Consider the following 138,326-nt stretch of genomic DNA (forward strand, 5'->3'; position numbering starts at 1 on the left):
CCTAGACGTCACAATGGTAACGTCCACACAACGTCAGATTCTAACATCATTTGACGTTGTTTTTAGGTTGTGGCATTAACTAACCAAAATCCAACGTCGAGCCAACGTCTAAAGCCAACGCCATATTGACGTCAAATACTGATATACAGTGGTCAGGTATGGCAACCAAAACCCAACGTCGCCTAGACGTCATAATGGTAACGTCCACACAACGTCAGATTCTAACATCATTTGACGTTGTTTTTAGGTTGTGGCATTAACTAACCAAAATCCAATGTCGAGCCAACGTCTAAAGCCAACGTCATATTGACGTCAAATACTGATATACAGTCGTCGGTTATGGCAACCAAAACCCAACGTCGCCTAGACGTCACAATGGTAACGTCCACACAACGTCAGATTCTAACATCATTTGACGTTGTTTTTAGGTTGTGGCATTAACTAACCAAAATCCAACGTCGAGCCAACGTCTAAAGCCAACGTCATATTGACGTCAAATACTGATATACAGTGGTCAGGTATGGCAACCAAAACCCAACGTCGCCTAGACGTCATAATGGTAACGTCCACACAACGTCAGATTCTAACATCATTTGACGTTGTTTTTAGGTTGTGGCATTAACTAACCAAAATCCAACGTCGACCCAACGTCTAAAGCCAACGTCATATTGACGTCAAATACTGATATACAGTGGTCAGGTATGGCAACCAAAACCCAACGTCGGCTAGACGTCATAATGGTAACGTCTACACAACGTCAGATTCTAACATCATTTGACGTTGTTTTTAGGTTGTGGCATTAACTAACCAAAATCCAACGTCGAGCCAACGTCTAAAGCCAACGTCATATTGACGTCAAATACTGATGTACAGTGGTCAGGTATGGCAACCAAAACCCAACGTCGGCTAGACGTCATAATGGTAACGTCCACACAACGTCAGATTCTAACATCATTTGACGTTGTTTTTAGGTTGTGGCATTAACTAACCAAAATCCAACGTCGAACCAACGTCTAAAGCCAACGTCATATTGACGTCAAATACTGATATACAGTCGTCGGTTATGGCAACCAAAACCCAACGTCGCCTAGACGTCACAATGGTAACGTCCACACAACGTCAGATTCTAACATCATTTGACGTTGTTTTTAGGTTGTGGCATTAACTAACCAAAATCCAACGTCGAGCCAACGTCTAAAGCCAACGTCATATTGACGTCAAATACTGATATACAGTGGTCAGGTATGGCAACCAAAACCCAACGTCGCCTAGACGTCATAATGGTAACGTCCACACAACGTCAGATTCTAACATCATTTGACGTTGTTTTTAGGTTGTGGCATTAACTAACCAAAATCCAACGTCGAGCCAACGTCTAAAGCCAACGTCATATTGACGTCAAATACTGATATACAGTGGTCAGGTATGGCAACCAAAACCCAACGTCGGCTAGACGTCATAATGGTAACGTCCACACAACGTCAGATTCTAACATCATTTGACGTTGTTTTTAGGTTGTGGCATTAACTAACCAAAATCCAACGTCGAGCCAACGTCTAAAGCCAACGTCATATTGACGTCAAATACTGATATACAGTCGTCGGTTATGGCAACCAAAACCCAACGTCGCCTAGACGTCACAATGGTAACGTCCACACAACGTCAGATTCTAACATCATTTGACGTTGTTTTTAGGTTGTGGCATTAACTAACCAAAATCCAACGTCGAGCCAACGTCTTAAGCCAACGTCATATTGACGTCAAATACTGATATACAGTGGTCAGGTATGGCAACCAAAACCCAACGTCGGCTAGACGTCATAATGTAACGTCCACACAACGTCAGATTCTAACATCATTTGACGTTGTTTTTAGGTCGTGGCATTAACTAACCAAAATCCAACGTCGAGCCAACGTCTTGAGCCAACGTCATATTGACGTCAAATACTGATATACAGTCGTCAGGTATGGCAACCAAAACCCAACGTCGGCTAGACGTCATAATGGTAACGTCCACACAACGTCAGATTCTAACATCATTTGACGTTGTTTTTAGGTTGTGGCATTAACTAACCAAAATCCAACGTCGAGCCAACGTCTTAAGCCAACGTCATATTGACGTCAAATACTGATATACAGTCGTCAGGTATGGCAACCAAAACCCAACGTCGGCTAGACGTCATAATGGTAACGTCCACACAACGTCAGATTCTAACATCATTTGACGTTGTTTTTAGGTTGTGGCATTAACTAACCAAAATCCAACGTCGAGCCAACGTCTAAAGCCAACGTCATATTGACGTCAAATACTGATATACAGTGGTCAGGTATGGCAACCAAAACCCAACGTCGGCTAGACGTCATAATGGTAACGTCCACACAACGTCAGATTCTAACATCATTTGACGTTGTTTTTAGGTTGTGGCATTAACTAACCAAAATCCAACGTCGAGCCAACGTCTAAAGCCAACGTCATATTGACGTCAAATACTGATATACATTCGTTGGGTATGGCATCCAAAACTCAACGTCGCCTAGACGTCATAATGGTAACGTCCAGACAACGTCAGATTATAAAATCATTTGACGTTGATCTTCAGTTGTTTTTAGGTTGTGGCATTAACTAACCAAAATCCAACGTCGAGCCAACGTCTTAAGCCAACGTCATATTGACGTCAAATACTGATATACAGTCGTCAGGTATGGCATCCAAAACTCAACGTCGCCTAGACGTCATAATGGTAACGTCCACACAACGTCAGATTCTAACATCATTTGATGTTGATCTTCAGTTGTTTTTAGGTTGTGGCATTAACTAACCAAAATCCAACGTCGAGCCAACGTCTCAAGCCAACGTCATACGGACGTCAAATACTGATATACAGTCATCAGGTATGGCAACCAAAACCCAACGTCACCTAGACGTCATAATGGTAACGTCCACACAACGTCAGATTCTAACATCATTTGACGTTGTTTTTAGGTTGTGGCATTAACTAACCAAAATCCAACGTCGAGCCAACTTCTTAAGCCAACGTCATATTGACGTCAAATACTGATATAGAGTCGTCAGGTATGGCAACCAAAACCCAACGTCGCCTAGACGTCATAATGGTAACGTCCACACAACGTCAAATTATAACATAATTTGACGTTGATCTATAGTTAGTATTAGGTTGTGGCAAAAAATAACCAAAATCCAACGTCAAGCCAACATCTTAAGCCAGGTTCATATTGATGTCAAATACTCATATACAGTCGTCAGGTATGGCAACCAAAACCCAACGTCTCCTAGACATCATATTGGTAATGCTCACTCAGTGTCAAACTCTAACATCATTAGATGTTGACTTCACAATCACGTCATACAGCCATCGAAAAATATTGGTATGTTATCTGATCAGAGTATACATTTGTTATTTGTGTGAGAGAAACCCTATATCTACTGAGAAATTTGAAATGAGAAAAAAACAAGAGCATAGAGAAAAGGGTCTGAGAGGACTGGAATGCATACATTCCATGCAATTTGTAGAAAACATACATTTAAATATGGAAAATGTAGAATCCTCAATTTGTCAAATGTGCATGTCTGCGTTATGGAAACACCTTGCTGTGAGGTGACTGCATAACCACGGAGTCATTTGCTGTTGCAAGCAATACAGTGATGAAATGAATAAGAGTACATTCATTATCATAGGCCTCAATTATTGTTGAATTAGTCGCACATCAACATTTCGTTTACATTTTCCCATACCACGAATGCTGTAACAGCATTGCCACTGCAGTCAACAGTGTAATCTGTAGACAAATGTTGCAATTATGACAGTGTTTTTAGTAAGTGTTACTGTGGACAAAGGAATAAACCTAAACCAACAGGTGGTGTAACACTTACAGCAAAGGGTCAGATATAGAAAATGCCACAGTTGTAGGCACAGCTGCATTTAGGGATAAGAGTGGTTATACAGTTGAGGCAAGGGATTTGTTAAAGTTCAAAAGGGTCATCATTGGTCATGTGAATGAAACTGTAATTTACAAGTATAGCCAGACGTGTACACACCTTCTCTGTACTCCTAAACCTAACCCTATTTTAACTATAAATTCATATGGAAATTATAGGTGAATAGTGAATGGCACAGATGTGCCTGCCCCTGGTTGTGAGCATAAGTGAAAACACAATTTTACCAATTACTTACATGTAACAGCCTAAAAAAAAAAAATCAATACATATTTGCTATCTTTTGTTTAAAACATTTTTTTCTACAGTTACAAAGTTGTTTGACGTCTCTCTATGTTGCTTTGTTCGTGATTGGTTAATCTGAATGTCATCCAGGAATCTGACCAATGACAGCAGGGCACGCCTCCTCCCGCTCAGATTTGAAAGTTCACCTCAGTCGTTACTGCAGCTCTGTTTATCTGCAGTCCTGCTCCGTTCAGTGCTCTAGGAATGGCTTTCACATGATTGTCTCATATCTGACAGATGAGTTATTATTTTGACCGATTTTGAGTTATGCGGTGTCGATTGAGAACACAGACACAATGGCTATGGACACATAATGGAAACACAGAAGGTAAGTACCTCTTATAATTGTTTTTTTGTTACTGTTAAAGTGATATGATAATCGCAATGACATAATCTGTTTCTGTGTTTTGTTATTATGTTTTAATACTGTCCAGATAAGGCTGTGTGACAATGTCTTGGGAATGATTAAAAGTGATTGTTGTTGTTTTTATATTGCGAAATGTAAATATATCCGCGTAGCGTTAGTACTACAAGTTCTGGAGGTTTATGTAATAGATACATATACATGAATGACAGAATAAATAGCGGGAGCTGGACCTTAATATGAGTTAAGTACTGAAGGCCGCCTTTTGCTGATCTTATTTTTAATAACAGAATGAAATAGTAAAAATAACAATATTGTTATTTTATTGTCAAATAAAATGTCTCACTCTGGAACATGAACAACTGACATGTGTTCAACAGAGAGATCATGAAACCACCTTAAGAATACTATGTAAACCATGCTTTCGGATCCAACTTACTGCTAAGTGTTTGTATAAAGCTGGTGAGTAACGTTAGCCAAACTTTTTGTAAGCCTGTCTGTCTCTGTCAGTAAGTCAACAATTACTATTGTTTTATTAAACCTGTTAAATATTCGTGTGTGTGTGTGTGTGTGTTTCCCCTCTCATGGTCCAGAGGTTTTGGGATTGAAAATCTTCTGCCATATGATCTTCTGTAAAAGTGAGTATTCATAATACTTTAATGATCATGTGCCGTTATATGTGAACATGGGCAAAGCAGGCAAACTCTGCACCAAGGCACCACTCTGATTCAAACTTAATTCTTGAGTTTAGCTCACTCAAAATCAAAACTCCCTCATCATTTTCTAACCCTCATGTCTTTTTTAATCTTCTTTTGTGTTCCACAGAAAAAAAAAGTCAGTTATGCAGGTTGGAAAAGACATAAGTGAGTAAATGATGACATCATATTCACCTTATTCTTCACATAAAAATGGCCCATTTATAGATTTTATGGGTCTTGCTTCCAGATATTTTTACTTTTTTAGCTATACAGAACTGCTCGTTTTGCTGCTTGATATTGCAAATTGGTTTGTCATACCATATTATTTTAGTGTATTATCTTAATTATGAACACACTGGTTTGTAATACAAACAGTTTTACTATTTACTGCATGTTGTTATTGTTATTTAAGGCTAATGAACTTGAAGTCTCGCCCATAGGCTTACTTCTGCGTTTAGGAATAAGGTGGATGAAGTATGAAGATACTTGAGTAATTTAATGATCTCCTCAAGTACATTTGTTAGACATCACCGACGTGTGATAGAAAAGCAGTGTAAACAGATTAATAATTTTATTAGTTATAAATATACAGGTATTAGCATTTTAGCAATTGATAAAAATATTATATTTATTTTTTTTTAGTGTACTAATTGCCATTTTTTACATCTGGGAAAAGTTATTTGTTGTGAATACTCATTTCTTTATTTGTATTTCCTGTAGCTCAAATAGTAGAGCATGGCGCTAGCAACGCCAAGATCATGGGTTCGATTCCCAGGGAAAGCAAGAGCTGATAAAAATGTAGAAACTGTAACTTGAATGCAATGTAAGCCGCTTTGGATAAAAGCGTCTGCTAAATGTAAATGTGTTTATAATTACAAGTAGGTTTAACTTGTAACTTGCTCAAGGGTACCTCAAGCCCTGTTTACACTAGTGGGTTTCCTGCCAGGACTGAGACTCGAACCCATGACCTTCAGACTACAAGTCTGCCTCTCTAACCATTAGGTCACAGCTAAATAATTAAATTAGTCAGAATATCTCATAATGTCAAATGTTGTTTAAAGAAAAGGTACACAAATGGAATCCTCCTTTTTAAGGACTTTTCAATAAATCTGTTGTCTTTTTTTTTTGCATTTATTTAACCCCCAGATGCAGCAAGGATCCAGCTGATTACTTCAGATTTGGAGGACTGCTCTTTATCTACTGTGTCTGTCACTTCTGGTGCAGAATCATGGACCTTTATTTGTATGTTTTGATTTTACTTTTTATTACACTTGTGTAGCTAGTATTCAGGATTAAAATACAATGTAATTTTTTTCCACATATATTATCAGAGCTATATTGGAGCCCAAAAGGGTCAATAGAATATTGATAAAAACACTATAAACCTGATTGGGATAATACAAGCTAAAGTACAGTTCCCTGCACAATCTTTTTAAAATAAAAAAATTATGATACTAACCCTAATTTTTTCAATTGCTTCTCAAGAATTCCTCTTCAGGAAATTTGTTTACACAAATTTACATCTGAATAATGAAACAGTTTTAAAGAGATACTCCACCCCAAAATGAAAATTTTGTCATTAATCAATTACCACCATGTCGTTCCAAACCCATAAAAGCTTTGTTCGTCTTCTGAATACAATTTAAGATATTTTGGATGAAACAGCGCATCCCTGTGTCAAGGCTGATACAGAAGAGTGTATGTGTTTTGCGTCCAGGGCATAATCTCCAAAATGGCGCTGTGCTGATGCAGAGGAGACGTTACGGTGCCTAATTGTTGAATAAAGTCATTATTTTTGTTGTATTTCTATATAAAAAGTATTCTCATCGCTTCATAACATTACATAACATATTCTGACAATGTGTTTCATACTTTTCTGGACCTTGACAGTGTAATTTACTTGGCAGTCAATGGGACAGACACAAGCCTCCCGGGTTTCATCCAAAATATCTTAAATTGTGTTCCGAAGATGAATGAAGCTTTTACAGGCTTGGAACAACATGGGGGTAAGTGATTAATGACAATTTTCATTTTGGGGTGGAGTATCCCTTTAAGCCTGGAATACACTACACGACTTTTAAAAATCTGAACAGATTTTTAAATCACCAGGCATCATACACTTACCGATTTTGTAAATAATGACAAAGGAAAGCTGGGCATCATATATAATTAGGCCTGGAATACACTACACGTTTTTTGTCCTGATTTTCCGCCAATTTACAGTCTGGAGAAGTTGACACTAGTTGCCGAAAGTCAGAGCCAGTCTGTAGATTTGATAGTCACAGACTCCGGTTTTTTAGCTTCAGACTCAGATTCTATCCAGTTGGAGGATATCAAAAATGTTTGATATTTTCAGCCGATTTTAGAACGTATATTGTTTCCATTTGTCACGCGTCTCCAAGGCTCATGTTTCTGAGTGAGTTTGTTGTGCTCGGAACAACTTTAAAGTCTGGTAGTGTATGATCCTCGGTCATGTTGTGTATGATGCCCAGTTTTCCTTTGTCACGATTTACAAAGTCAGTATATAGCCAGGACCATAAATATTGGGACATCAACACAATTCTAACATTTTTGGCTCTATACACCACCACAATGGATTTCAAATGAAACGAACAAGATGTGCTTTAACTGCAGACTGTCAGCTTTAATTTGAGGGTATTTACATCCAAATCAGGTGAACGGTGTAGGAATTACAACAGTTTGTATATGTGCCTCCCACTTGTTAAGGGACCAAAAGTAATGGGACAGAATAATAATCAAATCAAACTTTCACTTTTTAATACTTGGTTGCAAATCCTTTGCAGTCAATTACAGCCTGAAGTCTGGAATGCATAGACATCACCAGACGCTGGGTTTCATCCCTGGTGATGCTCTGCCAGGCCTCTACTGCAACCGTCTTCAGTTCCTGCTTGTTCTTGGGGCATTTTCCCTTCAGTTTGGTCTTCAGCAAGTGAAATGGATGCTCAATCGGATTCAGGTCAGGTGATTGACTTGGCCATTGCATAACAGTCCACTTCTTTCCCTTCAAAAACTCTTTGGTTGCTTTTGCAGTATGCTTTGGGTCATTGTCCATCTGCACTGTGAAGCGCCGTCCAGTGAGTTCTGAAGCATTTGGCTGAATATGAGCAGATAATATTGCCCGAAACACTTCAGAATTCATCCTGCTGCTTTTGTCAGCAGTCACATCATCAATAAATACAAGAGAACCAGTTCCACTGGCAGCCATACATGCCCACGCCATGACACTAGCACCACCATGCTTCACTGATGAGGTGGTATGCTTCGGATCATGAGCAGTTCCTTTCCTTCTCCATACTCTTCTCTTCCCATCACTCTGGTACAAGTTGATCTTGGTCTCATCTGTCCATAGGATGTTGTTCCAGAACTGTGAAGGCTTTTTTCGATGCCGTTTGGCAAACTCTAATCTGGCCTTCCTGTTTTTGAGGCTCACCAATGGTTTACATCTTGTGGTGAACCCTCTGTATTCACTCTGGTGAAGTCTTCTCTTGATTGTTGACTTTGACACACATACACCTACCTCCTGGAGAGTGTTCTTGATCTGGCCAACTGTTGTGAAGGGTGTTTTCTTCACCAGGGAAAGAATTCTTTGGTCATCCACCACAGTTGTTTTCCGTGGTCTTCCGGGTCTTTTGGTGTTGCTGAACTCACCGGTGCGTTCCTTCTTTTTAAGAATGTTCCAAACAGTTGTTTTGGCCACGCCTAATGTTTTTGCCATCTCTCTGATGGGTTTGTTTTGTTTTTTCAGCCTAATGATGGCTTGCTTCACTGATAGTGACAGCTCTTTGGATCTCATCTTGACAGTTGACAGCAACAGATTCCAAATGCAAATAGCACACTTGAAATTAACTCTGGACATTTTATCTGCTCCTTGTAATTGGGATAGTGAGGGAGTAACACACACCTGGCCATGGAACAGCTGAGAAGCCAATTGTCCCATTACTTTTGGTCCCTTAACAAGTGGGAGGCACATATGCAAACTGTTGTAATTCCTACACCGTTCACCTGATTTGGATGTAAATACCCTCAAATTAAAGCTGACAGTGTGCAGTTAAAGCACATCTTGTTCGTTTAATTTGAAATCCATTGTGGTGGTGTATAGAGCCAAAAATGTTAGAATTGTGTCGATGTCCCAATATTTATGGACCTGACTGTATGTATGATGCCTAGTGTTTTAAAAATCTGTTCAGATTTGAAAAGTCATGTAGTGTAATCCAGCCTTTAGAATTAATAGTCGTTTGAAACTTGTAGATGTTTTGTATTTCTTGTGCTGAGAATATTTAATTCAACTCATTAACTTCTCATCAAACTGTTCTGTTAATTGGTGCAGTATTTTAAATGTTGAAATGTATTTGAAATGTATTTCCTTTCAAATTTGCACTGTTTTACTTCAAAAACTGAATGATTGCATTTTCAGTTTTGTACAGTATATGTAGAGACTTTGTATTTTGTCTTTCAAAATAAAACTTTTATTAATTTACAATTGTCAGCATCCTTTAACACTATAATTTTTTGTTTTTTAATAAGCTGTAAAATAAGAAGTGTTTCTCTGTAGAACGTTTAGGCTAGTATTTTACTTTTAGCACTTTATTGAATGCGTTTGATCATAATAATCTAGGAAAATCTGTGAAAGGACAGTGTTCCTCTGTACACGGTTTAGTGATATCACTTTATTTAATTGGTCAGTAAAAAATCCATAAAGTAAGTTTTACACTGTTAAAAAAATAAAGAAACGGTCAAATGACTGGCAGTAACGGTTGCCAAACAAAAAACATAAAACTGAAGTAAATAAAAAAATGGGACAAACCACGCTCATATCGATGTAATGTGGAATACCATTCATATGCCTTAAATACGGGATGATTCTATGTTAATGTCAAGCCTTGTTTGCAAATGTGTGCTAATATTGCCAACTTACAAAATAATGACAGACTGCTGATATTACTGAACTCATACTGTGAAATATCCCAAAACATTGCTTTTGGTACCATATAAGAGTCATAATTTGCTCAGTCAGTTGTTTGTTCTCTCACTTTTGTGTACATACAACAGACCCAAGTGAATGATTAGAGATTTTTCCTCACTGCCTTTTAGCATTAACACCAGGAAGGTTTTAGGTTTCGCAATATCAGTTTTGTCTTCAGAAGATAAAAGCATAGCAATTTGGGTGGGCCCATGATCTTCCATCTAGCACCACAGTACAACCAATGTGACATCTACATTAGATATGACAAACCTAACACAAACTATAACAAGCGGTTCATAATGTGTTATGTATAATTAATTATTTGGACATTTAACTCCTCTTCCTTTTGTATTCACAGGTTGATAACAAATGTGGTAATGGCCAGTTTCGATAGGGATGTAATGCAGTGTTTGTCCACTGTTGGAGGCTGACAAAAATCAGGTTGACATCAGAACTTAATGTAAGATTGACCTCAACCTCTAATGTTGGATAGATGTTGCATTTTTCATTTTCACCCAAAATACAACATCTGTCCAACGTTGGGTTCTGACGTTGGGTTCTGACATCAATTTGACGTTGGGTTCTGACGTCAACCTGATTTTCATTTTCAACCAAAATACAACGTCTGTCCAACGTTGGGTTCTGACGTCAATCTGACGTTGGGTTCTGACGTCAACCTGATTTTCATTTTCAACCAAAATACAACGTCTGTCCAACGTTGGGTTCTGACATCAATCTGACGTTGGGTTCTGACGTCAACCCGATTTTCATTTTCAACCAAAATACAACGTCTGTCCAACGTCGGAGATTGACGTCAATTTGACGTTGGGTTTTGACATCAGTCTGACGTTGGATTCTGACGTCAACCCAATTTTCATTTTCAACCAAAATACAACGTCTGTCCAACGTCGGAGATTGACGTCAATCTGACGTTGGGTTCTGACATCAGCCTGACGTTGGGTTCTGACGTCAACCCGATTTTCATTTTCAACCAAAATGCAACGTCTGTCCAACGTTGGAGATTGACGTCAATCTGACGTTGGATTCTGACGTCAACCCGATTTTCATTTTCAACCAAAATACAACGTCTGTCCAACGTTGGAGATTGACGTCAATCTGACGTTGGGTTCTGACATCATTCTGACGTTGGGTTCTGACGTCAACCTGATTTTCATTTTCAACCAAAATACAACGTCTGTCCAACGTTGGGTTCTGACATCAATCTGACGTTGGGTTCTGACGTCAACCCGATTTTCATTTTCAACCAAAATACAACGTCTGTCCAACGTCGGAGATTGACGTCAATTTGACGTTGGGTTTTGACATCAGTCTGACGTTGGATTCTGACGTCAACCCGATTTTCATTTTCAACCAAAATACAACGTCTGTCCAACGTCGGAGATTGACGTCAATCTGACGTTGGGTTCTGACATCAGCCTGACGTTGGGTTCTGACGTCAACCCGATTTTCATTTTCAACCAAAATGCAACGTCTGTCCAACGTTGGAGATTGACGTCAATCTGACGTTGGGTTCTGACGTCAACCCGATTTTCATTTTCAACCAAAATGCAACGTCTGTCCAACGTCGGAGATTGACGTCAATCTGACGTTGGGTTCTGACGTCAACCCGATTTTCATTTTCAACCAAAATGCAACGTCTGTCCAACGTCGGAGATTGACGTCAATCTGACGTTGGGTTCTGACGTCAACCCGATTTTCATTTTCAACCAAAATACAACGTCTGTCCAACGTTGGAGATTGACATCAATCTGACGTTGGGTTCCGACGTCAATCTGACGTTGGGTTCTGACGTCAATTTGACGTTGGGTTCTGACGTCAACCCGATTTTCACTTTCAACCAAAATACAACGTCTCTCCGACGTTGGGTTCTGACGTCAATCTGACGTTGGGTTCTGACGTCAACCCGATTTTCACTTTCAACCAAAATACAACGTCTCTCCGACGTTGGGTTCCGACGTCAATCTGACGTTGGGTTCCGACGTCAATCTGACGTTGGGTTCCGACGTCAATCTGACGTTGGGTTCTGACGTCAATCTGACGTTGGGTTCTGACGTCAACCCGATTTTCACTTTCAACCAAAATACAACGTCTCTCCGACGTTGGGGTCCAACGTCAATCTGACGTCATATTGACGTCCGGTGCCTGCTGGGAAGTAATATACACCTAAAGGACGGCTTGAGGGTGAGTAAATGATGGGGTAATTTTCATTTTTTGATGAACTATCCCTTTAATGCTGTTATCTGATCAGAGAATTCTGCTATTGTCCTGTCAGAATGAAGCATTCCATAAAGCAATGTTATTGTTAAACTATTTGCTAAATATGTCCCTGTAAATTGTAAAGCATCTATCAAAATAATTTTCAGATATTATTAATGTTCAGCCATTACAAGCATTTCAGTCATTTTTGGTCATTTTTTATATATAAAAATGGTTTCCTCAATCTGAGTGGTTCAAAAATTGTAAGCTGTAAAATACACATTTGAACAGTCGGGAGGATGTGGAGGCACAACTGACTGTGGCATCAAGACTGAAAACAGAAAAAGAGCCCCATATGAAGATTTAGGGTTTGTTTTGTGAAAATGAGACAGAAAACTGAAGTGTGGTCAAACAAAATCAACTCAAGTGTGGTCAACATCAGTGTGGTCAAATTCCTCTCACTCCCTTGTATTCAGAGACAAAAGATGGGTGTGATAATGATAGTCTGTTTTTTCTTGAAAACCTCACTCTCTCACAAGCCATATATAGACACAAGACTCCCTTTTGCTTCTTAGCGTGGGCAGAGAGATTGAGAAAGAGGGAGAAAGAGAGAGAGTGCTCTAAAAATAAAACATCTTTTCCAGGAGCAGGTCAGGTGGGAGGCAGATCTGAAGCGCCATGACGAGGAAGATGAGAAGAGAGAAAAGCAGAAGTATAAGCCGTGAGGAAAACGATACTGTAAACTGTTAGAGAGAGAGAGGACGAGGAACTGACTGATAGAAGAGAAGAGATGCCAAGCAGGGGGGTTTACTGGACAGCACACTAGCTAGCCCCCTGCATGAGTGTGTGCGTTTGTGTGCATGTGTGTTTGGTAAAGCCACAGGCAGACTTAAAGACAAACACCAGGGCCAGCTTGCAGAATGATGAATGCGTGAGAGAGTCAGCAGAGAGTAGAGCAGAGCAAACGAGAGGAAATGAAGGCAGAGAGAGAGAGCGAAGGGAGCGCAGGCACAGAGGGGCCCTGAAAAATATCATGTGTCATCTGCAAGAGAGAGTGTGTTTGGTGTGATTTTTGAAAGCGTGATTTATGAGTGTACATGAGTGAGTAAGTGAATGAGCTGGGTTCTGTGCGAGACTTCAGGAAAAGAAGGATTAGAGTGGAAAGACTGACAATGTGTGTGATGGAAAAATTAAGACAAAGACAAAACTGGTAAAAATTATGAACTCACACTGAGGAAATTATCAAAGTTGCATTTGCACTCAGCCCTGTATAAAAACTGGACTTTTAGGGGAGAATTTTGGAATTTATCGATGATTAAATACTTAAACAACTACATAAGCCATTTGTTTTATAAAGATCAAGAGTTTAAGGCCAGTATGTTTTTAAACACATTATTATCGATCAAAAGTCATGATATTTTGTCTTATATATTTTTATATATTTTTGTTTTTGTGTATATATATATATATATATATATATATATATATATATAAATATATGTAAATATATACCAGTTATTTCCAGGAAGATAGGTACAATAAAACTAAATGAAAATGAGTGATGTTTGTTTGGTGTCCACAAGGAGTCATTTGCTTTCTAAGCCATAAAAATAAATGACAGATTTTTTTTTTGAAAACAGACATTGCACAAGAGAATAAAGAGGAAGAGGGATCATCAGACCTTTTGGAAGTCACACAAAAAAGTCTTTCTGGTGCTCTACCCTCTCCCCTCATTCTCTGTCTGTCTCCCTCTCTTCAGAGCCTCTCGTGACAGGAGTTTCCTGGAATAAAGGAGTCCATCTGCTTTCCATTCAGGCACATAATGCGTTTCAGGAGACTACATTACTCCCCAACAAACACACACGACACACAGAGTGCTCATTCACCCCTTTGCCCAGAACTTCACACCAACTTGATAATACAACTGCAGTCTCCACGTCCCTGCGCTAGCCAAATAATAGAAGGCACATTTCACTTTGCCATTCAAAGTAGATAGCCTTTCTATGATGACATCATAGTTTGGACAAGGACAGATTTGTGTAAAACCTAGAAAATAGCTCTTATGTGTAGTAATTACTAATTAAACAGAGCAAAGAGTGCAGGCAGGTTCATAATAAAATTTTAACCTAAATTTAAAGTTTAAATGACAGGGTTTTGACATTTGGGACCATGGACGACAATATAAGTAGCACGGGTATATTTGTAGCAATAGCCAATAATACATTGTGGCTAATAATAATATGCATTGCTAAGGACTTAATTTGGACAACTTTCAATTTTCTCAATCTTTTGATTTTTTTTGCTCCCTCAGATTCCAGATTTTCAAATAGTTGTATCTCGGCCAAATGTTGTCCTATCCTAACAAACCATACATCAATGAAAGCTCATTTATTCAGCTTTCAGATGATGTATACATCTCAGTTTTAAGAAACTGACCCTTATGACTGGTTTTGTGGTCCAGGGTCACATATGTTGTTGCTTTACAACGAGACTCAAACATTTCTGATGCCATCACCGAATCGCTTCCATTTCCGGAAATGCCTGCTTCACATGTGCAGCGAGTCAGACAGTGGGCGGGGCATGTTCTGGGCGCGTGCGTGGTGATCCAATCATCTTGCGAATCCTAACGCATGAGGTGATTCGCCCCGCCCCTTCACTCACGCTTCCCAGAGTCTGCATGCTCATGTCCCGCAGAATCAGAGACGCGACAGAAAGCGTTTAGAAGCGTTGTTCTATCATCTCTCCTTTTGAAAGTAGCCGTGGAATAAAAAAAGCACTTTTATCATATCAGTTTTTCTCTGAAGTTGGACGCGTATTTGGATACATCCCGCGTGATAAAACGCGGTATTGTCAGGTGTCCCAACCTTAATCGATGAGTTTATTCTCTCGGATCAGCTCGTTTCTTGCGACTAGACAGTCTCCATCTGTCCCATCTGCACGACAGGACGGTGGACATCACTGGACTTTTACGGATAGAAACTGGACGACACGCCGTGATTTGAATGCCTTTGCAGGGACTTTGCTGGCTTGTGTGCTGCAGACAAGGCTTCAGTTTGCTGGCTCGGGATCATGGGGAGAAAGAGGAGGAAGAGTCTTTTGAGTTACGCAATCAGGACGAGCACACACACACAGGACGGGTATGTAGACAAAACTAAAGCTGTGTCGCAAAACCTAAGAAGCTAGCTGACTATCTAGACAGCACAGTATGATATCCAGTAAGTTACTGTTAATTTCTGATGAAACTAGCTGTTCTGATGCCACTTTTACTTTTTTGGAAAAAGTAAAAGTGTATATACTTTGTATATACTTGTTAGTATTTCACTAGTCATGATCCAATGCATAACAAGTAACTTTTATTGTTTTGAAGTAAAATCAAGTAACATATAGCCGTTTTCCCCCATTGAATTGTGTGGTTCAGATCTCTGCTGTTCTCTTCCAACTAGCATGTATTGCTAACGTTAGTTGTTGCAGATACCTATTCCAGTTTACCAGTACCTTTTCATTTGGTACAAGTACTTTTTGTTAGGTGTTTACTAGTAACTAGTCCTGCTTAGTACTTATACATATTTATCTAGACACTAGTATCTATCCTAAGTGTCACTAGCTACATTACTTGTCTCATTCAGTGGTTGTTTTGCTTGTCATATACGATTAAGTATTAGTGTCTATTTATTCAGAACTAATAAAACTAATTAGTAGTAGTAGTAAAGGAACCAGTTTTCATGTAAATAAGTGCTAGCGGTTTATTGAATAGCTATTAGTCACTATTTGTGTAAGTACTAGCATCTAATGCATAAATAGCAATATTTAGCAACACTATAGCAAGACTAGTAATAAAATAAATAGTTATTACTAGTGAAATTTGAAAGGATACTAGTTGTCACTACTGGATTATTTACTAGTAACTATATATATATATATATATATATATAATTTTTATTTTTATTTTTTCCAGGCAAGTTTATTTATATAGTTATATAGCACACTTCATACACAATGGTAATTCAAAGTGCTTTACTTAAAAGGAAGTAAAATAATCATAAAAAAATAATTACAACAATAAAACAGGGAAAAACTTTTAAAATGATTACCATATAATATATAATACCATAATCACAGTAATTCTCAAACACTGTTTACATGTGTATACTGCAATGCTCAAAAGTGAATTGATTTTTTAAATATTCATACATTATAGACACATACAGACATTTTTTGAAGCACTGACATGTGCAAATTGATTGCCAGTTTTAGGTGTTGGAAATACTGCGTGATAAGAACACCAGGGTTATTCTAGCAAAACTAGTTTTTCTGGTCATATTTTGAGAATCGAAGAGAAGCGCTCTGGATTTGCATGCTAAGATACCAATGCTCCCAAGGTATGATTTGTGAGCCATTAATACATATGCTCACATATGGTTTTGAGAGCTTTTTAATTCTAGCAACCCTGTTAGAGGGACACCATGAATGTCAAAATATGTAGTTATAAAATATGTAATTGTCCTTTGTCTGTAAGACAACTATGCATCCAAACGTATCCCACTGTTGTCACGCACAAGATTTTATTGTTGAGGTGTTTCATGATTAGCCTATGTGCGTTAAATAAGGATGGCACAAATCATAGTGAAGAACAGAGATGAAGGGTTCCTGTGAAATGTAATGAACAGTGAAGGACATTCAGCTGAGCCAGCACTCAGGGTCCCCATCTATTTTACGCCTCTGTGCAACTGAACACATCCGCATGATCAAATATTTAATAATGGCTCCTCTGTCAGTAAAACCTCTGGTACTGATCCCATTTTGTACACTAAATGAGTTTTTCAACAGCCAGCGAGCCTTTCTTCACACTCACAACAAAGGCAGTTTTGAGCATTTCTGAATTAAAACAGAAATATTTTCATCTCACGCTCAGTAGACCCTGTGTACTTCTTGGTATGGCTAAACCCCTACATCTGAATGTATTCCACACCCCATTATGACCCAACACCCACGTAATGCTGGTTTACCTCAAGTGTACTGTCTACAGTTCATATCGATTCTATGATAGGCGGGTATAAAGACATATTGACATGTCTGGACATATACACACACGCTTTACGAGACACCCACTGGTTTTCTAATCAGTCACATATTATGAAGCCGTGTTACACACAAATGCACTGGGCCAATCAATAAGAAACAGCCTAAGGGACCTTTTGCGCCAATCTCTCATGGACTGTCCTCTTATCTCTCACTACTTACTCCCTTTATCCCCACTCTATCCATCCTCTATGGACTAATCGCCCTGAGATTAATAATCTCCATATTTCCTTGCCGAAGTCTTATGCCATTAACCCATTTATGGCTCTGTGAAGAATTTCTGTGCGTGTCAGGGTAATGGGGGTAGAATATAGGAGGTTAATAGGTCAATGCATCCCCCTCTTCCCCAGGGTCATCATACACCTATTTTTTTTAAAAAGGGACCAGTGTGAGTCCTTGGAGCCAACTGGCAAGAAAAGACATGACCAGGAAGAAGAAAAAAAGAAAATTATTTTATAGTGGTTTTAGATGGGATAGTCTAATAGTACAGACAAATTTAGACATGTGAATGGGTGATTTCTGACACAGAGTTTCTGAGATAAACTCAGTTTGAATTTGATTGGATGATTAAATTTGATGAACTTGATCCACTGAACATTGCCAGTCTCCAGTATGCGATGTAACCATTAGATAACGTTACATAGTCAACCGAGTGCATGCCACATCTTTGGGTATCGCATATACAGGAATGAAGCAGCTTTAAAGACTTGATAATCAGCTCTAACTATATGAATGGCTATTGTAATACGAGTGCTCATTTGCTGAGTCATTGTTTTAAGGCATACAGAGCCTGAACTTTTATTATGATTTTTTCTCGCTGTTGCACCACCACAGTTGACGTGCTGTTTTCACTGTTGCCACGGTGCCTTTATTGATTATTGATAAAAGATATTGATATCTAGAGTGCATCTGCAAAGCCAGGCTTCCTCTTCATGCCAGGCAGGATCAATAGTCTGAGCAACAACCTTCAGTTGTCCTTCCTAAGACAAATTAAGTGGTTGCTGCTCAGGTCTTGGTGGGTGGCGCCTATTTTTCTGTTGTTTATAATTAGCACTCTCCCCTTTTGGTGGTTTGAACTATCAAAGCTTATTCTTTATGGACTTTGAAACTTGTTGGAGTATTAAGCTTAAACTGGTAACTGTGTTTTGCAACGTGGTAGCTGGTTTCTAACTGGACTCAACTGGGGATTAAATTTGTTCAGGGTAGACATTCGCTGGTTGACCAGTCACCATGTGCCACCAAAAACCAGCTTGACCATCGTGGTGTGAGTCCAAAATTGTCTACCAGTCTATGATCATTTTGGATTTACTAATGATTGGCTTAAGGTGCAGTCACATTTACCATTATTCAGCGAATTTCCATGTGCAAAATTCCAGGAATTTCATTAAGAATACACAAAAATGGGAATTTTATGTTAGGGCAAAAGATTTCCCCATTCAGTTTTCACATCTGGTTCAAGTTGGTCATGTGAATTCACCTCATTGACCAACAGAAAGCTACATGGTTTGAAAGTGACTTCCGTGTGAGCTGTGCTTGTGCTTTGCCCACAAAATTTCACTGAAGTTTTGCTAATGTGTCCATATCTACCATTTTCACATAGATAAGGATTTAAACTGGATTTTCAAGCTGCAAATTTTAATTTGCAAAGTTTCATTACTTTACACATTTTGTTTATTGATTTTTTTGCTCTGTTCTGATGAAGTATTAGCAATCCCCCCCCCCCCCCCCCCCCCCCCCCCCCCAAAATCAAACTAAAAACCAGATACTTATAGAAGTTGGGCTTTCGCTGTCAATTATTATTGCCAAAGAGGAAATGCATGCTTGGAAGACACGGAGGGTACAGAGAGGCCTGGTTTGGCTGAAGTCTAGGAAAGCCCGCTCCAGAAACATTCATTGACGTGTTTACACAAAGACCTTCTCCATTGCACCCAACCCTCTGTAGGCCACACACTCAAGCAGGTGGTCAGACCCCACAGACGTGTGTGTTTGGATACTTCCTCTCTGCAGTGACTGTTAACGGTCCTTTTTTGTGCCACAGGAGACTGCAGCTGAATGTATCATCTCTACAGATCCACTTTTAACTCGCATGTACATCTGTACTATATCTATGCTGAAACAAACCCTACATTTTATCGTACAGTATATGTAAAGCTGATATTCAGGCTTATAACTTTGTATTTTAATGCTAACTTTAATGCTTTTCTCAGCCTCATGTTGTTCCAAACCTGAATGACTTTTTATTCTTCTGTGGAACACAAGAGATATGTTTGAACAGTTTTTTTTTTTTTTTTGTCCAAGTCAAAGAGGTCCAATAACATTCTTCAACATATCTTCTTTTTTTTGTATTTCACAGAAGAAAGGTTTGAAATGACATGAAGGTGACAAGTTTTTCCTTTAAGGCGTTTATAATAGCAAGCATGCTACGGTGCAATGCTGGTTCAGGGATCTGCTCTTCTGACGTCAGCAGCGTTCCCCAATCAAGCTGGCCAAACAGACAGCGGGCGAGCTGAAAGAGCACTTCTGTTTGTCCTGCACACTCTTGCTCTTGCTCTTCCCCCTCTTTCCTATTTTAGCACGACGAACATCCCTTGCTTCACTCTTCCATGTTTCTTAGGAGACACAGAAGTTTCTTTCTTTTTGTTTTTGACATTCACGCTGTGCTTTGAAGATGTTATGACACCAGGACACCTGCCCACTGCAGCTGTTGGGGTGAGGAGCAGGGCATCCTGGGAAAGAAACACAAACTGGCAGGAGCTTCTGGCACAGACTCAGTGCTGTTAATGTATAATGGTAGAACCACAGAGCTCTGAGATGGTATTTCCCCCACACCCTCTACGGTGAGCCAAAATCTTGCGCTATGCAGGTTTAAATTGAGGTTTAATGTTTTGTTGTTGTTTTTGTTGGAGCGATATGGGCAAAATAAACGCTTTTCCATAACGCTACATTTTTTTTTTTCCCCCTTATGTTTTCACTTTTTAGACTTAGTTTCCCAGCAACACACAGTAACTTTGACAAACTGTTACATAAACATAAAAACGGATTGCACGATACCTTGAAATTCAATATAAATAGTTAAAGTGGTGGTCTTTCAGGCCATTCGGAAAATGTAAAAAAGTAAATGAAGTTTGTTTTGTTTGGCTAATCCTGCCTGTCCCTAAAAGTCCCCTCAGGTTAGAAGCATAGAAAAAAACAAAAAGCACACAGACGAACATCTGCTCCAGAGGCCCGTGGTTGGCAGAGCAGCAGCATTTCCGCCCGCTTACTCAACCCATCTCTTAGGACACAGGAACGGAAGTGAGCCATGGAACGAACCCATCACTGCATCTCCTGCTTCATCCTGCTCCTCATCCCGGAAAGCTCTTGCCAGAGGTCCCTCTCACACGCCATACCTTTCCCAGACTTCATAACCAACTCAATCCCCCGATTAAGCTTTATTAGATGTTATGTGAAACAGACAGACTCATTTTCAGTGCTGTGAACTCTTTATATGTCTTGGGAAGTGGTTCGTAGTGGAACGTATGATATTGAACAAGAATTCGGATGTGTGGTTGTTGTTGACTTCAGGAGAGTACACACTCAGCATGCCCCTCTGACCATCAACAGTGCGACTGTGGAGAGAGTGAGCAGCACCAAGTTCCTGGGTGTGCACATCACAGAGGACCTCTCCTGGACTAAAAACACTGTAGCACTGGCCAAGAAAGCACAGCAGCATCTCTACTTCCTCCGCAAACTGAGAAGAGCCAGAGCCCCGGCCCCCATCATGTGCACCTTCTACAGAGGCACCATCGAGAGTATCCTAACCAGCTGCATCACTGTGTGGTATGGCACTTGCAACGCATCCTGCTGCAAGTCACTTCAGCGCATAGTGAGAGCAGCTGAGAAGCTCGTTGGTGTCTCTCTCCCCTCCCTCCAGGACATTTACAGCACCCGTCTCACCCGCAAAGCCCTCCGCATTGCAGGTGATCCCACCCACCCGACACACAGCTTCTTCAGTCTGCTGCCATCAGGGAGGAGACTGCGGAGTCTCCAGGCAAGGACCAGCAGACTGAAGGACAGCTTCATACATCAGGCTGTCAGGAAGCTGAACTCCCTCCTGTCCTTGCCCCCCCCCCCCCCTCTTTTACCCCATGCAACACTGAACTCTGTCACTATGAGATCCCCCCCCCCCCCTCACCAACTTAAAAAACTGTGACCAGCACCTGTCACTTGTGCAGCATTGGACTGATCACTACCTCATCCAGCATTGACTGCAAACTACCTCTTCGGATAGTCTGATAGAAGGACTGTTCTCCCTACTGACAAGCTCTTCTTGCACTACACATATATCTGCACAGTTTTGTTTTATTTAACTGGTTTGCACTCTATCTATTCTGCCATGTGCCTTATGCCACTTTATCTCTTTTTTTTATTTTTCTACAATGTCCTCAGATTGATAAGCTCTTGTTGCACTACAAATATATCTGCACAGTTTTGTTTTTATTTAACTGGTTTGCACTCTATTTATTCTGCCATGCGCCTTATGCCACTTTATCTATTTCTTTATTTTTCTACAATGTACAATTTGTATAGCTGTATAGTTGTATGTACATATGTTTAAACTGTATTATCTGTATTTGAACGTGTTTAATGTTAACTGTATGCACCAAGGGTCTGAGAGTAACAATATTTCAATTCTCTGTATGTATGTGCTGTACATGTTGAAGAATTGACAATAAAGCAGACTTGACTTGACTTGTCTCTCCTGCTGAGCCTGTCCAACATTTATGGTGCCTCTCCACCCTGGTTAAACATTAAGCATTATACACTCTCCTTTTGGTCTGTAACACACTTTTACCTTCTTTCTCACCTCCATCCTGCTCTTTTAAATCCACTCTTCCTCTAACTCTAGGGACCTCAGCCAGTCCATCTCCCTACGCCAAGTGGACTTACAACTTTCCCTACTCCCTACACCATCATTGTTAATGTGTGTGCTTATGTACTAAACTTAGCAGCTCTAGTTGTAAACTGTGGCATGCTGGTTGTGAAGCGTCTTGCCGCTGACCTGGATAGCGTTTCATAGATTTAGCACCAAACCTGTCACATGCACCTTAGAATACAATAATATTTCAATATTTATCTAACAGCAATCATTCTTGTATTCAAATAGCATTTAGCGTTACATTTTGCTGTTCAAATGCTTGGACTTGATAAGATTTTGTAAATGTTTTTGAAAAAGAAATTGTGCTCAAAAAGTAATAACAGTAACTTTGAAATATTACAATTTAAAGTTTATATACATATTTAAGAAATATATGTAACATATTTTTATATTTTATGTATAATAAATAATGTACGTATGTTTATATTTGCATATAAATATAAACGGTACACACACATTATGTAAACAAACTTATTTTGAATGCATTTAATCGCAATTAATCAATTTGAAAGCACTGATACACTGAAACTTTGAGACAATTTTTTCAGGATCATTAATGAATATAAAGTTAAAAAGTAATCGTAAAATTATAAATGTCTTTACTGTCTCTTTTGATAAATTTCATGCATTCTTGGTGAATGGAAGTAATATTGTTCAAAAAAATCTTACTGTCCTAATGCGTGTATACTGTATATTATAACCATTAAAACATTGATCAATACCTGGAAACTACACACTTTTATGAGTAATATGGGGTCTCTTTTAAAACAAAGAAAAGATATGGCCTAAAATAAGAAGTAATTGTTAATGTAAACAAAATAAAAAATATATATATTTTCTTCACACTCAAATGAAATGTTTGTTGTTTCTTTGAAAGAGTTTGTGTAAGAAAAGAACTGCCTTCCTGACTCTTTAGCCTCATGACCCTCAGGAGCCTGCAGCCCTGCACAGAACATTCCTCTGAGGGCATGCCAGAGCCCAGAAACATGATACCACAGAGCGGCACAGACTTAGTCGCACACACATAGAGGTGCGTGTCTGTGAAAGAGGTCAAGGTGAGGGGGGGCTAGAGTTACAGCTGATGTGGGGGAGTCGGACTGAGTCAGTTTACAGCCGGGATCGATTCTGATAAACCTCACCAAGTCACTGGACCAAAGGGCAGAATCAGAGCCAATGCATACCAGTCATTAACGGGAACCCGCAGGCGAGCTGAGCGTGGCACCGCAGCCTGGGCCTGCCAGTGTGTGGGCGCTTGACAGGGGTCATATGGGCATCTCAGTGGGTAGAAAATACATGGTTGTGTAAATGAGCCTCTTTGTAATTTTCCGGGAAATCAACTTTAACTAGAATCCACTCATAAACAGTATTTATTGCAAATTGCGGTGTGCTCGCTGCCTGTATGGCGAAACACTGCTTTTATTGACTACAGGGCCATTCACAAGAAAATTGCTGGCAAAATGGTAGTAGCCAACTAATCTTTCAGGATACTTTTGTACATGTTTTTTTTTTTTTTTTTAGCCATCACCTCCCAGAAGGTATTCACACTTTGTGTGCGTTTTAGGTTAATAGTGTTGACAGAAGCAACACAGTTCAAAGCAGGAAATGTTTCCCTCCATGTCTGATGTTTGTTTCTCTTCATCCCTTCGTCATGTATGCCATTTAAGGGGATAGTTTACCCAAAAATGAAAATTCTGTCATCACCCTCATGTCGTTCCAGTCCTGTCTGACTGACTGACTTTTGTGGAACTCAAAGATTTTTTGAAAATCTTTTTTTTGTCTATACAGTGAAAGTGAATGGAGAATGAAAAGTCATACAGGTTTGACATGAAACTGATTGAATTTTAATTGTAATATTCAGGCTCAAGTACATGCATTTTAGGTAGCACAGAGAGGAAACTAAAGCTGACATCAGATCTGTTCGCAGGGAAGGACAGTGTGGATTTACTGTCCACTGGGTGTAAAGGGTCTGAGTGTTGGCTGAGTGACAGAGTTTGTCGAGAGGGGCTGGGTGGGGCAGAACTGGGTTGATATTGCATGTAGATGGATTGAGCACAAAAGTGCTCTGTCTTTGTCAGTTCTAAGAACAGCCCTTATTTAAGATTTTATGATCTGCATGCGGCAGTCAAGTGCCCGGGGCTGCTAAGTGTTTGTGTGTTGGAATTCACTTCCAAGTACTACAGAAGAGGTGCTGTTTCTAAGTGCACTTGTTCACAGAAGTATGTTTGTTGGTTTATGACCTAGTGACTAAGTGTTAGCCAAATTGCTAAATTCAAATACAAAAATGGTTTATAAAGAAACTGTTACATTTTTGGTAATGTAGTGTCGAAAAATGGTAAAGTTCCTGCGAAACGGAAGTAGTGACACATTTTTTATTCTGCATTGTGACATGCATTTGAATAAAACAGATAATAAAAAAATAAAAAAAATGAAAAGAAAATAATAATGTAAAAATAAAAAAGATTGGTGGCTGATCTGAATGTGAGTTTTGCAGTTAATTTACCCTTTAAAAAAACTGCCGTCCACTGGCAGTCCACTGACATGTAGCACTGTTGCGCTACAAGCGTCCCGAGTTCGAATCCCGACTCTAGGACCTTTCCCGATCCTGCCCCCTATTTCTCTTCCACATCGCTTCCTGACAGTTCTGATCTGTTCTATCTTAATAAAGGCAAAAATGCCAAAAAAATTTATCTTTAAAAAAACTGCCCTCCTTAGTTACTGTCTGACAAGCCATGCCGGTCTCACACTACACTCATGTTCTTACGCATTGAAAAATACATCGCAGAGCAAAGAGGAAACTGACAACATGCCAACAGTCAAGGCACAGCAGGTTACTTCTGGAATGAAACAAGGTCTCAGCTTTCAAATTTTGTTGTTTTGTAAGAAATTCAAAAAAAAGAAATACGGTTTTGTGGCTTTTTAATGTGTCGTGACATCAGTGTAGCGCCTCATCTCAAGCAGCATGTGTACCAGTCATCTTTTCATATTTACTTAAAGCATGAAATAAACATGTATGAACATCAAAACATATTTTACTTCAACTGTGGAAAGACATCAATACACACAGTTTTTCAAGTTTAAGTTCACCGAAGGTAATCTATTCTCTCCTGTCTGATTTGTTTGTCAGGCAAGATGGCGGATTCAGCGTTATAATTGATCAGATCGCTTGTCAATCGAGCTCTTTGTCAAGGGTCAATTATGATTGTAGAAGTACCACATAATGTACTTCACCAGAGACATACATAAGTCTGCTGTTGCACCGAAAGATACAGAAAAATTAAACAACGACTAAATATTATGGTATGTGTTGGCGTGTTCTCGCTGTGTTTAGCACATTGTCATTGGGTTGTCTTTAGTGCATTGCTAAATGGTTGCTAGGATTTTTCTAGGTTGTTCTGCTGTGTGATTTGCTATGACTGTGTTTTAGCACTGTGCAGTGTGTTTTTGAAACCAAGTGAAAATTACTGAAATTGTAAGTCCACTTATATGAAATGGCACCCTTCTTCCTGATAAGCTATGGGGTTTAAGATATCAAATAGTGGAGGCCAAATTTAGACCGCTAGGTGATTGTGTGTTTGTGCATGTGGTAGTTTCAGAACATGACTCTGTATCATGTAGCAAATAGGAAGTGTGGTCAGTTTGGTACCGTTCCGGTTTACATCTGCAGAACCCATGGGGTTTTCTTTAGCCAAAGGAGACTTTTAGAATCCAGTAAATTATCTTATGACTCACAGCATAGATTAGGTATTTGTACAGTTGTTTGACAATTGTCAACTAATGATGAGTTAAATCATGTAATTTGTATGGTAATTATGAAAGATGAAACACCATACAGTCGGCTGACTGGCATTATGACCAATTGCTACATTTTCTTTTGGTTAGCCACGTTGAGCCACATCAGAGGCTTTCCATGTCATTCCGGTTGACCTTTCCTAGACCCCTGCTGCAGTTCAGAGCTCTTTTCTCCTTCCGTCTTCCCCTCTTTAATATGAGGTCTGAGATGGGGAATGGGAAGCCAGACCTGAGGAATGCACTAAAGAATCCAGACATCCCTCGAACCGTAGCCCACCATGCTGTCAATCATCTGTGCAGGCGTCAACGGCCAAAACTTCTCAGACAGCTAGTTGAGAGACCACTGCTAGCACATTGTGCTATATGAGTTCAATGGACAGTTACTTTGAAGGTTTGCACTCATATGCTGACATTAGGTTTTTGGTATAACGCCAAGCCATAATTATTTGATTGATTCATAATTAAAGACCAGCTGTTTCATGAACAAACTGTTTTTTTTCCACCTGGAATGTTAACAGAATGTGGCTTTTTGTTCATTTAATGTTTAAGGGAAACACATATGACACTAAAATAATGCAAACATATTAACTAATGTACTGTATTTAGAAAATGTCACAGAACACCCTGATGTGCATTACTGATGGCACAAATGAAGAGACTAACTTGTCACTCAAGGGCTGTCCTTTTACACTTTCTCACACTAAATTATACAGTAATTCATAGTTTTTACTTGCAAAAACCATACATTTGACAGAATTTTACATACAGTGTGATGTTAAACATTTACAGTTTTTCACCATATATGGTAATGTATCTTACAGTTAACCAATTAACAGGCGTTTATTGTAGAAACATTTTTTACAGTTGGTATCGACCACTGAAATTTTGGTATCATGGCAAGTTTGGCAACCTGAAACTAAACTACTAAATAGAACCATATGATGTGTGTTGAACATATCGGAACAAAGGAAGTGAAAGAGAATAATTGAATGTTCTTCATGTACTGAATGTTCTTCATGTACTGAATGTTCTTCATGTACTGCACATCCTTTGAGAATATCTAGCAGAGTTTACTGGAAGGGAAGTGAGAGATCAATACCTGCCAGATGCCCATGTGTTCTGTCGTTTCTCTTTTACAGGAGCAACTAGAGGTCACTCTGTCTCAGCCCACTCGCACAGCCAACGGCACACCCTGGTGAGTTCAGCCATTAATGATGTTTAATAGGATGTGTGTGTGTGTATGTCTGTCCTACACCTCCCTCACAACCTGGACAGATAGATTTGTCAGTGCATACAGTAGATATCCTTACAAAAAAGTACTGTGGATTGTATCATATATTATTTTGATATAAACAACATACAGAATTAGTTCGAAGTATATTTGATCAAAAATGCAGTAAATCATTAATGTTGTGAAATATTATTACATATATAATATAAAATATTAAAGTATTAATTTTTAAAATAAGTGTTTTCTGTTTAAACATATTTAAAAATATAATATACTTTAGTTAGTTTAAAAATGCTTTTATTCCAGCCTTAATTGTCACATGATTCTTCAGAAATCTTTCTAATATGCTGATTACTGCTCAAGAAACATTTCTTGTTATTGTAAATTTTGAAAACAGTTGTGCTGCTTAATATTCTTGTGGAAACAGTGTTACATGCTTTTTCAGGATTCTTTGATGAATAGAGAGGTTAAAAGAACAGCATTGTTTGAAATGTAGACACTTAGCGTACCATGTTATACAGCCACTTGTAAGATAATGCTATGTGAGTTAGCCTGGCAGCTTTGTCATGCTAGTATGTCAGCTTTGGGTGTGTCACAGCACAAAGAATCAAGCACACACACAAAATGTTTTACCATTAATCATCAACTGTTCAGTGCAAATGAGCTGTAATTTTATTGTATTATCGAGATTGTGAATTTTTGAATCTAGAGGAAGTGTGTGTGTGTGTGTGTGTGTGTTATAGCAGGTTGAGATTTGCAGGAAACCTTCAGCCAGACAGTGACTCAGTCTTTTTTATCGCATGTGGAGGTCGCTCAGTCTCATCACAGATTAGACACACGTGCTGTCATCCTGAGTGCTTTCTGTCTCGCTCGGCTGGCTGGATGTGGAATGTCTTGGCAGTATTCTTGAGTAAACTGTATTATTTTAGCAGAGGTCAGAACGACTCACTCCATCATACTGTCCTCAGTCACTATATCTGAAAGAAAGCATTGTCTTAATATCTGTCGCTCTTGGTCTATTTCCTCGTGCTTTTTTTTAAATCCTGCCCTTTAAAAAAAAAATTTTGCTCATTTTTGGCTTTCTCCTGTTGCTAGCTGTTCTGCACTGTCAGTGCATTAATGGGACAACCTTACAGGTCACAGCTTGGTGCTAATGTGTTTCCCACGTTTTAACAGCTGAGTGCTTGGACTTTCATGGTTAAAATCTGTTGTTTTTTGTTGTTTTTGATTGAAATATTTTTCAACCTATTTTTTTTAAAAGTCATGAACTGAAAAACCAAAATTCCCTTGAACTTTTGACATATGAGGTCATTGTACTATAAAACATCTTGTAAGTTTCAGAACTCAAATCTTTCTTGTTAGTCTAAAAACAGCTTATATTGAAGGCTGTCTGCCAAAACAACAGTTTGTTAAATGTACGACTCTATGATGTAATAGTGTGGTTAAGCACCGCCTGTTTGACCCTCCCCACCGATTCGTGCATGTAGCCTTGTGTTTACGAGAGAGGCGAACGCGCAGGTCTACACAGAAACCAAATGATAAAGATGATCCAAAGACAACAAGACTCTGTGCAGTGCCAAGTTGTTAAAAAACAAAACTTTACATTGCCTTTTTTGCCTTTTTTCTGATAAACTTTAGGAAAGAGTGAATGAACTTTATTTTTAATAAAGATCCAGACCGCGTCAGTAAGAACTCAAACAAGGCACAATTCAGTGCGGGATTTTCAGATTGAAACTGAAAGACGATGCAGTCCCGACTGTATTGGATCTGACAGTAATGTCAACCCACATAAGTGTGAGTAACTGTTTTATGTGATCACAATTGCTTTGTCTGTTATTACAGATCGTTTGATATGTACTGAGTACTGATGCGTTTTAAACTTAAATCACTGCAGCGTCCATCTTTAAAGGATGTAGGCTGTCAACCATACACAACTGTTAGCCAATCATAGCAGTGGTCGTTTACTTCCGAGTCTACAATCTGCCACGTCTATTCAAACAGAGCGCTCTGATGAGGGGAGTTAAAAACAGGACAGAAAATTGCCAATTACTTCTAAATTCTGATGTTTTGAAGTGGACCTCAGAGAACAGTACAAAATAAAAAACAAAGGCAGTTCATGACACCTTTAATAATGATTGTAAATAATTTTGTAAGTTTTACATTTTAATTTTCAAACGAGTAAGTTTAACCTTTTTTTGGATGCTTTGTGTGGTGAAATGTGACTGTGCTTGTTCAGCAGACACACACACACACACACGTCTGGTTTGCTATCCTTGTGGGGACTCTCCATTGGCGTAATGCTTTTTCTACTGTGCAGAGTAGACCGTATATTCTATTGCCCTACACCAACCCTACACCTAAAGCTACCCCTTACAGGAAGCTTTCTGCATTTTTAGATTTTCAAAAAACTTCATTCTGTGTGATTTATTAGCTTGTTTACCCGTGGGGACCTCAATTTAGGTCCCCACCATAGCACGAGTCCCCATGAGCCTGTGTGTATTCGGGTTCACACACACACTTACTTAGCTGTCTAAATAATAACTTTAACTAAATTATTATCATTAATAATTATAATTACTAGGAACCTTGAAAGAAAACTTTTTAGAATAAAATCCAAATGAGGGCATCCCAGAATGTCCCCAGTGGGCTTTTTTTCCCCACATTTACTTTCTTTTATGGACAATTTTGCTTTCTAACATGGCTAAGTGTGCATACATGTGGTCAAGTGTGCACAGACCTTCCAGCAAGGACATTGCTTATTTAGTTAATAAATAAGCAGTACTGCATTTTAATTGGATTAAAATCAATCATCTATTGACTACAGTTCAACATATCACAACTGTACTACAGAGAATAATGTTATAGAGGTTAAGTGTACTACAGTTAACAGTTAGCTTTTTCCTCACAGGCTAGCTGCCTAAAAACTGATATTGTGTTCCTGTAACAAACCAATGATTTATTTAAATCTAGAAAGTGTGTGTGGGGAGTGTATTATGGATAACTGGGTTATATTAGCTTTTATCATGATTGTGTTAACCATTGATTAATCAGGCTATTGATGTCTGTTACTGTAAGTCACATGGAATTGGCAGTAAAAGTTAAACACAAAATAATCTCCTTGATTCAGCTGACATTTATGGAGAAACACATAAAACATGTTTCCCTTCTTTTTACCTTTCCTCCATCCCTCCATTTCTTTTATCAGTTTCCTGTCAGTGTGGGCCACACAGCTGGTTTGGGTTAGTGAGCTTATGCCACCGAGAGCGTCAGAGAAGGGAGGGTTGCACACACAGTGCTACTTTGCCTTCATATTAACCATTCTGCCTGGCAGTTTTACCAACCAGAGATTCCAGTTCCGTGACGCTATTCCACTGAAAGCATACAAAACATTTGAATTCACGTCTCCAACCACAAAATGGGTTCATAGGGCCACCTCACGCCTTTATCCTTAAATCTGCAAATTAGTCTTCTTTTTTCACATGCTGCACAACTACATCACATCTAACTGAAATAAAATTATTTACCAATTTTAGGTTATATTTTTTTGCCTTTTTTATGAAGAGATGGAGTTAGAGGAGAGGGAAACAGGTTCGGAAAAAAACAACAAAACCTCAAAGCATGTTGTGCTGGCCAAAAAGCTATGTTTCTGACATAAAATTATGTGAATTGATTTCTGTGTATTTTTAGTCTTTATACAGTATCGTTTAGACGATTGTAGTAAGATTTTGTTGAACTTTTTGAAAGAAACCTCATGCTTTGAAATGGGTAATATTGTGAAATAATATTACAATTTAAAATTATTTTCTATTTCAGTATATTTTAAAATGCATTTTATTCCTGTCATGGCAAATGTATGCTGATTTGCTGCTCAAGAAACATTTCTTAATATTATCCGGGTTGAAATGGGTTGTGTTGCTTAATACTTTTGCTGAAACTGTGACATTTTTTCAGGATTTTTTGATTAATAGAAAGTTTAAAAAACAGCATTAATTAGAAACAGAAATCTTTTCTAACATAAATTTCTTTACTCTCACTTTTGATCAATTTAATGCATCCTTGAATACAATCATTAATTATTATTTTAAATGTATCTTACTGACCCCAAAATATTAAAATAAATTTGTAGATTTTAATTTTGCTTCTAAAAGGACTTCATTTACTCGACTGGTTTCTAGGTAAATTTAGCTTGAGACTCTCAATGTCCAGGCACAGTTTTGTACTTGTAATGTAAGGAGAGAGAAGGTTTTGGTTTCTCAGGGTGAATTTGCTTTCACTTCCGTAAACAAGCACGAATTGCTTAGTTTCCTTTCTTCCCCTCATCAAATCAGTGCTCAGGGTGTTTCATTTTACATCTCTCACCAAACAAACAGCTACATTCTCTGCAGCGCTTTCCACTTTCCCTTCCAAATCGTCCTTCCTGTTCTTTCTTCCTCTCTCTCAATTTCTTTAACCATCTTAATATAAGTCGACATCCCACTTGACTGACAGTTTGGTTTAATATTTTGTTTAGGCTGCTTTATCTTATATTTCCATTTATTTGTATTTCTCTCTTGTTGTTTCTCCCTCAAGGCTTCCATGTCTAGATTTGGAGAAAGGCGCTCTCATTTTCCTCTCCTCCTTTTATTATTCCTGTCGTTTAATCCTGTGTGACAAATTGCTTCCTGCTCTGCTCTCCCTCTTACAGGAAGTCGACTTGCAGGCCCCTCTTGGGGGCCACTGCTGTGGACTCTGGGAAAAGAGTGGGCAGCAGTGGGTAGCATTGGGATGGGTTTGATTGGACAGCTGTGGAAACCTTGTAGACACACACACACACACACACACACACTTATCTCACAACCCTCACCTCTTTACAGATCCACTACACCAGTCCAAACCTGCGTTCCAGCTGTGACTATTGAATAAACCTCTACTTTACAGTTTCCAGACATAAACTTCAAACACGCCTCCACATCTAACACCTACTCACTCACACGATCACACAACACAAATCTGTCTAAATTTCAATCTTCAGTCTCACATCGGAAAGAAAATGACAAATGAGATCTCTAAATGTCCCAGTTGTTTCTCTTACATGAGAAGTTTAAAATGAAAGCAAATGGACATTTTTTTTAAATAACAGATCTTAGCAATAGATATTTTTTCATCCAAGTTATGTTCTGCGAAAACTGTGTTAAACATTTCTTAGGAAGTTTGAATATTATAGAAATGGAGGGAAATTGGTACAGAAGTGGCATACACTGGGGAAGCCACTGTGGCTCTTTTATTAAATGTGATGAATTAATTATGTTTTAGAGCACAATAAGCGACTGACAGTGAATACTTTAGAGAGCGACAGTGAATGAGCCAATCATTTTGATAGGAAAAATTAAGATGAGAATTGTTTAGCTACTTGGCTTGTTGAGACACCTTTACCTTGGAATTTATTTGGTGTGTTTCTATTGTAGTTTCCGCATATCTTCTTACTAAATAAAAAATGCATCCACCTCAAGTGAGCATATCCTTTTTTTCTAGCATTTTGCAAATTTTATTCACATCATGGAAAATTTTAATATGAATATCACTTTGGATTTTAATTCATCCCATACTGAATTACAGTATTTGAGCTGTGCTGTTCACACAAATTTTGTAGTTCTACAATTACATTATTATGTCTCCAAATGAATTGTAGGAGTAACATCTGGGACAAAGTTGATACTTATATTATGAAACGCAATTTAAAATTCCATAAAGTCTCTTAAGCAATCACAGATCAGTGTCTGAGCAATAAAATATTAATTTGGGCAAACATATCCACACACTCTGTAAACATTCATGATGATAACTTCATCGTGATACACATTAATAGTTTAAAAACGATGGCATCATCATTTAAAACCACTGACTTTTCAGTCAGAATGGCAGCGGCTCATTCATTGCATGCCTTTTTTTATTGAGCAAGTATTAGTTTCTTCACCCTCATACAGCTGACAGGAATGGCCGAGTCAGGGCACAAAGGTTTGGCGTACTGCCATGCTGATGTCACTGCGTCACTCTTATCCTATATAATGGGTCAAACACTCACACCACGCCAAACCCTGTGCTTTATCAGTGCCTTCACGTGTAGGTGTGGCATTTCAAGTTCAGACACAATAACTGCACTGACACGTGTGTGTGTGTGTGTGTGTGTGTGTGTGTGTGTGTGTGTGTGTTCACTTGTGCATGTGTAAACGTATTCTTTTGAATGAGACGTGACCTGCTTCGTGTTGATCGGGAGCTTGTATTGTTAGGTAATCGACTACATAATTGTGTTACATGTTATCTGGCTTCTGTGGTCCAAGGTGCTTATATTGATCTAGAGTGGCTCATTCACTCAGAAGGGCACCACTGTTTAGACAGCCAAAGGCCAGCTACTATAACCCTCACTTCCTGCCTTTCTTAATGCTTTCTTTAGCCACTAACTATATTTTCCCAGAGAAAAGGGTAAATAACAAGGTTTTGCTTTCATGCCTGCACTTTTAACAAAAGTTCTTTAGCTCCATTGGAAACCATTCTGTTATCAAGAGCCATTCTTTGTAGGCGTCTTAAGTCGGATATGGTATGTTTCTTATCTTAAGTTATCTGCCTATCATTTTTTTCCCCATCTATCATTCTATCTATTAATCTATCCATTGCTTTATCTATGGTTCTTAAAAGTAATATATTTAAAATACATTTTTTATCAAGTATAGTTCTATTCTATTAACATATTTACTGACGTATCACTCGAGACTTACTGGTATAAAATTATAATTAAACTTTATTTGGAGTATAACTTGTCCACAATGCACATTTCTTAATATTAAATGATTAGTTCACTTACATTAAAACTGCAATTCGGACGTTCAACCCATTGGCTGCCATTGGAGTCCTCTATATGGAAAAAATTCCTGAAATGTTTTTCTCAAAAAACTTTCTTTGTTACTGAAGAAAAAAGACATGAACATCTTGGATGACATGGGGGTGAGTGTATCTCTGTATAATATCAGTCTTTAAATGCAAGATATTTAAGATATTTAAAATGCACCTGAACTTAAGCAGTAACTATACTTGCAATAGTTCCACTTTAGCACAATATATACTTAAGTATACCTTCAGTTGGACTAAAGCACTAATTCCGCACAACGTTCATTAAGCACAAAATTATTTGTTCCAATTTAACAGACTTTAAGTATAACAGTTTAGTATACTAAAAGTACAAGGTCTGTCTGTCTGTCTTTCTATCGTTCTATCTACTTTTCTATCTATCTATCTACCTATTTTCTTCACTATAACTAAATTCTCCGCTACCACCCAGAAATCACTTTATTTTCTACATGAAGCCACAGCTCTTATGTAGCAAAAAAATTGTCAGTGCATATTGTGAGTCTACTTTTGCAGTTATGCCACAGTGCCAATGCATGTGCTTGCTGTTGGAAACAGTCCTTGGATTGCGAGTTCCTATTTTGTAGTGCACACTCTGTGTTGAGTATTACAGGCTCCTGTACTGTCATGTCCTGTACAGAGGTAAGAGATAATCCGATGAGTCAGTGTTTCATATCTCTCTATAGCCTTTAAGTGAAATGAGGCGTGCGCCGACCTGGATCATTCATTGCCTGTTGCTCCAGTTTTTCTGTTTAGCACCAAAATATCTGTCCTGGTCACCATCACAGACCTCTCTCAACTCCATATTCATAAAAAACATGTTTAGTTTTACTGATAGTACTGTTTAGACAGATAGTAAAACCGTTCTAGACCCCGAGACATGAGTCATAAAGCTCATCTCCACTTTTATACCCCATATCCATCCATAAGATATCTTACTGCCCTCTAAAGTCTCTATATAGCAGAGCATGTTTGTCCGTATCTGCACGCTGGTCTCATTCCAGTGGCCTCTAGCAGAGATAGACCTCAGCTCATCTGTGTGTATGTGTGTGTTAACGCTGTCTAGATTAGGATGAGGGTTATTCTCATGCCTGCGGGACAGAGAAGGTTTTTTGTTAAAACCGGATTGTTGATCTTGATTCTGCTCTGATCCATGAACCGGTTCTGGCAGGTTCTGACTGACTGATTCCAGCCCTCACAACTTCTGCGATCAGAGGCTTCCTCTTTTTGTGCTGCCTGCCCCTCTCTCTCTCTCTCTCTCTCTCTCTCTCTCTCTCTCTCTCTCTCTCTCTCTGCGCATGTGCGAGCGTCTGAGCAAGTTGTGGTGTGTGAGTGAGTTATCTTTTTCCTTCTGTTTTTTTTCTTTTTTTTAGTTTAGTGTAGATTTAATTGTCGCTGATTGTATCACCTAAGGGTGGTGAAAAATGGGCACAGGCTCGGACGGATGTGCTCCTTTAACCGATAAACATGGGTGCAAATGCTTACCTGATGAATCCATCACAGTTGAGGACTATCTAATTGCAATTGGTAGTGAGGTTGGTGCTCGTAATATTGTGTCCACATCAAGGATGAATAAAGCGGTTGTTATCTTTTTGAGAAGTTTCATTGGTTCAGCATTTGGTTGAATTTGGTTTATCTATTAGAGATACTTTTCTTCCAGTTTTACCGTTGTCGAGTCCTTCTAAAAAGGTTATCCTTTCGAATGTACCTCCATTTATTACCAATGATTCACTCGAGCGGCTGTTAGGACACTATGGTAAACTAGTAGCGCCAATTAAAATGATCCCTTTAGGATTAAAAAATCCGGAATTTAAACGTGATGTCTTTTAGACGTCAGACTTTAATGATTCTGAACGCTGAATTTCAATCTCTGAATACTTCAGCGAAAACCACTTTGCTGGGTAAAGAATATACCATCTATATCAGTACTGAGTCACTGAGGTGCTTTACTTGTGGGAAGTACGGTCATACAAAATTGGTGTGTTCAATGAATGATGAGGTTAACATTAGTACTAATTAGGGCTGCAGCTATCGATTCTTTTTGTAATCGATTAATCCAGCACTTAATCGATCGATTAATCGAGTAATCGGATAAAAACGTTTTTTGTGTTTTTAAACAACCAAAACAAATAATGCATAACGAAAATGATGTGGCTGTAAAATGATCAAGCATTTGGCTTTTATTTCTCAAAAAAAAAAATATTTATTCAAACTTCAACATTTGAACAGTGCATGACTGAGCTGGGCGAACAAAGCTGTCCATACTCCGTTGTGAAGTGCTGAGAGGGAGAAAAAGAGGAAAAGCAATTTAGCTTATTAAAATGCACAACAGGTTTCCCCATACACAAAAGAAATATGTTTTCACAATATATCTGAAATATATTTGCATTGTTGTTCACTTATATTTATCATTTTGAAATATATTCTGAAATATAACTAAAATATATTTATTGGGCCAATTTCGAATATTTGCATATATTCCAAAAAATATATTTCAGATATATTGTGAAAACATATTTCAAATATATTTATTTTGTGTATGGGTCATGCTGTAATCTAGCCCTGAAAGTATATAGTATGTTTCATCGTAAAAGCCATTCACAACTTTTTTGACAGTAAATTATTTCCATTGGTTAGTTACCCCACAGCTGTTAAATAATGTACGTTTATTATGTAAGGGATAAACCATGACGGCCAGTGCAATTCTATGAAAATATACCACACCTCCACAGCATGTCGTGACCGCATCACACATCACAACGTCGTGCGGTATATTTTCATTAAATTGCACTGTGGATTGCATTGTGGTTTATCCCTTACATAATTAACGTACATTATTTAACAGCCTTCCTCTCGACTAGCAATCACATTGATTTAACGCTACATTGAATTTATTACCTTGTCTCGGGTGACGGTCCTCCGGTCTTTGAGTAGAGTGGATGCTTTCTGTTTACGTTAGATGCTGTAGCATGGACGACGTGCTGTTGTGGTATGCTAGCTCGATCTTGCCATATACACACACCACGGCGTTCTCTTTACTTTTCAATTTGAAATGATCCCAAACCTTGGACATTTTCTGTCGTTTTCTCTTGTTTGAGTCTTCTCTTTGCTCATTGTTACCGCTCGCATCTTCCATTTTGCTGCCCGCGCTCTCAAATCAAAACACCGCTAACGACTTGCGTCTCCTTCCGCTTTTTGGGTGACGTAAGCGCGTTGTGTCATACAAAAAATAATAATTGCGAAAGAACGTGATGTGAGCTTTAAAATTATTTAAAAGAGGCTTCGAGGCAGATGAATTTGCCTCGATAATTTTTTGTAATCGAGTTACTCGAGTTACTCGAGGAATCGTTGCAGCCCTAGTACTAATATCACTGAACTTAATCCTCCTACGGAACAATTGCCATCTGTTTCTTTAAACAATGAAGGCAGAAAAAATCATAGTGACGGGACTGATCAGAAAATTGAAGCGCTTTCTCTGTCTAAAGATGGTGGGAGTATAAATGAGCTTGTAACGAACAAACACTCTGACGATGTGGTAGATACTCCCGTGATTACTGTCGAAAGTGTAAATGATAATGAAGTAGAGAGCGCTGATGTAGATCCTGGTGAGATCAGTGATTTGGACAGATCTGTAGAGAGTGCTGAGATCGTGAAGGCTGGTGGGGAGCCGATAGAGTCTCAGGGATCTGAACTCAGCCAGGCACAGGGGGATACTGGTATGCTGATAGAAGGAAGTGAAGTTCAGTCCATGGATTCTGACAGTGACACTTCTGATATAGCTGAATCTCAGGGAGGCCCTGCAGAGAATTGTCACAATATTAAATTAAAGCATTCTTATTACACAGTTCGCCAAATAAATGAATTTCTTGATGATACCTTCAATCAGAGAAGACCAAAACTTGAAAAATACTTCCCAGATTTACAGCTTTTTATTGATTCATGTACACTGGCTATGAAAAAAGCAACACTGGAGGAACTTGATCAACCTAAACGTTACAGGCTCAAGAAACACATGAGCACTGTTAAAAAGAAGATCTCGTCTTAATGAAATATCTATGGGGTCATGATTGTTAGTCCATTTTTATGGGTTTTTGGATACCCTAGTATTATTTTGTTTATGGCATTCATAAATATTGGATCTTTTAACATCAATGGATGTAGGGACACAACAAAGAGACTTGCTATGTTTAATTATTTAAAATTAAAAAAGGCAGACATTATTTTGCTTCAAAAGACTCATTCTGACTTACAGAATCAGATACAGTGGAATTGTGAATGGAAAGGAAATATTTTAATGAGCCACGGGACTAATCTTAGTGCTGGTGTTGCTATACTTTTTTCTCCATGTGTCTGTAATCGACCGGTTATGTTTGAGGTAATACCTGGTCGACTTTTAAGAGCAGATGTTATGGTTGGACAAATGGAGTTTTCTTTTTTTAATGTATATGCTCCAAATGTTGGACAAGAGCGTAAGATATTTTTTCAAAAGTTGTCTGATGCTTTGTCACAGTGCCCACAGGATAATATTGTGGTAGTAGGAGGTGATTTTAACTGCACTATAAACCCTGATTTAGATAGGAATCATGATGAACCTCACCCAAGTTCTGCAGAAATCTTAAAAAATGTTATTGATTATCATGATTTAGTTGATTTATGGAGAGATAGTTTCCCTGGAGTTAAACATACCTGGTTAAAAACTAACTCCAATGCTTTGTCTGGAGCGAGACTTTATCGATTTTATGTTACTAAGAGTAATAGTATAATAGGTTTTATAATAGTTTAATAGTACCATCTTTTTTTATCTGACTACCACTATATCTCTGTAGCTGTTTCTGTCCTGTCTTCTAAAATTCACAAATCACATTGGCATTTTAACAATAGATTATTACAGGATCACTCTTTTATTCACTCTTTTAACCTTTTCTGGCAATCTTGGAGAGAGGATAGATCAGTGTTAATTTCGTTGACGAAGACTATGACGAAAAATATTCGTCAACAAACCTTTTTCATGGACTAAAACTAAATAAAAAGTCAGATATGATGACGAAGAATGTGACGAAATATAACTGACACTTTTTAGTCAACGAATAAAAATGAGACGGGCGGGACGAATGGAGAAGTGATCCAATCATAACTACTCTTTTTGTGGGACAAGTTGGGAAGAAATCCAATCAGAGCGAATCTTTGAGGGTAGGCTGATCTATGCAGAAGCAGCAGAGACATTTTAAAAAGCCGCGGCAAATGCAGCGCAACAGCTAAACAAACGCAGCAGCAGTTACACACAGGAGGAGAACAAAGATGAGTTTGCAGAACTTCGCACAGTTTCGAGGACGTTTTCACAACAGTTAGGTTATTTACATTATATTTAGTTGTGTTTAGTTGCACAGTCTTAGTTACACAGCTTTGGCTGATTTCAGTTGACTTTGCTCGTTAGCAACACGCTAACGTTTTGCAGTGCACCAGGTCCGAGGGCAATGACATGTCTCATGAACAACAGAAATGTCAGAGCTAGATCTAGGACGAAAACGAAGAAGTGACGTCTGGTCACACTTCACATATGACAACAAGGAAAACAAGACTGCCTGTAAACCGTGTGGAGCAAAAATCGCTGGGAAAAACACCACCAACTTGAAGCGACATTTACAGACGACTCATTCAGAAATACATGCAAAGGTAAGCATACACGCTAAGGTTATTTTATCAGATAAACCACCGTGTTTCCACGAAACTTGGAATACAATAGAAGCTATAGAAAACCATCTCTGAACTGTATTGATTAGATGATTGTCTCGCTGAATTAATATGAGTATAAATATTCAATGTCCTCAAATTGAATCAAATGTGTACTATTATATAGATGTTGTGGTGTTGTATATGACTGGACAAAGGGTGTGTGTGTGTGTGTGTGTGTGTGTGTGAGTCAGAGAGAGAGAGGGAGAGATCTGAGGAAATTGGGCAAGAAAGAAAAAAATCACAACTTGATTCCCCCTTTATTCACCCTCACAGATACAGAAGACGTCTGATGACAAAGATGACCATGGGCCAAGTGAAAATAAAGCTAGTGCAACCCAGCAGCAGGCCATCTCTACAGCTTTCCTAAGTTCTTCAAAGTACAAAACTGTATCGAAGGAACAACAGACCAAGGAGCAGGCCATAGCTAGATGGATTGGACGCACAGGTTTACCACTCACAACAATTGAAGATGAGGACTTTGTGCTAATGATGGAGATAGTAGATAGGACATTCTAAGACATTGTAGCCTAGCAGTTATTTAACTTCTCTTGAGGTACGTGAACATTAACAGTAGTGAATTTTCTGTATTTAGTACCTTGTGCAATGGCATTACAACCAATAGTTTTATCATTATTTTTGAGAATTGCACTTTATTTTTCTTAATGTTTTTGATTTTGCACAGACAGTAGAAGACAGTAAGTTCAGAGTTAGGTGGTTATCTATTTCAATTTGTATTGTACTTAATCTTGAAAGAATGTCATATGCATTGCATATCATTCAGGGACAATGCATATATTTTTCAGGGAGCATGTATATTTTTCAGGTAGAGCAGGCCTTATGCTTATTTTATGTGAGATTATCTTTGTGAAAAAGCCAAAGTCAGTGTTTTGACATTAAGAATAAAATAAATGTTTTGTATTACAACCGTTAAATCTGTGTCTGTATTGCATATTCAAACCTTAATACCATTCCAAAACAGACTGATGGATACTTCCAATGACCGGAAATTCTGGAGAAACATTTAGTCAAGTCAACTAAGTCCACTGTAGATTTAGTCGACTAAAATCTGCTAATATTTGGTCTACTAAAACTAGACTAAGACTAAAAGATTTCAGATGACTAAAATATGACTAAAACTAAATGGTGTGTTATTCAAAAGACGAAGACTAAATCAGAATTTGCTGTCAAAATTAACACTGGGATAGATGCAGTTTTTCTTTATTACGTCAGTGGTGGGATATGGGCAAAGTGCATATTAAGTTGTTTTGCCAACAATGTACTGCCCATAATACCAGAACTCTTAAAGACAAAATGAAATCACTAGAAGAGGACATTCTGAGACAAAGCAGTCATGGTGACTCTGCTGATTCTATTGAGAGGAATATATTCCTTTTAAAGACATTGTTGGAGGAGCAAGGAAAAACAGCCCTCTTAAGGACCAGATATTCTCAGCTAAATGAAATGGATGCTCCCTCTGCATTTTTCTTTGGTCTAGAAAAAAAAACAAGAGAACAGAAATACTTTCACAAGCTGAATTTACCCCAGGGTGGTGTGACAACTGATCAGCAGGAAATCCGTACTCATGCTCTTTCCTTTTATGAGGACCTCTACTGTGCTGAAATATGCGATGAAGCAGTAACAGAATAACTTTTGTGTGATCACAGATACAGAGAGAAAATTGAGTCTCATTTCCAGCTCAATGACTCTCGACGGATGTGGCAGGGACTGAGGACCATCTGTGCCTTTGGAAACAAACCCTCCGCGGAGGTGAGAGCAGATCCGTTGCTGGCCGACGAGTTAAACATCATCTACGGCCGCTTCGATTGCAATGGCAGCGGCGCGTCTCTGCCGACCAGCGCGTCAGGAAGCAGCAGGCAGAGCAGCGACGATCCTGTAATCACCGTGTCGGAGGATGAGGTTCGGAGGGCGCTAAAGAAGGTGAACGTCAGGAAAGCAGCCGGACCTGATGGGATAACCGTCCTTTTTCTGAGGTCCTGCGCCGATCAGCTTGCTGGTTTGTTCACTTCTATCTTTAATGAGTCCCTTGCTACCTCCATGGTTCCCACCTCATTCAAAAAATCTGTCATTATCCCTGTGCCTAAGATCAATAAACCCTCTTGCCTGAATGACTATCGCCCAGTTGCCCTCACATCAATAGTCATGAAGGTTTTTGAGAGACTTGTAAAGAGCCACATCTGCTCCTCCATCCCTGATACTTTGGACCCTCTTCAGTTTGCCTATCGCACAAACAGGTCTACGGACGATGCCATCTCTCACGTCCTCCACTCTTCCCTCACACACTTGGACAGCAACAATGGGAATTATGTAAGGCTGCTATTCATTGACTATAGCTCAGCTTTCAACACTATAGTCCCCATCAAGCTGGCTTCTAAACTCACAGACCTCGACCTAAACTCCTCACTCTGTGACTGGATTCAAGACTTCCTCACCAGCAGACCTCAAGTGGTGAAAGTTGGCCAGTTCATCTCAAACTCCATCACCCTCAACGTAGGAGCCCCACAGGGCTGTGTCCTGAGTCCCCTGCTCTACTCTCTCTACACGCATGACTGCGTATCCTCTCACAGCTCCACATCTATTATCAAATTCGCTGATGATACTGTGGTTCTGGGCCTCATCTCCAACAACGATGAGACCGCATACTTGGACGAGGTAGAAAGACTCACATCATGGTGCCAGGACAACTGCCTCTCTCTGAATGTGAGCAAAACTAAAGAGCTGATCATGGACTTTAGGAAGAGACAGTAGCAGCCCTACACTCCTCTTATGATCAGTGGGACCCCTGTGGAGAGGGTGAGCAACTTCAAGTACCTCGGTGTAAACATCTCCGAGAACCTGACTTGGACTACACGCATCCAAACACAGGTTAAGAAAGCCAGGCAAAGACTGTACCATCTGCGACAGCTGAGGAAATCCAGGGTCTCACCAGCAATCCTGAAAACTTTCTATTCAGGGACCATAGAAAGTGTATTGACTCAGTGCATCTCAGTGTGGTATGGAAACAGCTCCAATCAGGACTCCAAAGCACTACAGAGAGTTGTGCGCTTAGCTGAGCGCATCTCAAGGTCTGCTCTCCCCTCTCTGCAGGACATCTACCTCAAACGCTGCAAAAATAGAGCTGTTAAAATCATCAAGGACTCTAATCAGCCTGGTAACCGTCTATTCACTTTGCTTCCATCTGGTAAGCGCTTCCGTAGCCTGATGGCAAAAACTGAGAGAGTTAGGAGGAGCTTCTTCCCCCAGGCCATCAGCCTAAACTCTAACTCCGCGTCATAACATCACATGACTCCATGTAAATATCAATAAGCTTCAGAATTTTTTCTACCTCATACTGCTGCTGTTTACATACCCTGTACAACTTTTTGCACATTACTCTTATTATTATCTAAGTCAACAACAACATACTGACCTGCACATTTATATTTATATTTATATTTTTTATCTTTATTTTATTTTATTTTTTTCTACTTTTCTTTTTCTTAATATTTGTATACTTTATAATTGCACTGTCCTTGGAGCGGACCTGACCTACATTTCACTGCTGGTTATACTCTGTATAATTGTGTATGTGACAAATAAAAATCTTGAATCTTGATTTACCACATTTATCAGAGGAAGATCAACAAACCCTTGAGAATCCTATATCCTTTGCTGAACTTTCTCTGGCTGTCCAGGAGTTGAGCACTGGGAAATCGCCTGGATTAGACGGTCTCTCAGCGGAATTTTATCGTGTTTTCTGGAATTTGATTGGGGAGGACTTGTATGCGGTCATTCTGGAAAGTTTTAATCAAGGGAAACTTCCACTGAGCTGTCGGAGGGCAGTTGTAACATTGATTCCAAAAAAAGGAGATCTTGGGTTCCTTAAAAATTGGCGACCCGTGTCACTGATCTGTGTTGATTTTAAAATTGTCTAAAACAATAATTAATAGACTTAAAAAATATATGACAAACGTTATCCATGAAGATCAGTCATTTTGTGTCCCTAAACGTTCAATTTTTGATAATCTTTTTCTCGTCAGAGACATGATTACAGTTGCACAAAGATACAAACTGGACATTGGATTCCTATCTTTGGATCAGGAAAAAGCTTTCGATAGGGTGGACCATCATTATTTGTTTAAGACCCTGGAAGCTTTTGGTTTTGGTACTTATTTTATTTCTCTTGTCAAGCTTCTGTACAGTGATATTTACAGTATGTTACGGATTAATGGGTCTTTAACTAGACCTTTCCCTGTGACCAGAGGAATAAGACAAGGATGTCCTCTATCTGGTCTTTTGTATTCTATTTCTATTGAACCTCTGTTTTCTATGCTGAGGAAACAGCTGTGTGGTTTTGGTGTCCCAGGTTTTCCAGAAGTAGCCCCGGTGAAGCTTACAGCATACGCAGATGATGTAACTGTGATAATTAGGAGCACTGATGATGTTACTAAACTTATTTCTTGTTTGAATAAGTTTCAGAGAGCTACATCTTCTCATATTAATTGGGATAAATGTGCATCCTTGTTGTTGGGAGGATATAGGACCACCTCATTTGCCACAACAGTGTAAATGGGCTCAGGATGGATTTAAAGTACTTGGTGTTTTTTTTGGGACAGCCCAATACACCGAAAATAATTGGGTGGGATTAGCAAATCAGGTGATTGGTAGATTACAGAAATGGAGATGGCTTCTCCCGCAGCTTTCTTTTAGAGGGAGGTGCTTGATTGTTAATAATTTGGCAGCCTCTATGTTGTGGCACAGGGTCACTGTTTTAAATCCTCCTAAAGAATTGCTCATTACCATTCAAAAAGCTTTTGTGGATTTTTTTTTTTTGAATGGTCATCATTGGCTTATTCTTGGGATACTTTACCTTCCTGTGGCAGAGGGAGGTCAATGATTAATACATATAGAGTCAAAAATATTAGCAATGAGATTACAAACATTGCAGAGACTTTTGTATTGTTCTGCTCCTTTACAATGGGCTGCATTTGGGTTGTCTGTATTAACAGATCTAGATGGAATAGGCCTTGATAAACAGTTGTTTTTAATGGAAAAACAATTTGAGGAAAGGGCACAATGTTTTTTCCTAATTTTTATATGTCAGTTATTAGATCATGGAAATATTTTTATTTCTCAAGAACAGAAGAGGTACATTATGGGATTTCAGAAACCTTGTTTTTTAGTCCCCTTATGAAATTACCATCTAATATGCCTTGTTTTATTCCACGGATATTAAATGCTGGGGTTAGTAAAGTAATGGATTTGATTGATTTGACACAATGTGAGTGGCGAACTGTGCTGTCACTTGCGGCACAGGTTAAATTAAAATCTTTGAGAACTGTGGATAGGATTATTAAGTGTATTAAAGATGCTTTCCCCCCTGCATTAATTTCCTTTATAAAGTTTGCCCTGGTAAATGTTTTTTTTTACCTCAGAACTTCCCTGAGCTGAAGGTGACCCCTAAAGATATGGGATTTGGGAGTAGAATGAATCCGAGTACATTGTTGAAGGGATATGGTGATTTGGTTTTTCAAAATGTGGCAAAGAAAACTCTTTATTATATTTGTCAAATCTGTACATATTAGACAGTTGCAAGGAAGACCAGATACTAAATGGAGAGATAAGATTTCTGTTTGTGAGGGAGTACATCCATCATGGAGAGTATTATATAAACCTCCTGTCTCTAAGCGATGTGGAGAGTACTCCATTGTGCTATAGCTTCAAATAGTTTAGTCTCGAAATTTAATGAGATGGATTTGAGAGAGAGAGAGAGAGATCTCTGATGGATGTCTGTAAACTCTTTACTCTGTCTGAGCTTCAACTTAAATTAGCAACATTCTCTTAGACCAGAATGGCAGGCTTCAAAGTACAGCATCAGAAAGACTGGAGCCAGAATGTAGAGCAGATATTTAATTTTACATATTCATATTTAACAATAACAGTTAATAACACAGTTAACAGCAAATCTCAAAATGAATAGCAATTTTTCCTATTGTACATTAAAATGTTGTGATGCATAAATTTCAGTTTGCTTGATTTAGCTTGTTCAGCATTTTGTTACCATGAAAATAAGCATACTGATATTGTCCAAAATATTAATATAAGTACACATACTGTGTGTGTGTGTGATCGGGCTCTTCCATTAGAGACACTGGGCCAGTAAATGATCATATGATCTCTGGTTACAAACCGTGATGTTTTTCCAGAGCATCAGCATGAGGAAATGAGCTTTCAGGACTCTCCATTTGATTGACTTAACAAATGGCTAATTTGGGTGAGAAACAAGCAAGTCCAGATAATTAGTGGCAAATGAAGTTCTGACTTCAGATAACAGGAGATTCAGGAATGTCTCGTTTGATTAACCGACACTGTCACATTCAGTTCCTCCTTTGCGGCCCAAAGTGTGTGCGTGTTATCAGAGTGATTATCCATCCATCACTGTCTACTTCAAGGTACTTGTGCTCCCAGCATTCCCCAAAACATCTATCGTTTATTAGCTAATGACGTCCTCTGACTAATCTTTTACCTGCTCATTACAAGCTGGTATTCTGTTCTTAACAAGAGTCTTTTAGTCCAGGTGTACAATGAGCCATTCACTGACACCTTGATTTTTATCCATGTTGATGATGATATGAGTTGTTTCTTGCTAGAAACAACCTCAGCAATTTGTGAAATTTCATCCCTGCTGAGTATTCCATGGTCAAATGTAAATGGTATTATTGGAAAGTGAAAGTGTTTAGGAACAGCAGCAATTCAGCCGTGAAGTAGAAGACCATGTAAAGTCACAGCTCTGCTGATTCAATAGTTGAAGAGTACTAAACTTCTTCTGGCAATAATACTTGTGCAAAAAACTGTGGGGCGGGAGCCTCATGGAATACGCTTCAATGGCCGAGCAGCTGCACGCAAGCCTCAAGTCAATGAGTATAATGCCAATCATTGAATGGAGTGGTGTAAAGCGCGCTACCACTGGACTCTGGAGCAGTGGAAACCTGTTCTGTGAAGTGATGAATCTGGCTTCTCTGGCAGTCTAATGATGGCTGCTAGGAAAACATTCCCTGTCTGACAGCATTGTGACGATTGTAAAGTTTGTTGAAGGAGGGATAATGGAATGGGCTATTTTTCAGGGGCTAGGCCTCTAACTTCAAGTGTAGGAAAATCTTAATGCTTCAGCATACCAAGACATTTTGAGCTATGCTTCCAACTTTGTGGGAACAGTTTGGGGAATGCCTTTTCTATTCCAGCATGACTGTGCCCTAGTGCACAAAGCAAGGTCCAATAAACATGGTTGGATGAGTTTGGTGTGGAAGAACTTGACTGTGTGCCCTGACCTCAACCCCATTGAACACATTACAAAGCCTTCTCCAACATCAGCACTTGACCTCACAAATGCCCTGCTGGATGAATGGGCAAAAATTCCCAAAGAAACAGTCTAAAATGATGAGGAGTGTCCCACTAAGGTCCTTTATAGTATAATGCTTATTTATTGAGCCCCGAGGGAAAGTGGACCCACCCATGATATTTTTGTCCCAGGCCCTGTGAACTTTAGTGATGATTATTTGACTATTTTCTTGTCAGTACCTTTAGACCACTCTTGTTCTCCTAGGCTCTTCCTAGATTTCTCTTTGCGTGCGAGTGTCCTTGTTGTCTCTTAGTCATGTTTATTTTCAGTCTTTTCCCTGGCTGCCAGACCGATAAAGCTCTGCCTGCCTGGCCATGGTGGTGGAGGGTGACGGGATGTGCGTGTGTGGGTTATGTTTGTGTGTGAGATGTGAAATGCCTGCATATGTGAAGTGGTTTTGTGCAGAAGTGTGATGTTGACCCCAACTTCCCTCAAGGGATGGGTGTGCGTGTGCGTGTGTGTGTGTGTGTGTGTGTGTGTGAGAGAGAGAGAGTGTTTTGGGGGCTAGGGGAGGGGGTCGTACAGTACTTACTGGGTTACAATACATTGCTGACGTCTGTGTTGTGTTTCATGTTGTTCAGTCTGTCAGGAGTTCCTGAGGAGAAGAGAAGTCTCATCACACAGAAGAGTAAGATGACGATGGACGAAGACCCTGAGGTGGTTGTGAAGGGTGAGGAAGAAATTCTTCTTAATTCTGATTCACCAGGTCAAGTCACATTTGTCATTATGGCTGTAAAACTAAATGTATTCGTTGCATACATTTGTGTGTATTACGTCTCCCTTTTTTATTCTGCTGGTTACTTGGAATCCTTAATCTGAATTAAATTAGATTTGTACTCGTTTCAGTTTTACAGCATGTAGATTACAATTTCAAAGGTTGAATTGTCTTTTAAACTTTATGCCACTCTGGTAGCTTTATCTGTAGTGAGTTAATCTCAAATCTGACTCATAATTACCTCTGTATAAACAATGTCTACACACACACACACACACACACACACACACACACTTTTTTTTATAATTATAAAGATAATTATAATTAGTATAAACTAACCCAAATAGACTAACATGTGATAAATTAAGCAATATTGTTTAGAGACATTAATATTCAACTTTATTATTATTATTGGTAATTATCAGGGGTACAGATAAACATGCAACTGTTCAAAAGTTGGTTATTAAAAAGTTTTTAAAATGTTTTTGAAAGAAGACTCATATTCACCAAGGCTACATTTATTTGATCAAAAATATTCAAAATAATATGAAACAGTAAGAATATTATGAAATATTATAAAGTAACTATTTACAGTTGAAAATATTTTCAAGTGTGATGCAAAGCTGAATATTCAGCATAATTACTCCAGTCTTCAGTGTCGCATGATCCTTCAGAAATCAATCTAATATGCTGATTTGCTGCTCAAGAAACATTTCTTATTGTCAATATTTTTGTGAAAAGTATATTTTTTCAAGATTATTTGATGAATGTAAAATTCAAAAGAACAGCATTTATTTGAAATTGTAAACTTTTGTAACATTCAGAATTGCATTCAGAATTTACATTTACAGTAATATTCAAGTAATACTGTCAAAAAAACAAAAACAGAAACTAAACAATATCAGTTGACAACACATCGATTATTTAACACTTAAACATAAGTTGATGTATTATTTTTTGTATTTGTTGTGAAATACCAGTATTGATCAATCTGTGACTCCTATACCTACTATTAAAACCAAATTTTGCATTAAAAAACACTACGTTTACAAATAATATTTTTAGTATAAACTCAAATGTACCCAAAGGAAGTTTTTTTTTCAGCTTTAGCTCACTTTTGGGAACAGTCCATAACCCCCAGTACACACGAGCATCAGTTATAGCTTGCAGTATTATTGGTGACACACAAATTGGCTGACATACTGCACACCAACTGAGACAGTTAGACATCGTTAACCAACACTTAAGCTGCTGACCACAGATTTAAGTGTGTGTGTGTTATTCAGAGTCGTCCATGATCTCAGAGTGTGTAAATGTGAGTGCTATGCGGTATTTGCTGCACTGGAGTGGTAATAATACTCAATCACATGTAATGAGTAATAATAAGCAGGGCAGAGTAATATTAGAGGGGGTAGAGGGGTCCAAATACTCCGCCAGCCTGTCTCATGCTGGCCCACAGAGCTGCTAAATAAGACCGTCTTCCCCCAGTCTGTCTGGCTGACTCTCACACACACACACACACACACACACACACACATATTCAACGGGAAAGGTAGCAGGTGCAATGCATCTGCAAGCCGCAGTGGAAAAAAGGTAACATGGTCTGAGTGTCATGAGGGTTTACTAAAAAAAAAAAAACACTTTTCCCATGAAATGTTTCTTGATTATTGGCTCTGATACACATTTGTGTGTAGACAACAAACTTTCTGAAGGTCTGGAGGGAGATTTTATCCTCAGTGTGACCTTAACACAACCCTCTATTAAGTTGGCTGAGTGGTGATTTGGTATCCTGCTCTCGGCTGGATGTGGACGGGCTGGTTTGTGCTGTTTTGCCTTTTTCCATGATCACTCACTCCGACTCTGCATGAGCGCTGTGAACTAGCTCTCAAAGAATGATATTTCAAATGACACATCATTCATTTCTGTCAGGTTTTGAAATTGAATCTCTGTATCCTCATTTGATTGGTCTGTTACAGTATTTATCATGTATAATATGGGTCTTTTTCTCTGTTTTGTTTTTCAGGCTGGCTCCTGCGGGAGGTACAGGGAGGTTGGTTCCGGCAGAGGAGGTTCTGGTTTGTGTTGACGACAGACTCTCTTGACTACTACAGCGGCCTAGACAGAGATGCTCGCAGACTGGGTACGCTAGTACTCACATCCCTCTGTTCAGTGCTGTGGCCGGATAAACACACCTACAAACAGACAGGTAACGCGTCTGCAATTAAACTAAGACAGTCTAGTCTTGCATATTCTCTCAGAAAAAGTGTGCAAGATTGTACATTTAGGGGTTCAACAGCTTGTCACACTTAAAGGGAACATATTCTGCCTTATTTACCCCTGGAAGGGCTACCATAGTACCCTAAAAGTACTTGTTATTTTTCTGTATAACTAATATGTACAGTACATTTTAGGGATAAATAAGGTATCAGTCAAAGCAGTTCTTTCTGTTTGCACTGAAAGAGCATAAAACTAAAACCACATGCTCTTTTTTTCTCATGACTTTGGTGATGATTTTAAGGTTATTTTAGTGGTTTTTATCATATAAACTTTTTTTTTTTTTTTTTTTTTTTTTTTTTTTTTTTTTTTTTTTTTGAAATTCCAAAATCAACCACTCCTCAAACATAGTTTGACACCACAAAAATATACTGACAAAATTTGTGTCTGTATGAATGAACACGAGGAGATGAGTTACATTTTACATGAAAATACTATTTCAGTTTTTGTACCTAAAACGTAATGTTTAATTGAAAGCGTTACTTGCTGTGTCTTTGTAATTGCTTGTGTGCTTCATAGATTCATTGTTTGCTCCCTAGAGATTTACATTTAGACAACGTATTGATAGTTTGTTTTATTCAGTTTATTCCTTAATTTTTTTTTTACTTTGTCTTAAAAAGGTGTTTAAAATGTTTTTCATAAAAACTAACCCAGGATGACTTTATTTGTTTATCACTTTTTGTCCTGGTCAGTAAATGGTGTGAGCCAGGATTCAGAGTCCAGTGGAATATAAACAAAATATTTCACTCACTATTTTAGGGTTTGCACTCACAATGACATGCATTTTTTCTGGGAGAGCTGATCTTTTGGACAGATCACAGGCACAAAGTGGCCGTGAGACCCGTTGATCTCTTGTCGGCATTGATGTGAATTCTTTCTTGTGGGAAGACTTTGATTGAGGAAATGAAATGCAGGATTGTTTGAGAAGATCAAAAAACAAAAAAGAAATGAAGGCAGACAAACGAGAGGCATTGTTGTCTGGGAAGATGGTAGGGAATGACCAGACAGACGCAGAGGCTTAGTCATACTGTATGTGTGTGTGTGTGTGTGTGTGTGTGTGTGTGTGTGTGTGTGAGTTCTGAATCACACACACATACACAAAAACTTTCAAACAGCACCGTCCACAAAACTCTGAACTTTTCCCAGATTAACTTTAGAGACTTTCCTTGATTAAAAGTGCGTGTACGACTGAAAGTAAAGTTTTGTGTGTGTGTACAAGGGCAGCAGTTGGTCAGGAGTCATTCATTATCCAGCACAGCGGACACGATAGAAACAGTTTCTTCTTTTAACAAGTTGTCATATAATATCATGGCTAATGCTTTGGGTCATCCACAATGTAAAACAGATCTGTTAATGAAAACATTAATGAGGTACAATTTTCACCTAAGAAAGCGGAGATGTTTACAGTGGACACCAAATATTTTGGCCTGTAAATTTTAAACACCCACTGGTTCTGAAAAACCTGGAAATATCAGGAAATGTAACAATGAAATAGAAATGAATCTCCACAGTGAATATACATTGTTCTGCTGTAAAATATTTTATTTGCTAGATATTGCTCTTGTGAGTGCTTGTGTACTTGCCCCCAAACAGTCTAGAGAGATTGGTGGACTTCATGGAGATTGTAAAGAAATGGTATGTCTTGAACCTCAGTTTTGAACCAAAGCTTCATTCTTTTGACTGCCAAAGTTAACAACAGGGGAGAAACGAGATAGTAGTTAGATCCTCATAAAATATCTAAATCCAGCTCTCTCTGAACATCTGAACACATTTACTGCATGTCAGACACGTGCAATATGAGGTTTTCAGAATGCTGGAGCTCTAGGACATTTGTCTTTAATCAGAAACAGTATAACCATATGTTTTAATGCATTTTTTTTTTTTTTGCTTTTCTTTATGTACTCTTCTAATTGTTAGGAGATGCTATTTTTGTATTGCTCCACTTTGTTGAATGGCACTTTTTAAAGAGTTGCACTAAATATGGGCCTCTTTGATTTGTGTGTGTTTGACAGGTTACTGGAGTCTGACAGTGTATGGCCGCAAACATTGCTACAGACTCTTCACGAAGCACTACAATGAGGCGGTGCATTGGGCGTGTGCCGTACAGAAAGTCATAGACAGCAAAGCGCCGGTCGAGACGCCAACACAGCTCCTCATACGAGACATTGAGGTGAGAGAACAAGCAGCAACGGAGATGAACATGACAGCATGTCAACATACATCAAAAGGGATTATAAATTTTTTAGGGGGCAGTCGTGGCCTAATGGATAGAGAGTTGGACTTGTAACCCGAAGGTCGTGGGTTCGAGTCTCAGGTCCGGCAGGGATTGTAGGTGGTTGGAGTGAATGTCCAGCGCTCTCTCCACCCTCAATACCACGACTGAGGTGAGACCCTTGAGCAAGGCACCGAACCCCTCAACTGCTCCCCGGGCGCCGCATTGATGGCTGCCCGCTGCTCCAGGTGTACCTGGATGGGTTAAATGCAGAGAACGTCCCTTTCCCCCTTCCCCTGGGGAAGTCGTGGCCTAATGGTTAGAGAATTGGACTCGTAATCGAAAGGTTGCGGGTTCGAGTCCCCGGCCGGCAGGGATTGTAGGTGGGGGGAGTGAATGTCCACCCTCAGTACCACGACTGAGGTGCCCTTGAGCAAGGCACCGAACCCCCAACTGCTCCCCGGGCGCCGCAGCATAAATGGCTGCCCACTGCTCCGGGTGTGTGTTCACGGTGTGTGTGTGTGTGTGTGTGTGCATTTGTTCACTACTCACTGTTGTGTGTGTGCACTTGGATGGGTTAAACGCAGAGCACCAATTTCGAGTATGGGTCACCATACTTGACAATACGTCACGACTTTACTTACTTTTACTTAAATGTTGCATGCACACAACTTATTAGAAAAGGAAGCTTTAAATTGAGCATAAGTGACATAAGGGAGCATAAAAGATTTCTATTTCAAATAAAGGCTGTTCTTTTGAACTTTCTTTTAATCAGAGAATCCTGAAAAAGCTTTCCACAAAAGGAATGTGGAAAAGCTTTCCACAACTGTTTTCAACATTAATAAGAAATGTTTCTTGAGCAACAAATCAGCATATTATAATGAAGTAATGACTGCTTTACCATCACAAGAATGAATTACATTTTAAAATATATTAAAATAGTAAAAAGTTATTTTAAATTCACAATATTACAGCTTTTACTGTATTTTTGATCGCATAAATGCCCCCTTGATGAGCATGTGAAACTTTTTCAAAAATATTTAAAAATATTCTTGAACCCAGATTTTGGAAAATAGTGCATAATGTTAGATAATATGTTTGTTTTTTTGTCTCCGCTGTAAGTGTGTGAATATGGCAGCTATGCTCCTAAAGACAAGTTCAGGATAGCACACATATACAGACACAGTGTGTAAACCATCTAAACCCCACCCACTGTCATCTTTCTGCCCCACTATATTATTCTTAGTTTGTTGGCTAGTGATTTTGCACTTATAGATGTGTTCCTCAGTATCCCGTGTCTCTGGAAATAGTTTTGAAGGCTGTGAGTAGCTCTTCAGAATAACCCTGTTGTTATGATGTAATGTCGGCACTCTTGGATAGATCTGTATTAATAGGATGCTAGTTGCTAGCCCACAGAACTCCCCGGAATCCCATTGAGGTCGCACATAAACAGACAGGCGTGAAAACTGCAATGGTTAAAATGTTAAGTGCCCAGACCTTGCTGATTGCTTTATATCTCTTATAGATAATTATAGATATGCATGGATATTAAATATTTAAACAATAAGATAAGGGAGGCTGTGCTTTATTCTCAGTATAGTCTTGGCTAAAAGACACTAGCCTATATTTTTGCCACATTCCTTTTTTAAAATGATGTACAATAAATACAATAAAATAAGCTTTGTTTTGATGAAAATGTTGTAATCTTAAGTTTATATATGTATGTACTATTTATTTAACCTCACACATACAGCACATAGGGGTTACGGCAGGAGGTCTTGTCATGTTTAACTGCTCTTAGTTTGGTTTATCATGTCTGTTATAAGCAAACATCCCACAACAAACATAAACTGCCCTTATTCACCCTTGAAATATACACAGCAGCTTTCATTATACACAGAGCAGACCTTGACCAGGGTTGTCAAGTCCATCTGTAAGATGAAAATGTTTCCCTTTCATTCATCCCCCCTCAGCCATTTTCCCAAACACAACATTTCCATATAAAACATCATTTCATTACGGACCCCATAACAAAGAGGTCATTTGTTTATGGGGATATAATGATACACAGCAGATATATCTGTCTTGAGTTTATTTATGCATCAAAGTGTTTAATTGACCTTGCATTGCTTTATGTGTGTGGTTTTTGTACAGGAGAATAAATTCAATCCAGAGGTTGTAGAACAGATCTACAAACATAATCCCATCCTGAGGTACACGCAGAGCCCCCTCTATGCCCCACTGCTGCCTTTCCCCTATGGCAGCCTCCACCACACACGTGAGTCAAACACACACACACACACACACGTATGTTGCATATATCACATATACACACCACTGCTCACATAAAGAACATTTCAATGAACCAATCAGATTAGACACACCCCTTCTTTCTACAACCCTGCTGTTTGGTGTAACCATGGTCACCAAGCAATATATTTACCCGTAAAGCAGAAGCAAAGCAAACTCAGCATCTGTTTTCAAGTGCTTTGAAGCTCTCTACCTTGAAAACCTTTATGAAATGAAAATCTTTTACCGATGTTTTTTGGTCTCCTGTTTTTTTGAATCCGCCATGAAATCAGAACTGACCATTCTTATCGGAGTGTTAAACACTGAATCATTTAAAGGTGACATATCATGAAAATCTGCCTTTTTTCATGTTTAAGTGCTATAATCGTGCCCCCGGTGCATCTGCTAACCCAGAAGATGTGAAAAAGAACAAGCCTTTCTCTGCAAGCTTTCACTCCCCCCGTGATGTAGAAAGGGGATCTTATTATAATGTTACCACCTCTTAATCTGCAAGTTTCCACCCACAATGCCGGCATTGTGTTTTCACAAGCGACAACGGTGTACCAGTTCTAACACCATGGCGAAAGTTCGAGCAAAGCTTGGTAACTGTTATTTCTTTAGATGCACTGACGAGCACAGTACACTGTTTAGAGTCCCAGCCTCAGAGGAGACAAGAGAGCAGTGGATTTATTGATTTATTTACTGTATATTACGCTGCTGCCACACAGACCTAATATAAACATGCAATTTCTTTCCCAGCTGTTTATCTTCACAGACAACTGTTTTTGTAACTCAGTTTGTTTTTTAACATAAACTTGTGTATATTTGACAGTTTAAGCGCAACAAGACATGAAAGAAAACTTACTCTCATGCTGTGTTACAGCCGCTTTCTGTGCGTGTGCTTCGGATGTGTGCGCTCAGAAAACCGTATATCAGATGTTTAAACTAATATGCTTTTAAAGCACATGATTTCAGTGTCATAGACATGATAGTCAATATCAAACTGATGTTTTTTTAGCAGAATATCTGAGAAACAAGCTCTAAAGGCAAAGCTCTATTCTGGAAAAGGAGATGAGGAGCAGCAGCTCATTTGCATTTAAAGAGACATCCATGAAAACAATTTCTGTTTACATTCAAAATAGGCATTTTCAACATGATATAATGCATGATCTGTGGGGTATTTTGGACTGAAACTTCACAGACACATTCTGGGGACACCTGAGACTTATAATACATAGTGTAAAAAGGTGCATAATAGGTCTTCTTTAAATACATGTTCCCCACGTAATAAAAAATATTAATGTCTCCTCCCCTTTGCAACAACATCTCTTCTCTGATGACTTTTCTCCTCCAGCAACTTGCTGACATGAGATTGCAGCAAATAACAAACAACCATCCAATGATCAAATCAATTCCCAATGGACAAAATCAAGTCCGTCCTACATTTTTTTTTTTTTTTTTTGAGTTTCACTCAAATATATATATCACAATAGTGAAGAAATGCAATCACAGTTTCTGTTCAATGCAGACTTTAATGACATTTGGCTATATAAGCTGTTCTTGACACATTTTGGACCAAATTCATGAAATATGCTTCAAGTTTATCTGTTTTGCTCTCAGCATCTGGCTTACTATATATGAATTGCCACTCTGAACATGCAAAGGATTGACAGGCAAAGAAGCACCTCAAAGGGATTCTGATTTGACAAGCAAAGAATCTGACCTGCAGCCAATTTTATTTGACCATTTACAGAGACAAAGGTGTGATATTCCAGGACAGTTATTGAATAAAGAAGTTCAAATATCTGTTGAAATATATGAAATAAAGTTTGAATCTTTAGTGACTACAAAATATATATATATATACACAGTTAACACACCTTCTCTCACTTTTCTTCATAGATATGGCAGGGAAAGGCTACACATCCATCCGTGAAGAGGCGGTGAGACTTTTTAACTGCCTCCAGCAGTTGGAGTCGGCCCGCGAGCCCATTCCTCTCATACAGGGGATCCTCCAGACCTGTCTAGACCTCCGGCCACTACGAGATGAACTCTACTGCCAGCTAATCAAACAGACCAGCGTTGCCAACTCGCGTGTCCTGACGCAGATGCAGACACAGCCGAATCCGCAGCTCAGATACTGGCAGCTGCTCACCTGCATGAGCTGCACCTTCCTGCCCAGCTGTAGCGTACTCAGATACCTACACTTTCACCTGAAGAGGTGAGTTACACACATCCCAAATCTATGCAGTGCACTGGACGTGTACACTCACAAACCCACCAGCCGGATCTCAACATGGACACATAAACGTTACCTAGAAGTCCTTGAGTATAAACACGCACAACTGCCTCCGGTCCTGCGGTCGAGTGTGTAGGGAATATGGGCTGCCTGAGGTTGACTGGATTGGAAAGTGCACTTCCTGTTCGCTCGTTCTTTTCCTCTCCTTGAGGAGTTGGGAAACGGCACGATGCTTTCTGCATCCCATGGCTAATTGACTCTTAAAGTACAGCCAGGCTCGGAGGATAGACAGAAAATAAGAGAATGGCTAAATAAATGTGTGTGCCGTGAGGAAATGGTGCGTTGACCACAGGGCTTTGATTATAGAGGTGGCTGGTGTAATGGAAACGGACAAGTCTCTGTTCTCCTGAGGCCCCCAGACGCTTCCCGCATGTGTTTACTTAACACAAATAGGGCCTCCGCCATGCATGTGATTACCAAGTGGCTGACAATTCATATCGCAAATAGACAAACTAAACAGAGAGGCCACACAACTTCCCTCTAATTTGTTTATGGAAATGGTCCTTAAAATCTCTTTCTTTTACTATCAGGGTTCAGAGTTTGAGTGTGGACCCGGAGGTGGAGAGCTACGCGTCCTTCATAGCCCAGGCTCTGGAGAAGACGCGCGGCCGTGAGTGTGTGCCCTCGTGGGAGGAGATCCAGGGGCTGATGGAAAGGCAGGAGATACTGTATACTGTGCACTACCCTGGACCAGGCTGCTGCCAGATACCGATCACCTCGCACACCACGGCTAATGAGGTATTGCATCAACCGTTTCCTCTATAGCAGGGGTTGGGAACTTTAAGCCCATGTGCCACCATTGGCACACAAAGGATTAATCATTAGCCACGCGAGTAATAAGAACCAGACAGATGTATTTATTTATAAGTGTATTTGTTTTTGTAATGTTAAATTTAGTTTTTGCAATTACCCTTCCATAAAAATGTAAGAATATGTATTTATTTATTAATTTGCTCTGTTACTTTAACATGGATTTTTCTCTTTCGAGCAGTTGTTGTTATTCAAACTAAAATAATTACTTTTAAATCAAAGTTGTTTTTGTTAACTGAAATTAGGCTAAAAATAAAAGGATAAAATAAAATATAAATATTAGATGAAAAACTTGGCAACAAAGTTTATGCACTAAAATGACTAAACTAACAGGGAAAATTAAACCAAATATAAAATAGAAGTAAATAAAAGCTAAACAGAAATATAAACCAATACAATTAGTAAACTAATAAAATGATTGAACTAAAATCAAAATTGAAAGTATAAAAATAAAATCTCATTCAAAATTTATATAATAGTATATAAATAATACTAAAATAACAATCTCATTCTCATTTTCTCTGTCCAGGTCGTGAGGAAGATGGCGGAACGCCTCGGGCTGCAGGACAGCCGAAACACATTTGCTCTTTTTGAGCAGAACTCGTGCTGGGAAAAAGCTATCGGAGGCAGCACCATAATTGCAGATGTCATCACCAGATTTGAAAAGTAAATATTTTAAATAAATATCTTCAACCTACAACTAATGTACTGAACCTAAAGTTCCACAGCACTATAGTTTGTTTCACATGGTACCATGGAAGTACCATAGTTTAAGACGGGGAAGTCGTGGCCTAATGGTTAGAGAGTCGGACTCGTAATCGAAAGGTTGCGGGTTCGAGTCCCCGGCCGGCGTGAGGGGGGAGTGAATGTACAGCGCTCTCTCCACCCTCAATACCACGACTGAGGTGCCCTTGAGCAAGGCACCGAACCCCCAATTGCTCCCCGGGCGCTGCAGCATGGCTGCCCACTGCTCCGTGTGCGTGCGTGCATTTGTTCACTACTCACTGCTGTGTGTGTGTGCACTTGGATGGGTTAAACGCAGAGCACCAATTTCGAGTATGGGTCACCATACTTGACAATACGTCACGACTTTACTTTTTTTTACTTTACGACTTTTTTGAACATTAACCATGTTATGTATTTGTTATATATAACTATGGTATTTAAGTACTATGTAAAGACCATGTAATCATTCAGTACCATGGTATGTGTCAAGTTACAATGATATTAGATAGCACCACAGTACAGTACAATGTAGATCTGTGTTTTCATCATTGATTTATTCACTTTCCCAGCATTTTAGCAGTTTAACCAAACCCCCTGATGCGCACGCACACCCACACACACACACACACGCTCTGTGAGAATGAACAAGCAGCTCTTTATTAGTATTCAGTGTTCCAGTAGTGATGTCAAGGTGAGACTGATGTCATCAGCATTAACTGATGTGGAAAGCAAACTGAAGGAGAGATGAGCCAAGCCAGCTAGAATTCAAGGCATCCACTTTATTCTGGGAAGTGTGTTTATGTGTGTTTTTGCGCGTCTCTGTACCAACTCTTCCCAGAAGTGGGTTCATGGACACATGCCTAGTCTTTCTCTCAAACTCATATATGTGTACACACACAAACAAAACCTGTGCGTCCAAAACTGCACATGAAGCAGAAAAAGCTTAGCAAATCAGGGTGAGTCATATGGTTCGGAATGATAACATTGCTCTGTTGGGGTGATTTTAGTCGTGTGTTTAGGAAGCGTTGGCGGATTTCATTTGTTGCCGCCATGCTCTGCTTGACACGTCTCCTGAGCTACTTGAAGACTCATAGTTTAAGACAAATACAACGTGTATCTGATGCATATGCACTTTCCATTAACAAATCTCTATCTCTGTCTTCCAGTTTGTCAGCTAAAGATCCAGACTCTGACTGCCAGTGCCGACTCTGCTTTAAATTGTATTGTCTGCTGGACACTGACAACATCAGTACAGACAGCATTGAGTACCTTTTCCTGTATGAGCAGGTAAAACAACAACAGATGGGCAGAGATGAGCAGAAATGAGAACACTAAATTAGGGGTAGGCGATATGACAAAAATCTTATATCACGATACGAGTCATTTTATTTCACTCTAACAATATATATCGCATTATAGTTATTTTTGCTTTTAAATAAGGTCTCTATAAACTAATACTAGCCTAAATTAAAAAAAAAAGCTCACTGAAGACAGTCAGCGAAACTAATTACAAGCAACAGGACAAAAAAAAATACAGTAGAACAAATAAATAAGAAATGATACATTCATTGTATAAAGTAATCAAATGTATAAAAACAGTGCAAATTCTTCCTGTGTAAATTAAATAATATATTTCTTCTTATTAAAGTTACAAAAGTGATTTAGTCAAGAGCAGTGAGATTTTCTCTCTTTTGTTGTTTGATTAACATGAATGACAGACAGCAGGAATATTAGACTGCTGTCACTTTAAGAGCTGCCCGGATCCAATATACGAACTGTTCTTTCTCAGCAGTTTGCTTTCACTTAAGACCTTAATTAGTGTCTTCAGAAAGATAATTACAAATACCAGTATTTTGACACATAAAAGTGTGTATTTTACCATGCAAGATTTATAAAGCGACAAAAATAACTTATAGATTCCCACGCTCTATGAGCACGTCTTCACATGTGCATGTCTCTCTGACAGCGCTCAGAAACGTCTTTCAAACAGCGCGCGCAAATAGTGAAATGAGTTCTCTTCTGCTGCTGATTGTGTGTCAGCGGCTTAAAATCACTTGTTTTTAAACCGTAATGTTTAAAAACACATGCAAACAATAGGTTTTCGTGACCGTGTAGCACAGCAAAATCACGTGAGCGACGACAGTCAAAAATCTCTGCCGGTTGACAAATTTCTACTGGTTAATCGTGTCCACTGTTATATCGCCCCAACCCTAAGCTGTATAGATGACTGAAATTCGCAAATTCATTGAATTGTGCAACATCCACACAGTTAATGAACTGAATTGAATTAACGTTAAACTGAATTGAGATGAGTAACAACAGGTCTTCAGTAGAGCTGAATTACACTTGTTTTATGACAAATTAACTTTACACAGTTGTTGAACTAAAATGAATCAACACTGAACTGACTGGAGCTGTTGTCTGGCTACAGCTGCTTTATGGCAGAACTTGGATTTGCCTCATTTCTGCAGTTTGCATCAATAATTTCTTTACTTTCCTGTTCAATACTGTGAAAAACTAAAGGTGACTTGACTAAAACAGAAGTGGCTAGTGGAATGTGTTTTATTAAAGACTAATAATAATAATGGATATCTTCCTCTGAACATTTAAAACAGGGATTTTCCAATTCTTCCTCTTTGTTTGTTTAATGCCAACTAGTTTCACACTTGTGTGGACCGATGTGTGCATAACGTCTTTATCAGTCGAGTGAAAAGCAAACATACAAACACAGCACACAAGTGAACTCTGTAAACTTTCCCTCGCTTGACTTCCTCCTCCCTCTCCCTTTCTCAGTGTCATGAGATGGTGGTGCGGGGGCAGCTGCCAGCCTGTGAGGATGACCTTCTTTCCCTGGCAGCGTTGAGACTGCAGTGTCTACTGGGAGATTTTAGCGCCCTCTCACCGTACCCGCCCTTGGAGCAGCTCTTTCCGGCTGAAGTGGTGGAGGCCCGGGCCCTCCTGGCCCCTGTTGATCCACCTGGCTGTCCTTCATTCCCCGGGGGTCTGCTGGCTGGGACACTGTGGGGACACAAGCGGCGTCAGGAAAAGGACCAAAGACTGCGGGCCAGACTAAGGGAAGAGGGAGCCGTGGTGATGTCGGCCATTTTGGAGCGCTGGAAAGCCCTGGCGGGATACAGTCACAGAGACAGCATGGCCGCCTATCTCACCATCGCCCGGCAGTGGTCGGGGTTTGGCTGCACGCTCTATGAAGTGGACTTTTACATTGTGAGTGGTTTTCACTATATAACTGTTTTCAACATTGATAATAACAGGAAATTTTCTTGAGCGGCAAATCTAATATGTTTCTCATAGGCAAATCAGCATATTAGAATGATTTCTGAAGGATCATGTGACACTGAAAACTGGAGTAATGATGCTGAGAATTCAGCTTGGTCTCACAGGAATAATTACGTTTTAAATTATGTACAATTTTAAATTGTATTAATCATTCACTATGCTGTTTTTACTGTATTTTTTACCAAAAAGATGCAGTCTTGATAAGCCTAAGAAACGTCTTTCAAAAACATTGAAAAAAATCTTAAAGGTTTTAAATGTTTGTACCACCACCTATCATCCTCCTGTTTCTCATAGAGCTCGACAGGAAGCTTCTCTCAGAAGTTGTGGCTGGGCGTGGCGGCTTCCTGTGTGTCTCTGTATCGTCAGGGTGAGGCTGAAGCGCTGGAGTCTCTGCCGATTGGTCAGATCTGTTCCTATGGCGTCTCTGATAGCAACACATTCAGGATCACTGCAGGAGACAGAGATCTGCTCTTCGAGACCTCCAAGGTAAGCGTGCAACCGTTATATCAGCAATATCCGTAACTGGTGTCATAACTAAAGCAATAAAGTAACTAAAACTAAACTACAAAAAAGCTGAATAGAAATACAGTATATATTTTTAGAAGTAATTAATGTATGAAGATTTTTTTAAAAAGAAAAAAAGAAAAAACTAAAAGAGACTAAAATTTAAATGAAAACAAAAAATATATAAAAATAAGAGCTATTAGTAATATTATTAGAAATATTAGTAAATTAGCTATTAGAAATATTAGTAAATGTTATAATAGTATATAGATAATAGCCACATAACCACTCACAATATCTTTGCATCAGGGAAACACCACTCACATTTTTTCAAAAAATCTAAAACATTTAACGAATAAAACTATTGCCAGAGCATTTTATGTACACAGATGCAGGTCTACCTGTAGTTTTACTCTAGCAATAATGGTGAGATGCGACTTGGCCTTTGTGTTAGCATCATGCATGCATACTGCCAAAATACTCCAGATATATTAGGGGAAACGTGCCCCTAGTCAAGGCAGAGTTTTAGACCAAAGTACAAAATACATCATATGTATGTTATGTAAATTAAGAGTTAACATATGAAACATGTAATCTTCAATAGTTCTAAACTAGAAAGACGTTGACGTCAAAGTGTTTGTATCACGCGTACTACAAACTTCTTTCCAGTACTCGAACAATACAGGTCAGACCAGCTGTGTGTTTCTGTGTGCTCACATGTGGAAACATTGAGACAACCAGTCTATCGTCTCCTGATGTTAGCGGCAGGCTCACACCCATCCTGTGCCGTCACTCCTGTGCACTTTAACACGATGAATTTCTTGAGTTTTCATACCAAACCACTTTACTTCACGTCTGCCTACCTTCTGAGTGATGCAAGAACATCTGTTCACACATAAACTGTTAATAATGTCCAGTCATTGTCAGTCATTAACAATCGCCTGTAGCTATTCTGATCCATAATCACTCTTATGGAAGTCAATGAAACAAATTAAAAATGTTAAATGTGATAAACAAGTGCAACTGTCAATTTCTGTTGGATTCCATTTAAATTCACTTTTCTCTATAATTTTGTGAAATATTATTGCAATTTAAAAGAACAGTTTTCTATTTTAATATACTTTTAAAATGTCATTTATTCCTGTGATGGCAAAGCTGAATTTTTAGCATCATTACTCCAGTCTTCAGTGTCACATGATCCTTCAGAAATCATTTATAATCAATGTTTGAAACTGCTTAATATTTTTTGGGACCTGTGATACTTTTTCCAGGATTCTTTGATAAATAAAAAGTTAAAAAGAACAGTGTTTATTCAAAATAGAAATTTTGTGTTATAAAATACACTACTATTCAAAAGTTTGGGGTCAGTCAATTTTTTTTATTTTTTAAAAATCACGTGACACTGAAGACTGGCTGATGAAAATTCAGCTTTGCTTCACAATAATGCTTTCAAAAATGAATAAATCTAGAGCCATGCTAACCTAAAAATTGGTTAAGTTCAGTGCACAAAGCCTTCAAGAGTATAACCAATGATTGCAATAGTATAAAATGTCTGACACACATTTGACAGTGTAAATTTACTCAAGTCATCTCTCTCTCTCTCAGCTGACTGAGATCATGCAGCTGATGAATGCTTACTTCAGTGCCACCCGTCGCCAGCTACGCAAGGATGACTGCATCTCCATGGAAACAAACCCTAAGCTCCGCCCCTCCCTACTTGAGCTCCCCTCTCACCCGGTGTGAAGAGAGAAGGACTTGCGCACGCACACATGGACTCTGACTGATGCACACATGCAAATGCAGTCCTGACCGAATGTTTCCCTGTGAGGAGCTTTTGCAAAGCGGACAAACTCAGATGAGACTGAAAGGAGCAGATGCTGTGGAAATGGAGGAGTGGAAGGTGTCCAGGGAGGCACAAACAGGAGAGCAGGATCAGGAAATCACTTGCTACACCGCCAGCCAAATCCAGAAAGGACACAGGGCCCTCAAGCGGCCCCTGCCACCTGGAAGCCCACCAAATATCACAGAGAGCATAATAGCCTGACTTCAGAATGCAAAAAATCATTTTCTTAAGCAGTATTTTTGCCTGGTTTTTTAAATATTTAAACATCCTTTAAACAACATTCATTTATTTTTACTTGATTTGAAAAATTAAAATACATAAGTCCTTAAATTAATAAAGTATTAAGACAAAGACTAACTTTTCAAGGAATTTTATTTTTCTTATTTTGCATCTCATGTAAATTTATCTTATTTAAAGGATGTTTTTTTAATATTGGAAATCATGACAAAAATACTTTTTTTTTTTTTTTTTTTTTTTTTGCAGTGATGTCTTTGTATTTCACTAAAGGTAGACAATACAAACACGCTGCCATAGCACTTACACACAAACACTCGCTCAGCTTTAAATGTTCCTTTCCAGACTCCTGGATCGCCATTAAACTCATTCATCAAACCGTACCTGACCTTGAAATGAAAGCAGGTGCAAGTCACTTCCACGTCGACCTTCAGAACTGTCCAATACTGAAGCGACGGCGGTGCGTGTGTGCGTGAGAGACAGATTTGAACATTTTAAGCTGTAGAAACCAAAGGATCTTTAGCTCGTCTATATGATGTGAGTGTATTTGTGAAATGCTTTGAGCCCGACCTGGTGCTGCTTGACTGCTGTTAGCTTACAGTAACTCTGCACTGTGCGTCCTGTAGCCACAACAGCCTCAGATCTTTAGATCTGGTTAAAACCAACTAACTTAGACACCCGTTTGCAGCCTGGTACCTGTGAAGGTAAATGACATTTTCAAAAAAATAAAAATAAATAAATAAAAGACAATTTTGGTTCAAACCAAGCTTCCCAGACCTCTCGAACACATTTTCAAACACTGAAGATTGACAAATAATCAACACTAGTGATATGCAACATTATCATCCCGTATTCTAGTACATTTCCATTTAAGGAATCGTTTACCCAAAAATGAAAATTTTGTTATCATTTACTAACCCTTCTTTCATCTTGCTGAACACAAAATAAGATATATTTATGATATTTTCATATTATGAAAGTAAATCGGGTCCAAAACAGCATTAATTTGGACTCCATTGACTTTCATTGTTAAAAACTATTTATATGTGATGAAAAAAAACATGATTTTTGGTGAACTATTCCTTTGAGCGTCTGTCAGTTGTGCTTTTGTTATGAAGCCTTATGCCGGCTTCTTATCTGCTGAGAGTTGTTGTCCTTCCTTAATGTGTTACTTTTCTCTAGTTTTATTTATGGCTGTCTGTTGTATGCATTGTGTGGAAGTGACTTTTTATTGTCCTTTTTACTTTTGTTTTATATATCTTTCATAAAGACCTGTATTTGTATTTTAGTGCTTGTATTGAAATAATTACACCAGAGCAGAGGATGTCATAGTTAAAATATGATGTCATAATGTTTATTTACTGTTTTGGTTATTTGTCATTTATTTCTCCCCTGTCGCGAGAGGTCTACATATGGCAAGTAATCCGTTTATGTATATCCAGTAGGATTATTGACATTTTGTCGTAACTAAAAAATGAAGAGTCATTCGCCCCTTTTAAAGTCACATGGACCAAATATCTAGGGGTTGGGGGCTTTTTTTTCCCCCCTCGTTGTCTTTTATTTCCCCCCCATCAAATGACTGCCAAACTATTACTGAAGCAATAAAACCTGCCCAGTGTCCTGAGTATGAGCCCATTTTCGGTTTAGGTTGCTTAAAGAGGAGCCACTAGTGCCTGTCAGACAGTCTGAACAATCTATAATTCACTCATACTCGAGCTCATTTTTTTTTTTCTATGCTCTAGGGCAGCTTGTCTGCCTGAATCCAAATCTGAGAAAAGGTTACCAGCTACTTGAAATTCAAAGGTGGAGGGCAATCGCGTCTTCAATGTTGTTTATTTTGGTTTTTGTCTTCTGCTTCTACAGCCCCTGTGACGGCAGTAGCGGTTGTCATGTGCTTTTGTGTTTTTTTTCATGTCACTCTTTAGCTGCAGGCAGCTCCGCCCACTGTTATACATGTAACAAAACTCGAACGACAACCTCTGATGCTTTAGATGGTTTGTATGCTGCATGGTACCTTTATTATGTTACATGTGTAATAGTCAATTGCACTATTGTTTGTACAGCTAACTTAAATGTGCAATAATGCAAAATGATTAATACTTTATGTAATAAAAAGCAGCACCATTACAATATCACTTGAGTGTCCGATATGCTGTTTATCTGAAAAAAAAAAATAGTATATTGCATATTTATGAAATAATACTTTCACCAAAGATACATTAAATTGATAAAAAGTGACAGCAAAACTTCTACATTTTACTAATTTTTTCCCCTTTTTAATTTTTATTATAAGACAAATGCTATTTGTACAGAAACTGTATTTTTACATTCTTAAATCCTCCCCAACAAACCCAGAACAAACTGCCTATAATAATAATAATTATGATAGTGATAGCAATAATGTTAATAGAAATCAAAATAAAACATAAAATGATGCAATAGTTGATGAAAAGACAATAATGTTTAATAATATTGCAAAGGCAATGTTTAGTTATCTGATTATGAAATTTGATTCATCATCTGGAACACCAAATATTGCAAATTCAGCACATGGCTTCAGCTGTACTTTACACACTTTAGAAAGTGTATCAAATACGGTTGGCCAATAAGCAGTAAGTGTGGGGCACGTCCAAAACATGCGAGTCAGGTCTGCTTCACCTGTGTGACACCTAATACAGGTCTTGTCAAAAGTAGGATTAAAGGAGGCAATCCTTGTTCTGCTTAAGTGCATACGATGTAATACTTTAAACTGTATTAAACTCAGTCGGGCACAGGAGGTACTACCATTCACTTTACAGAGGGCATTACTCCAAAATTCCTCTGAAAATACTACTCCGAGCTCTTTCTCCCATCTGCTTCTAATCTTGTCTGTTCCTACACTCCTTAAAGACATAAGAGTTGTATATATTCTTGAAACAAGGCCTTGTAAATGGAGGGGTACTTCTAACAGAGTCAGCGGGTGACTTTGAGGGAATGTTTGGAAATGATGAGCTCTATACAAATAACGTACCTGAAAATAACGGAAAAGGTCAGATGAATTAAGAATGAATTTGGAACACAGATCATTAAAGCTTGAAAAAATACCATCAATATAAAGATCGCCAAACTGAGCAATGCCCTTATTTAAATTCGGAGTCTAGTTTTGCTGGGAGGAATGCATGATTATTGCATATTGGACTCTGAATCAAGAGTGCTTGTCTTAACTTCAAATGCTGACGTAGATGAGTCCATATTTTAAGAGTGAAATGAACAGCTGGATTTGATGTGCTATTTTAATAGCTAAGCCAGATGTTATTAGGGCTTGTAAAGAGGTTACTGTGCAGGATTTTGATACATTTTACTACTACTACTACTAATAATATATATATATACATGTATTTTTTTGTAAAATGTAGAAGTTTTTGCTACACACACACACACACACATACATACAGCATATAAAATTTAAAAGCTGTTCTTTAAACTTCCTATTCATTAATCCTGAAATAAATAATGCATCACGGTTTACACAAAAATATTAAGCAGCACAGCTTTTCAATAGAAGACTTGATTAATGGCTGGTGAAAACTCAGCTGTCATCGCAGGAATAAATGACAATTTGAATATTTGTATATACATATAACAGTTATTTTCTATTGTAATATTTCACACTATAAAAATGTTTAGTTTATATCAAATAAATGCAAAAACATTTAATGTTATCAACCCCTAAACTTTTAAACTGGTGTATATATATTATAAAGTGATATAACTTAATTAATATAGTGCTTTTCACTCTATATGCTTACTATTTTAAAGCAGAATTATAGAAAAATATTGACAAGAATATAATGCCTTGATATGTTTGTGTATATATAAATAGACGTAATATTATTTAGAAATGTTATAAATAACTTGTATTGATCAGTTATGGCTAGTCAAAATCTAGATGGTTTTGTCTGTTAGTCATGTTTTCATGCTCAAAAAGTTAAATGCATTAAATTAAACCAGGCATCAAGATCCTAGAATGTTGAGTAGAAAAGATTAAAAACCCCACTGAAACCAACTGTTGAAAATAAACATGCCAGTTACAAGGAAAGTAACATGCAGTTCTGAGAAACAGTCTCTTGATTTGATATATAAAATTACATTTTGGGACCAGCATGTCCCTAATAAAATAATTCCACTGGAGAGACAGTGTCTGCAACCTTTGGAAGAAACAGAAACTGCTTGGGAAGACACTTTGGAAGAAAGTGTAACTGCTACCATGTGGGGCGTCCTATCCTGTTCCTGGAAGGCCACTATCCTAATTAAACACACCTCAACCAGCTAATCAAGGTCTTCAGGATTACTAGAAACTACCAGATAAGTATGTTAAGACAAGTTGGAGCTAAACAAAGCCCTCCAGGAGCAGGACTGGACACACCTGATATAGAGTATGTCCTTGACTCAGCTTATCAGTATCTGTCGCAATTATTGGAATATGAGACAAAGACCAAAGAGGTTATCAAAGGTAAAGGCATTAATTCCTGAGATATTTTGTGTTTTAAGGCCCACGTGAGTGGCTATGACATGTGCGCAGCTGGTTTTGAGGGTAATCAGTATTTGCACACTATGGAAATTGTCTTGTAGAAAAACATTTATTCAATCGCATGTAAATGCATCAAGTCTGACAGCAAACTATATACACAGTATAACATTAATAATAAGAATATGTGATAACCAAGGGGAAAAAAGCATTGAGACAGAAATCTGGCATGAATGTTTCACACCAGCACAAGGACGACTGGAGCAGAAGAATAAAATCTTCAAATGAAGAAATGTGATGCGTTGGGATTGTGGTGTATGATTGATTCTGCCAGACTTTGAGGTAACTTCACTGATTTGATTGACTAGAAGAACCCGATGAGGGTTTGCCAACTGGATGGATTGAGGTACAGCATAACACTTGACTTTACTCATCGTCTCTCAAAACTCAAGATAATCTTCGAGAGTAATCCGCAACAACGAGACCGAGAGGAAAATTTATTCAATCGCACAATCATAGTCTATCCCCTGAAAGCAAGCGCCTTTTGTCTAAAAGCATGCGTGCATGAATGTGAGGGAGTGAGATGTATTCATAAGCCGCTTCTAGTCTGATCTCTTCTAAGAGGTTTAATCTTTCACACTCCCTCCTACGGTTACATTCATCTGAGACCACCCAGTCTTATCGGTGTAGACGTCCAACGTGTGTGTGGTCAGGGAAGGAATGTGCGCAGGCCACCTTGACGTAGATTGATGTAGATTTTGTGCAGAAGAGTGCAGAGTGCAGTACAAAAATAGATTAAGACGGAGCCATAAATTCTCTGATCAAAGAAATCAAGGAAATCGGGAGGAGGAGGAGAAAGAGTTAAAGTTACAGCTCGGGATAGAGGCACCAGGTTATGAAGAACTCTTCTATAGGCCCGTAAACATGACAAATGACATGTATATATATACGTGAGCGGTTCTCACCACAGCGGTAATGCAGAGAAGCCTCTGGCAGAACAGTATGGTGAAAGATTAATGGACACGAGTCTGGAGGTGCGTTTACTACTGAAATTCTGTTATTCGCTACTGGAGTCACTGTGTATTTTACAGGATGAGTTTGGAGCCAGCCTTTCTCTGCTCTTAGAGCTTAAGGGAGCGAGCGGAGGGGAATTCACTGCTCTTGCGTGCCCCAGGAGATGTAGTCGGGACGTGTGGCGGCACTGTATTCGTCCACGAGCTGCTGAACCACCTCACGAGAGTTATCCAGCTCGTCGAAGTTGTCCTTGAATATATCCTCCTTCCTGAACTGCTCGAGGAAGGCCTCCCTCTTCCTCAGCTTATCATACTGACGACAGGTACGCTCAAACAACTAGGAGTGAGGGAGAGGAGAACAGAGATTAAAGAGTCCACTCAAATCTAGCCTTTCTGCATACAAGACGTCAAGTTTTCCCCACATCTTTGACCGATGAATTTCCACGAGTTTCCAATCATATGCAATTACTGCATATGAATTTTTAAAAACATTTCATAGCAACTGCACTCTTGAAGAGTCTAGCTGATGAATTATTTTAGAGTTGTTATCCCATACAATTGTCACTACCGAAACGGTCACAATCGAAACATGTCATAAATAATAAACAAAAGTTTAGTATGGTTATGCAATTTTTTTGGTGTTTTAGTATGCGAGTTAAATTTCTGTAATGTGATATGGTCACTACCAAAAATGTGCAGTCACTACCAAAGCATGGGATGTTTTGTCAAAAATAAAGGATGCTGAATTATCAGCTAAGATGTTATGATAGTTACTGGTTCAATGTATATTCAAACTAATGAATCCTTAACTTTGAAATCAGTATGATCAACTTTTTCCCTTTTATAAAGAAAAACTGGATTTAAAATACAACAAATCTTATAGCTTACACTTGAAATATTGTTAAAAATGTAATTGTTATTGATTTACCTCGGAAAAAAAATTAACAAAATATTTAGCATCACGTCTGTTTAGCGTCACAATTGCTTTCAACATTAATAATAAGAATAATTGTTACTTAAAGAGCAAATTAGCATATTAAAATGATTTCTGAAGAATCATGTGACACTTGGAACTGGAGTAATGATGCAGAAAATTCAACCTTGCCGCAACAGGAATAAATTATTTTAAAATATTCTAAAATAGAACAGTTATTTTAAATTTTAAAACATTTCAAAATATTACGGATTACTTTTTTTTAATTTAACAAATGCAGTCTTGACATGCATAAGAGACTTCAAAAACCAATACCAATTGATATAGATGAAATTAAAAACAAAAATCTCTAATCACCAATATAGTACCTAGCTCAAATCCCTTTTTGAGCAGTACAGACAGAGAATTTAGGATCAGGTCTTACTGAAGAGATGCTGGTGTGATTAGCCATCATAAGTCCACTGACACGATGAGCTGAGGGCAGGTAGGGGGATCGGCGGGACAGTGCCACCTGAATACTAGCCGGACCCCATGGGATAAAATTTGCTAATTTCCTCTCCCTGATTCTCTGCAGACTCTTATGGACCTGCAGAGACACGTATAAACATGAGGACATGCACATATAACTTCAAATAAATATTTATTTAACATGCTCACACCTGTGTGGGGTCCACCTCTCCCTGAATTATGTTGAGAATGGCAATGTAGCAATGATTGGTCTGACGGTCTCGGCCTGTGGACACCATGACATTCTTGGGCTGCAGGAGTCTCCTCATCACATCAAGAACTGTAGTCTTCCTCACACTTGCCACCTGAAAAGATTCCATTAAATTTTAAGCAGAATATTAAAACCAAGACAGTGGACACAAAAGAGAGAAACTGAATTAGAAATGTCATGCCTTTACTAATGAAAAAAACAGACAGACAGCCAGGCAGAACGATTTAATTTGATGAGATTTGATAAAAATGAGTCATTTGTGCTGAGAGTCATTAACTCAGCAACATGCTAACATAAAACTTCTTGAATCAATAGTGAGTTGAACAAAGAGTTGCAACCGACTTTGCATTTCTGCAAAGGATCTTAATGCAAATTCCAATGTTTGACCAACTTACGGCCTGATCGGTGGTCAGCGGTGTGTATCCAGTCATGAGGAAGTGGAGGCGGGGAGTGGGGATGAGTGATGCAATCAGTCCAATCAGATCATTGTTCATATATCCAGGGTAACGGAGGGTTGTTGTGCTTGCTGACATTATAGTGGACACCTGTTAAAGAAAAGCACACTTGTCTTTTGATCATCCAAGTGAGTGGGGAAAATATAGACCAGCCTTTTATTTTTATATTGTGTTGTCTTAATTATTTGGGTGTGCTAATGGTACATTAAGCGTGCCGTATATGTAAAAGCAGCTGGTGTTTAAGAACATAATAGCCTAGACTGGTGAAACAGGTTTTCTTTTTGCACTCTGGTCACCCTTAACAGAAATCTACACAGTGTATTGTTAAAGTTCACCATTTCATATAACCAAGTCTATTAGAGGTGATGAAGACAGTGATGGATGTGTTGACAAAGTGAACTATTCACCTCGGAGCAGGGTGCTATAAGAATGGGCGTATAAGAGGAAAGCATAGGAGAGCGCTGCATGGGATGTCACTGGTTATTTATTACCAACTCATTAGAATGTGACACAACAGCATGTCAGGCTGCTGATGACAACTTTCAGATCAGCCAATTCCCCATGTTTCATCCTCACGAATCTGACAGGCTGTGCTATTTCAAATTTTATGCAAATAATACAATACGGCTGTGATAGAACTCCCAGCTACTTTCTAATGCTAACATTTTGTGGTTTAGATTCCATATTTTCTTGACAGTTGCATATATACACAGAAATCATTCTCTCATTTGTCTCATTGCCACACAAACTCACGGCTGGCTTTAGTTAGGTTGATTTTCTGATTTGTTTGGATTATGTAAATGCAGCTCTTATCGCAGGAGAGCTGCCAGTGCCCAACTGTGATTAATAGATGAGAAGGGACTCTACTGTCCCTGCATGAACCACACCAGGCCTGTCCCTCTATCTGTTGCAGGGATGGGCTTTAAAAATGACACTCTCTGGGTTGGATGCCTCAGCTCAGGACAGATGAATAGGGGCCTGTATTTTCTCATGTTAATTTGTAAATGACAGACTTTTAAAACTAACCAGTTGGTTGATCTGAGAGAACGAGGGGTTCTGAATGTGCAGCCGGTCTGTGGCAATTCTGTTCAAAGCAGTATTGTCAAGCACCACCTGAAAGAGACATGGAGAGAGAAAGAAAAGGGAAGAGATTTTTAACCATATGTCAGGACTGTGTTGTAGGTCTTTTCAGGTCCTAAGATCTGTAGCCAGTCTGAATCGACAAATCCATTTTGAATGGAACTGCACAATGCTAATTAAATCTGAATTAAGACAGCAACAGTATTTAAAATTGCACTTCAAATTAGAATATACAGAATCTTGCAGAACCAAGCAACATTCAACTGGTAGAGCAAGACGCTAACATTGGCAAGGTTATGGGTTCGATTTCCAGAAAACACAAATGGATAGAAGGTTTTTCTTAAAAACACTGCAAGTCACTTTAGATAACTGTGTCTGCCAAATGAATAAATGTAAATTTAAAAAAGTGGAATCAGAATGAAAGAAAGTCATTGTTGTGAGAGTTATATCAAGAATTGCCATCTTGCTTACAGTCACAGTGTAGAACAATGTCAATATTTATTTTTCCAACAGAATTTCATATCAATATTTATTTTCATCTCAAAACAATGTGGTATGGAAAAATTATACACTCTTTTGATAGCTCTGTTAATTTTTTCGTGCTGATGATTATGTTAGAATTATTATTTTTGTTGTTTTTTTGCAAACCTTGTTGAGTATCAATGAAATTCCAAGTTTAATATACTGTTTCTTGGCCAATTTTATTCAAATTTCAGCTAATGAACTGAAAGAAAACTGAACCTTAAAAGGTTAGTTCACCCAAAAATGAAAATTCTGTCATTAATTACTCACCCTCATGTCACTCCAGACCTGAAGGAACTCTGTTCATCTTCGAACACAAATTAAGATATTTTTCCGAAGATAAACAAAGGAATTATTGGGTGAACTATCCCTTTAAAATGAACTTTTCCCCTAATTTGTATTACATTTATGCAATATGTTTTGTATAGGTACAATATTTTTGTATACAAGCCGGAATATTTGAGTGAAACTGACTTTTTAAACGAAGAACAGAAATCTTGCTAGATTTTATTAAAATTTGTGTTTCAAAGATAAGCAAAAGTATAATGGGTTTAGAACAAAATGGTGGTGAACAAATTATGACAGAAATTTCTTTGTTAATTAAGAGTTAAGAACAATGCCTCAGACTTGGCATTAACTCTAGATCTGTATTCTTATCAAAGAAAGACAGAAAGTCATCTACCTCGATTAACCTCCTCATCTTTTGTGCTGACTCTTTGATCTGACATTATTATATGTGCCAGAGACGATAATGAAGCTAGCAGACAGCTGCAAGAAACACAATATACATAAAACAGATCTTACCCTTTACTAATGACATTTGCTCCACTAAAGCCCAATCTATTCTGAACCGCAGCCCTCACACATAGAGATTAGCTGGAGATATGAATAATGATGTAATGCTTTAGTCCATTTTGTTCTATCACCAGCAGGGTGGATTACTGTAATGGTCTCCTCACCGGCCTTCCCAGGAAGACCATTAGACAACTGCAGCTCATCCAGAACGCTGCTGCCAGGTTTCTGACTAGAACCAGAAAATCTGAGCATATCACACCAGTCCTCAGGTCCTTACACTGGCTTCCAGTTATGTTTAGGATTGATTTTAAAGTACTTTTACTTGTTTATAAGTCAATCAATGGCCCAGGACCTAAATATATTGCTGATATGCTCACTGAATATAAACCGAACAGACCACTCAGATCATTAGGATCGAGTCAGTTAGAAATACCAAGGGTTCACACAAAACAAGGAGAGTCTGCTTTTAGCTATTATGCGGCCCGCAGTTGGAACCAGCTTCCAGAAGAGATCAGATGTGCTAAAACATTAGCCACATTTAAATCCAGACTCAAAACTCATCTGTTTAACTGTGCATTTGTTGAATGAGCACTGTGCTATATGTCCGAACTGACTGCAATGAATTCTATGTATAATCATTTTCTTTAAATTTATTTTAAATCAATTTCTATATCATTTTAAAATTACTTGTTTTTATTATTTTTATTTCCATGTTTTTATTGATTTTTAATGTCTATTTCACTTTCTTATATGTAAAGCACTTTGAATTACCACTGTGTATGAAATGTGCTTTATAAATAAACTTGCCTTGCCTTGCCTTTTGCTATGGTGATCAAACCCATAAATCCCTTTAAAACTCAAATAAGGATCTACAAACACAATTACTGGCTCCTCAGAGAGTCAATAGGATGTGTTTGTTGAATAACTATCTGCTCAATCATGTGCTGATGGATATCAGTATGAAAGTAAAATAGAAAGTGTTGTTGACATATCTATAAACTTACAGTCCAGATTTACAGATATGACAGTACTCTGCATGGTTTATGAAATGAACCCAGGGACCAAGCTATTGTTAATAAGAGAGGAAATGGAAGGAGAGAAGTGGATAATCACATAGGACTGACCCTCTTTTCTCCACCCGCTGCTGTTTGGGAAATGAAAGCATGAGAGGAAGAAAGAAGGTTTGTTTGGGAAGGTGGATTGTGTAACTGAGGACATGTAGAGTTAAGAGTAGCAGGCTGCATATGAGATGGGCTCTGTTTCAAATAGAAACACATTCATTTAAGATCCACAACCCTGGAGTATGTGTGTGTACCGGTGAATTCCTCCCGAATTCTAGGCCAGCTGAAAAGGTTAAGAGACAGTGTGTATGTGTGTGTGTGCGCGCATGTTTTCATTCACTCACCACACAGTCTGCATTCTGGGTCAGTCTCTTTAGCGTCAGAAGAGAATTATACGGCTGTACAACAACATCACTCATCTCATCTTGGTTAGGAAAGACAGAATAGGTCTGAACCAGTTTTTTAGGATACCTAAAAAAGACGGAAGAATAGCTGAATGTTTAAAGGAACACTCCACTTTAAAAAAAAAAAATAGGCTCATTATACAACTCCCCTAGAGTTAAACACAGAGTTAAAGGCGCAATGATATTATGCAGCGCCTAAAAGTAGTCCCTAGCTAGGTAACTAGTTATGATATAGCTGGGGACTACTTTCAGGCGCTACGAAATATCATTGCATCTGTTGCACCCACAGTACGGCAGCAAAGTTCCTTGATTATTACGCCGGAATGAGAGTATAGTTCCTAGCCATATCGGCCTAGAAAATCTAAACTATTAATTTTCCGTCAGTCTTAGTACACGATGTAACTACAGAAGTGTAAAGCTTTAAATAGGAAAATTCTCTTTGGTCATTTTTGAGCGAGATGCTAATGGTCTAATCCGATTCAATGATCTATGCTAAGCTAAGATAAAAGTGCTACCGCCAGACCCGGAGATCGGCTGAATGGATTCAAAAACTGTAAAAACTCAACTGTTTAACTCTAGGGGAGTTGTAAATTGAGCCTATTTTTTAAAAAGTCGAGTGTTCCTTTAAAGGGATCCCAGGTATTAAAACATGTATAGCTTAATATAACTTATACAACGGGGCCGTTGAATGCTTGAATCTGATTGGCTGACGAACGTTCTGAGGTGTGCAATTATTTTCAGGGAAACGCACGGCGAACGTAGTTCCAGGCAGCTTTCTTGACCGCATTACAGTTCCATATCACTTCGCATCGTTGTCAGCGCTGCCCTGACGATTTTATCAGTTAGCCTAGTGTAGCAACTTAAAGGCTACACATGACATTTCTCACTAGCGAGGTAATAACAGCGCTGCATCTTAAAGCAGACTTACAGTTTAGAGACGGTGCTTCAGAACACTGTTGAGGGACACACAGAGGTAGCCTAATTCATACAAGCTCTCTCTCTCTCTCTCTCTGTTTCTCTTTCTCTGTGTCTCTGTCTCTCTCGCTCTCTTTCTAATAACTTCATTATTAACTGCATTAGTCTGCTATCAACGGCTCAAGCCTCCATTGCCAGCTTTAAAATGACGTTTTGGAACTAGCAAAAGAGTCGTTGGATGAGATGCGGAAGAAATAATCCTACTCACAATAGCGATTTAAGTAGAAAAACCGGACGAATCCCTTGAAATATATAATCTGATCGATGTCTTGAGGTGTGGCAACCGTAGTATAAGCGGAATAATTGACTCCGGACCGTTGAATTATTAGAAAAATAATGCACACCCGAGGTGTAAGCCACGACGCGATTATTTTTCTAATAATTCAACGGCCCGTCGTCAATTATTCCTTACGTAAATTATGTCTCTTATTTAAATATGTAGTAGAGGGCACCTCAGTCAAGGGCACCTCAAGTCGTGGCCAAGAGTCAAGGGCACCTCAGTCGTGGTATTGAGGGTGGCGAGAGCGCTGGACATTCACTCCCCCCACCTACAATCCCTGCCGGCCCGAGACTCGGGCCCGCAACCTTTGGATTACGAGTCCGACTCTCTAACCATTAGGCCACGACTTCCCCTTAGACTACTTGTGGGGAAAAATCCATGGTAGAGCATTTGGTTTAAGGCTATGCTTACATCCCTCGCCACCTGTAAGCTCTTTCAGTAGCTGTGGTCATTATATCAGTATTTTATTTTCCGAGTTGTGTATTTCGAGATGTGTTGTGGTAAAAATAGCAAAGGTAGCGGCAGTAGCTCACCGAGTGCAACCATTTTACGCCAACAGAAAAATGGTGCCCCCCATAGTCCAAAATATGTATACAACGATGTGATTTTTTTTAAATAATATAAATCTTTAATGGGTCTTTTACTACATATTTCAGTAAGAGACATAATTTGTGTTATATTAAGCCATACAAGTTTTAATACCCAGGGATCCCTTTAAGGCACAAGAACACGCGTCCAGCTGAACGCCGCTGGTGCCCTTGAGGTTGCACACGCAATGGTATTAAACACACCCCTAAAGAGAGGTAATTACACCTGGTGACAGCCGCTGGCGCCTGCATCTCCCTCTAATTACACTGACTGCCACCCAAACGCTTAATGACTGCAAGTCTAGACGAACAATGCAGAGGGCGTGGGTCTGTGCTTCAGGAGAGGGAGTGTGGACTGCAAAATCAGTCAGAGTAGGGGATTCAAAGTCCTGTATCAGTGAATTTACCTGTCGTTCAGTCGCTCCAGTAGGTAGGACCCGAGACCAGATCCTGTTCCCCCGGCGATAGAGTGGCAAAGCACAAAGCCCTAAAAACCCCCACAAAAACAGAATGTTTAACATACAAAACACATGTATGTGAGTACTAAGGTGCTTTAGATGGTAGCCGTGACCAGAAAAAAATTGTTTTTCTTTTTCTCAAATAGATTAATGCTGTGCTGCCCACTATCCAGTGTCAGTTTATCAAAGGGAAATATTTACCCCACTAGAACTGATGTTCAGAGACATTTTTAGCCGTTACAAAGACATTCTTTCAAATTATATATAAAAAACAAAGCATTTTCAGTCAAATTTATTTAGAATGATAATCAGTGCATTTACATGCACCCTCATGATGCAATTATAATGGGATTTTGGCAATATTGCGGTTAAACTATACACGATGTAAACAATACTTCAATCAAAATAATGGGATTAAGCTCATGATTGTAGTAAGCATACTTGTATTAAAATATGTGGTGTATGCCAATTCTAATTGCAATAAATAGGCATTTAAACACATTAATCCCATTATTACAGCTCTGACCAAAGTGCACAAGTGGTTGGACGTGTTGTTCACACAACTACACAAATTAACTTCTTGACATTATTCTTAAGGAGGCCCAGTCCTACAGGGGTGCTAATCACCCTCAAATGAAAGTAAGAGCACCCTCAGGAACCACAAAACACCAAAGTTTTGTTCATCGCTGAGTCAGGCAAGTTTGCGAATCCTCTCATTATGACAAACAAAGTGTAGACATTTTGTGCATTGTGATTCACTGTACAGTGTATAGAGATTCATTGATTTTAACAGAACTTAAAATCAAAGAGCACTGAATACCTTCCAATACATCTGTATTGATGTTTTGCTTTTGATGTATTTGGCAAAGTGGCCAGTAACATGCCTAATGTATGCGAGTTCATCATTTGTGTTGCGGGGTTTGCAAATAATGACACTTAATCAGAATAATGAAAATTGCATGTAAACTGGGGTAAAGAGGTTTGCGCGTGTCATGTAAACATCTAACTGCAATTAAGCTCTTACTCTGATTGGAAATAATCACATTATTGGTGCACATGTAAACCCAGTCAATAAAGACATTTATAATGTTACAAAACATTTCTATTTCATATACTTTAACTTGTCAAAGAATCCAGTTTCCACCAAAATATTAAACATCAAAACTGATTTCAACAGTGGTAAGAAATGTTTCTTAAGCAGCAAATCAGCATATTAGAATGATTTCTGAAGAGAAAGTGGAGTAATGATGCTAAAATTTCATCTTTGCATCACAATAAATTAAATTACATTTAAAAAATTCATTAACATTTTAATTGTACTAATATTTCACAATACTACAATTATTTGACTTAATATTTCACTTTACAGGGAGTTAGGTTAAATATTTTTTTTTTGTTTAGAAAAAAAAGAAACACTTTGCTGGAATATATTTTAAAGGTATAATTAAGCCAAAAATAAACAATATGGTCAATTCTATCACAATCTTCCTCTCAGAATATCGTGAAATATATCACATGTTGGGTAAATTGAGGGAGTGTTTCTTGCCCCCACATTTTGTGGAATGTTTCTGCCCCAAGCCCTAACTAGTCTTTGTGACGGTCCCTCACCTTTCAGCAGTTAGCATGATATGCTACACACTCACACACGCATGCAACTAACTGACTGGTAACACCATCCTCCAAACCACTCCCTAACCTCCAGTTACATACAAGCTATACACGTGCATGCACACACCAGTAATTGTGGGTAATAAAGTGAATGACACAGATTATGTAGGGAGGGCTGAGTCTGTTGTTTTAATGGGAGGAACATTTGTATCTTGTAAATTAAGAGTGCAAAAAAGTAATAAAACAGCACTTTTTAATAACCGTCTGTGGCAACCTAATATACATATATATAATATAAATGTAGCTATATGTATAAATAGTTCTATGTATGTCTGCAACCTAAAAAAGAACAGGCAGAACACCGTAGAAAGGGGTGCAGGAGAAAAAAAAAGCAACGGAAAAAAAATGGAAGTACGTCAAATGGTACGTCACTTTACCATCTGGAGATCATCAGAAAGAGTTTTACTTTGTTTAAAAACTGAATCTGTTTAAAAACCCAAACATTCTCCAAAAGTCAAAGAAAATGGTATTAATGAATGACACACAACTAAAGGGTAAAAACCAACCCATTCATAATACACAAAGAAGAGTACAGTCATTGAGAATCATACCTCCAGACTGTCACTGCCATCTGCTTCTCTGTCAATGATGTCAAAGATGTCCTCGTGGATTTTTTCTCCCTGATATGAACAAATATATTAACCACATTTTAATTACCAAAGCAAGTTAAAGTTGTTAAACATGAGCCTGTAATTTTTATTTTATTTTTTTCTCTCCAAACAGTAAGTCTAATTCTTGCTCCGGTGCTCCGATTGATTGGCTGCTGATCACTATCGGCCGATAATCGCTTTGGGATGTTTGATCGGCGGTCTCTATAAAGGCTGATCTTAAAAAAACGATCTCAAGCTGATGATGCTTCTAGGTCTGACACGACATGCAGTGCCAATGTCCGTCTGCGGGTTACATAATTAAAATTCTGAAGGTGAGGTACAATTCATATTTCTTCATTAAATAACTTTAAGTAATTTGAAAACTTTCTGTGAGACATAATTTCACAAACAGCGTGAGTGAATCACAGCGTGCTCTCTCTCTTTCTCTCAAAAAATGCGCAAATGGCTTGAAATCATCGCGTCTGCACTATAAGTGCGCTGCACGCTGCACAGTTGTCACAGGAACTGTCACTTGTACAATCGAGGCAGTGTTGCGTCGTCACTAAAGTTGTGAAAGTTGTCATCACTAAAACAATAAATTTAAACCATTCAGTGCTCGCGTGCTCTCCTGGAGACCGGTCGCTCGTTCACACTCGCAGCGTACACACACATCATGCGTTTGCATTGCGTATTTGTTGCGTAATTTTTTCCACGCTCATGTTAACGGATTAAAGCGTTCATACTGAACACGGTTGTGGTCCGGCAGTACGTTTCAGGAGCTGTGCGTCTGCAGCAGTGCAGAGATAATGTAAGTAGTTTAAATGTTTTGCCACTTGCTTGAGCAACTTAATATATAAATCTAGAGGTAAATGTAAAAAAATAAAAAGCATTGAATTTGTTTCTTATTTATTGCATTTAAACATGTCTATGAAAAACTGTATTACTGTACGGTGTAAAAAAAAAAAAAAAAGAATCACAATGCTGAAAAAGCATTTTCAGTAACAATGTTTGGATTTGAAATCAAAATAATGGATAAATGTGTTTATGGTAAACAGCCACGGATCAGTAGTGGACTCTTGTCTGAAAGCACAGTCAGTGCTGCTTCTGCACCGCTTCCGTGCATGGAGTGCATATGCACTGCAAAAGGCGAAATCAGGCTTATGCTGTGTGTAAGCTATTGTGCAACCATTGCACGATTGTCAAAACAAAAATGTCTAAAAATCTTGATAGGATTGTCACTATAAATTATTCTACATGATAAAAAAAGGCTTTAAAAAGATCGGCATCGGTGATCGTATCGGCAGATACTGCTTTCTGTGATCGGCCTCAAAAATCCTGATTGGAGCACCCCTAAATTCTTGTACAATAGTTATATAACTGTTGTTTGACCATATCATAATTGAATTTCATTTTGGAAAATGGCATAAATTGTTAAGAAATTATACCACCTAAATGTTTAAATCACTCAATGTATTTGTGTACCTAAAATTGATGCAATGTGCTGAATCATATTTATATTGTTAGAAAGTTACATACATTTAAAAGTGTACAACTTTCGCTAAATGATGAAATGGGGTAATATTCTTGGGCATCTGCTTACATAAAGTGAAAAAGCATTAGCTTTCAACTCTGAATATATTTGAACTAAAAATGAAACTGGAAAATAAAGAGCAGTCAGATTGAGTTTTGTGTTGTTCATCAGTATCTGTTAATGCGAGCCCGTGCCGCTTGTGGTTTTGACTCGTCGATAAAGAACACATCTCTGACACATTATTTAAGGATGTTCTCTTCATTCGACTATTAATATAGGAACTATATTAAAATTTTGAAACCGTGCATCATCACAATTGTAGCGAGTATAACCGGTATCACCGAGTCTAACAGGAACGGAGGCTGTTTTAATTATCAGCCTTCACACTCTCATAGACACAAAACCATAGAAACTCTGAATCACTTGTGCTGTCTGTGAAATTACAGTCTGACAGAAAGATTTCAAATTACTGATTCGATCTGTTTGGAGTAATTTGCTAATTCAACCTACATGTCATTAAATAAATGTTGCATTATACGTGCAGAAATTGTAGGAAAAAAATACTAATTATGTCCAGTTTCCGCAATCCCACACCAAAGTTCAGACCCCGAGAGACTGCATTAAATATCTCTAATAGTCATTACTAATATCTAATTAAAAATTAAATTGTCATGCTATATGAACAGCAAAAAAGTGACTAAACATAGTGAAAAATTTAAAAGGAATGATGACAAGTTATATCACCTAAAATATAACAGAAATTTAAACTAAAATAAAAGTCAGCAATTATTTGATGTCTAACATCACTCAGTGTACCTGAGAGAAGCCACTGGCCCAGTTGTTACCGGCTCCACCGCCATGCTCAGACAGGTAGATGTTCTCTGGGTTGTACAGGTTGGCATAGGGAGAGTTCAGGATGGTGTGGATGACTCGGGGCTCCAGGTCCAACAGCACAGCACGAGGAATGTAGTGCTCATCATCTGCCTGAGGGGGGCGAGACAGAGGAGAAAAAGAGCAATGGAAATGACATTTCCATAAGTGCATCTCAATACTCCTTAGAAGGAAAGGACAAAACTTGGATGCTCAGTTTCAAAAATGAGAAGCAATTCAGGTCTACTCAAGATGCTTATGATTACTTGTGCAGCTTGAGACAGCAAAATGAAAGCATCTATGAGAATTCCAAAATATAATTCATTAACATAAAGGCAAATGCAATAATACCTTCTCATATCCAAGCAAATACACATCATTTAAACTCTTTAACTCTTAAAGCCTTTGAATATCTAATAAATATTTAAGTCCACATACCACAAAAACGTTGGTGAATCTAGCAGTTAGTTCCTTAGACGTGTGCATTTTAAATCCTGAACGACGGGCCATACTAAATTTCTTTATTTGTGTAAATACTATGATAATATTCTAGAATCAAGACTTTGATGTCAAGAAGTATAAATCTGTTTTATATATATATATATATATATATATATATATATATATATATATATATATATATATAGATAGCCATCACCATAAAAACATCTATATCAGTAGATCACTAATTTACATACCGCACAGCTAGCCATAACACAGAGGAAATTACTATAATACTGTGACTCACGCAATCTATTCACATCAGAGGACAGCTTTAACACTTAATGCCTCATTTCAGAAGAAATATAAGCAGTCCCTTTGAAAACATTAGGATTTCACTGCAGTTTCTGTGAAATAACTAATTTTGTTCTTTAATTGGAATAGTCTTTTGTTCCGAAAAAATGGAACTAGAAGCTGTGCCATTTATTTCAAATTAATTTTCCATCAGATTGTGAAAAGGCCTCCACATAATGATTGCAGAGGGATAATTGACTTGCAAACATTGGAACCTAGCTCCACCTGGTGGTCAATTATGTGAACTAACTACCAATGAAGAATCTTAGTGAGAAATTAAATTTTATTTTGAAAGTTTTTCATATTATATATACATTATATTTTATTTATTACTTAGAACTTTGCTTTAATAGTATTTGTATTGCACTTGTTTTTTATTGCAGTATTTTTCTTGATATTACCTTTTTTGTGTATAATGTTTTGGCAATATTGTATGTAAACACAATCTTGTTAGTGAAGTACTTTAAAATTGAAACTGAAATTGTTCACACTGGACACAATGGCCAAGTAGCCATTGTAATACTATCCATATGTTGCTTGTTGTCTTGATGATAAGGTAGGTGAGGTGTCTATAAACAAACTCAGTGGTTTATATCGCTGAATAAAACATAGACTTTAGAGCAGCAATCTTGTTGTGTTGTGATTATGGTTGGTGACTGTTTAGCTTCAAATGCCTTATTAGTCTATATTTGTGTACCTGATAGAAGAAGACATCTTTCCGGTCTGTACCCTCAGTGGCAAACTCCTCTACGATGCCCTCTGGGCTGATGCCATGCTCAGCACACAGCTGCTTCCAAAACTCAAATCCAACTGCACAGAGAGAGAAAAAACAAACCATTCAGTCCGTTAAGGCTGGATTCTAAAGAACACTTGTAAAAAGACTGTAAGCTATTGTCATTATATAGTGGGGTGATTTAAGAATATTTATGTAATGGCTATTGTTTATCCCACATCTTTGACAGAAATCATATTTTGCACTCATAGTGATCAGTAAAAGACAAACACAATGTAAATCCCTCTAGCTAACACTGCCAAACGTGACTGTAAATAATACAAAGCAGCGTTCAGAATTATTTGCATACATAAACACACTAAGTTAGAAGGTCAGGTTGGTTACATTACAATTTGATTCATTGCAGTTATCTCCAACTGACAGCATTATATAATTATCACTATTAATTAGCAAACAAAATATAAGAACAGTCAATACGTGGAAACTAGTGAATAAGTTTTTGGCTTCTTGCTGACGAAAAGCTCCTATAAACAACCAAAACCACATTGACTGGATCTATTGTGTCATTTCAAAGCTATCCAGTGTGATAGCTCGCTAGCTAGCTAACGTTAACTCTTTATGTCGAGACTATCAAACAGACTGTGATACACGGCGAATGGCTCACTCTGATTCCCGCACTGTCCGAGCTGCAGGGTGATGATTTCTCGAGGCATGCTGTGCTGTTATTTCAGCTGAACGACCAGTAAAGGTGAGAGATGTGCTGCTGCTGTCAGTCAACCACTGTGCCTATTCCCGCTCCAACAGCAAGGGCCTAACGGACGCGCATTGCGCATGCGCAGACGTCGGCCACGCTATACTTTCACAGTGAAGGCCAGCAAACGAGAACCGATCGATACTTGCTGAAAATGTACCGAAATAACTCTTTATCGAAATAAGTGAAAAATAAATACACAAACAAGCAGAAAGAACAGACAGAGAGCATCACTGACGTGTTGGATTACGTAGGACGTATGCGTTTACATTAAACAACTCAAAGCTGCGCATCAGTTGCGCAAACAGAGGAAATTTGCAATATCAAAGAAATTCAGGTCAGGTTTAAATTGCAGGTTATTTGTTCAATTTCTCAGTGTATAGCAACATTTTTTTTTTTTAAATGTATTGCCTTAATTTAATATAGGCTATTGTAATAGTGTGATAATGGTTGTCACTGACTAAATCACTGTTATCACTGAATCACCAAATGTCCCCACAAGGATAGTAAAACCTGAACTTTTTTGACATTGTATGGGGACCGACCTGTAGTAAAAATAATAATAATAATAATATATATATATATATATATATATATATATATATAAATGTGTCTGCTAAATGACTAAAAAAAATAAAAATAATAATATATATATATATATATATATATATATATATATATATTATTATTATTATTATTTTTTTTTTTTTAGTCATTTAGCAGACACATTTATCCAAAGCGACTTACAAATGAGGACATAAGCAGAGGTGGGTAGAGTACCCAAAAACTGTACTCAAGTAAAAGTACTTCTAGAAATATTTACTCAAGTAAAAGTAAAACTAATAGTCTGAGTAGTTACTTGAGTAAGAGTACAAAAGTATCGGATAAAAAAACTACTCAAGTAGTTAGTTACTAGTTACTTTGGATCATATAGGTACTGAATATAGTCTATTTTTATTTAGATATATAGATTACATTTATGTAATGTGTATGTGTATACACACACTGCCGTTCAATATATATATATATATATATATATATATATATATATATTAATGTAATTTATTTCAGTGATGCAAATCAGAATTTTCATCAGCCTTTACCCCAGTCTTCAGAGTCACATAATCCTTCAGAAATCATGTTGATTTATTATCAGTGCTGCTCTTTTTAGCTTTCTATTCATCAAAGAATACTGAACAAAATGTCACAGGTTCCAAAAAATAATAAGCAGCAAAACTGTTTCCAACACTGGTAATAAATCGATATATTATAATGATTTCTGAAGGATCATATGACTCCGAAAACTGGAGTAACAGCTGATGAAAATTCTATATATTTCATATATAGAATATATGAATATTAATTGTGTCTAGAACAGGCCGCGCGCCGCTGCGCAGAGCTAACGCGGGTTCCGCGGGTGTTCATTTCATACTCTGTGACAGCTTATTTAATGTATAAATTATACATTGTATTTAATGTAAGGTACATGTACAACAAACTGGTAATGTCATAGTGGTATCGTGGCCTATACCTGTGGAACAGTAGACAGCACACGCGGTGTTCATCTAATAAAGATCTTCATATAGCTCTAGCAAATAAGCCTTTTCAGATTTGCTTTCAACTGACTGTAGATCCAAAGCCACGTCTTCAGCGCTCTTGATGTTCTTAAACTCTCTGTTATCTGAGTGAGAACCGCTTCAGAGACTCAGCACGTGCGGCAGGGAACTGAACGAATCATTCAAACTGATTCGCGAACCGATTCACTGGTTTGCCAACTGGTTTGATAAAGCCTTTAAACAGAATCGACTCAAAAGAATGAATCATTCGCGAATGGGCATCGTCCATTGCCCAGAGAAAAGTAGACGGCGCGTTTGGAATAAACTGAAGCATTTTTAACTTGTATTGCATTCAGATACAGTAACGAGAGGAGAGTCGCCCACAGTAACGAAGTAAAAGTACCGTTTTTTCTCTAAAAATATACTTGAGTAAGAGTAAAAGTACCCATTTTAAAATATACTCTAAAAGTATTAGTTACCCAAAAAATTTACTCAAGTAAATGTAACGAAGTAAATGTAACTCGTTACTACCCACCTCTGGACATAAGCAATCAAAACCAACAAAAGAGCAACAACGTGCAAGTGCTATTACAAGTCTTGGTTAGCCTAACGCAGTACAGATTATTATTATTATTATTATTATTATTTTAAATAAAAAGACATATAGATCAAATAAAATTAGAATAGAGAGTGCTAAAGTTAGAGGGTCAAGTTTTTAGCCGTTTCTTGAAGATGGGTAAGGTTTCGGCTACTCGGATTGAGTTGGGCAGGTCATTCCACCAGATGGGTGGGAACAGTTAATGAAAAAGTCAGTGAAAGTGTTTTTGTGCGTCTTTGGGATGGCACAATAATGCGTCGTTCACATGAAGAACACAAGCTTCTAGAGGGCACATAAGTCTGAAGTAATGAATTTAGGTAAAGGGGTGCAGAGCCAGTGGTGGTATATATATATATACAGTGGGTACGGAAAGTATTCAGACCCCCTTAAATTTTTCACTCTTTGTTATATTGCAGCCATTTGCTAAAATCTTTTAAGTTCATTTTTTTTCCTCATTAATGTACACACAGCACCCCATATTGACAGAAAAACACAGAATTGTTGACATTTTTGAAGATTTATTAAAAGAGAAAAACTGAAATATCACATGGTCCTAAGTATTCAGACCCTTTGCTGTGACACTCATATATTTAACTCAGGTGCTGTCCATTTCTTCGGATCATCCTTGAGATGGTTCTACACCTTCATTTGAGTCCAGTTGTGTTTGATTATACTGACTGGACTTGATTAGGAAAGCCACACACCTGTCTATATAAGACCTTACAGCTCACAGTGCATGTCAGAGCAAATGAGAATCATGAGGTCAAAGGAACTGCCTGAAGAGCTCAGAGACAGAATTGTGGCAAGGCACAGATCTGGCCAAGGTTACAAAAAAATTTCCGTACGCATCCCCTGTGGTGGTTGTGACCAAGAAGGATGGGTCACTCCGATTGTGTATCGACTACAGGAAGCTCAACTCCTGCAGCACTCGAGATGCATTCCCTCTGCCAAGGATAGAGGAGGCTCTAGAGGCTTTAGGACAAGCAAAGTACTTCTCCACCCTTGACCTTACATCTGGATATTGGCAGGTGGAAGTTGCAGAACCAGACAAGACAGCATTCAGCACTCCCATGGGGCTGTTTGTGGCCAATAGAATGCCTTTTGGGCAGCAAAACGCACACCCTCCACCTTTCAAAGACTGATGACCTCCTGTTTTGGGGACTTAAACTTCACCCATCTTCTTATTTACCTTGACGACATCATCATTTTCTCTAAGTCCTTTAATGAACATCTGGAGAGGCTCCAGCTGGCTTTCGATAGGCTTCGGGAGCATGGCTTGAAACTGAAGCCATCCAAGTGCCAGCTTGTGAGGAAGGAGGTGCAGTATTTGGGACACTTGGTGTCTGCAGAGGGCATCAGGACAGACCCAGAGAAGATCAGCAAGGTCAAGGATTGGGAGAGGCCTACTAACCTTATGGAAGTGCTGCGGTTTTTGGGTTTCGCGGGTTACTACAGGAGGTATGTTAAGGGTTACTCTAACTTGGCTGCTCCGTTATACCGCCTTACCTCCGGTGACCCTAGAAAGAAGAAATGAGGGACCCAGAAAAGTCCAGGCCCTGACCAGCCATTTCTGTGCACCGCTGAATGCGAGGAGGCTTTTCAGTCTTTAAAAGAAAAGCTGATAAGTGCTCCAGTGCTAGGCTATCCGGACTACAGTCAGCCCTTTCTGCTGTAGACTGATGCCTCAGGAATGGGGCTTGGTGCGGTGTTAGTACAGGTCCAAGATGGGGTGGAAAGGGTCATTGCGTATGCGAGCAGAGGCCTGAGCCCACCTGAGACGAGGTATCCGGCACACAAGCTTGAGTTCCTCGCTCTCAAGTGGGCCGTGACGGATAAGTTCCATGACCACATCTACGGGCGCAAGTTCTCTGTTCTGACGGACAATAATTCTCTGAAATATGTAATGACCTCATCCAAACTCAACGCCACAGGTCAGCAATGGGTTTCTCATCTGTCCACATTTGACTTTGACATCCAGTATCGGCAGTGGTGGAAATGGCCGATATTTACTGGGGGGACTCTAATTTGGAGAGCGGGGGGGGGTGTTAACAATGGTAATTTTAGATTACCTTTCGGATGTATTTTATCATAAAAACATTTATAATCTATGAAAACATTTATTAAGAACTTATGTCATATTTTCTCTAAACCTTCTTGTACATTAAGACAGGCACCTGCAATTCTGCCCAAATTAAAGATGCGTTGTGTTTGAATTTGTGCATCTTATAATATAATAATTATTAATGACCTCTTGTGTTTAATAAAAAACAAACAAAAAAACTTTGATTAGTGAAATGAACTAATGATTTCATAAAATATTAGAATGATTGTCTCTCATTGGCCTGATTAGCTAAGCCCTCAAAACACGTCTTATTTAGCGGTACAGTATTGCATGATTTGTAGATTATATTTAATAGTTTACACTTTGCAAAAACCTTTTCAATTAGTTTTAAAAGGTAACATTACATTCTTAAGGACTCTACACTTACGTTTCTTTTCAGGAGCACTAGTGCTTCTACTTAAAAAAATAAATAAATAAATTAGGAACACCTTCTGATCAATGACAGAAATTAAACTTACTATTATAAGATGATGTTTGACTCCTTAAAGTATTTTTTTAACCTTTGTAATGCCATTTTTATCTTTATTAAATGTATGTCATATGTTGTGCCAAAATTAGATTAACTTTTTGTAAAAAATAAATAAATAATTAAACAATAAATTCATTTAAAATAATAAGATACAATCAGGAAGACCTGAAATCAGCATCAACAATTAATCTTTGCACGGAACAGAAGAGCACAAATGTGGAATATTTACAGACTTTTTAACAAGACTCAGAGGTGGCATTAATACATTTAATAAAAACAATGTTATGAGATTGAATACAGAAACATTAAACAATTAAAATTTATACTTTAAAAATGAAACTCCCAGTAGGTGGCAGCAAGTCACTGTCTGTGACTGAATCATTCATCTAATCGATTCGTTCAAACTGCTGATTCATTAAGGAATGAAGCAAGTGACTCTCTTTATGAATGGATCATAGAATCATCGACTCACTAGATTTGTTCAAAAACAAAGATTCATTCATAATTGAAACAGCGCTGTTTGCTTGGAGATGCGCAGTGGCTCAGCTGTGACTTTATTTCATCAACAAAATAGTTCTCAACAGATCAGACAAGTGTTCCTAAAATGTAAGTCGCTTTATATTAACTTTTGAATAAAATCAACAATGTATAAATCTGTTGTATTAATTAAATTTCACATTTGCAAACTCTTTATAATCATTAAGTTCATCGCGATCTCACAAACTTCTATTTTAGTGAATGAAGCTCTCTACACTGCAAACTGAATCAATTATTTCTACACTTTGTTATAATGAATGACAAACTGCAGTCTGCTTTCACGATCTGTGCTGTGAGGAGCAGATGTGCAGCAATAGAGAAGCATTTCCATTGGCTGCAGTCTGCTCTTGATGGCCAATCAAAGACGGCATTGCTCAGCAAACCATAGACACAAATATCCCGCTACATTTTGTTTAGTCTGCACTGCACTACGGTTTATGCAGAACTGGGAGCGCTTTTGTAGTCTTTTGAATGGATATAATATAGAAATAATTTTAATTTTCAAATAAATCTAACCAGTTGGAAATGAAACGCCGTCCCCCCTCGAAATTCACTCCCCGGACTCCGTCCCCCCGCGTCCCCCCCCATTTCCACCACTGAGTATCGGAGGGGACAGGATAACTCTGATGCCCTATCACGTATGTCCAACCAGAAGGTGATAGAGACCCTGCAGTCATGCCCGCAGCAGTTGAGGACTGGTGGACCGAGACATGAGGAGGGACAAACCACCCAGGAGCCTGAGGAGGTCTCAGGCGAGGATACAGCTGGCACAGAGGAACCTGAAAGCGGTCAGGAGACCAGTGAGGTATATGTGGCTGTGGGGATGGAGGGACTGCCTGCTATGACCATACAGGAGCTTCGAGCAGGGCAGAAGGAAGACAGAGTTATTGGTCCCATCCTCCACTTTAAGAGCAGGAACCACAAACCAAGCCACAGCGAGAGGATGACAGTGGGAGCCACTGGGGGTCCCCTCTTAAAAAAGTGGAGGAGGTTATTGGTAAAAAAAGGGATCTTGTACCGTAGCATTAGAGACTGCCATAAAGGGGTGGTGGAGCAACTAGTACTGCCTGAAAAGTTGCGTGAAACCATCAAAATAGCCCTCCACAATGACTCAGGGCATTTGGGATTCGAGAGGACACTACAGATGATAAGGGAAAGATTTTACTGGCCAAGAATGTTCCAGGAGATCAAAGCTTGGTGCGAACAGTGTGAGAGGTGCTGCCTTAGAAAAACTCCCACAGCCAACGTCAGGGCCCCCCTTGTCAGTATCCATACCAGTGCCCCCATGGAGCTGGTCTGTGTGGACTTCTTGATGCTGGAAAAGTCCAAGGTTGGTATGGAGAATGTGCTCATTGTCACGGACCACTTTTCTGCTCGCGACATGACTCCACTGGATACAGCCCGTACTACCTCATGTTCGGCAGGCATCCAAGGCTCCCAGTGGACCTCATCTTCAGGTCCCCCACAATGGACCAGCCGTGTTAATACAGCGAGTACGTCCAGACCTTGTATGACTCTCTGACGCAGGCCTATGCCCTGGCTAATCAGACATCTCAGATGGCGAAAGGACAACAGAAAAAGTATTATGACAAAAGAGCTAAGAGTGAAGATTTGAGTCCAGGAGATAGAGTCTTAGTCCAGGTATGTCATGTGGAGGGGAAGCAGAAGTTGAGAGATCGATGGGAGGCACAGCCATATGTTGTGGTCAGGAAGCAACCAGGTTTGCCTGTGTACATGGTGCGGCCAGAGGATGGAGGAGCAGAAAGAGTGGTTCATAGAAACCTCTTGACGCAGTGCATGTTTCTTCCAGTGGAACGAGATGAAGGAGAGATCGTAAAAGAGGGAGAGTCAGAGGATGAGATAAGTGGGGCAGGCATTGAATGGGAAGGCGAAGAGGTAACAGGGAGTGATGGTTCAGAGGAGGCTCTGGACAGAGTCCTGATTGGAGCGGCCGATGACGAGGGGGAGCAAATAAGCACAGAGGAGGCTGACATGTGGACAGAAGAAACAGGTGACAGAGAGGGAGTGCTTATTACTGGTAGTGGGGCCACCTCCACTCAAGGGCCCATTCCTCCAAGGAGAAACCCAAAAAGAAACCGGCATCCCCCGATTAAACTCTCACTCGAATCCCAAATTGTGAAACTGGAGAGTGACTTCGAAAAGATAGAAAGAGGGGGAAAGGTGTGGCTAAGGGCTAAAAATAAGAAGAGCAGCAGGGCATACTCAGAGCCATACTGCATGCACCCTGATAGCAGTTAGCTACCCGCACACACAGTCTACACACGTTGTGTGCTATACATTTACTCAAAACACATTTATTGTTTTGATTGTCATAGACCAGACCACACTTGAGTTTTGGTTAATCTATTAAAGAAGGGGTGGATGTAGGGCAGTGTTTTGGGTTGACCACAAGATGTCGCTATGACACTGTTGTGTTAGGGCAGTTTCAAGTACTTTTAGCACTGTTTGAGCCTTTTGATGTACGGTAGTGTTGATAGGCGTGTAGTGCGCCATCTTTTCTTCAGTTCATGTAATCAACACTATAGGTAAGATGGGATAATAGTAGTGGAAATTTCCATTTAAAGTATCTTTGTTGTTATCGCTCTAAAGTTCTGTCTATTGAGATATTTTGTGTTCTAAACTGCTAAAGACCTAAATGCAGAGTAATATGGAGAGTTAAAATGTTTTTTTTGTTCTCTCTTTGGAGTGTGATTAATACAGGGTGGCTGATGCAAAGCTATGCATGATTATATAAGCAGCGAGAGATTGTTAATGAATTGAATGTGCATTGAAATGTACTTTACTAGATAAACCTTAATTGAGTTCATGTTATCAACACTATAGATGCCTTGCTGTGGAATAAACGGTCAAGCCACGATCCCGAACCCCTCTGTGTCCGCGTCTCCTCTCTACCACCACCCACGAACACACACAACACAGCGCAGAGAAGAAAAGCAGCGGCGGTGCTAGAGGCCAGCAAGCACGCAGAGAGCGAGAGGGCTACATCTTGATAAGCGAAGTTTGATTTAAATCCTAAGTGGCGTTTAAATCAAACTTCGCTTATCAATACATACATAAAACACGTGCATATACACCTATAAATTACTCACATATGTATACTACTGGATGTTCAATATATATATATATATATATGAAATACACGTGCACACTAATATGAAATCCATACCAATACATATTATGTTAGTAATGAATGCATATACACTTGTGAATAACTTGCATATACATATAAACTTGACGCATGCATACACCTGTAGACTCGCTAATGCATACACCTATAAACTCGATGCATGCAGACACACCTATAAACACTCAGGTGTATATGCATGCAGCGAGTTTATATGTATGTGCGAGTGTTTATAGGTGTGTCTGGATGCAGCGAGTTTATATGTATGTGCGAGTGTTTATAGGTGTGTCTGGATGCAACGAGTTTATATGTATGTGCGAGTGTTTATAGGTGTATATGCGCGCATCGAGTGTATGTGCGAGTATGTATAGGTGTGTCTGCATGCAGCGAGTTTATATGTGTGTCCGAGTGTTTATAGGTGTATATGCATGCAGCGAGTTTATATGTATGTGCGAGATTTGTTGTGGGTGTATATGCATGGATCGTGTTTGTATGTATTAGCCAGAGTCTACAGGTATATGCATTGATCAAGTTTATATGTATATGCAAGTTATTCACAAGTGTATATGGATTCATTACTAACATAATATGTATTGGTATGGATTTCATATTAGTGTGCACGTGTATTTCATATTGAACATCCAATAGTATACATGTATATGCGAGTAATTTATATGTGTATATGCACGTGTGTTACGTATGTATTGTATGTATTGATAAGCGAAATTTGATCCTACGTGGCGCCTCATACTGATAAGCTCCTCTTGCACTATATATATACACTATACATATACACATATCTGCACAGTTTTGTTTTATTTAACTGGTTTGCACTCTATATGCCATGTGCCTTATGCCACTATCTCTTTCTTTATTTTTCTTCAATGTCCTCATTTGTATATCCGTATAGTTGTATGTACATATGTTTAAACTGTATTATCTGTATTTGAACGTGTTTAATGTTAACTGTATGCACCAAGGGTCTGAGAGTAACGCAATTTAAATTCTCTGTATGCATGTGCCGTACATGTTGAAGAATTGACAATAAAGCAGACTTGACTTGACTTGAAAAGATGGAGGTAAAATCATTCAGGATATGAAAAATTGTATTCTCCTTAAAATTAAAACTTTTAACTCCCTAAATGAGCTGTGAAGTGGACTCAGCAGATAGGGGCAGACATTTTAATCAGATTTTGACGACTATACTGAGACACGGTACACATAGTGAATCATAGTGTCAAATAAGATTATTATCTTGAGGTATGATATGATCTCTGTCTTTATCTGATAGGCCTCATCAGTGTCAGGAGCGGAAATGTAAATGAAGGAGGGATGATAAATGGATAAGTGTAAAATCTTTGCTCTGTCCTTTGACTGCTTTGACAGCCTGTGTTCCTCTGTCTTGTGCCACACTCACTCCATTAGAGGAAATGAAAGCCCTTAGCTGGACTGAGCCACAATTACAGGCACAATTACTTCCTCTACAAATCGCCCCAGATCCCTATGCCTGATTATCAAATTAGAGCTATTAATAAGCTTCCCGCTGTGTGCGTGTGCGATAGTGCTTTCTCCAATACACGTTAACATAAATCCTATCTATCTATCTATCTATCTATCTATCTATCTATCTATCTATCTATCTATCTATCTATCTATCATCTCAAATGTATATGACGAGCTCTAGTGAGATGAGTTGTTTGTGGAGGATGTGATTATAAGCAAAAACATTTACTCAGAAACTCAGAATTACTTAAACCCAGAAGTTTGATTGTTTGTGTTCATATGTTACTTTTAATCAAGTCTTATAATTCAGTGTCTCTTAATTCAAACGATAGCTAAACGTTGTTTTGGTCTTCATTAATGACGTAACATATTGCTCCGTTCAGGCGGCAGAGAGAGAGTGAGCGCAAGAAAACCGTCCATCTCTTCCTCTGTACTAGTTATGGAACAAAAAAACAAAAACAAGAATGAATATCAGATGGTGTTGAAAGATTTAGTACAGTTTACTAAACTGCATCATCTCTAATCTAACCTCCCAATCGGTGTTTTATTCACGAAAATATGGTAAATAAAACAGATTTAATTTCAGATCGCTAACATTACAACATCAGGAAAGTCGTTCAGTGTCCATAATGCTAAAATTGTGAATATATTGTTAATTATACATTCCTTATATTTATACTTAACCTGTTATTGTTTTATTTAATGTAGCCTCCTGTTTGAATAAATGTCCAAAAACGCAAATGTGCTTAACTCATTTGCTTAAATTAAATACACAAATGGCTAAATTTGATAGCAGGTAGCAGTCAGAAAAATTATGTCTTTACTTTCTTTCTTTCTTTCTCATTTTTATTAAATAACGGTGTATTATAAACATACTAAATGTGTCTCTCTTCAACTAAAACAGAAAGAGTAAGCCTAAATGAATTTACCTCAGAGAAAATGGGAATAGACATGGCAGAGGAGGGTGAGGGCCAAAACCTCTGAATTAAATCTGATATTAGGCAATGCTGGCTCGATTCAGGCCTCAAAGAAGCGAGAACTATCCATATCTCTAAATCAGAGTCTGTATATTGAAAGTGTCACCTAAATGAAAGTGATTTAGAGCCCTGCATTGGCTGGCAGTGTATATGTAAATTCACCCCTCACAGCCACTCGAAAGTCTCCCGTATCAACATTATGAGGCATTTGCATGGAAGAGCCTTGGAGATTATGCACCATGCAAATGATGTAGCTTGCTGGATGAGGTGATTTCAGTTCTCCCCGCACCCGTCTTCGCCCTCATGCCCCAGGGGATAGGAGCTCCGCCTTTGTTCGCATATTCATTTTTCCCCCCTTGTTTTGCATGTCCCTGGTTTGATATGCTCGACTGCTTGGGCATCTAAAGGCATCAGTGCTCACAGGCTCTTGGGACACAGAAAGCCATTTTTCATTTAAGACGCGTGGCAGCCCAGCACTCGGCCCAACTCCGCATTGTACCTTTTAATAATGCCCTCTTGGATATTTCGATTTTTTTTTATTATTTTTTTACTCTCTCTCTCCATATTGGGAGTGGTTTTGTAGTAGATGCTGTTACAATGGCTGAATAGATCGACCATGGGATATTTCTATAAAATAGCATCTTTATCTTGTGCTATTGGCCTACAGTATGAAAACTATAATGAGAATTATGCATTTCCTTATACTTTCTATTTTACATTGTCCCATAATGTGTAAGGATGGTTTTGTACACTTAGAGTAAAATCACACTTAAAATGTTGAATTTAATTGCATGAGATGCAAAATATCAAACAAAATGACATCCGTAAACAAACTTAGGTAACGCTTCAGTATGGGACTAATTCTCACTGTTAACTAGTTGCTTATTAGCATGCATATTATTAACATATTGGCTGCTTAAGCAGCACATATTCTGCATGACCATTCTACATCTCGAATCCTACCCAATACTAAACTTAACAACTACCTTACTAAAAAGCAGTTTATTGAGGCAAAAGTCATAGTTAATGGTTTGTTAATGGTGAGAATTGGACCTTAAAATAAACTGACCTGAACTTTTTTTAATGACCCTTAAAGGAACACTCCTCTTTTTTTGAAAATAGGCTAATTTTACAACTCCCCTAGAGTTAAACAGTTGAGTTTTACCATTTTTGAATCCATTCAGCCAATCTCCGGGTCTGGCGGTAGCACTTTTAGCTTAGCTTAGCATAGATCATTGAATCGGATTAGACCATTAGCATCTCGCTCAAAAAGGACGAAAGAGTTTCCAGAATTGCAATTTTCTAGGCCTATATGGCTAGGAACTATACTCTCGTTCCAGCGTAATAATCAAGGAACTGATATGCACCGCCTGAAAGTAGTCCCCAGCTGGGACTACTTTCATTTTCCGCAACTTTTCATGTTCCGTCGGTCTTAGTACACGATGTAACTACAGAAGAGTTGAGCTTTAAATAGGAAAATTCTGGAAACTCTTTGGTCATTTTTGATCGAGATGCTAATGGTCTAATCCGATTCAATTATCTATGCTAAGCTAAGCTAAAAGTGCTACCACCAGACCCAGAGATCGTCTGAATGGATTCAAAAACGATAAAACTTGACTGTTTGAACTACAGGGATGCCTTTAAAAAAAGCAGTGTCTGCTATTTATCTTTAAAAGAAATGCCACTTGGTTAGATATTTGGTTAAATAATGCTAAAGTTTTTTTTTAAACGTAGAGTAAGTGTCCTACTATTTGCAGCTGCTAAATGTATTACATATTATATACACGCTATATTATATATGCTACGCTTCAAAAGCTGACACTTGGGCAGTGCCCTTTTAAAAGGCACACATTTGTAGCTAATTTACCCCTAAAAGAGTATATTGATACCTAAAAAGGTACATACTACTACCTAAAGTGAACATATTTGTACCTTTCAAAAAGAGTTTATATAAATGATTTGTACCTTTTTTCTGAGAGTTTATATAAATGATATTATATACATTATTTAACAAATTCTATCAAATATGCTTTAGTTAATCTCTTTTTTTTTTGCACAGAACACTATTTTTATCATGCTCTATGAGCTTTTATGGTCTTAGGTGTTATGAACTTTGGCTATAGGCTCAGAGAGTGACTGTTTCCTGGCCCCACGAGATGGTTCTTGACACCTGTGTGTTTGACTACAAGTGTCAGCGCTTCATTCACGGTGCATTAGCCTGTCGCTAATCTATCTACTGCTGAAACAAGTGTATTAAGACTTATCATTCAGACAATAGCAATAGCATCTGATGGAAGACACCTTTCACTCGGCCCTGACAAGGGTTTCCCTCATCGCAACAGAAAATAGAATCAGAAACAGCTCTCTTACTGTAATGACATTTTTCTCTCTGTGTAATAGGATTTTCAGCACAGTCCACAGCTATACTAGTGTTCAACAGCAGAGGCAGGAAATGCTCTGTTGTTTGCGTGCATTAGTGATCTTGGTAGTGGCTCTTACCTTTGTTAGTTCAAAATTCATACCTGTCTAGACCTGAATATACTGGTTTGTTAACTTTGATTGAAGCATCTAATGGAAAACAGAACATAACAGGATTTTACATTAACTTCAGGATAAGAAGATGAAGAAATACATACCTATATAAACCACTGTTCAATGTTTTGGAGTCCGAAAGATTTTTTTATATTTTTGAAAGAAGTCTCTTATGCTCACCATGGCTGCATTTATTTGATGAAAAAAAAATGCAGTAAAACAGTAATACTGTGAAGCAGTATTACAATTTAAAATATATAATTGTATATGTTTTGCAAAATGTAATTTATTCCTGTGATGCAAAAAGCTGAATTTTCAGCATCATTACGCTAATATAATCAAATTATTCTAATATGCTGATTTCCTCCTCAGGAAACATTTATTATTATTATCAATAATTATGTTGCTTTATTTTGTGGACATTTTTTACAGGATTCTCTGATGAATAGAAAGTTATATGAAACATTATAAATGTCTTTGTCACTTTTGATCAATTGAATGCATCCTTACTGAATAAAAGTATTAATTAAAATATTTGAACTGTACATAATAAGTAAACTATTAATATGTATTAATATCACATCTTTTACTAAAAATACAAATAAAATATTAATAAAATACTAAAAACACCTTATAGTTACTCCTAAATTGAATAATTGATAAATAACAACATCAATATCAGACCACATTATACTCAATCAGCTCTTTCATTGCTTGTTTTGACTAGTGGACTAGCTATAAGAAGCTATAGACAGATGCTTCTTTTCCCACTTTGTATAAGCAAAGCTAATGGAGCTCAAAGTGTTCTTTAAGAGCAGATTCACTGGTTACGCTTCGGGGTCATTACGACCCAGGCCTGCTGTGTGTTTGATTAAACATCTTGAGTTCACAGAAACAACAGGACGCAAATCGCAGCAAAGAGATGGGAGATTGCTTCCATTTCCCCTCAGCACCAGGACTTTGATGATGGGCGGAGGGAGCTGAACATGGATTGGAAAGAAAGTTGAAGGAAAAGAGATGAATCACAGAGAGCAATAGAGACGGCTTTGATTAATTAAGCCTCCTACACTCATCAGGCTCCTCACATGGGTGAGTGCTTGTCCTGATCAGACGTGAATACCTCAGGGAGCTCAGACAGAGCAAGCTGGATGGAAAAGGATGAATATTAATGCTTGCCTAACATGGGCCATGCGTTTGTTCGGGCCAAACAGGACTGTTGACAAGACAGGAAATATGTACCCCACTAATGCTAATCAAAATTCTGCATGCTGAGTGTGCTGTGAATTCAGTGCGGGGGGCAAGCGATGACAGTCTTGGAGGAACAGAAGTTTTCATATGCTCCCATAACACTAAGCTAATTATTTTTTGCATTTATTGATTTAGGCAACTTGATGATATACAGACAAGCAGTGAAGATAACTTTTCCTCAAATGCATCTAAATGCATGCACTCCTTATCAAAATTACAATGTTATAGAGGGAATGCAGTGACCTTTTTATGATAGGTGTTTTTTCAAAGACAATTTCTGTATAGGTTATGTTATTGCCCAGAAAAAAAGAGACTGTTCATTTAACACATCTATGCTTTACATTTATTCATTTAGCTGACGCTTTTATCCAAAGCGACTTACAATTGCTATATATGTCAGAGGTCGCACGCCTCTGGAGCAACTAGGGGTTAAGTGTCTTGCTCAGGGACACATTGGTGTCTCACAGTGGATTCGAACCCGGGTCTCTCACACCAAAGGCATGTGTCTTATCCACTGCGCCATCACCACCCCCATGCTTTGAGAAAAAAAAACAGCACAACAAATACATGTTGTCACACGGCGTTAAGCTAAAAGCATGCACTCGATATGCACAGTCTGAGTACCTGTTGATATTAAATAATTATGCTGCTTTCATGCATTCTAAAAAATGCTGGGTTAAATACAACCCAGCACTGGGTAAAATATAGACAAACCTAGCAATTGGGTTGTTTAGACCCAGTGGTTGGGTTACTGCCCAGAAAGTTGGATTAAACGTTTAACCCAATTGTTAGTTGAAAACAATATTTACCCAGCACTGGGTTGTATTTAACCCAGCATTTCTTTAGAGTGTGTAGTGGAAACTAGGAATAGTAGGCTATATGAAATTAAACAGTAAAAGAAACGCTGTTTAAAAGAAGCATTTTAATGTAAATTGTGTATGTTAGAATTTAAATAAATAAATATAATAATATTAAATTATGGTCTAAAATAAAAACGTGTAGCATTTGAATTTCATCTGACATCCACAGATAGGCCACGCAGCCTCAGTGCTGTGCGTCAGAGATACATGACACTGAGTCTGAGACGAGACCATGAAGGACTAATCAAATCTGTGAAAACAATAAATACTTCATGTTTGCCCAGGATCCTCAGTTAAAGGATAACCCCATCAAACTCCAAATTAATGGCAGCCATAACTTTATTACGGCCTTAAATAATTCACTTGGGCCATCTGTAAAAGTGCCTGATTTAATTCCAGTGAATGCAGAGCCAGGCCAGTGAGTCTGTCTGGTGTGGAGGGGATCCAAGATCCTGTTCAGTCACTCATCTAGCGGTGAATATTCACTGCATGAAGGCCATCAGAGGCAGAAAGCGTTGTATGGTCAGGGTCAGAGAGCTGCTGTTGAATCTCATAATTAATATTCTCACTAGCTGAGTTTGTACTAAACTTCCCTCACATATCATTTCAAGTTGATTTTGGTTTGGACGTGACTGCACCAGCTTGACTTGATTTGCAGATTGTGGATTTACATTGACACGCTAATCAGCCAATCACTATTCTTCATCACAATTTGTATCTTTGTGTTAATTGACAACTACAATAACCATTATGACTACGGTGTGATTACAACCACAGACACTTATTTCAGTGTTATAAGCTTCAAAATCATCAGATGCTAGTCAGTCTAGTTGCCTTTTTTCCAAATATCTTGCATTTCAGCAGCATTGTGCCTGTAGTGAGAGACAGAATAATCTCTTGAGATTTTGTGTCATAAACAATAAGGTTGTGTTAGTCTTTGAATATACGTGCAGGAACAGCAGGAGATGCTAAAGCGGGTCTGTTGTTAGGCAGAACGAGGCTCCGGGGAACAGCAGATCTGTTATTACACCTGAAGCCCTGCAGCTCCAATTATTTGCCCCCCTTCTCTGCCCTTACTCGCACTTTTCCAGCTCAAACGGCCCTGGAGTGACAGGCCAATATAACCTGGCTTCGAATGAGATCAGTCCTCTGTCAGCACACACTGAACTCATTCTGGACACACAGAGCAGGTGCTCAGCCCAGATGAGGCGCACTAATAAATAGACTGGCTGAGAGAGAATGAGTCTGGATTGGATGTTATGGGAGATTATTTACTTCTTCTTCTGTCTTATGTTTAAATTGTGCTCTATCAAGACATAGATAAAGAGAGAAGAGGAGATATGCAAAGAAAGCCAATGAAAGCATCAGTTTTTGTCTGCTGGGGAGCTGACAAATGGACAGTGACATGATTTTTTCAGTATCATAATTTTAGGTTAAAATGTATATACTGGCATATGGGAAAGTATGTTTTAGATGATATAACTGGCCATTTTTTAAACAGTTTATCACCGCTATTAATCAGCTGTTAGATTTTACTTGCTCATATCACATATGTGACACGATTTTTGTTAAAGTAAAAATATTGATCATTGTAACGATACACTCAACTCACGACATGATACGATTCACTATACTGATTTCACCATACGATTTTCTAACAATTTTTTTTTAACAAAATGAGATTTAAGACAAATAAATGAGGTGTCCTTTTATTATTTCTCTGACAAAATGCTGCACATTTCTTTGTGAAACTGAAATATGTCAAGTAACAAAGCTAAACAAAACAAATGCCAAATCAAATAAATAAATAATAAAAAATAAATTAAATCTTTTCCTATGCTCTTTCCTTTTAAAATGAGAGGTAACCACTGCATTTTAGTCAAAATCCAAACAAAGATGCTGCACACATGTAGCACGAGTAGCAAGTTTTTGATTTAAATTAGATGGAGTAATTTCGAAATTTGAAGCAATGATCTGACTTTAGCTTTGTGAAACAATAGGCCTACTTCATAAAACATCTGTACGAACCAAAAACAGCAGACGGGCTGAATGAGCTGCAAATTCACTCTCTGCCAGCAGGTGGCGCTTATGAACAGCAACAATATAGTGTATCCTAGTTTACTGCTGTAAACAAAGCAGTGCTGCGCTTATGAACACTGCCCTGTGTCCCAATGTTCATACAATCCATCCTAAATATAAGAATAAGTGTGTCCCAAAGCATAGCATGTTGAAAAGAGTATGCCAAAAGTCCCCAGATGGTCTACTATTTCCGGTCGATTTTTGAAGTATGGATCGGTGCCAAAGCCACTAGAAGGCAAGCCTGCAACCTTTAGCCAAAAAGCGTTAAAGGGATAGTTCACCCAAAAATGAAAATTCTGTCATTAATTACTCACCCTCATGTCGTTCCAAACCCGTAAGACCACCGTTCATCTTCAGAACACAAATGAAGATATTTTTTATGAAATCTGAGAGTTCACAGACCCTCCATAGACAGCAAGGGTCCTTACACAATCAAGGTACAGAAAAATAACGACTTTATTCAAATTTGTCTCCTCCGCGTCACCCTAGCGCCATTTTGGAGAATATCCACTGGACGGAAAATGTGTACGTATCCGCACGGTGCGGCTGACACAGAAGAGTGTGCGCAGTTTCCGTCCAGCGGATATTCTCCAAAATGGCTCTACTCTGACGTAAACTGGTGAATAAAGTCAGAGCACATTTTTTGGAATCAATGTCAATGTAGGAGAGGCTTCACTATGCTGAATAAATGGCTTTTTAGAGGAAACAGCTCATCATTTAATGAATTGACAGCCTATCGGCTAATCTTCAACGTTTTTCACTAAACAATACTTTTGGATTGAACTATTTTTAGAGTTTACACCTAAAAAAAAATGCTGTAATGTAATTTGCATCTGCACAAATCATGTTTCCCTATTAATTATATTTAAAGAAGAGTCTTCTTAAGATGATAGATACTTTTTTTGTTTTTTACAAAAATATTTAAAAATTTCATGATTAAATTGAAGGATGCTAAAAAAATGTAAATAAAAATACAAATCTTTATATTATAATAACAGATAAACTAGTATTTTAAAATATTTTATATTTGTGTTTTTTTCAGTAAAAACCTCTTGCTCAGTCTGAGGTGGAACGAAACTGTTGAATATATTTTTACATGGTTTGATGCTTTAATTACTATATTTCTTACAGGTTATCTTCATTTCGGAAATTATTCAAATGAAAAATACAGTTTAAGATTTTTACTATTTTTTTTTACTAATACTAAGATTTTTTTTATACTATTTTAATACGATTTTCATGTGAAACCATGAATGTATGCAAGATTACAATGTAATAGCGCTCTTTACACACACACACACACACACACACACACACACACACACACACACTCATCAGCAGAGAACTCAGTGACTTAATTAGTAAAACCTCATTGGCATAATTAGTGATTAAAAAGCACAGCCTCCTACACACTTTACTGTGTTTTGTTTAGAGCTGTGAGTTTTGCATGCGTTAACTTACTTAACCGTCCCTGAGCGAGCTGATTACAAGATGAGCAGAGCAAAATGAAAGAGAGGTCAAATTAGGCTGCTGAAAAAAACAGTATTAAAATATCAATAGTGGTTCAATTTGCAGCAACTCTTAAAGAGTGGCCTTTTTTCACCCAGCATGAATTAGTGTGATGAAGCTAACTTCTTAACCTCCAGCTGAAGATTGTGTTTATTTTGTCTGAACAGTGCAGGGCTGGTCAATTAGAAAATATCTCTGCCCTGGAGCCTGTATGATGCAGACCTCTTCCCAGCAGAATTGGGCCATTAGGCCATAGAGGATAGAGTATAAGGTTAGGAGAGCATAATTCTCTCTTAAATTAATACTATTTGCATAGTTAAACCCACAGAAACCCCCTGCTGCTTCTGTAATGAAGCTGCTTGGTGTAGTTGAATCCACACACACACATCCTATTAGCTATATATATATATATATATAGTTTTAGTTTATGAAGCAAATAATGAAAATGACAAATGCACATAACTAAATTAGTGAAATCTACACTAAACAATAAAATAATAAAATTCAAAATATTAATCAATACTATAATAGCATAGCCTATAAATTACACTAAAATAACACTATTTTGTATAGTTTTTTTTAAATGAACCAATTAAATTATTAGCACTTATTTTTTTGATTTTTAATTCATTTTGCAAACATGTTGAAACTGTGCACTATGCATCATCTCCTAAAGATATTTTTCATTCATTTCTTTTTTCTTTTTAGTATTCCTCTGCAAATTAACCACACAGACTAGTCCTAACACTGAATGTGCCTCTTAGCCAACAGTTGTTTAGTTCTAAAAATAATCTGCATCAGGCTTTTCTGAGCCCTTGCCAATGACCCACTTATTATAAAGCGAGAAAGAGAGTGAGAGGGAGAGATAGGGAGATAATTAAGCTGAATAAACATGAATTGTGGCACCGGGACTGAACACAAGTGAGATCTATGCGTCTGTCTTAGCAGCTGCTTTGACATCACAAGGAAATGGACGATCTGGAGGATAAACATCTCATTTTGGTTATTTTTTGTATTTCTCCAAGGAGGTCCATAAAAAAGCTAGCCGTTAGCATTTACATTCATCTCAATGGTAGTTGCTTGGCTGCTGCAGGAACTGCAACTGATTATTTTATTTTTTATTTTATTTAAATGCAATAAAATATTTCCTTATTTTTTCTAAATAAATAATTTAATGTTTATTTTACATTATTTTAAGTCATTATCAAAGTCATTTGCGTGCACATGGCACTAAACTAAAATAAGTACAATAAATTCATAAATTCAATACAATAAATACATAAATCCAGTGGGGGCTAACAGAAAGGAATAGTTTACCCAAAAATAAAAATTTGATTTAAGAAAATGTACTCTTAGGCCATTCAATATGAAGATGACTTTGTTTCTTTGGGACAGATTTGGAGAAATCTTGCATTACTTCACTTGAATCAATCCTCTGCAGTGAATGGGTGCCATCAGACTAAGTGTTTAAACAGCTGATATAAACATTACAATAATCCGCAAGACTCCAGTCTATCAAATAATGTCTAGTGAAGTGAAAAGCTGTGTGTTTGTAATAAACAAATCCATCATTAAGATGTGTATTTTTTAAACATAAAACAGTTGCTTCTGGCTAAAATCAAGCGAGAAATATGCTCAGATTAAGCAATATTTACAAGTAAAAACAGTTCTAAACAAATATGTCAGTGGATTTTGATGTGACGGGGTGGACTATTTCACTTGAGGAAGTGGGGACTATTTTGGCCAGAGGAAAAATGTCTTAATAATGAATCTGTTAAGTATAATCACGCATCTTTTCACTTCACAAGATGTTCATTGATGGACTGGAGTTGTGTGGATTGCTTGTGGATAATAATGATTTTTATCTAGGTTCTAAAACATTACACTTGGTGAACATCATCTGGTGTTGGAGATGCTGGACTGACCAGGTCAGTGTTGAGGATCACTCCAGGCAGCATCTGTTTACAAGACTGTAAGCTCAATTTTTCATCCGTGCACTCTGCCAAACCCCAGGAGCTGCAGGACTGTGACACTCACCTGCACCACACACTCATCCAATAGACTTCACTTCATTAAGTGACCCATCACTGTGCTGCAGTGGTCAGCTGCTCGCCAGCGTCTGTGGTGACTTTATTGTCCCCTGTGGAGGAGTTGATCAGATGCGGTGTGTCTAATGAAGCGGTGCCCTGTGGTGAGCCCGTGTGTCAGCCTGAGATCAGCACTGATGAGCAGCGTGCACATGTGATAACAGCGGATTGTGCAGGAGTGGCTCCAGGACTTATGTTAGGATTTATGTTTGTCAATTACTGGAGAGAGAGAAACTGAGACGCGAAAGAAGGAAATAGCCTAATAACAAAGCCTGTGCTTTATGGGTTGTGTTTGTATTTTTTGAAGCGAGAGTCATTTAAGTCAATTCAATTGGCGAAAAAGAATAAGAACCCTTTTCCTTATTTATAGGCTGTGAGGGGTTGTTTACAAGTAAGTCAGTTGAATCAAAGACTCAATTGATTCGTTCAAACACACTGAATCATTCCAGAATGAATGTATCAATGAATGAGTCATTGAATCATTTACGCAATCGTTTCGTTCAAATTACTGATTCGGTCATTTCAGTCAGAGTGGTGTTAAACGTTATATTTTCAACAGCTAAGTTCCCCAACCACATCCACCTTCCTATGCAATCTTGTTCATATTCACAATTAGAAAATACTTACCCCATAATGCAGCCAAAGATAATGCATGAGGAACATATTTAGGCTATTTATGAGTCTTTTGTTCATTTGTCACATGACAGGCGCAAATGAATGAACCATTTAGTGGAAGATGAACAAGGTGCAAAAATACACAAAATAACTGCCAACACCATGCCTAAAATGTAAGTTACTATAAATGTACTGTTTATTGAAAAATATCTTAATTGCAATCATGTTGTTGTTCTGTGATGACCGGCAGCCTTATGACTACAGAAGAATGGTATACTGTTACTCACACTCTTGCTCAGAATTAATAGTCCTCCAATTTATGTGTTCTGTTGATCTATTTGGCTGAGTGTTGTGCTCTTGGTTGAATCCCAGAGTGTCATCCTGTGAACATTGGTTATGGATTGCTGCTTCAAATAGCTAACATGGGACTGGTAAACAGGGACAATTGTCTAGCCCCACTAATCAGCTCCAAAGAGGCTATAACCTCACATGCAGACATGCACATACGTAGCATTTGCGTGTTATGGAAGAAGGTACATTATCTATCTATCTATCTATCTATCTATCTATCTATATCTCTCTGTAATTCTGTATGTTGATGTAGTGCTTTGTTGTCAGGCATAAGTCAAGTATATGTAAGCTTGTGCACATGTGTTGAGTTTGTCACAGTAAGCAGAGACTTGCCCCTGTGTATGATGTGGGTTGCCAAGGAAACAGCCTCATTTTTAGGTAAATTACTCTACTTGGCACTTGATAAAAGCGCAATTAGCTCACCAGTGGCCTGAGCCGAAGCACAATTAAAACCCAGAGGAGATTTGAAAAAAGAGCAAAAAAGAGGATCATGGGTACCTGACAGCTTGCTTGTTCCTAATCTCCTTGTTGCAGGGGGGTTCCTCTTTGTGTAGTTCCCTCCGAACACATGCAGCGAGGAGGAGATGGCTTTAATTACGCGGTTTGATCCAGAATATTCTGCAAAGAACCATTTGGGACTTACCTTTTTAAATAATGACTTCAGAAAGCAAAAATCACTTGCATTCTTTAGTCCTGGCACTTTTCACTATGTTTGCAATTATCTTGTCATCTTCTCTTCCTTTCTCTTTAATGTGCCCTTTTCCACATCCCATCACTGCTTTCGGTTTTCTGTTACTTGCAACTTTATGATGTACGTTGACACATTTGTTTGGCTGTGTTGCATTAATTGTTTTTTCCCACTTTAAACAAGATTTTGACAGCAACATTGGCTAGTGGAATTGATGATCATAGTGGTTCAGTAGTGGCTTGTTTATATATTACTTCATATTCATAGAGGATATTTGACTGTGGTGTTTCTAGCATGTATTAAGGAGAGAAAGTACAGTAAACCCTAGTGTGATGAAGAGTGATGGTGTAGTATTTAATCATGCGGGTGTCAAAAGCAGCAGTAAACAGATGGAGGAATTCATCCTGCATGGAATTGCCATCTCAGCAAAATTGCACTGTTGTCATTTTTTTCAGTGTTTTTTTTTTCTGTTTTTTTTTCTCTGTAAAGGGGGTGGAGTGGTGAAGGCAAGGAGAAAACAAAGCCAGAAAAAGAGACCTGTAAGAAATCCCTGGAGTCCTGATTATAAAGAGCTCACAGACAATCCTGTTACTACTGAAGATGTGTCTGCCAACTCACATATGCTACAAAACCGCCTCACATGTACAGACACAGTCTGAGTTCTTCCCATAATACACCTCTAAATGTATGTCATACACGGCATTTCTTTTTTTAAATTATTGTCTGATGTTTTTCAGACCATACTGGGAAGTAATCAGTTGTTGCTCCAGGTTTAGTGGGATTTCTGAGACCGCAAAGATAAGTAATGTAAAATCTAATTTTCATGGAGGACATTTGAATTATATTATTAGGGTGTAATTTTGATTACAAACAGCTCTTCTGTGATTTTCAAGGGATTTCTGTGATTTAATATTGAAAACTAAATATAATTTTAACAGCATTTTTTTTTATTCTTATGAGTGATTCATTTTTAGGTTCATTTTTAGCCAGTAGTGCTAATCTATATGTAATTTTAGAATAATGGCATACCAGTATTTTGGATCATTACCCAAACAGAACTGAAAAAACTTAAATAAAATATTAATAGTAGATGAAAAACCTATACTTAAAAATTAAATTTTGCCTTGTCAACTGACTGAACGAAAATAAGTTGAAGTAATAAAATTAAAACTAAAACTGAAATAAAAACAACTCTAAATAGACTTAAATTAAATAAAAAAAATAAAAAAATAATAAGAATTGATACTATAATAATATATTAAAACCTATTATTAAAATTAAAATACCTATGATTAAAATATTAAAATTAGGGACAGTCATGGCCTAATGGATAGAGAGTCGGACTTGTAACCCAAAGGAGGTTGGTTCGAGTCTCACAGATGGCTGTGTGTGTGTGTGTGCACTTGGATGGGTTAAATGCAGAACACAAATTCTGAGCATGGGTCACTACTTTCCTTTCCTTATTATAGTATAATATAATAATAATATATTAATGTTACCCAGGCCACATTGAGCAATTGATTCAGTGTACAGTTTATATTGAAGTTGTAGGATAGTTTATGTTCACCCAGTCCTGCTCCTTGAGATCTATTTTCCTGCGAGTTAAAGTTTGATTATAGTAAACTCTGCTGTAAGGTAAATGCAACTGTAGGATTGAAATGAATTAGACTATAGTTAGTTTATAGCACTGATGCCAGTGACATTATACAGCTGTTTCCATTGGAAACAAGTGCAAAATCCATCTAGAAAACATTCACAGTCAAAGTGTTGCTCTGTATGATTAATACTGTCAAGAAGAAAATGTCTAAGAAAGTTAGATAAGCAGTGACTGCTGGGCGAGTGGCATGGATTCTTTAGTGACACACATTCTGTAAAGGCTTATCTGTAGTTCAACATGGCTGTTTCCCTACTGAGAAACATTAATGTCTGTTTTCTGACTCTTTCAGTGAATTCTCAGTGAATGACAGCTTAAATTTTGTTCTGGTCCACACACAAATCTATCATATGACTTCAGAAGCCTTGCACTGTAGTGCATGAGTTGTATTGAGCAGTTTTATAGTGAGCCTATAATGTTTAAGATAGCATAGCATATTCCTTTGCCTACTGCATCTGTATATTGGTAACTGCAATGCAGTCTAAAGAAAGTTCTTTCTCTGCCTAAGTTTTCTTACGGATGTGGGTTAGTGTCTTTGCACCCTGCACACCCTGTTCACACTTGTGAGTATGTGAGAAAAAGCCTCTACTCATTTGAAAGGCTGAAATAGGTTTGTGTGTCTGTGTGCTAGAGTAGCGAGATCTCATTAACGGAGAGAGTAAGGCAGACTGGTTGAGGCACTCATCCAAACAGTCTCAGAGCAATCATCCTCCCAGGACTGCCTGCAGAAGCTCACAGCAAATTAAAACTCGAATGGATATCGATCAGATACCTTCTAATAAACCCACTGCTATCGTCCTATCGCAGTCTTCTTTTGCCTTTCTCACACATGCAAGTGTTTGTGTGGCTTCCAGGCGTGCAGTGTTGCTTTACCGTAGATGTTTTGGAGAAAAAGAACAGCAAAAGCAGAAATCTCTGCTGTCAGCTCAAATAACAGTTGTATCGTTTCCTTTCCCGTCTGCAGGCTTGATGTCAGTTTGAGTGACTGGTTTTTTTTTTGTTTCTTTGTTTTTTTTATCTCGTCTACCATTGTATCAACCATTATATGCAGTTTTAACAACAGTCTTCGAAAAGAGAGAAAATGCTGAAAGAGAAAGATATTTATATAATATAATAGATAAATAGATAAATAAATAAATATATATTTTTTTCTGAACAAAGGTGGAGCAGTTTTATAAAAGTCTGGTAGGTGTCTAAAGGTCTCCATTGGTATTCACAATAGGAGCTTCAGTTTGAATGGGGGATTCAGATTTCCTCATTTTTCCATTCAATCAGCCGAGCGTACAGCCGCTAATGACTTTTAGAAGCGAGATGTGTCATGAATTTTCTGTCTGTGTGCATTGTTCCTGTGAGAGCTTTGAAGGGCGATTTGATCAGATAACGATCGGAGAGCCGTTAACCGGGTAAGAGGGCTGCGTTGGGTCAATTTGGTCAGCCAGAAGCCTTGACCTTTGACCTCTGGTTTATAGGAGTTCCCTGAGGAGTCTGGAGTACCAGCTGAGCATAAATCCCATACATCAGTGTGTCTAGCCAGCAAGGTTAGTAGGTCAGGATGCTTTGACCTGTTCTGTCCCATCAGGACACGCAGATGACATGCAGCTCTGTGAACTGAATGGTCATTATTGAGAGATTAGAAGAGATTTTGTGATGTATGATTCATGTTTAGCCACATCCAGGTAAAGGTCAGTGAACTAAAGGGAAGCTGTGATGTAATCCCAAGGTCAGGAGAAAGAAGCAGACAGACAGGGGAGAAGTTCACTGTCTCTTGCAACGTATTGAGTATGTCCATTCACTGCCGTCACTACTTCATACAGGCTTTCATGATGCTGTCTGTCTCAGATATATTGAAATCATTGAGTAATAGGTGAGGAGGAAAAAATAAGTATTTAACTTGGCATGTTTACCTCATGATATTTTATCAACATTATCAAAGCATGTTTACTTATATTATAATAATATAAATAAACATACTTTAATAATCATGTACTGTAGAAAAAATTGTGGTTGGTAAGATTTTTGAATGTTTTTAAAAGTCTCTGATACTCACCAAGGCTGCATTTATTTGATCATAAATACAGTAAAAACAGTAATATTGTGAAATATTACAATGCAAAAAAAATTATATTTTACAAAAAATTATATTTGAACATTTTTTAAATGTAATTTACTCCTGTGACAGCTGAAGCTGTATTTTCAGCATTATCTTCAGCAGTCTTCAGTGCCACATGATCCTTAAGAAATCATTCTAATATACTGATTTGCTGCTCAATAAACATTTGCTGCTCCTTATCATTATCAGTGTTGAAAAGACTTGTGCTGCTTAATAGTTTTGGTGAAACACTGATATTTGTCAGGATTTCAGAATGATTTGAAACATAAATGTATTTATAACAGAAGTGTTTGTATGTCACTTTCGATCATTTTAATGCAGTATTAAAATGGAATTGAAGCAGTCAGTTACGTTTACATTATTTAGTAAACCGATTAAAAAAATATACAACAAACATGATTTATGTAACAATTTTAAAGAAAAAAGGATGTTTTGTGATAGCTTTTGGAGCAAGGGCACTGCCACCTTGCAATACAGAACCACAGTGCGTGGCTTCACAGGGTTGGCCAGGAAAGTAGCATTTTAGCATTAGCATTTAGCTTCTTTTTTTTTTTTTACTTTTTGAACACACAAATGTTATTTTAACACACAAATATTTTTTGATCTAACATCAAACTGTCTACAAAGTTTTGATTATGGTATCCCATGGTAACATTGTTTTCATAATGAAAGGCCTGCAACGTGATGTAAACAAACAACGCTTCATAGAGTATCATTCATGTTGCATCTTGTTATGTCAGCCCTTTCAGACATATTTGCATTACACTGGCTCGTTCACCAGTAGTGGCATGTAAGATGTTTTATGTTCTCCTGCGAATACAATTAGCTAAACTGATCACTTGTTTTAAGCCTCGTCAGTTTAAATATTATTATTTAATATGGCTCGATCCCCTTTGCCATATCAGCTCAAATGCATAAGCAATTGGACTTACTACGGGCTCAGCAGTCCTTTAAAGTTTTCCTTCCTCCATTTCAAAACAAGTGTGTGTTCAAAAAGTAAAGAAATGCTTATATTACTTCACCCCGTCACGACACACTGTGTGGTATTGCTAGATGGCATCACCCTTGCTCCAAAAGCTGTAACAAAACATCCTATTTTATTTAAAATGGTTACATTAATCTTTATACATTACATTAATCATGTTTGTTGTATATTTTTTAATCAGTTTACTAAATAATGTAAACGTAACTAACTGCTTCACTTCAACTTCTCCTCTGCACCAAGACAAGAATCTGTATTTTTAGTGGGGACCACCATTCAGAGCAAATCAGCTACCACTGAGGTGGATAGTAAATGCTAACATTATATTTTGGTTGCATAGAAATAACTCTCTATTTTCGTTATCTACTGTATATATACAGTAGAAAACCTGGAGGAAGCTATGCATTAGCATGTATTATTTTTTCCACTTATTTTTTGTCTTACTTGAGTACAAATAAAAAAAAAAGTGAATATATGTGTAACAAATATTGGCAATATTATCGTATCATGACCCAGATATTGATATAATATTTTATCGCCAGGTCCCTGTTGATTTTTACTACCTGATGTATTCAAATCCTAGTGGCTCATGTATATGGTTAAAACAACGTAAGAATGTTCCTCAGCCCAAGCCTGTGTTGGAGAATAAATTTGTTTAGTGAGAGGCCAATGAACAATCAGATTTAGTGTTGCAATCAGTCCAAACCTTTTAGATGGAGATTTCTAATCGGCTCTGCGCATATGTTATAAATGAAAGCCACGCGGATGATTACTGTAGTAAGTGTTAACTGATATTAAATAGAAACCTTAATGGGGTAATTTTTCTGCAGTATGAGGATTGAAATCTAATGAGAGATTGGCACGTCTGCCTGTGCTGCTGCCTGCTGTTTTTTCAGCTTTAAAGAAGACTCCCTACCAGGTTGGAATAAGGCTCTTTGATTGGCATCTCTGAAAATATAGCTTCATCGGATTGATTTGATGGCTGAAGGTTTGTTCAGGCATCAATTGCCAATCAGGGTTTTGATGCTTGATATGCTGCAACCAGAGAGTTGTGCTCCTTACCCTCACGGGTCACACTCGAGACAGATAGAGAGAGAAATTACAAGTGCTCCCCTTTGCCTCTCCCTCCTTTAGAAGCTCCTTAAAGCTATGTGTTGATGATGGATAGTCACTTCAGATGTGGACGACAGTCAATTCACAAATGTGTTATTGTTTAAGCTCCAGCTAATGAACCCTGGCAAGCGTTCTTAGTTAAAGGGGTCCATTAAAGTGCAATTTAGATTGTCTTAAAACGAACAGTTAGTAGGCCATGAAAATGTTAGCCTGCTTGTATATTGCTCTGCATTTTTCTGCATTTGCACCTAACATTTTTGCAAGTCTTGGCTCATTATTCAGATTTACATAGCTTTCAGAGGAATCATTTATCATCAATGTTTTAGTTTGTTGTGGTTCTCTAACCACTAAAATGGCACAGCACACAGATTCTAATGTCACAGCTACACTGAAGGCTTTTGTGGAGCAAAAATTCCCAAATAAGTAAAATAACTATTCATAGGTAACTCCGCCCAATTTCATCCAAAATCCTGCATCATACATTTTTTAAATCAGATATTTAGTTTTGGATTACAACTGCATAAAATGAAGGGATTTCACATTTCTGTTGATGAAATGCACGTTTTCTATGTACAGAAGTAGGTCTATAACTGCATTTTGTGATGAAATATTCAATTTCATGTCATTCATTTTTCATTCAGTCCATAAATTTAGTCTAGTTACACCTGAGATATGCTCGCAGCTTCTCAGTGGTCTTGTCTCTGTAGCAAACTGCTTTGGTTCAGTGTATCTCCTGAAGGCCTGTCGCTGCATTGTGTTAATTGGATTATCTGAGACAGGAGCACTGTACCAGGGTTTACATGGACCAGCTAATAAAATTGTGTGCAGGAATTAGGCATATCATTTGCAAGGGAAGATTAAATGATATTATGTCTTAATGAAGTAAGCACTGCCCCATGAGAGCTAATACAGGTCTTTCTATGCCTTATATCGGTTACGTCAGCTCCTCCACTCTTCAGCAATGGCTTATATGAGAAAGCCTAATGTTTTCCAAGCCTAATACCGAAATATATGGTTTTAACCATTATTGGGGAGTACTTAGCTAAAAGAAATATTGCTACTTATGTACATTTTCAGTAGCAGACAGTAGTTCAGTTGTGTTTAAAATTCTGTAGCTTTTCCAGAAACAAATGCCTTTTTCTAACTAGGTGGCATGACACTGTTTATATAAGAACTTTTTTCATAGTGATGCCACCTACTGTTATAACTTTTTTTTTTTTTTTTACTTATTTACACCACCATGCAAAGGTTTGGGGTCAGTAACTTTTTATGTTTTCAACCATTTTAAATAACTGTTTTCCGTTGTAGTGCATTTTCAGATGTTATTTATTTCCATGATGTCAAAATTGAGTTTTCAGCATCATTACTCGAGTCTTCAATGTCACATGATGCTTCAGAAATCATTTTAAGATGCTGATTTGCTGCTCAAGAAATATTCTTTTTATTGTTATATATAGGCTAATATTTGCTAAATTTTCTTTGATAAATAGAAGATTCCAAAGATTAGTATCTATTTAAAATATTATAAAATTTTACTGTCACCATTGATCAGTTTACGTCATTCTTTGCCGAATAAAGGTATTCCGTTTTTTTTTTTAAATCTTACTGACCTCTAACCTTTCAATGTAGTTTATGCTCTTTTTTTACTTATTTATATAGGACTAAATTATACATTGACTAATGTATTTGTTTATTTTAATAGTTTCACCCTAACTGATATTTATTCAGCAACATTTGTGCCAGAAAACATGGCTCTCATTAAATGATATCATATATGTATTAAATAAAAACATTACCACTATGTAGTTAGTATCTTTTAATGTAGTGTAACTAAATATATATTTCAAATGTTTGTAACTTGTAGTTAAAAAATGTAACATGAGGCACAATTAGTACAGTAGTGGTGCCATTTTACCACTGAAAATAGTCTAAAATGAAAATAAAGTGAGAAATATGGATTGTGATGTTATTGTCAGATCAGCCAATCACAACACACTTGATGCATGTTTACTACTGCACTTTAACTGTTACTCAACAAAACATCTTGAGCATCCTGATTTTTGATGCTGAATTTAGTCACCCTGAGGCCTTGGCAGTAATTCTGTGGCCAACTGTGTGCATTAGATGTATGAAACGCTAGCTGCGTATAGCATTTTTCTTATGCCAGGAGGGCATTTTGCATAATAGCAGTCAGCAGTAGGTCATCAGTTGCAGAAATGCCTTGCTGCAGATACGTTAAATCACCCCAACTGTTCCGTGTGTGGTGTGATAGAGCTTTAATTACACACTCGCACTGCCTGAGGGGGTGGATGTCACTCCTGGTAAACGCACACATGCCTGATGCCTGGAGAGGCAGGTGTCACGAGCATAAAAACACACAAACCGAAACCTTTCGCACATGTATACACAATCACATAAGCTAGGGTTCTCTTCTATTTTACGTTCTACACCACACTGGTGAACGTTTCTTCCACACATTCCTCTCCATTCTCCTTGACCTTTTCTTTTTGCCTTTGGCAGAGCTGCAGTCGGACTGGGCACAACGGCTGCGGCACACTCTTGCTATCGTTCCATGATTTATTCACCAGCCTGCCTCTGTCTGCACAGCCCCCAACCTCACACACACTCTATAGTGCATGCTGTCCCCAAGGGCTTCACGCACACACAAAAACACAAATGGACAAACACCACGCAACATCTCTTCCCTCCTCCTCTCTCAGCAGCAGAGCATAGATCATGTCACTGCTGCTCTCGGCTTGGGTTGTTTGCATTTCATTAGCTCTGCCAGGGAGCAAGCACCACATACACCATATGCAATCACAAACACACAGGTTATGTCTACACAAACCACCAAGAGTAAACACATGCATATGCGAGGACACACAATTTAACATTCAAAGCAAACATAATTTGATTCATGTTATTGTGTTTGTCTTATTTGACTAGATATTAATAATAATAAAGGGATATTATTATCATTTTCTCGCCTTCATGTCATTCCAAACCTTCATGACTTTCTTTTGAAACACTAAAGATAGTTTGATAAGATAGTTTTTAAGATATAAAAAAAAGATCTTAAAAACTGTCAATTTAAAGGGATTGTGTCATTTGGTATCTTTTGGTTTTGTTTTCTGAAAAAAAAAAATCTAAATTTATGATTAATTTATGCTTAAAACAAGGGGGATCTGCAAATGAGGTAAGAAAAATATTTTAGTATAAAAATATTACTAAAAATGAATAGATTTAAGCATTAAGCAAAAACAATTTTTTCTGGACTTTTTTCAATACTTGATGCATAATTTTACTTCTCAAGTACATCTATATTAATTTAAGAATGTTTAGAGATTTTTACTTGAAAACAAGACAAAAATACACAGGAAAAAAATCACAGAACATGTTTTTCCTTTTAAAAATGTGATAAGCAGGGCAATAAAATGGGGGGGGGGGGGGGGGACAAGGAATTGCAAAAAAATGAACAAACAATTAAAGAAAACAAAAAATTCAGTTTGAACCATCCCTACCCTAGTGAAAAATAAATATACTAACTACAATGTACTAAAATGCATTTGAAATACATTTATTTCATGCTATACTACAAATGCAATTACATATTTATGTACTTAATACAAATACCCTGCAATTGTACTTTTAGTATACTAAACTGGTAGGCTATACTTAAAGTCTGCTAAATTGAAAACTAATAAGTGCACTTTAATTGTGCGAAAGTAGTGCTGAAGTCCAACTAATATACTGAAGTATATATGATTGTGCTTAAGTGGAATTACTTCAAGTACACTTCAGGTACACTTCAAATATCTTGCATTTGAAGACTGATGTTATTCAAAGATCATACATTCCTCATCAATGGTGACATTAAAACAAAAGTTCAGTTGTAATTTTTATATGAGTAAGTCTCAAGCGGTATGTCAGTAAATATGTTAATGGATTTTAACAATACTTAGTATGAAATAAGTCTATTTTAATTATACTTCTTTTTTTACTGGGGTAAGAAAACACCTTTGTAATATTTGCATCATGTATCCGGTTGTTTCTGGGCCTAAACAATCCTGTCAGCTCCCATGAAGCTGACATCACAGCCATCAAGTGTGTGACCTTAGCACACAACCCCAAGCCATAATAAATAACCATGAGTCTTATTGGATAAGACAGAAGGCAGTGAGCCAGCAGGATCTTGCGCTAATGCTTCTGAGAAATGTATTTGCTTATGGTCAAACATTGAATTGGGCCGTAAGAGTCACCTGATGAAATTTTTTTTGTATTGTAATATCTTGTAAACATCCTTAATTGAACTGTAGATGGCAGTACCTCTTTTGTAACTTCACTGTGTGCTTTAAAACCTCCAAAGAGGTCATTAAAGGGCACATTAGAGGCATTAAGAGGTGTAATGCTACCCTTTGGCCAGTGATGATGAGTGTGATTTTAGTCTGTCCGTTGGGCTAAACCTCTCCTCATCAGGTCATTTAAATCAATCACCCAAGACTCTGGTTCAAAGAATTTCACTGACTTTAAGATTTGATTAAGCAAATACAAGTATAAAAGAACAAACTTGGTTACAGAAATACAGTCATATATTACAAACATGCAAAGTCAAATATTATTATATTAATGGTATGTCCATATAACATGACCATTAGACGGTGACAGATGAGCGTAGCATGGCTTTAACAGGCTCATGCCCTGAAGATACAGTAAATGTTGTTTTGCAGCCTGTTGGTTTTTTGAGTGGATGCTCCTGAAAACGGTTGAGATGACTGAGGTGCTCGAGGTTAGACCTGGTCTTATGAAGACATCTAGCTAAGTAGATGGCCTGGATATTTTGTAGCTCACAGCCAATAATGAGCTTTTCTAAATTCACCAGCCTCTGTGGTGAATCATCTCATCACATTGCGCTCCGGGGCGGAGTGGCTCCTTTACCGGTCTGTGATAGCGTTCTTGTGGAAGTTTGCCAGGTTGTGTGATGCATGCCAGTCGCAGTGCTGATTTTGATCGCAGTGCTGGTGTGATTTTAACTGCCTGACCTCCTCAGTTTAAGTCCCACAGATGTAGTTTGTGATGTTTCCTGTAGTCTACACTCATCTTCTTGATGTTCAGAGAGGCACCACGCTGTTTTTCAACTTCCTCTCTGTTTGCCTAATGCCTATAAATTTGGCAGTGGTGTCTTAACAATCATGTTAGCAACTGCAAGACCAACAATAGAACTAGATTTCTAAAGAAAATGTGAGCAGTCGCCAGTGTCAAGGTGTTGTTATTGTTCACCGAGATGTTGCTATGTAGTTGTTAAATGGACAATTCACCCAAAAATTTAAATTTTATAATAAAATTTTATAAATTATATTATAAAAATGAGGCCTCTCATTTGATTCCTGGGTTTTTAAAATATCTAATTCTGAAATTCCTGCGACAAATTGTAAACAAAATTTAGTCAGTTATGTAATTAAACTATTCTTTTGTTATTGTATTTTATTGCATTTTATTTATTTATTTTTAATTTCGGGCCTTTTTTAAATAGAACAGTAAAGATCAGGAGATGACCCTGACTGTATTGGACTCAAACCTGGTACATATGTGCCTACATCTTTAACAGTATATGTCCTTCTGGGTGTTTTAGTATCATTTTAATTACAAAATGTTATCAACATGCAAGATGCAGAATTATTTAGTCAATTACTTTAAATTTATGCACTCTTGGAAAAAAAGGTACAAAGCTGTCCCTGGGGCGGTAGACTAATTAGTACCTAAAGTATACATATTAGTACCTTTTGAAAGGGTTTTTTGTTAGAGTATAAAGTTTTGATACAGGTGGTGCATGCACTGTCATGCATTGAATACTGTGTATCATTTAGTATAACTGCATGTGTATGCAATAATTATTGCAAATAAAAAAATTGCCTCAAATCACACAAAATTTAATTGGAGACATTCACTCATCAACAAGCATTATCAGCATTATCGCAATAACCTTAATTCAAACATATGCCGCATACTAAATGTACAGTATTTTGAAGGTTTAAAGCAAGGGTGCCCAACCCTGTTCCTGGCGACTCTCCTGCAAAGTTTAGCTCCAACTGTAATCAAACACACCTGCCTTTAATTTTCACGCGATCCTGAGGACCTTAATTAGTTGCTTCAGGTGTGTTTGATTAGAGTTGGAGCTAAACTTTGCAGGACAGTCGATCGCCTGGAACAGGGTTGGGCACCCCTGGTTTAAAGGGTTAACTCACCCAAAAATGAAAATTCTGTCATTAATTACTCACCCTCATGTTGTTCCAAACCTGTAAGACCTTCGTTCATTTTCAGAACACAAATGAAGATATTTTTAATGAAATCTGAGAGCTTTCTGACTCTTCATAGACAGCAAGGGAACTGACACGTTCAAGACCCAGAAAGGCAGTGAGGACATTGTTAAAATAGTCCATGTGACATCAGTGTTTCAACCTTAATTTTATGAAGCTACGAGAATACTTTTTGTGTTCAAGGAAAACAAAAATAACAACTTTATTCAACAGTTTCTTCTCTTACTAGTCAGAATTTTAATTTTTGGGTGAACTATCCCTTTATGCTTTCTAGAGACTTTCACCAGCCGGTTGAAATGGACACATTAGTCTTCACTGCTCTGTAACTTCAGATGCTACTAACAAGTACTTGAAAGTTGACCAATGACTCTTGTGAGTTGTCATTTACATATTCTTTCAGTTTGGGGAAACAGCTGAGAGGAACCTACTGTTGTTATATAGCTATAAAATCAGCCTTTGATGGAGATCTTCACCATATGGTTCACCACAGATTGTTGCCTGTGAGACAGAGAGGTCTAATCGTCTGGTTTTGGTGATGAATGTTAAGGTTTCCAGACAGCCATTGATGTGCAAAATGTGGGGATGTGCAGTGAAGCCCTCAGCTCTGTATCCCCCCTTGGGCAATTAAACGAGTGTGTCTGTAAGTGTGTGGTTTTGATGCTGCTCTATATTTGTGTAATGTCTCATTTGAGATCATATCCAGGCAGTAAACACTGTGCTGCCTCCTTCAGAGTCCAAGTCAAGTCCCTAGATGGTTTGTAGGAGAAGGCTGGGTATATTGTACATCATCTCTCCTCTCAAGTCTCCCAAGAGGTTAAAGCCTGCATCTCATTGTCTGCATTGATCTACGGACTGCACAAGGATGATGATCAATATCTGGAGGAGTGGAGGCAGGTGTATCTTTGTCTGTCTCTTCTTGGCTTCAGCTTTATCGCCAAAACCCCAATCCAGTCACAAGCTGCAGAGGAGAGATCCGAACGCATACTGATGTCTCGCCGGGAGACAAGGCAAGCAGTCCTTTGCTCTGTCTGTCACTGCTGAATTCTATATTCACTCGTTTGCTCTCGTCTACTGACAGGACATTAACAGAATCTACTTCAATATGTCTCTGCTCACAGCCACTACACTTCATCTACATCTACATACGTATGTGTTAATTGACGTTTGCTGTTTGCCAGGTTCTGGAGCTCCTACCTGCCGTTGCCATGGCAGCAGTCACAGGGTCTCAGCTGGCGAGTTAGTGCTGCCCCATAGGCTGTCTGTCTCGGCGCTTGTTTCTCCAAACCCGACAGCCACCTCAGCAGGCCTTTTAAGAGCTATTTAATACGGAAAATAGAAATCCCACTTGTATTACAGAAACATTCTGAATTATTAAACATTAATAAACATTAAAAATGACTAATCATTCCCTAAAATTCATAAATGTATTGTTTTATTTTGGGCATTTTCCAACATTAATGATTTTAATTTGGCATTTTGGGCATTCTTCAAAATGAATGATTTTATAATATTTAATTTTATTTTATTTTATTATTTTTGATAATTAGTTTGTTATTTTATTTAATTTAAATTGAAGTATTTTAGGCATTCCCTTATTTTATTTTATAATATTTTATTTTATTTTATTTTTAAATAATTATTAATTTTATTTAAATTGAAGCATTTTAGGCATTCTCTAATTTAGTTTTATTTTATTTTTCATGTAAATTGAATAATTTTAGTTATTCCCTTATTTATTTTATTTTATTTTATATTTTTACATAGTTTCTTACTTCATTTAAATTGAAGCATCTGAGGCATTCCCTTGTTTAATTTTCTTTTTATTTTACTTTTAAATCGTTTTTACTTAATTTAAATTGAAGCATTTTAGACATTATCTTATTTTATTTTATTTTATTTTATTTTATTTTATTTTGAGGCATGTTGAAGTCTTCATAAAGTCTTTATTTATTTATTTTTTAAGCAATGAGGGCTTCCAGGTGGCTCTCTTTGACAGGGGAACAACACAGTACTGGTTGCTATCACAATACGTAGCCATGCTTTCCTCTCTGTTAAGCATCTACTTCTCTCTCTCTCTCTCTCAATTAGAGACTAATGTACTGTCACCTTCCTAGCTGATGAGTTCAGGGTGCAATCGCACAAGGTGAAAGCTATTAATACCATATTCAGGTAATAGGTGTTTTTGTGAAGAGGTTGTGAAAATGTGATATGTGAAGGTCAAATAATAAAAAATCTCATAATTTTTCATTTATGAGAGATGAAGTCGTATACTTCAGGTGAGAATGTGCAAGGAATTTGACTTTTTCGTATCATGCTGCCAAAAGATTGCTGTGACTCTTTGCAGCTGTCATGTATCAGTTTTTAATGGATCATTAGATTAAACGAAAATATATTGCATACAGTTTGTTTAGTATATACAAATATTAAGATATTCTAGCTGTGAAGTTTGTTTAAAAGTTCAGGTTTTTCTGCGTTTAGACTGTTAGAAGTGCCCCCCCACCCACACACACACCCAGTCACACACAATGGCCATAAGCCTCATTTGCCATCTGATTATCCAGTAGGGAGAGCTGTTCAAGCGGGGTCCCACACAGAGAGAGCCTGAGGCGTGGGAGGGGCAGAGGCGGCCTCATCTCTCCCAGCATATGGCCGGCTAAACGCACCTCTGACCTGAACTGACCTTAGATTAGAACACTCAGACTCAAACCTCCAGCCTCCTGACTGCTAATGCAATAATTACCACAGTCTCTCTGCAACCAATACAGGATATCTGCAACCGAATGATAATGTAGAACCTTGTCATCGTGTACATATGCATTTCTAGAAGTGGTACTTGCTAAGATGTACCCTTTTTGTGTGTGTGTGTATTTCACCTATTTTCATATAAAAAATTATATATATATAATTTTTTTTTATTATTTAAGAAGAATGACAAAAGACTAACAAAATTACTAAAACTTAAATATAGTTTTAAATGTAGTTTTAGCACTTTAACTTCAACTTATTTATTTCAGTTAGTTGCCAAAGCACCATTTCTAAATATATTTTTAAAGCTGCAGTCCGTACGTTTTGCGTCTTTGTTGCCATCTATGTTTGAAAGCCTGGAATTGCAGTTACTTGCGGAATTATCTTGCTTGCGTGGGGTTGTACTCTGGCTCTGAATCTAATGTTTTGAGGTGAATATGTGTGGCAGTAAGTCACCGCACCGAATTGTATATTTACTGTACTTCGCAATCACAGATTAGTCTACGTCTTGGAATATATGACCCAAATAATAATTTTCACTGGATATTGTCATCTGAACAAGCAAGTTATAAGTCAGTCACGTTTGTTCTGACCAACTGAGGGAAAAAAGCATTACCATAAATCGCCTACCAATGGTGATTTAAGCTGAAGTTCGGTTAGCTCATATCACATCAAACTGTGCAAATTATTATTATTGTTATACTTTATTCTCAAATTAACAACATCAGCATTGCGTGACTATGAGTATAGTGTGTATTAGCCTGTAGATTTCAATTTCTGTACAGTCTAATCTAATTGTCATACCATTCGAATTTAATATTAAGAAATTATTTTAACCCAAAAAGTAAACTATGCTCCCTTCAAACTGGTTTTCTTTCAAATACAAATCTTGTGTAATCCCAGGCTTTTAATCAGAAGCACATTTAAAACTGGAATATAATTGAATTTCATGTTTCATAAACGCATAATACTTTCTGGATTACAATCTGCCATCAAAATAAGATTAATCATTCCAGCTGCTGTGAGAAAAGGCTATAAACGATCCGCCACCTGCAGGATCCTCACATGTGATAGCCTACTAGCCAGGACAACGTCTTCATGTTTACAGACATGACGACATGACGCAGTGCCATGCTTGAATTTCCCACAGAAACCTACCCGTAGCACTCAAATTAGAAAACATTATTATAAGCTATCCGTTGTGAATCGGGCTAAAGTAAGGTGATAGTTTTGAACACTGGCTGGTTATGTACTTGCTCAAATATTGATTTCAGATCCTTTTTAACCAAAAAAAAGTTATGGACTGCAGCTTTAAGATATCTTACGTGCTTTTGTCTTTCTAATTGATTTTTGTTTTATAATATTTCTGCTAATTATTTATTCTGTTATATAGTTTTACTAATTTTAGTACTTTAACTTCATTTAGTTACGAAGGCGAGATTTGTAATTTTCTGAAATTTTTCATTCTAATATGTGCATTTTATTTTATGTCAGCTTTATTTAAATTACTGTAAATTATTTTAATTGTTTTAGTTTTAGAATAACAACCATGGCCCACATCTACTAACTGAATGCAGAAATAGATAATTTCATCATTGTAAATGATAGGGTTCTTTTACTACAGATATTTAAGAGTAACTCAGTGCTGCTGCTGCTATTATAATTAATTATGTGAACGTTTTAGCAAAAACTGAAAAGGAGCATTTCAAGCCACTGTAGTTGGTGTATTGAGGTTTAAATTATTCACGTATTCATGCTTTGCTACGTAGCGCTCTTGCCGATAATGTGTCCTTGCGGTCACCCTCCCTGTTCCGCATCTTTCGCCGACTAGTTTGGTTACAGTAATTGGTTAACATAGCGAGCAACAGTTGCGGCATGATGGGAAGAGGAGAGAGAGAGAAGACAAGCAAATTGAAATGCTTTCAGGGGACTAGTGGCGAAAGAGACTCCTCATTATCCCAGCTCTTTCTTGGAGTTTGAGCTCTCCTTTCTTTCTCTGTCTCTCTGTAGAAAACACTCAGAGGGAGGCAGAGGAGGCCGGCCCCGTCCCTCATCCTCCTCTGTGCTGATGTGCAATTACAAGCTGGAGTGCTCATCACACACACAAAGCACACAGACGCTCATGCGCTCTGCCTGTCTGCTGCCCATTTTAAGGACACTTTTCTTTATGCAGCGCTCCCCATTCAAATAGAGACATCAAAGATGAAAGGATGAACAAATAGAGAAATATGCAAAGTTTTTCTAGGTGTAAGGAGGACAGCCTTTGCTTTTATGAGAAGAGGATGAAATTGGCTGACATTTTCACATCCGCCGAGTTGACGTGAAATATTTTGGCCTGAGCAGTCTAGCTTCAGGGAGAGCGTTTCTGTGAGTACTTAAAGACATAGTTCACCCAAAAATTCTCAACTTTGATTAGATAAACCACCAAAAACATATTTTTTGGTGCTTTGCAGAAGAAGGAAATTCATACAGGTTTGGAACAATATGAGGTTGAGTAATAGATTTTTTTTCGAGTGATTTATCCCTTAAATTCAGGTTCTTCTCCAATCTTAAAATGGATGCTTGGATGTTTGGGATAACTTGATCTTCATCTTTAGTAGGAAATTGTGTACAGTAACCACCAGTTTAAAGGACACATCAAATCTAATTGGAATTTTGTGGTTTGTAGTTGATGTTTGTTTGCTTTCAAATTATTTTGTGATTTCTTTAATAATCAATAATCAAAATCATTTAATTTTGCAACTTAGTTCCCACTAGAGTAAAGTACTAAAGATAAGAAACACTGAAGAGACATTTAATCCCTTTTTTTAAACCTCCAGGTTTGCTCTGCTTGTTTGTTGGGCTGCACAATTTAGGCAAAAAATGTGTAATTTTATAGATAAATATAAATAATAATTCATAGTGAATATGTGTTCCCTAATCTAAAGCATTACCAATAATTACAGTAGGGCTGACCTTGACTAAGGATTTTTCTGGTCGTTAATTTTAAGCGTTAGTCGACTAATCGCACGTTTATTAATAAACCATTTAAATCATTATTATGTTCCTTTAATTGCCTATAGTCTAATAAGCGCTCAAGCACACGCAAAAAGCTTGCCATAGCGCACCGGCAGAAGTAATGATTATGAATGTGTCAGGGAAAAACAGTAAGGAGACTGTATTAACATTTTAATATCTTGATAAACTAGTGCTTTCTTTGTTTCGGTTTAAGAGATGAAGTCGGCGTCATCTCAACAGTAGTGGACGCTCCTGTATGCATGTTTCATACTGATACATAATCTGAGAATATTTGTCTTCCATTTGAATTGGTTCATTGAAAAGTAGACATTTCACTCTCTATAGATATATTTGTTTATGTCTGTAAGGTAAAGATATAGGCTACACAGAGTTTTGCGCTCAAGTTCACAGACCAAGACGGCAGAAAACAATTTGTGAATGCAAACAAATAAACAATTATCTGTATGACCAAACATGACCAGTATTTTAGGAGCAAGTGATCGCACCGGCGCCTCCATCTGTCCTGCAGTGAGCGCACTATTCTTCAGACACACTCCACACAGACACAAGAGCACACATTCCTTTAGGTTAACATTAGATTAAGCGGCCATGTAAAGTTGCTAATACTTACATAGTTCAGATGACAAGTCATATTTGAGGGCGATGAATGATAGTCGAGCGTATGGATGTCCTGCCTGATGTACTGTAGACCAGCCGTTAACGATTTGTCCGTCACGACTGCGTGTACTTCGTCTGTGGATTTTTCTTTTTTTTTCTGTGACTAAGCGACTAATAAAATTCTGGTCGACCAAGCCTCTTCTGATCGACTAACGATTAGTCGACTATTAGTGGGCAGGCCTAATTACTACAGCTGTAAAATATTTAGGGCTCTCTTATTACTACAGCCGTGAAATAGGCTATTCTTAAATTCTTCATTTTCAAACATTAAACTATAAAGCTTTTATTTTGACTGCAGAGAGCTCGGGAAGATGATTGGTGCATGTTGTGTCCTTAATTGCACATAAGCGGCCCAGAACTCAGAACAGAAGCAAAGATGAGTTTGTTTGGAGCAGCTATTACTGTAAATCAAACTGCTCTGAGACACTAAAAACATCACAACACAAGCTGCTGGCATGTAAATGAACACAGTGCCTCGCTTCACTCAAAAACAAGCAGCACATATATTTTATTCTGATTGCTTATGCAGCCCACTGCATCATAGCTTATTTTGCCCTATATTTGTCATAGTGATTTTTGCATATTTCCCCCCGTATGTAAAAGAGCACAGAGGAAGACAATGGCTCCACAGCGCTGACAGTAGGACAATGCACATCTCTGGACCTGTAAACTGCCATGCTAATTAGATGCACATTAAATCAAAGCAGCATGCCACTGAAGTTAATTGATTTTTATCCAATGCCTCTGTAATTACATTGTTGTTTTAAGTGGATAAACCTCCCTTGTGTCAGTGAGCAGTGCACAGACCCCAGTATCACAGCCAGACCAGAATCCTACTGTACTTCAAGAGTGTTATTAACCGAATGGGGGTTGGGGGGAGATTGTGTCGCCACGCCACTATATTCTAACTCATAGATGCCTTCATTAAAGTATAATTGCTTTGTCAAAAAGCTGATATTCATGTTGTGTTTTTCATTACAAACCCATGAAACTGAAATTCATATTTTGTGGCTCTAACTCATGTCTATATGAAGGCATGCCTATTAACATTTAATGTCTGACAAGACATAACAAGATTGACTCAACCAGTGATGCGAGTGATTACCTGATTGTTCAACCAGCAGACAGAGAAAGTTTTTAAAACGTAATCATATTTTCATAAACTATTAGGAAATAATCCGATTCATTATTTAGATTACATTGTATATATATATATTATTTCATAATTGAAAATAATAAATTATTACTGCATACAAATGAAGAATTCATTTGCAAAAACAGATAAACTCAAAAATAAAGTTTTTTTTATTGTGCATTCCAGTTAATTTCAATCAAAATGCAGCTGGGTTATTTTGATTACATACAAAATTACTAAAAAAATACTAGCTAACTAACACAATAAAAAAAGATGATTTTTGAAAATAAAATAAAAAGTTATCTGTTTTTGCAAATAAACTCTTCAACTATTTTTGCAGTTGTGTTTGGTACTGTTAGTGGTAAGAAATTTCACACTTCACCTCTGAGCATAAAACATGTGAATGTGTTATAATTGCAATATATGACATTGAGTGGTACTTTAACAAATCCGTGTGTTCTTGCTGGATGTGGAGAGGTGGATGTGCATGAGGAGAGGGTGCGCGAGTGCAGTTCCTCTGCTGATAGTGATTCATATCTACAGGCACTGTGAAGGAAGAGGACAAGAGCAATGGCCAACACTCCAGCTCAGTAATTGTGAGGACTGTGCACTTTTTCCATCTCTCTCTCTGACATACGCTTACACACAGACACACACACACACTTTCCTTCTTACATATGCTCATAAACTGACAGCAGCTATACTGTTCTCACTTTATGCATCTTTTTCTCATACAGGCAGTGGAGAACATACAGAAATATGCTCATTTAGGTAAGCACGATTATAACTTTTTTTATATAGAGTACAGTGCAGGAATTGGTTACCTGACGCTGTAAATTTCATTTGAATTTAATATTTGAAAGGGAAAGGGAGAGGAATTAAGTGAGGGAAGACAGCAGACATTAAAATGAATAACTGTCAGACTGCAGTCCAAATGCAGGAAAGCATTAATCTGAGTGAGAGAGAGGGGGAATATAAAGGGGAAGGGGAAGTAAAGTCTGATAAAAATGATTAATCCTTCCACTTGCAATGTATTATCAGCTCAGCTAAAGACTAACAGGGAGCTCAGAGATTCATGTCATTCATGTCACTTCACTGTTTCAGTTTCCTTCTTCCCTACCTTCACCTCCATCACCTCGTTGCTAGAAAACCAGACGCTCCTCAGTTCCTCTCTCAGAGTCTCAGAAGCTTCAGTAAAAGCAGGAGCAGCTACTATTACTGAAACATTACAAACACACATCAAACATGAATTTACTATAAATTTAGTCTCCACTTGTTTATTACATAAAACAGAACATATGTACTTTTTTTACTTATTAGATATACAGTAGGAACTAAATAATAAAAACACTTTAATTTTCTATTTATTGAATGCATTTCTATACAAAAAAATAATAATTTAATAATATTTTTATTATAAGCAGTATGAATTGTAGATTGGCTTTATTGTTTAATGTGTTTTTTATTATTTCTTTATTTATTGTTTAATGCGTTTTTTATTATTTCTTTATTTATTGCTTAGTTTTAATATTTTGTAATCTGTAACTAATTTATGTGCTGTATTAAATCAGCTCATTTATTCTGTAATCTTCAGGAAAAACAACCTCAAGACTGCAAACGCCACAGTCCAAAAGCCATCAGACATTAACATTCTGTCCTGTTCCTGCCATGCAATTTGAATTATGCAGTCATTGAATACTCATTAGAGGAAATGCACAGCCCCATGCTTGACATTTTCAGCTGAACTGCATTTAATATGGAAAAATTCATATAAGAGAAGATGTAATTTTGCTAATTGTGAGACTTAAAGTGTCCCCTTTTAATGGCTGAACAGCACATGCACACAAAGAGTCGTGACCTGGCATTTTGTCACATAATTCCTCTCTCACCAAAGAAGAAAGCATGAAGTTTAGGTCTATTGGAGATGTTTGGATTCAGTGAAACATAACAAATGTGTGGTTTATTATATCAAGACACTAATGACATGTAACAGTTCAGCCGCAGGGAATGAAGTGGAAAGCACCGGACTCACAAAGGGTGTATTTCATTCCGCAAAGACAACAAAGACAATGCTGCAGAATTTACCGAAAATTCTCATTATACCTTAGACTGCTTACGCAGATATTGGCTCTGTTGCCAAATCAGGATGCAAAGCTATTTAAAGAAATAGTTCAGCTAAAAATGAAAATTTTTACGCACCCAATGCGTATGTTGTTCCAAAACTGTCTGACTTTCTTCTTGCGTGGAACACATTTTAAAGAACTGTTTGTGTACGTACAGTGAAAGCCATAAAAAATTTGATCCCACTGATTTATATTTATATATATATATATATATATATTTATATATATATATATATATATATATATATATATATATATATATATATATATATAAATATATATATATATATAAAAACTTTCCGAAATCACTTATTGTCTAGTAGGTGCTAAATTTGGTTTGAGACTAAAAAAGTATGTACTATATTATGAATATGGATTGTGTGCACTATAATCTGGAATTCACATGATTAAAGAGTATTGTTTTACAATACATTACTGTAGTCAGAAAATTACTGTGAAATTGGTTTGAAATTGAAATTGAACTGCATTGCTGGGTCATTTTCTTACAAATGACAGTGAATAAACAGCAGAATGATGCTAACAACACAGTAATTTACTGCTGTTGTTTTACTGTGGATTCACATTATAAAGTTGTCTTGAACTGTGCCACCAAAATGGTGATTAATGATTAGTATTTGTTTGGGCTCTTTGGCCTTGCATATTCATATGAAAATTTCTGATCCAGTCATGTCATTGTGACAAATAAAAACATTTGTCAAGCTAGAGTATGAAATAATATTATTGCCTGACTCTAATTTAGTCTAAATATTCTGAACATGAAGATTTAATTTTAGCATTATTTAAACAAGAAAATTAACCAGTAACTTATTTCATATTCATAACAGTTTGTGATGGATCTTTCAAAAATGTATCATCAATACTCGACATACAAAACACAACAATGTTAACACTTAACAAATTAAAACAACACTTACAACATCAACCAACATTATAAAATAAACCAACAACACAAACTGCTAAAAGTGAACCAAAAACAAATTCAATAGCACAAATAAAACCAACAAGAAGTGAAAAACTCTGCAGCATGATCTATTAATGCTGCATTGCATGCTGGGTGCCTGGAAACACAGTACGATGCTGTTTGTATACAATAAATTTCTGAGAGTGCAGTTAGATACAAGAGAAGTTCTGTGAAATTACTGTGAATTATTGACCTAGGATATACAGTAATTTCACACTAAAAGCTGTGGCACATCACTACCATTTATAAATCCCCTCCTATGGCCTTATGGGATAGATAAAAGTCCATCGAATGTGCACTTCAGAATCTTGGCAAAAGTAGTAGGTCATTCTCTGTACTCTGTGAATGATGACAGATACTTGATTTTTGGATGAACTATCTTTATTAACCAGAACTGATATAGATTCACTGGAAGTCCATGTTGCGTGCCAAAACCACACATCACCTCATGTTAGGTCACCACAGCTGGAAGTCATATTTTGTTTTTGTTCTGTCGAGAACATCCTCTCAATTGCAGGCTGTACTATGATTTGAAACTGATCTACAAAACAACAGTCCTCAAACTCCATGAGACGTTCGTTAATTAGAAGGAAGGAAATGTTGCAGGCTGGTGTGAGAATGAGTCAATAATGGTTAGTAGAAGAGTTACTGCAGTGGTGTTTCTCCATGTGTATGTGCTTCTGGAGGTTGGTAGTCAGTTTTGTGAGGCAGACAGGCAGCCATGAGATGTTCTGCCTCATGTTTGACTAACTCCGTGTAACGGCTCATTGGGAGGAGGCTGAAAAACAGAGTGTTTGTCAGAGGCGTGCTGTGCTGATTTGGCAGAACTCTGCAGGTCAACACAGCAGGGCAAACACACACATGCACCACAAACACACACACGCAAAGACACAGGAAATTGATTCGTTCAGGGTCCCTCTCATGTAATTCATGGAAAATCTCTTTTCAAGATTTGGTAGCTGGCAACTAGCAACCTTTGTCATTAGCGGTGTTTGCTAGGTGCTAATGACAGTGCTAAACAGCCACTGACAATGCTAATCGGTTCATTATGCCACTTGATACCTCAAATTAAGGAGAGGTGTGCTCTTACTTTAGTAAATTATTAGACTTTAAAAATTTTTTGTTGTTGTTGTTTCCTGGCAGACAATAAAACGAGTGAAAATCCCATAGACTTGTAATTGAATTTTGGCCAGCAAGCTAACATAGAAATGCCTTGGAAACTACCCAGAACACCCTAGCATAGTGGCAGTGAGTTCTGCACTGGAAATGTCTTCAGAGAATGTAATAAAAATCCACTTTTATTTTTCAGCCCTAGTGTGCATTGTGATTATAGCCGTAATTCTCACAAGTTCAGAAGCTGATGACTAATGAGACTAGATAAGGCAATTGGAGATTGTTCGGAGGATAAACACAGTTTGACTGAACACATTCTAATGATCAAAATGTGTCATGATACAAATGTATAAATACATATAATATTTAATCTGTTGCTTTATACCATTACTGCAAAGTCCAAAAGTCTGAGACCACATTGGAAATATGTAATTCAAAATCTGATTTGTACCTTTAAGTTAAGATAGGAAAAAAGTAGGATTTGGGGAAAAAACAAAACTAAAATAGATGTTATGAGGTGAAATATCATTTCATATTTTAATTTGTGACATTGATCATGTGGCTCTTTATACAGACAGTTAGATATTCTTATTTCTATTGAAGCACATTGAAGCTCTTTGGATCTCAAATCATGCGCAATTTGCCAAAATGCTTTCGGTGTTGTATTTATTTTATTTTATATGTTGGTGGTCTTTTTATCTACAATTTATTTCCTCCATATTCAATCCATATTCACCCTTACTTTTTTATTCTCTGTCTTTGTTTGTGCAGCCATAGGACCATCTGAATGTCAGTTCTCTCTCTCTCTCCATGGTTTAAGGTGCATGGGGATCATGAGCAAGCACGGCTGGGGATTATCTGGACCCCTTTAAATTATTCATTGCTCTCTGTAGAATATAATATCCTGACTAGAAAAGGGGAGAAGGGAGAGAATCAGTGAGAGCAAGTGAAAAATAAAGACCTGTACACTAGAAACATTGTGTACTCTGTAGAGGTGAACTCACTAAACAATTCTGTCTCTTTGGTGTGAAGTTTAGGGCAAAAACCTTTAGCACCCACGATCCTGTTTAAGCAGGCACTGGTTTAGCACTGCACCAGGCACATTTAAATTAAATCACTTTCACGCTTGTCACATCCCTACTTTACAGCTTTCTCACAAAATTCACTGCAAAGTTGAACTTTCCTTCATCTCTTACGGATGTAAACCTATCTGGAAACAGTTCTGTCTACTGCTCATGACTGTAGCTCCTTTCCTCCACAGTTCTGCAGTCTCATGTTCACTCTGTTTTTACAGTCTACATTTTAAATGCAGACCATTTAAAATATTCTGAAGACATAATTGATAACATGATTAACCCCAGCTGAACTGAGCAAATGATGTTGCTCATGCGAGTCTCTGAATGTAAAATCTTAAGCCCCGTTTCCATCACAGGAACTTTCTCCAGGAACTAGGAACTTTGGGCTGGTACTCTGTGTGTTTCCACCACAGGAACCAGGATCTAAATAAAGTTCTAGGCAAACATTTGCCCCTCAGGAACCCCCTGCTTGCGAAGTAGTACTTTTTCAAAGGTCAGGAACTTTCGGGGGCGGGATTTGGGCGCGGAGCATGCTGATTGGTTGAGTTCACGCAGCATTGTATTTCAAACACCATATTCGCATAATTATTTAAAATATTACTGTTATTGTGTCATGAAATGTAGTTTTAATAGTATTTCAGGTGAGAATGTAGTTGTTTAAATCTCAAATCTGCGGTTTGGGGCAAAGAAAGCTGTACCTTTCTTTCATAAATATGATAAAACTAAAGACTTTTTGGAGATATGAAGGATGCAATACTACTCTATAGGTACTCAAGATTAACATGAGATTAGGTGAAACTGTGTGTGTTATGCCCCCTTTAATAGAAAGTTAAAAATAACAGCATTTACTTCAATCTTTTTTTAACTTGTTTGCGGTCACCTCAATCAATTTAATGTGTCCTTAATGAAAATACATATTTTTTTAAATCTTACTGACCTCAAATTTTTGAACATAAGTGTAAATACAACATTATTTCATAACATTTAGTGTCTGTTAAATATGATTGTTGTTTGTGACAATCACGCATCATCAGGTTTATGACAAGCATCTACAATCCTCCAGAGCAGATCCATTCAAATTGCAATGTTATAGTTGACACTGCTGGGAATGAATGTGAATCCTTGCAAACACGGTTGTGGGAGCATAGGACCAGAGTAGCATCAACCATTGTTTCCTGCCTGGACCATTTTCTTCCCATCATGGTCAGTCATGCTATTGTGCTCCTGTTGTCAGCTCATTAATATATTCTCCTTTTCTCCTGCCAGCCGTCCCCTTTCTCCTCCCATCCCTCCCTCCCTCCTCCACTTCCATAAGTCAAGGTCAGACAATTTTACCTTTGGTTTTTCAAATGCGAAAACAGATTCATATCACCCTTCCCCCGATTCCATTTCCTCGGCCATTGGCACTGAGTGTGTGTGTGTGCATGTGTCGTCTTGCGTGCCCAGTGGAGAAGTTTAATAAATGTGGTGTCACTCTGCAGTGTGGCATGTGAGATTGCTTGGCCTGCAGTCTGAGACACATGGGAATGCCTTTGAATGGCAGACCTCTGTAATAAGGCTGCAGAGGGTCTGAGAACAATACAGCATGGCATATGGAAACTGCTAATGACGAAGCTTGTTTTCATTCAAACTGCTGTCAGATTGCATTAGTGAGATATTGATTCCACTTCTCTCATTTATGATCAAAATTGTTGTCTTTTTGCATGCTTACATACTAATGTGTTCATGTGCCTTTGAGTGTGTTTTGAGTTATTGAAATCTTTAATGGCCGATGCAGGCTGATGCAATAGTCCATTCAGTTGTTACCTTGATGAGGTTATCCCTTAAATTGAATTTTGTTGGTGTAACCTAATGTATTTACGTTGATTCAGTAATGGAATAGGCTAATATTTTGTAACTTAAAATAATTTAGATGTTACTGCATGAAACACATTTTTAAAGTTATCATTGTGATGTGAGATGGGCGTTAAATGCATAATACAAATTAATGATGATAAAGTTTATATAATTTTATTATCTTTTTTATTAATTTTTAATTGGTAAATAATATGACTAATATTTAATACATTTTTTGTACAAATGAGATTATCATATTCAGATTGTTAGCAGAATTTGTTACAAGTGAAATATTAAATTGATTTAATGATTTTCAGTATTTCTTTTGTGTTTATCTCCCTGTTTCTTTTAATGACAGCAGAACTTAAGCTGCATCAACTCCACAAGTCTGTGCAAAAGCTTATTATCATGATTTGAGAATTATGCATAAAGCATTTTGAGCTTCATTGGAAGAACATCTGACCGTCTGTACAAAGAGTAACATGATTTTCACTTAACTTGCACATTTTATAAGTGGCCTAGAATCAGATCAGAATTTTAGTTCTTGTCCATTTTACATAATGACACATTTTACATAATAATAATAATAATAGTTTTAAGATGTATAAACTTCTAAACTCTGTTCATTTCAAGGTTGAAATGAAAACATCCCAGATATTCAATGTAATCTCAGATATTTCAGTCTACTTTATATGTGAACTGTAAATACCCTTCAGTCTTCAAAACACACTCCAGCTTGAGAACACTGCATTAAAGCCCGTTTGATTGCATTTGAGATTAGAGCAAGGTGGGAGGTGTGAGCCTGATGTCTGGCTGTAAGAGTGAGTTATGCTGTTGTTACCTGGGTGGGTTGGGAGCGTGCCGCATGGTACAGAAGCTGTACTCTGCTACTCTGTTCCTATGGCCTTGGGGGTCATTGAGCGGAGGGATGCATTCATCACTGTGATGCTGGGGATGGGGGAAAAGGGGAGCTGTAGGCATGCAACTGTGGCATGCTCATTACTAACCTTAACCCAGCGCTCTGCTTCTCTTTGTGAGCAGCTATGTAATAATGTGTGTTCATATGTGAATAGGGTGAGTTGTTTGAGTGTATTCTTTGTTACTGGTTCTAATGTTTTAATGAATTCATTTTAATGGATTCACTTACTCAACTTTCCTTTGCCCCCACAAACAAGGTCAATTTAGACTATTTTAGGTCACTTTCAATCAGATAAAGTGGGGTTCAAAAATTCACCGAAAATTTCACGGATTCAAAGGCTGGAAAAAATAGAAAGTTTTAAGATTAAAAAAACAAATCAACAAAGAAACTGAAAAATGAAGGCAAATATGTATGATTCTGCATTACTTCTAAGCCACAAGAAACTGCAGGATTATGAAAATGTATCATATGCTTAAAGGTAACATGAAAACAGCAAAGGTCCTAAAACAAAACCCTGTTGGTCTCCTCTAGAAATTGTATTTATTTTACATCTCATATAACTGAAAACACATTGTTCTTTATCAAGAAAAACACAAAATTTGCTTTTCTAAATTGAAACGTAACTATTACGAACATATTTGGTCCAAAAGTTGAAAATCTTTTTATTAAATGATCTAAACATGAAAATAATTAAAAATAATAATAATAATAGACCTTAAAATAAGCAGTGCATTTTAAGATGCTGCAATATTACTAGGTCACAAATCAGATATTTTGACATTGATTTTGTTGGTCTCTAGATTATTGTGACATTGAACTGATCCGATGTTTTTGCTCCCATTGAAGCACAAAATGTTTTCTGGGTCATTCTCAAATCTTGATTGAAAACAAGATCATCATCAGCCAGTAAATCAAAAGAGGGACAAACCAAATACTAAGGCATTACGAAATTCATGAAAACATTTCAGTTAAGCTTCATACTCTAATTGTTATGCTAAATATTGTATCATTTGTAATTACATGTTGCATTTAATTAGAAAAATTAAATGCAACATGTAACAGAAATGAACAGATCCCACTGTACATCCCAGCATGTCTCGGTCTCTGCATCACGTTACAATATACACACTATCCTCCATCCATCTCCATCAATAAAGTGTAATGAATACAAAATGGTGAAAAGGATGCCCCTTCCCCATTTACTATGTGAAAGTATTGATCAGAGAGAGCTAAGGTCATGCTCTTTCTCTGTGTATTGTCTGCTTTTAGAGCTCAAATAACTCATCTTCTGTTGAACATAAAACTACTGAATAATGACAGAGATAATGGTGAAGAAAGGCCGAGGAATTATGCAGTCAAAATAACCCATTGCTGAACAAAGGTTCCATCGACATTTCAAGTATGACAGTGCAAACTGAATTCAAATATTTCATTTCCACTCTGATTCTCTGTATGTTTGAAAAGCTGTTTGTGATGAATCTTTTCTCTCTTTGTAAACGGTTTCCCTGCTGAAAGCCTGAAAGCTTGTGCCGATTTCAGACAACTTGCTCTTATGGCAGACTCCAGTCTCATGGAAACACAGCATCCGAGCTACATTTGAATGAAGCTTCCCTTGACACATGTATGCCTCAAACACAGCATGACAGCTGTCACTGCAGCTCATGTCAATGCACGGCTGAGGTTTTTTCTCTATCATGTTCTATTGGCAGGGCTCTTCATCATTATATTGATGAATGTGACTAGAGGGTTTGCTTCTGTCGTTTATGAACTAGGACCAAATTTGATTTGGTTAATATGAACAGATTTGTTTTGAGTGTTGATGGTTCTGCTTTTTAGAGAAACTAAATGCATCTTAGAATCTTAAATTTTAAAGCCTGTATTGACCTGCTTTGCTCCTTCACTACAGAGATGGATTAAAATACACTGTATATGAGTATAAATAGTCTAAATAGCATATTCTTTGAATACAGTTTTAAGGAATAGGGTATAGTCAGTCAGGCATTAATGCAAAATAATATGACCTTAAAAATGTCCAAAACATTATTCAAAATGATCCGAAATAAAACAAACACTGCTGCAATATTACAGTAATATTAATACTGAAGTCCACTGTATAAAACGAGACCAGACTGTGGTTTTGTACAAGAGACATGAAAGTGGTGCCAGTTTCAGTTACTACAATGACTGGTCTAACATGGCACTGCTATTGTCATGG

The 138,326-nt window shown here is 37.8% G+C and overlaps 2 protein-coding genes and 1 long non-coding RNA gene across 3 annotated transcripts; 2 read left to right on the plus strand and 1 right to left on the minus strand.

Moving 5' to 3' along the window:
• Nucleotides 1-3,980: 3,980 nt before the first annotated feature.
• On the plus strand, nucleotides 3,981-7,828 carry LOC306848863. The gene is made up of 3 exons (XR_013782284.1): nucleotides 3,981-5,242; nucleotides 5,430-5,467; nucleotides 6,449-7,828. It is a non-coding gene; the product is annotated as an uncharacterized lncRNA (long non-coding RNA).
• Nucleotides 7,829-15,195: 7,367 nt separating this feature from the next.
• LOC306845763 (pleckstrin homology domain-containing family H member 3-like) lies at nucleotides 15,196-66,859 on the plus strand. Its single transcript, XM_079378742.1, has 13 exons — nucleotides 15,196-15,640; nucleotides 27,429-27,484; nucleotides 48,110-48,198; nucleotides 50,267-50,449; nucleotides 52,530-52,687; nucleotides 54,884-55,007; nucleotides 56,921-57,239; nucleotides 57,848-58,055; nucleotides 58,657-58,793; nucleotides 60,020-60,140; nucleotides 61,647-62,078; nucleotides 62,445-62,636; nucleotides 64,260-66,859. The coding sequence occupies exons 1-13, from the start codon at nucleotides 15,506-15,508 to the stop codon at nucleotides 64,395-64,397; spliced, it is 2,292 nt and encodes a 763-aa protein (XP_079234868.1). The 5' UTR covers nucleotides 15,196-15,505; the 3' UTR covers nucleotides 64,398-66,859.
• A 2,473-nt stretch (nucleotides 66,860-69,332) lies between these two features.
• Nucleotides 69,333-85,708, minus strand: LOC306848312 (tubulin gamma-1 chain). Its single transcript, XM_079382778.1, has 11 exons — nucleotides 85,372-85,708; nucleotides 84,672-84,784; nucleotides 83,126-83,293; nucleotides 80,740-80,808; nucleotides 78,470-78,549; nucleotides 76,161-76,287; nucleotides 73,385-73,471; nucleotides 72,299-72,448; nucleotides 71,845-71,997; nucleotides 71,610-71,771; nucleotides 69,333-70,588 (listed from the first exon to the last, which is right to left on the minus strand). The coding sequence occupies exons 1-11, from the start codon at nucleotides 85,418-85,420 to the stop codon at nucleotides 70,391-70,393; spliced, it is 1,356 nt and encodes a 451-aa protein (XP_079238904.1). The 5' UTR covers nucleotides 85,421-85,708; the 3' UTR covers nucleotides 69,333-70,390.
• Between the last annotated feature and the right edge of the window lie 52,618 nt (nucleotides 85,709-138,326).

The sequence above is a fragment of the Barbus barbus genome (assembly GCF_936440315.1).
Source record: "Barbus barbus genome assembly, chromosome: 3".
Classification (NCBI taxonomy): Eukaryota; Metazoa; Chordata; class Actinopteri; order Cypriniformes; family Cyprinidae; genus Barbus; species Barbus barbus.

What these genes read in the sequence shown, in the direction of transcription:
- LOC306845763 (XM_079378742.1), top strand. Translation starts at nt 15,506, where the DNA reads ATGCCTTTGCAGGGACTTTGCTGGCTTGTGTGCTGCAGACAAGGCTTC. An exon ending in AGCACACACACACAGGACGG is followed by an intron (nt 15,641 to 27,428) that starts GTATGTAGACAA and finishes TCTCTTTTACAG; the next exon opens with GAGCAACTAGAGGTCACTCT. An exon ending in ACAGCCAACGGCACACCCTG is followed by an intron (nt 27,485 to 48,109) that starts GTGAGTTCAGCC and finishes CATGTTGTTCAG; the next exon opens with TCTGTCAGGAGTTCCTGAGG.
- LOC306848312 (XM_079382778.1), bottom strand. Translation starts at nt 85,420, where the DNA reads ATGCCTCGAGAAATCATCACCCTGCAGCTCGGACAGTGCGGGAATCAG. An exon ending in GAGAGGTGGACCCCACACAG is followed by an intron (nt 71,772 to 71,844) that starts GTGTGAGCATGT and finishes GTGTCTCTGCAG; the next exon opens with GTCCATAAGAGTCTGCAGAG. An exon ending in ATCACACCAGCATCTCTTCA is followed by an intron (nt 70,589 to 71,609) that starts GTAAGACCTGAT and finishes CCTCACTCCTAG; the next exon opens with TTGTTTGAGCGTACCTGTCG.